Below are 144179 nucleotides of genomic sequence, written 5' to 3'. Positions count from 1 at the left end.
TTATTCAGTTTGTTGATTAGTTGGTTTGTTAGAAGATTGGTTAGTAGAAAGTTGGTCAGTTAATAGTTTTCATGTGGTTCATTCTTTCATGTTTTGTGATTTTTTGTCTCAAGTCATGCTGTTTTAAGCCCTTTCGATGAATGTAGTTTGTTTCGCGTTTTGAATTTCCTCTCCATAATGAGGAATGAGGGTGATGTGTTGCACTGGGAGAACTTTCCTTCAGAGGAGAGACAATGTTGCTCGCAGTGGAGCGTGTGAAGGTCTGCTGTGGATTGTAATTGCTTGTTATGATGTATTATCTTTCCACATTAGCCTCCATGACGAGCGTCACAACAATCTGTAATTTCACGCTGATGCTCTGGGATTTTCCTGCACCGACACCTGCCTCGGAGAGACAGAGACAATGTTTAAGGCTGCAGCACGTCCTGACCTGCAAGCCTCTGACTCAGATCATTCATCACAGCATGCACCTCCCACCTCCTGCAGCCTCTGACTTTCACATGAAGCCACAGATCGAAGTAAACGAGTACAAATACTTCACCACTATAATTGATGGACTTAACTAAGTATCTATTTACACAAATATCTGTACTTCTCCTCGTTACATCTTAAGAAATTGCCTCCAACATAAGTTGCAATGCCAAGTTGGATTTATTGGGTCTGAAAAAGAACTTTTAAGGACCATTTTGGCTTCTTTGTGCTTCCTGTGCAGAATTATTGCCTATATTTGGCAACGCACAGCAGGCGGCGGCTCATAGATAAAACTTTATTAGTCCCATAGTGTGGAAATGTAGTCGCTAAGAGCAGCAATAAACATACAAAAATAAGGTATGGAGAGAAGTAAATGAGTAGGAAGAAGAAGAAGAGAGGACAGTCTGCTGGTTTTACTGGTATGGAGCTGGTTTTAAGGTCAGCTTGTCTCAGATGGAGGAATCCTACGCCTTCTTTAGGGTTTTGGACGGAGACGGACCTCCTGTGGAAGCACGGCTACACCTGTGGATGATGAACAAGTGTACGGGCGTCTGAGCGTCGAGTCCGGGCTCGCTCGCTCAGGAATGTGCCGATGAGACAATCAGGTGCAGCAGGCGCGTGGCAGCACGCTGAGATTTAACACACACACACGCACACGCACACACACACACACGCACACACACACACTCACACACACACACACACACCCACACACCCACACACCCACACACACACACACACACACACACACACACACACAGGTCAGGCAACGACCCCATGACCTGCAGCATGCTGGTCCCGCTGCCGTGTTGTCTTGCTGAGCTGATGGCATTTCCCCTCTCACAGGTTAAAGGTCACTGGCTCTCCAGAGCGTGTTTCCAGTCTTCTGATTGGACGACCTTCGAGCAGTTTGACCACAGCACGGCTCACGCAAACATGTCCTGCATCTCCTAAACGAACTCCACATCACATAACGAGAGGTTATGAAGTACCGAGAACCTCCTGAGTCAGGGTCATTGTCTCACAGGAACTTTCTTTGTCACATGGTTCGCTGATGTTTCCACTAAGTTTTAAAGGCTTGCAACTACTGTGAGCATGTGACCTGTGACTTCATATGTAGAAACACGCTGTAGAAGCTTCCGTCATGCTCATTATTTAATTATATTATTAAAAACAATCTGTGGAATTAATTTCCTACCCTACAGTTGGTCTGGTAATATGATTAATTTTATGGCTCCAGCTTAATATGAGTAACTCACCAAGTAGATTTGGTTCATTTGAGTCATTTGAATTGTCAAATCACCATCACACTTTTTAATAGCTACTTTGCTTTTTTTTATTGTTTCTTTATTTTCAAATATTATTGTTTCAAGAATGATTCAGTACAAATATTCAACTCTTTCTTTAACCCGCATCCTTCATTAACCCACCGGTTTTACTTAACTGTCAGCTTTAAACACTTGATCTGATTGCTGTAAAATGTACCTGGAACCAAATTTACTTCTTTGGTTCCCACGGTGGAAAACGTACCTTTAGATCCAGAATAACTACATGAGGTTCAAACTCAAGATGATTCTCTTCCTTTAACTAAAGTAACTAAACCTCTGCTTTCTCCTGACCTGCCACTAGGAGAGATTATGGGCGGAGCTCCTGGAGCAGTTAAGACACGCCCAATCTGTACTATAAAATCTCCAATGAACAATCTATGCTATGCTAACGAGCTACTCATTAATCAATATACCTCTATTCACTCTTCTCTCAATCCTACCTACTCACCACAGATTGTAGAGCCCACAAGTGCTAGTTATTATAAAAGGGGCGGGGCTAACAGTGCTTGTGACGCAAGATGGTCCCAAAACGTCACATGATCTTGTTCTCAGCCAGTAGCAAAAATCAATTGTAATAGCCTGGTTTCAACCCATAGAGGGCAGTCACTGACATTTTACAACTAAATATGCCAAATTGACTAAAATGTTGAGAGTTGGACTAGTATCAATCAACAGCACTACTTCATACCCAAATACATTTGTATTCAGCAGGAAAAAAAAGTGGTTTTGGGCTTTAGTTCCTCTTTAATCTGTGATATCAGCGTAATTGTATTCGGTAATAAAGGCAGCACAGAGTTCTAAGCAGTATAGTTCACACCAACCTTCAAGTTCTTCTCCAGCACAGAACAGATCATCACTGAGTGAAACTGGAGATGAGAGCGCCGCCTCTCCGCACTCCCAGTGTTTCCTTGGTGGTGACGAACACAGTGTTCTGCTGCAGAGGCAGACTCGGTGTCTGCACAGGGAGTTCCTGTCCCTGGCCCAAACCCACAGGCTCACAGCAACGAAGGACGAGGCCGAGCAGCGCCGCCGCCGTCTGCAGGAATCCTCTGCCCACCGACCCGTCATTACGCAACCAAATCTTCAGGCTTGCTCCTCCAACACCCACAGAGCTACTTCTGCTGCTGCTCAGTGGTCTGATCAACATGAATCATATTGGACATAAAGACATGTTGAGTTTAAAACTGGAATCTAAATAAAGAGAGAGGAAAAAAAAGCCCTAAACCAGTACGAAAGGAGTCCAAAAGTGTAAGAGAACAGTCCAAAGTATGTAAAGTATGAAACCAACCGTAAACCAGTATGAAATGAGTCGACCCAACAGATCTCAAACCAGACTGAAAACAATCAAGACGAGTCTGAAAACAGTTAAAAAACATTCTGAAAACTTTTTGAAATCAGTTTACGAACAGTTAAAAAAAAAGTCTTCCTAAACTTCTAAACTAGTCTGTTTGAAAAACATCTAATACTGGCTTAAAACCAGTCAGACAGCTTAGAACCAGTGACCATGAGTCGTCCATCATTTCCAGTTTAAACGGCCTAGGCCGTCCTCACCAGTGCACGCACAAACACACACACACACGCACACGCACACGCACACACACACACACACACGCACACGCACACGCACACACACACACACACACACACACACACACACACACACACACACACACACACACACGGTTCAGAGGAATAGACTCAGCAGGTGTTGAGCTAACATAAGCACCGTCCCAGACATCGGCTCCATTAGACCTTTGTGTGCGTCTGTGTGTGTGTGTGTGTGTGTATGCGTCTGTGTGTGTGTGTGTGTGTGTATGCGTGTGTGTGTGTGATTCAAATAATTCTAAAGAATGCCTGACCACAATAGTCCTCCATAACGGTCCTACTTTAGTAAACTAGTTGGTTAGTTAGTTGGTTAGTTATGTAACTAATTTAGTTAAACCCTTTGCTCCAAATTAGAACCAATTCTATTGTGGTCATTAAATTAGTTATAAAACGACAGTAAACTTCACTTGGGTATTAAAACGTAACCATAATCTGCGATGTTTTACAACTAGTTTATATTGTATATGTTCCATTCAGAGTCCCAGGCGTGATCCAAAGCTGCAGAGATGCTGTTCCTGTCCAGGCTTGTCAGAGCAGCACAATGCCAGCATCTGAATAACGTGTCCGGGAGCGACTTTATTCAAGCTGCTGCTCTTTCTACGTCTTCTGCACTGATGTCGCTCTCATCTGTCTGTCAATCTCTTTCTGTCTGTCTTCTGTCCATTCATCTATCTTTCTATCACATTTCTATCATCTGCCTGTTCACCCTCCACCCTCACTAGTCAGTCCATCCACCTGTGTTTCTGTCCATCTGTGTCTCCATTTTGCTGTCGGTTCCTCTGTATAAACCTGGTTTAATCTGACTGAACCTTTTCGTATTTCTATTTTTCCGTCTGTCATTTTGTCCCCATGCTTTTTCCTGACTCAATTTGATTAAGATTATTATTCCATTACAGAGCGATTTTTGATCATAAACAATCATCGATTCAATTTTCAATCATTGCTGATTGTTGATCTTCCATGTACCATCAGTCAGCTGCTAAATAATTTGACTTCTCTGTTGAGCACACGTGTCAAACTCTAGGGCCGGGGGCCAAATCCGGCCCTTTAGAGGATCCAATTCGGCCTACACAAAAAAAAAAAAACATTGAAAATGACACAGAGAACATGAATTATTGTTTAAAATACCAATTAATTCAGTTGTAGATATCTAAAAATCACAAATTAAATGAAAACTCCACATTTTTTTTAGGGGCTTGAAGTTTTCCCACACTTACATCACATGAATGCAGTCATTTTTTATCGCAAATTATGGAGAAAAAGAAAAATGTAAATTTTTCAAAAAATCAGGCAATTTCTGACAAATAATTCAAAAAAACTGAAAAGTGAAGATCCTGCAGGGACTGATATTGAAAACTAGAGCACAATATTGTTACAATTGCTCACACCTTAAATCTGAGGCCCACTTGAGATGCAACTGGTCCGTATTTGGCCCCTGAATTAAAATGAGTTTGACTAACACCTCACAGCACCTTCATTAGGGTGTGATTGAAATGTACAAATTGGAAGGACTCACCTGATTTGTGTTATAACTTGAAAAATGAAAATATGAGTTCTTTGGTAATTACGGAATTGATACATTATCGTCACTAATAAAATCGCAAGTAATAGGTTGATTTTTTTTCTCCCCAGCATTCCTTCTGTCTGTTCGCATGTCTGTCTGTATCTCCCTGTTTATTTGTTGCTTTGTCCATATTTTTGTCTCAGTCCATTGCTTGTGTTTCTTTCAGTCTTCCTGTCTGTCTGTCCATCCATCTGTGAACAGGTGTTGTCTCAGTGTCCCATCTGTCTCCCTGTCCTCCCTCTCCCTCTGCTGTGCTATTGTGTGATGAAGTATGTCCAGCTGAGGATGTGGGTTCGACTCTCGTTCTGTGTCCAAAGGCTGGTGGAGGCCTTCAGAGGTCGAGGCACCAGCGTGCAAACCAACATCGCTGCTACACGCTACATTTCAGAGCTGTCCGATGTCCCCACAGGTTCACAGGGTACAGGTCCAGGTCTGATCCTCCGCCACCTCTCAGCGTTACAAACTCGGAAGCAAAGGTGAAAGTAATGGATTACAAGTACTCACGTTACTGTAACTGAGTTGCTTTTATGGGTACTTGTACTTTTTTGAGTATATTTCTAAATCAGCAATGTGATTAGTTACATTTTGACACCCAACCGTTACTGAGCAAATTATTATCATTTTGTGTTAAAATGATCAACAGACATTGTGAAACTACAGAAAAATGAAATGACCAGACAACAATCAAATGCATCACATCATAGCCGACCAACCAGATTAAACGTAACGCAGAGCGCCAAAACAGCATTGAATGGAGGTTATTTTCTTTTACAGTTCATAAATGTAACTATACTTATATAAATATATATATTTTGAATTAGATTCATTTATGTTAATTTATTTAATAAAGGATTGTGCATTTTGACAAACCTTTTATTTTATAAAGATTAATTGAACTACTTTTTACTCGTACTAAAGTACAATTTAAATCAAGTATCAGTGCTTTTTACACATCTGCTCTTAAATTCACCACAAAACCCTGAGAAACATGTGGGATTATAAATCTAATTTATTAATATAATGTTTGTACCACACATGTTCACCAGTTCTTGGTATGAGTTTGTAGCATTTCCAGTAAGTGTAGGCATACTGGTAAATCACTTTGAATAATACTTCCTTCAAAGTGATATAACATTAAAACCAATGTTCACAGTCAGATACTTTTGCTGCAAATTATGTATCACACCTGAAGGATCCAAACGTGACGTTGTGTTGAATGCTCGGCTGCCAAAATCCAAGTAATTCCTACTGAAAACCCAAAAAAACTCAGAAGAACTTTAATGGAAACGATGTTTCTGATGTCTGTGTATTACTACGCTCACCGACACACAGCAGGAAGGATTTATGCAACACAACAACAAAGTTTATCCAAGTTTACCTCTAAATTTCTCACATCTCAACCTAATTCAACATTACTGAGCTCAAAACTTCAAACAATCTGCTCCAGATGCCGAAGCACACCTTCAAAAGTCCCCACTTTGTACTTGAACACTAAACTTGCCCTCCTGTGCACAGTGAAAACTGTTTGAACTGCTACATGCTGACATCAGCTTCAATGTGAAACTATACTTCAGTGAAGGCGAGTCTCTCAAACACCATCAGAGCCACAGGAAACCAACACAAACCCAGGATCTGTCAAAGGTTTCCAAACAAGTGTGCACAACATCTCCATTCTGACGACAACCCAACATTACAAGTCCAGACATGGGAAGTTCAGAAGAAAGCGTCTTAGATTCTCGTCAGATGTTGTTCCTGTGTCGTCCTCACCCTCGGATCCTGAGACGCTCCCACTGTTCCCAACACTCACATTACCTTAGAACAAGAACATGCCAACTCTGCTCTATCACAGACACAACATTCCAAACATATTCTTTAATTTAAATACTTAAATGTTCAGGATCAAACTTAACGTTGTCACTTCAATATGGTGTGTGACCAACGTTTGCTTAAAAGGTGGAGAAACTGCTTATGGTTTGTTATTTATAAATTACACAGTATTTTCACTGCTTTTGTGACAGAGATGATGAAATAATTTACTTCATCATTGCTCCTGTCACATCCAGCACCGCCACTAGAGGGCTCTCCTGCTTACAGAGAACATGGCTGCGTTCAAAATCGCATACAAACGTACTATACGCTACAAACTAAATGAGTATATACACTCTCTACTATTTACTAATAGTATGATTAGTATATACAAGTATGATTAGTATGGTGGCCCTTCCCACTGAAGTATACTTCCAAGTTTCCCAAGATGCATTTCGAACCTACAATGACAAAAACCTGAAGCACACTGAGGCTAACTATCTCGAGAAAGTGACCAAGTAGAATATCAACATGTGGTCATTTGATCCATAAAACTCACGGAAACACATTTCATGCCGACATTTCTGAGATGACTACTGACAAAAGTTCCGGTTAACTTCAAAACAAGAGCCCTAATAACAAAAGCATTAAAAATGAATGGAAGACAAGAAGAGATGCTTTTGTTTTGAAAAGGGGACGTTTGACTTTTAGCTTGAAGCCGGACCCGAGATGATTTTACGTTCCACTCACAATGCATCATGGGGAGGTTGGGTATGACTAGTGTGCCCACCTCGCACATGTATCGTATATATAGTGCAAGGTGATATAGTATACTTGCATACTCAATCCTTCCATACTATCTAATGTGACGGCACTACATACTCATTTTGACTTCTGATTTAGTATGAGTAGTACATTAGTATGTGATTTCGAATACAGCCCATGTTTTATTCTGACACGCAGTTTGTCTCATGGTAAATGATATCCAATATTGAATGAACCAAATATGCAATCTTTTTAAGACAGAACCCAACCTGCTGCAATTAAATCTGTCACCAAAAATAATTCAAAAAGAAATCCAGTGATAAAATTAATTCTAAATTATAAAAGAATATATGAAAAACATAGAAATTTAAATCTGTCAAAGAACATTTAACAAAATTATAAAATATAGAAGATAAAATTTAAACACATCCCTAAAACTAAATTAAAATGTACAAAAAATAAATAAATAAAAAAATCCTAAAATCTTAATTTGTCAGTACAACAAAATCAAAATTATATCTGGAATAAAATGAATATAAATAATATTTTTTTGTTTGTTTGTTTTTTTTTTTGTTGTGCTTTGTTGTGTATTTTCGCTTAATAGTGTGTTTATTTTGCACAACTGTACAAAATGTGAGCTGGCTTGTCAGTTTAAATAAATTTTTATTTTTTGCATAAAAAAAACTTTTTTTCTTGAGTTTGACTGTAAATATGTCTCGACATGTCAAAATACTTTAAAAAAAAGTTACCAAACTTTATTTTATAAAAGTGTCATTAAAAAAAAAAAAGCAAATTCATTCAGCGTCACAGTTTTCAGGTTACAATCATGTCAGTCACAGGAACATTCAGGTGTGACTGTGGAGGAGAAAAAGGTGAGGCACTTGATTTCTACACGTGTGCAAAGGTTTGAAAGAGTCTTAGCGTCCAATGGCTGCATTATTCCCTTTAAAGCAGTCTGTGTTTGTGACAGCGCCCCCTGATGGTGCCGGGGCGGGGGGGAGGTCACTGCAGTTCAGTGTGCTGCACAACAGCCAGATTCCTCATGTTTGTGCAGAAGAGACATCCGAGAGAAGGTCTTGGAGCAGCTTTTGCATTGGTACTTTTTCACATCCGAGTGCGTCTGAAGGTGCGCCCGCAGGTTGGAGCGGTCTGCGAATGCCCGGTTGCAGTGAGGGCAGGAAAAAGGCTTTTCTCCTGCAGAGAAGAAAGAAAAACCGTGTGAGAAACACAAAGACTGAGCTGCACCGAGATTCAGCTGAAGCAACCACTCAAATATAAAAGCCTCCAAGGTGTTCCATGACATTTAGCAGCGACGTTCAAACTTGTGGCCAAGGAAAAACTCAATAACCTAGTTTTACTCAGATGTAAACAGAAAAAAACACAACTTAACCTTAAGACCTTTGTGAAGAAGTAATGATGTTTACCCTCAAACAGGAAGTAGATCTATTTAAAGAGCTTTACAATTATATTATAAAGCACATACTGTTTGATTGAGTTTATTAATCAGCTCTAATAACAGGCTTTATTTCACTCAAGTGTTTGCAGTTTGATTTCTTTACTATTTATGCTCCCAGCTGTGTGGGAACAGTTTGGGGATGTCCCTTTGTTTTTACAACATGTAAATGTGACCCAGAGCACAAAGACATGGACCTCAACCCCATCTAGCACATTTAGGATGAACTGGAACCAGGCCATCTTGTCCAACATCAGTGCCTGACCTAGCTAATGCTCTACTAAATGGATGAAACACTCCAACATCTGACAGAAAGCCTCCAAAAAAGAGTGGAAGCTGATAAACCTGCAGACAAACCAACTCCCTAATAATGGATTTATAACTAATGACTGTTGGTGAAACTCATGTGGCCGAATACTTTTGCCCATAAAGTGCAGCGGCACCAGCAACAATCAAGTTTTAGGGCTTAAACTGCTTTAAGGTGTATTTTTCTCACTTTAACAAAACATGCAGCATTGCCATGACCAAAGCTGCTGCATAGTGCACTTTTTTGAGAAAGAAATGCTCAGACTTTTGTTGGTAAAAGTTGGGCCAAATTTGGCCCAAATTTGGCCCGCAGGCCTCCAGTTGATTATCGGCTTTAAGGTCAAAGCAGCCTCTAAAAATATCTGATATTATAACACACAATGCATAGTGACACATTAAGGAGTAATTAGAGTGAGACAGTGTTGGTGTAAATTACACCTCCAGTGTTAAACTCACTTCACCATTAAATTCTCTACTCTGACACTGGTGTAAATTAAACACTGAATAGTGTTGGTTAAACATTAAAGCACAGTGAATTCTCACAGTATTGGAAGAACTGACTGTAGTGAAGTATACACAGTAGCTTTGAACACCTTTAACAACACGTTGGTGTTGTTAAATGTAACATCAGTGGCAGCTTTGCAGAACTCTCAACGCTTCTGCACCTCATTATTTGTACATTTCACTTATAAAATGTTGGACCTTGTTTCCTCTTGTTTTTGGCCTTTCAGTCAACACTTGGAAACTGTGTGCCAGACTCACCAGTGTGTGTCCGAATGTGGCCCTGCAGCAGCCAGGGTCTGGAGAAGGCCTTGCCGCAGATCTTGCAGACGCAGGGCAGCGTGTGAGTCCTGATGTGCATCTTCAGAGCTCCCAGGCTCACGTACTCCTTGTCGCAGTACTTGCAGCTGAAGGACTTTCTGCTCTGCGCGTCGCAGTGCAGCTGCTGATGCTTGAGCAGTCCGGTGTAGGTGGAGTAGGCCTTGGCGCACAGCGCGCACGGGAACTTTTCCGCTTCTATTCCGTGCGTCTCCGTCAGTTTGGGCAGTAGCTGCTCCTCCTCGTCGCTCCTCGGGCTCTCCGAGCCGCTGTGGTCCTTGGAGGAGTCGGAAAGCGAAGATGGGTACCCAGAGATGGGGGAAAGGTCGCTGGGTAACGGAGAGAACGGGAGCGCGCTGGTGGTCCACACCGTGATGGGGCTAAGGACCTCCGGCTGAGGGTAAACGGGCAGCGGGATACCTCTTAGAATGTGCGGGGTGATGAGCACTGTGAGAAGGGAGAGAGGAGTGAGAAAGACGCACAGACTGACTGCAGGATCCTCTCCTCTGAGGACTTACCTTCGGGGCTCTCCAGCTCGCTGTAATTTGGCTTCTTGGAAGAATTTATGTGCTTCTTCACCAGGAATGAGCGAGGCATGTTGGAGTCTCTTTGGCACAACTTTCTCCAAACTGAGCAGATAGGCACGGAGCAAGAGCCCTGTGCGCAAAGACAGCAGTGCGTCCTGTGCGTAACGGTGAAATCCCACGGTCCCCGTGCGTAAAACTGAAAATCTGTGCGCCCAGTGAGTAAAAACGACGAACTGCTGGCCCTGCGCTTGAAAACAAAAATCCGTTAGCCCTTTGTGTAAAGATGCAAAACCGTGCGTAAAGAAACAACTCCGTGGTCCCTGTGCGTAAAGACGATGGCGTCAGCTCCAGCAGAGACTCATGCTTCTGATGTTCTCCTGCAGACGGAGCGTAAATATCCTATCAGGTGCAGGGAGGAGCCTGGCCGACACACAGACCAGTTCAAGTCCGAAAACTCCCATTCGGCCAATCAGAGCGCCACATGGGCCGGGGGCGTGCAGGTGCCAGTGATTTAACTGGAGCACAGACTTCTCTGCTTGGAGAACGGTTGTTTATACTGGGTAATGTTAAACAGGATCAGACCCGCTTCAAGAAACCTCATGTGTTTCTATTGAATAGTGTCATCAAGAAGTTTTAATCAAAAAGTTTGAGCGACAATGAAACTTAGACAAGTTTAAAAAACGAATTTACATCATCATCATCTTCATCATCTTCTTCTTCTTTCGACATCATCATTAACAATAGTTATCATCATCACAATTAATATCACCTTTATGATTCTCTTCACATTCTCATCTTTAACAAGAGATTCTTCATCCATCACTGTCATCTTCATCACCGTTATGTCATCATCATTATCATCATCATCACTTTCATCATAAATAATCCTCATCTTCTTCATAATTATCATAATCATTATCATCATGACTGTTATCATCATATTCATTATCTGCACCGTCATCTTCATCACCTTCACTGACCTTAACCACCGTTACACGCTTTCTACTGAACAAAAAACGTCCTTAAAAAAACTGTCCAACTGGTCTGCCCTCAGACAATGTCGCCTCCTGTTGGTGGGGTACAGCCTAGTTATGACCAATCAGAAGCTCAGGCTCAGACTGTAGGAGTACACTTTTTAAAGTCCTGAGACTACCTGAGGTGGTTGCGCCTCCTACTGGTCTTTTCGTTTCCACTCCAGCCGTGACGAATCAAGAGCCAGTTACCAATATTACCTTCATCATCACCATGTTTTCATTATCATGTTTTTTAATCTTTGCCACCATCAATTTCATCATCTCTTCATTATCCACCTCATCGCCCTCATTCCATCATTATCTCCATCATGTTGTCCTGTTTATCCTTCGTCTTCACTTTCATCTTCCTCTATTTTGTGATATTCCTCATTGTTTTCATCACCCTTAACTCCATCATTTTCATCTTCATTCTTCTTCTCTTACCATTCTTCTTGCTGTGAGGAGACGCTGAAGGGACCCAGATGTTTCCCTGAAAGGTTACACTGAGGTGCCAGATATGGCCTCGGTGTGCTGACGCAGGCGTATAAGTAGTGTGTGAAGGCTGAGTCAGCTGATGTGAGCGATCCTGACGTGTGGACCTCGCTTGGAGGTAAATGAGTGCAGCTCCTCTTATCTTGGAGCTGTGTCTGCTGCTGATGATGAATGAATGAACTCCTGTGACTGCGGTCTGAGCAGAGAGAGAGAGAGAGAGAGAGAGATTTGTTTCTCAGTCCAGTAGCAGAAGAACCTGCAGCAGGTGGATGCTGTCAGTGATGGAGTAAACATCATATATTTGTCAAATAGAACAGAGACAACACAAACCAGATGAAGAAAAAAGACAATCGGAGACAAACAAGACTGACAAACCAAGATGATATAACAATGTGACAAAGACTACTCAACTCAACTTTATTTATTTATTTATTACAACAAAGTCATCTCAGTGTGCTTAACAAAATATAAAGTCCATAGTAAGAAAAAAACCCCCAACAAAATCCAATTGAACAAGCATTTAGCGACAGTAGGAAGAAAAAATCTCCAGCGGAACCAGGTTCAGAGGTGGCAGCCATCCACTTTGAATGGGGTTATTGAACAGAAGGGCCAACAGAATAGGATAGAAAGGTAGTCCATCCGAGTGTTCCAGACTAGTTGAGCTGCGAACCATTGATCAGTCCATCTGAGTGTTCCAGACTAGTTGAGCTGCAAACCATTGATCAGTCCATCCGAGTGTTCCAGACTGGTTGAGCTGCAAACCATTGATCAGTCCATCCGAGTGTCCCAGTTGCCAGCTCCAACATCAAGACACCTGAAACAGAAAAGAGAGCCCTCGGAGGGCGAGGAGAAAGCACAGACTGCAGAAAAAACACGATACACTATGATACACTTGTTCCTAGTGGTAACGTTAATATTAATAATAAGCGTCATGTGGCCACCCGCCATGCACTGAAATGATACCAATACATATAAGATTTTGTCTTGTAATCGCCAGTGATTCCAGGGAATCTCTTCTCCCTGATAATCTTACCTCAAGTGTTTGCCATGGTGTCTTTATTGTCTTGGTTTGACTTGAACGTTTTGTCATTTCCAGATGGTTTCTTTCCTTGTCTTTTCCCATGAGTGTTTTGTTCCTGGACTCTGTTTATTCAGGCGTGAGGGTAGGATGGAACAGTCTGTCAAGAGCTAATCCAGAAGGAGAAGCTATAGCTGTTTACTGCAGGTCGATCTATGGTTGAATCCTGTGGTCAGGAGCTTCCTCAGGAGGAGTCCTGTGCGTGTCCAGCTGAGAGGACATCACCCTGGAGCAGACCAAACACAATAGAGAGACCATACCTCTGTACTGGCCTGGGAACGCCTTGTGATGCCCCAAAGGAGCTTTTAGAAAAAAAACATCTGGGATCCTTATACCTAAATAAGAGGAGTACAACAAATCCATGTATCGTTCGTTCATTTGTTTTTCATTATGTAGCAATAACATGAAAAACCAAAAAAAAACACTCATTATTTGATATTTGTTTCCAAAACCAAAGTGAAAAAACGGAAAACGCCTTCTTTTTCAAATTCAAGCTCTTTTGCTTCGGTACAGAAAACAAAAAACAGAAAACGAACACCTTTATTTGTTTTCTCCATTACCGATTTGACAAAGTATGTGACCCGGAAGTGAAGCGTTACACATTCCGCGATATCTTTAGCTCTGAAACACTTAGGAGTCTCTAAATCCTTCGAAATGTCCGTGAGGAGGACACGTTTCGGATGCACAGTTAGAAGCAGCAATCTTGTCATGCCGCACTGCCGTTAGCATGGCTGTTAGCGTCGGATGAGAGTACACTTCCGGGTCACGTACTTTGGCAAATCGGTGATGGAGAAAACAAATAAAGGTGTTTGTTTTTTTGTCTTTCGTTTTCTGTACCGAAGCAAAAGAGCTTGAATTTCAAAAATGAATGATACACGGATTACAACAGCTTTATTTTGTACTTTTATTCCAAGCATCAATAAAATATATTTGCCTTTGAAGCATTTCTCCTTTTGCCTCCTTTAACCCCTGGACAATTTTGAGTTGAAATTGTGTCTGAAATGGTGGAAAAGACCATTCTTGCCCCTTCCCCTTCTCATTAAAATGGATAAGGACATTCTTATTAATTTTAGGCAGAGGAGCAGAAGGAAGAGGAGGTATATATAAGGGGAAACCGTGGTTCAGTGGTAGAGGGCGTCATCCAATAACCAAAGGGTTGGGGGTTTGAATCCCGCTCTATCCGAATCATTGTCGATGTGTCTATGCGCAAGGCACTTTACCTACATTGCCTCGTATGAATGGGCATGAATTGTGCATGACTGTTGGTGGTGGTCAGATGAGCCGTTGGCCCAGAGCAACTGTAGCTACATTGTAACTTACCACCTGCATGATTGAGGTGAGTGACTCGTGTGAATGATTAATGGTTTCTGTTACGCGCTTTGAGTCTCCTCCAAATAAAACGTGCTGTATAAATCCAATTCATTATTATTATTATTATTATTATTATGATGATGATGATGATGATGATGATGATGATGATACAATAATTTAATTTTAGATTTGATGAAGTAATGAGATAAATTGTACATAATTGTAAACCATGTGATTTGGCTACATTTTATTTCCATGAAGATTAGATGAGCCTATAATCACTTATTAATTAACCCAAGATTAATTATAAAGATAATGAAACCGTTTTCAATGTGCAGCTGTATTTAACTAATTAATCAAATATTAAATAATTATATTTACATATTCGTGTGTGTGTGTGTGTGTGTGTGTGTGTGTGTGTGTGTGTGTGTGTGTGTGTATAACTGGGCTTCTTTTTGACTCATGTATAATAAAGAAACCAAAAGAATAGAACAATCTGGTGCCTCCTTCTCTCATAAAAAAAAAAACAGAAATAGGGAGAGGGAGGGATGAGGAGGATGATGAGGATGAGGTGGAGGATGAGGTGGATGAGGTGGAGGAGGAGGAGGAGGAGGAGGAGGGGGAGAGCGGAGGAAGCTGAGCAGTGACGGACGTCGTCGGTGACCGCGGTGGCTAAAAGCGAGCCTCCTCCCGGTAAAAATGGACTGACCTGGTGACACCGTGGCCTCTCTCCGCCGGTGGCGGCTCCTCTGGGTAGTTACCGGCCCGCCGTGCCGTTGGGATGCGGATGCGGCGGGCGACGCTGCATCCTGCGGGACGGGCTGCGGTTCCTGCGGATTAACGACGGCGTAGAAAGCGGGCGATTTAAGTGCGTCTTCACCTGTTATCAGGTAGGCTTTCAAACAGTCACGTGCGGCTTGTGGTCCGGGTAGTCCATCATCATCATCATCATCATCATCATCATCATCATCATCATCATCATCATCATCACCATCATCATCATCAGAGATCTTCTCCACCTCCACCGCTGAGCGTGGACCTACATCCTGTAGCAGCTGCAGTGATGGAGCTCATGGTGTCACATTAACGGTTCCTGCTGTTATGCTACAGGCCTACAGTACATAGAAATGTCTCTGTCTGAGGTGCTGATGTCACAGTTTCACCTGTGGCCTTTGCCCTTTGGTGCTTCACTGTAGGAAAGTGTTCTTGTTCATCTTCATCACCTTCATATCTGTTGATTTGTAAATATGACTACACACACGCACACACACACACACACACACGCACGCACGCACGCACGCACGCACGCACACACACACACACACACACGCACACACATTCAAATGGAGGCCTGCAGGCCACATGCGGCCATACTTGAGCCCAGAAGCGGCCCGGATCTTTATTAAACTTTATTAAAACTGTCTGTAAGCTTCCATGCACTGCTGCAGTGTCGATGTAGACCAGGGGTCACCAACATGATGTCCATGGGCACCAGGAAGCCCGCATGGACCACAAGTGGTGCCCTCAGGCCTGTTGTAACTGGAGCATGCCAATGAGCTTGGTCCAAAATCTGATTTATTTACTAGACTTCAAACTCACAAAGATAAATATACACAGGTGATAGATCACACCTGTCAAGTATCCCGTTTTGGCCGGGAAACTCCCATATTTTACCCCTCTGTCCCGCCATCTTCCCGTATTAGTATTTTCCCGTAAATACCCCGTATTTTAATGTAATAATAATTAAAAGATGCCTTACTAAACTGAACAACAAACCCGGAAACAAGTCAGAAAAGAGATGATGAATGAAGACGTTCTGGTGAAAAAACAAAGAACTGGTGTAAATATGTTGTAAAAATGTGACAGAGAGTTTATCTTCCCAAAGAGCAGCAGGATGTGACACAGTTACACGTTCTGTTAGATTAATAACTGAGATTTTAGCATTTATCAGAGCGGAAGGAACAACGTAAGTCACCATGAAAAATCAGCCAATCACAAGCTCCACAAATAAACACTTATTTAAAAAAGTGTTAAAGGATGTAAATTCTGCAACAAATGTGTCTAATAAGTCATTAGTGAATACCAGAGAACCACATGAGTGAGTATGAGAAATTAAAAAAAAAGTATATAATGAAAATAAAATGTTAATGTCTAACTTAAAGACAAACAATGTGAAATTAACAGTAAATATGCAACGTGTTGACATGTATATAAACTGTAAGTATATTAAATAAACACATGAGCTTCATATACACATTTATGTTTTTATTTAGGCTGTTTTATAATTTAGGAATTAGAGCTGGGCGATATATCGATATTCAAGATGTATCAAGTTTTCTATTCTGGCGATATAGAAAACTATAATATTTCATATATATATATATATATATAATAGCTTATTATGTATCAAAATACTAGTTTTAGGAGTCGCTGATTTTACTTCTCAGAACAACATGTAAAGCATCAGCAAATTTAACCCAGAATTGTCTTTCTGGTCAGACTTTATTTAATAGATTTATATCTATTTATATCACCATTTTGAGAAAATATATTGAGATATAAGTTTTGGTCCATATTGCCCAGCCCTAGTATTTCAATGTTAATAAAGGTCGGCCTACCAGATTATAATCACATCATTGTATTTAGTAAGTGTTTGATAAGTGGCTATTTTAGATTTCTTGTACACCTATCTTAAAATAAAAGCGAGAGTGGAGCTTGGTTGGTCAGGTGGGACGCTGGTTAGTGGGCGACAGAAAATTTCCCTTATTTTCAAATCCAAAAGTTGACAGGTGTGTGATGGATTCAGTTTTTGTATTCAATAAACAATTCTTAAATGTTTATATTCATTGAAACATTGGGATAAATGTACGTGTGGAAGGTGAAGATTGTGATAACATGTTTTTAAAAAAATACAAAGGAGATTTTTGTAAATATGTAAACATTTCTGAATTGTGCAAACGGTTACATGATTGACAGATTGAAAATGAAACAATTGCATTGAAACATTTCCTACCGTTTCAAGGTATTTCTATTTTTCCTTTTTATTTGACCATTTATTTAAAGTAAAATCGTGAAAATTTAGTATTTAAAAAATATATATCAAACCTGTAGCCTTTCGGATTATTCACTAACTTTGAAGTATCTCACCATTTTATAAAGGTTGGTGACCCCTGGAGTAAACCTAGTCTTTCCTCACACCTCTGAAATGTAACATTTTTACCTTAGCTTCAAACTAGAGCTGCACGATTTTGACAAAAAAATCTAATTGCGATTTTTCTGACAGATATTGTGATTGCGATTCGATTTACAATTTATACTTTCCAAAAATGCATATGTGTTTTATTTTTTTCCAAATTCTGTTTTATTTTTTCCAAGATCCATGTTTTCCACATAAATTTTTCAAAATTAAGTATTTTTTTTAGAAATATTAATCCATTTTTTCAGAGAATATCAGTTTTTAACTCCTGTGAGGAAACAAAATAAATACTTATAAAAAAAAATAAAACTGTAATTAAACAAAAATGCATGTCAAAAATAAAAATCTAATTTAAAATAATGAGTAAGATACAATTAAAAGGTAGATATAAGTTGTACTGACATGGATTATTCTGACTGCTCCTTTTTAATTATTTATATGTCCTATAAATACTGTATGTATGAGAACAGCATAAATGTCACCCAATTTAAATGATCGTGATGACATCATTCCAGACCGTAATGATTAAACAAAACTAAATGGACACAAGGATGCATCAGTTTTTTCACCACTAGGAGCCAAAATAATTTACAGCATCAGAAGTTACTGTATCATTAGCCTACAATGTTTCAGACACTACAATCCCTGGCATCGATGGTCTCGTCCAAAACAACACGCAACTTTGTCCACGGATCTTCTGTCGCTGTGATGAGATGTTGTTTAAACACTCTGAGCTGGTGAAGCTGATTAAAGCTGACTCATGTTTTCACGGAGTGCAGCAGCGCTTCATGAGGAACGGATGGAGCTTCACAGGCACAGTAAAGTTAAGCGGGCACTGGTCGGCTCTGTATTTAGGAGTGATGCTTTGCGTAGTGTTTTTTGGCAGTTTAGACGGTGTTTCGGGTGGTTTAGGCGGTGTTTGAAGCGGCCAGGACGGGAGGGGGGAGGGCGGTACATCTAATGAGCGCTCCCTAGAAACATTTCCACATAAAGAAATATCTTTTTCCTGACAATGACGCCGTTTCATCCACATTCTGTCCATTTTCGCGTTCAACAGTAGATTACGTTTTCATTGGTTGACGCCGTGATTCCGTCCGCGATTCTGCTAACGTGGATTTTATAGGACCCTAGTGCAGTTGTTAGTGCATTCAGAGACTCGCTGCAGCGCATACAGTACAAGCTTGTGTCCTGTAACTCTCTGATTGGCCAGCAGCCCAGGAAGTCGGTTCTCGGTTATTCTGATTGATGAACATATATATCGCTAAAATGATGGAGACGGAAGAAAAAACCTCAGCATTTGAGGTTAGGTTATCGCAGTAGTGAAAACCTTAATATTGATGTGATTAAGGTTAATCGTTCAGCATTACTTCAAACTGTTGCTATCATGCACTTATAGGCCCCTCCAATGCAGCCAACATGTACTTCCTGTTATCTGTTTTTACAACCTTTTTTCTTTTGCATGGTGATTAAAATAATTTTGCAACACTCAACACTGATGACGCGCAACACCGAGGGGGGTCAGTGGGCATGCCTCCCCCGGAAAATTTAGCAAAAATGATGCTACATGGTGGCTTTTGGTGCATTATATTAATGTAATTGTGGCTTTTCTTCTGTCTATTTTGTAGCACTTTTCTTAGCATGATGTATTTTCTCACCTAGTTTTTGTTTACATGATGCATTTACAGGTTGAAATCTGGTATCCATGATAATGATGACAAAGAATTGAGCCAATAGAAAAACCTGACTTTTACAGATATTCACGTAATATTACATATATTCTTTCAGTGCTAGAGGGGAAAGGAATCATTTTTAACATGTTTAAAGCTTTACGTCTTTTATTTTAATCAAAGTGTTCTGAGTAGACAGTGAAGCCATTCTCCTTCTACTAGCTCTGTAAAATGACATTCATAAATCCAGAAGCGTCAGCCAATCAGAGATCTTTTTACAAACACGTGTGCTCCATGAGCGGTTTTTGGCGTTACTATTGGCTGCTTGACTGAAGTCGAGGGGCGTTCAGGTACCCTCGGTAGTAAAAGTCTAATGACGGACGTCCCAGCAAAAGTCTCCATAATAGCGTTAGACACAAAAGTTACACATCAAATCAAGAGGAAAAAATTAGACCGAGGTGGAGAAGCAACAGTTTAAAGCCACAAACATACTGAGGAGGAACGGATCGCTTTGCGTCCTCATGGATCCCCGTAACTGTGCAGGGTCCGCCCCCACACACACACAGTGATAACAGATGCATGTAAACCAAGATAAGCTTATTTAAGGTGAATTAATTAGTCTGGAAGCTGTGAGCTGTGAGCTGTCTGGCGGGGACGAGCTGACGGCAGCGTTGGTCAGGACAGTAACTACAAAGATACGTGCGTTCATGTTAGAGTCTCTAAAACACCAGAAAAATCTCCAATAGCACAAGATAAAGTCCATTCATTTGTCACTAGTCTATATTGAGAAAAAAGTTGCTAAGAGCGTTCAGAAAATATACCGGTAAGGGAGGTTCAGTTTTGTTTTTGGTTTCAAAACGGAGCGGAGAGAGGATTCTACGAACTGCAGCTTTAAAAGTAGGAGGCGGCCAGAAAGAGAGTAGTAAGCGCTTCTGCCCTCCGCCTACGCTTCTGGACATCTCTGCCCGTACATTAGCAGCACGTTTGACAAATTTTCAAACCTAGACCTGTTAGATGAACACAAAGCTGATATCCTGAATTAGGTTTTTTTTTTTTTTAAATTTAAAACACAGTTTGTACAAAATTCTAAAAATAACGACAGCTTGAAAACATATGAGCACATGTCATTGTAAATGCTTGTCAAAGACCCATCAAGGACGCAGAGGTATGCAGTGTTAAACCACATATTTATGGGTTTAGAACCACACCTGTATCTCATTCTGAACACTCCGACCAGTTTAGAATTGGTTCAGCAACTTACACCAGCACCGAACCCTGCCAATCAAATAGCACTCTCAGTCACTAGCTAACTTGATCACTAGTTGAACTGAAACACCATGTAGGGCACTTGTTCTGAGTGTTGCTCATATTTAACAATAAATTACACAGAATGAGTTTTGTTCCATCAATGACTTTAAGGTTTTAGCTTTTTTATCAAGATTCTACATGCTGTAGTCTACGTCTAGCCTTTCTCTGATTTGCTGCAGGACACATTTTTTTTCAACCCAACCTAAACATCTAAGTCCCTATTTACTGAAGCCAAACCGTGACGCTGTTTTGTAGCTGATGGTTTTTGGTTAGGAGGCTTTCCTGTAGTTACAACAATGTATCCAAACGGTCCCCCTGTGAACAACTCAGACATCTTCTACCACTGTGGTTTAGCAAAACAACACTGTTTATGCCTACTAAAGCAGAGGCAACGCTCCCTCCTACTGGCAGATTAAACCCCTTCAAAAAGACGAGGAACAAGGCAAGGCAAGTTTATTTGTAGAGAACATTTCATACACAAGGCAACTCAATGTGCTTTACATGATCAAAAAGTGCAACAGAAAACATTCAACAAGCAGATAACTAGTCACCTTAGTTTCTGGTTAGTCCATTCATGCAACTCCAACTGGTTTTATGAGGTTAAAGGCGTTCAGTGGTTCCTATTTAAGCCCTAGTCGTCCGTTTTAAGGTGTCTTTCCTTCAGCTGGAAGGCTTGCGTGGATCTGTAGCACGATGGCTGATAGTGGCATCCAAATGCTGCTCCCACCATCATTCATTCCCATTTTTTTTCCCTGGTAAAGGCAAAGTCAAAATATGTCCACCTTTCCGGGACTTATTTAGCAATAACATCACAACAACCAAGGAACTAGAAGACGTATAACTAAGCACTAAAATGTCAGATTGAAATGTTATTTCAAGACTCTCAATGGGAGCGTAAAATACAAAGAACAGTCCTGACGTGATGATGACAACATAATATGTGAAAGCATTTGATGCTAAAAGTTGACATAAATGACTCCAAAGTCATTGCTGAGACAAATTAGTAAGAGACTTATTATTCAGCTTTAGACTGATCATCTAAAGAGCGTTAATGTTATGGGCTGGTATCCCTCTAAGCCTGTTCTCACCTCCATAGGGAAGCTTTTATTTGAATGAAACCTGTGGTTTAGCCATTGTTTTTGTGCAGAAGTGTGCAGTGCTAGTAGAACAGCTCAGAGGCTGATGATGATGATGATGAAGATGATGATGATGATGATGATCACAAACATACCACCCTGAGAGGGTGAGAGAAGGAGATCCATCCATCCAGCTATGCACTTAAGTCATGAATAATGTCCAAGCTGTTGTGCACTAAAATGTACGTGTACTAGCCCTTTTATGGCTGACCAACCAAATATCACGTGTTCACATTAACTACATGGAGTTCCAGTTTGGGTCAGTGCGTGCTTGCATTTCAACTGGGACATTAAAGGCTGGTTTCTGGCTGTTTAAACTGATTCATCTACATGATTTACGAGCGTTTTTTGTTGGCTTGTTATTATGACTGGGAGTGCAGAATAGATGGACAGTGGGACAAATATAGACACAGCATGCTGGAGGAACTGTAATTGTTCAACTCAGGTATAAAAGGCTAAACAGGGAACACTGGAGGCCACAAAGCAGAGGAAGACAGACCTGTTTAGTGATGATCCTTCTTTTACTGAGTTCTCCAACATGTCTGTGCTATTCTCACAGCATCTGAGCTATTTTAAAGTGGAGCAAAGCATATTTTAAGTCCTTCATATGAGTCTGGGGAAAAAATGTGAAATGACGCGACCGCATGACTAAAGTGACGACTTACGGATGCATTTGCTGTGGAGCCGAAGGCCAAAGCGCCGCATTCATTATGTTGCAGACGCACAGGAGCAGCAGTAACTCATCAGCTTATTCACGTTGAAAGGAAACATTAGGTCTGCATGAAGTCTGATAACCTGATGGCATGGAGCTGCTCAGGTAAGCAGAGGACACACACACACACACACACAGAGAGAGAGGGAGGGAGAGGAGTCGCTCTCTACATTCATCACAGCTGACCTGAAAGTGTCGTCCACAGCTCGCCTGCAAACAGATTATTATATTACTCTACCAGAGCACAGAGGCACTCATCATGGCAGCACAAGAAATTAAATGGCCCATCTTACGCTAAATCAACTTTACTGTGCTTTAAACATCATAAAGTGTTATTTAGGCTTCATACACAGGCCCAAAGTGTTTTTTTCATTGATTCCCTCAATCGTTCGTTAGAGGGTGATTTGCTCCTTTCTTACTGCAGGGTGAGCCCAAACACCTCGCTACAATTTGATGACGCGTTCCCACTTTGATGATGAATTTGACGCAGCACTGAGCTGGAGAAGCCACGCCTCCAGGAAGCTCTCTGCCGTGATTGACGTGTGTCAGGGCAAAATTGCTAGTTATGTTTATTAACATATTTACTCATAGACCTTATTCTTTTTAAGGCTTTAAGTTGAGACTTTTCATTTCTGCTGTCTCATGTTTTCTGCTCTCTTCTCGAGGTCAGCTTCCCAAAACACATCTTATCCCTCAGACATGGAGGCATCACACAGTCACATGCCTACACACACGCACATAGTCACACATACACACCCAATACACATCCATTCATACACACAAACACCATACACGCACACACCTCCAACACTCACGACAATCAGGAGATACCAGAGAACTGGTTGTTTTGACCTAAAGAAGAGACTGTCTCTTTTCACTCTCTTCTTTCACCTCCTCTGTCCTCTTTATCTCCTGGGGGGGGGGGAGGGAGGGGGACTGAGGGGGAATATACGTGATGAGTTAGAACTGTGGGCCACTCGATCATCGGACATCCGCCCGGGCGGTCACTAATTTTGTCCATCTTTGTACTCTTTTTTATTTAGTTTTATAATAAACCTTTTTTTATAAAATCATCAATGCCTCGCCTGGACTCCATCACTCAACCAGAGCAATAAATCATGTCTCCAAATGAGGTCAACCGCAAATTTGCCGTGACAAATTGGCGATCATGAACAGGATCCATCTTCTACTCTGGGGGGCTTCTGACGTGGACCAGTGGACGCACTTAAAACCCCAAAGCCAGTTTTTTTTTATGGAATGGGACTTCCGAGTCTGCCCCACGGTGGTCTGCCCCTCGGACAGAGACTGGACCACGAATCCTAAAACACCAATTCGGACTATTAAGGTAAAGCTGCCTTTATATATATGTATATATATATATATATATATATATATATATATATATATATATATATACATATAAATTTTAATTTACATATATATATTCGCTCTGTGTTTATAGAAAGGCAACCAGTCGAGCACTGTATTAATTTTCATCATTCTGGAGGTTCTCTCCTCCTTCAGCTGTTCTGTGTTTTGACGCAGTGAAAGAAAGTGCCATGAGAAATGGTCAAATGGTTGAAGTTCTTTGCTTTTTAATATTATAAGTTCCCTCTATTTTTCTTCGGGCTCGGATATTTTTGTTTAGGCATCAAGTACGGCTGGTCAGATATGGTGCGTCTAAGAATAATAATAATAATAATAATAATAATAATAATAATAATAATAATAATAATTTACTCAGTAAAAGTTGTGTGTAGAAATGTAATGAATTACTTCTTTTTAAAACATACTTAAGTACAAGTAAAATGACTGATTAAGAAATATACTTGCCATAAAATCAACTCAGTTACAGTAATCTGAGTACTTTCCGTTACTAATTATAAAAGTCAGATATGTCAATGACATCAAAGCAGTGATCAGAATAATCCAACGCCAACACCCGTAACCATGACACCCTTAACCACAACAATCACACGACCTCTAACTTTCAACCTAAGAGAAATTCAAACAAAAAGTGACAATAAATACATGAAAAGTAGAAATAAGGGTTCGGGTTTGTAAATAAAAAAAAAACAGTGAAAAATAATTTAAATCCGTCAAAAATGTGCATCAGCAACCAATTTACAGTATTTTGTCAGTTTTATTGTATTTAAAAAACCAACTCACTAAAGGCCCTTATTACATGATTTGATGAATGACTTTGTTGTGTTTGTGGCTCTTTAAATTAAATTAAAGTAGATTTGAATTGTATTACTTCTGTATCCGGTTGATTTACAACTAACAAATAAAATATCTTTCAATATTTGTCATTGTTGACTTTATTTATTATTATTATTAAGTTGACTTTATTTTTTCTTCTTCATATTTCATGACTTTTCCAAAGTTGGTGGGTACAATAGATGAAGCATAAAATGATCATGATGATATTTTATCAATGTGCTGAACACATATTGGTGTTCCTCTGGAGTCAATTTTACCCCAAGCCGACCCATGTGTGACCTGACATCCCCACACCTGTGGGTTCAGAATTGATACATGACACTGTGTGTGTACAGTATGTGTGATATCATCACCACAGATAAATTTATTCTAATTTAAAGGTTTGGCCTGATGGTACCTGACACAAAAACTTGATCAACAATTTTCTTGGGTAAAACATGTTAGTATTATTTGAGGGTAATAGGAGGGTTAACATAGTCAGTGGTTGTTGTTTTTTAAATTATCATTTATTGTTATGTTTAAACATATGGCATGTGATCGAAATAAGAGCCATCCAGTATCATGTACAACTGTGGTAACAGCAGGTATTTATTTCACCGAGAGGCTGCGTTCTCTGCACAGTTTGAGTCTGTGAAGCCTGTGCAGAGCTGATTCTGTACTGTTTTGGGTTATGTTCAGGTTGAGATTGTTCCCACATGGACGCGCCCTCGGCAATATGCTGAGCCTCTAATCCTTTTATGTACGTACTTCACTTTCACTATGTCACGTCCGCCTCCGGTGGCACCGACACAGCTGCAAAAGGGAGAGTTTTTGGTTTCACACAGGGAAGATCGTCCATTTATTTCTATGGAAACATGACATAATAGAATAGAATAGAATAGAATGGAATGGAATGGAATGGAATGGAATAGAATAGAATAGAATAGAATCATTTATTGTCATTGCTCAAGTACAATAAAATTGCAAATGCCCCTCCCAACAACATTCAACTGCACTTCAAAAATTCAAGCCAAACAGACACAATCATCAATAAAAACAACATAAAAGTCAGAATAAAATGTTCTGTGCTGAAGGTAGAGCTAGGGATACAGCATAGCAGAGGTGGGACCGAGTCATTGTTTTGCAGGTCATAAGTAAGTCTCAAGTCCTTACCCTGAAGTCCTGAGTCAAGTCCCAAGTCCAACCATTTGAGTTTCGAGTCCTTTTAATAACAGATTAATATTTACACAGACCATGTATGCTTTGATCATCTATATTTATTTATTTATTTATCATTTCTCGTGTTCTTTTCACATGTTAAAATTCTTCACATTAGATAAACATTATTAAAAATTTTTGTTAATTAATATTAAAAATGATTATTAGATTATATTTTTTATCACAAATATTAATAATATAAAAACTGCCCCAACGTAAATCCTGGCAAATTACATATTAAATTTAACGGACTATCACAAATAATGGTAGTATATTTGTTAGTTATTTATAGTTAACGTTATGATCTCATAATGAATAAGTTCATAAACCCAGTGTAAAATACAAATACAGTGGTCAAAATTCAGCTACATGTAGGCTAGTGTGTGTGGTTCTGTTTCGTGAATGATGTTTATTGTAAAGAAAGAAAAGTGCATTAAATTGAACGTGTGTAGCATTCCACATGTCATGTCTCCATATTCCATCAGTGGGCCGAGCACCACGCTTAGAGGAGAACTGAATTTGTGAAAGGCGATTTAAAAAGAGACAAACTAAATCAAATCAAAGTTAGTTTTAGTGTACGCTATAATGTTCAATAATGTTTTCACTGCTTCACCATGCTGTCAAACAGCACTTTAGGTCAGAAAACCTATTTTACCTTCCCCACACCACACAGAAATTAATGCTCAACTGCTGCTTCAATAACTATGTTTCTTTTGTTATTTCGTGTCTTCAGCGTTTGTTCAGCTTTGTTTTGAATAAATAAATATACAAAAACGGCTCAAACGAGGCAGAAGTAAACAGAACAACTGCTGTATGCTGCAAAGTAAAATGGCAGTTTTTGTAAATGGAATCTGATGTGCTGAAGAGAACACAATATAATGTTTCCCTGGCTAGAAAAACTCATCTGACAGCAAGTTAAAACATCATATACATTCTTAATATTGATGACCTATAAAACTGACTTTGATTTGAAAAGTTTTGGTTATATTTTTAGCTTTCATACAGAACTTATCGTTCTTTGTGCAGCTTTAAATGACCAACAAAGTTAGAAGTTGCTGCTTCTCCGTTCATGATCCTTGAAGTGCATGTTTTGCATACTACAACTTGTTTTTTATTGATTACCTCATCATTTTTGTACCCAAACAAAATTATTTTACGTATCGTTTTGCTGCCAATGCTTTGATTGACGGTTTTTCTTCGTCCTGTTGTCCTGCAATTTGATTGGTTGAATGCTGTCTTAAAAACCATGTGCGCCTTATTAGATTGGATATTGTGATGATAGCATCACCCCCCACCCCCACCCAGCACATACATACCCACTCCTCATACTGACACACACACACACACGTGGCTAGAGCGGTTTACAGCAACGTGTTTGGGCTTTGAGGGAAAGTAGCAAGTTCTTCTGTTACGTGCTCTACTGTTGGTCTGCCCTTTACCTGTCCCAGCAGGCCATGCCCTTTTTCTCCGCCCAGCTGAAGCAGGTGCAGCTGATCAGCAAGTCTTCAGTGCTTGTGAGCAATCATGGTCTGTCTGGTCAGCATGGTTGAGCTTGTGTGCTCGTGATATACCTGTAATACAAAGATTGTTTGTCTGTGGACGTTTTGTTGATCATTTGTTTAGTTTAGGTTGTAATTAGTGATTTATTGGTTTAATTGATTCACTGAAGGTTTGTTCTAAGCCTTTCTTTTTTGGTTAAACGATTCGATTTTGGTTTGAAGGAGTCTTTATTTTGTTGTAACAAATAAACACAACCTTACTTCTGAATTACAGTAGTCCTCTGTGTTTCGCGGATTTTTTTTGACAGTGCAATTTTGGATGCATTTTTTTTTTTTTTTTTACAGCACATGAACGCATACTGTGTTCTGCGTCCTGATTGGCTAATGCTGCATTCACCCACCAGCAACACATCCAACTTGGTGAGTTTCACTGCCTGCTTGAAGCAATGAGCTGCGCTCTTTTTTCTCCTCTCATAAACATAAACCACCTGTGAAAAAAGTCGGTGTGATTAGCTGCTAATGCTATCCTAGCTCAGTGCTACAGAGAGAACTTCTACCTGCTACTACCACCTCCTCGCTGATTCTCCTCCACACCAAATCCTTCCTAGTCCGGTCCTGGTTATAAAGGCCGTGTCATACAGCTCCAGGTGGTCACACACAGCTTCTACTCCATGGTTGAATGGGTGAACAGACCAGTGTCCGTGTTGACGGCCTGACATCATCGTCAACAAAGACTCTGAATGCGTTCGGGATCAATGTCTGATCGCTAGCAATTGTGACTCTGAAGCGCTGTATGTTTGAAAACAGGTTTATGTTTTAAAATCTACGAAGGTTTGAACTTTGAGAGTTTAAACAGAGAAATGTTAATGCCTGTCAGAGAAAAGTGTATAAAGTGTGTGGTGAGGGGTTTTACAGCCTTAAAACATGTATAATAATAGTAAAAATAAAGCTGACTACTTGGCGGATTTTGCCTATTGCGGGTTATTTTTAGAACGTAACCCCCGCGATAAACCGGGGACTACTGTATATCAGTTTCCTTGTCTTTTGTCCTGGTTTTGTTGTTGTTCCTTTCCCATGCTTCTGGATGCCACCATGGAGAACATCACATCTTCGACGGCTCAAGTGAAGTCACAAGTCACTGATGTATTGTCCAAGTCGAGTCACAAGTCTCTTTACATTTTGTCGAGTCTAAAGTCGTCAAAATAATGACTTGAGTCCACACCTCTGCAGGATAGTTATCAGTCTTATAAATCACTTAATAGCCCCGGCCCTTTACCCTTTCACCCTGTCTGGCTACGTGCTCAGCAAAACTTGTGGGACTGATCACTGTCATGGAGTTCCTTCAAAGTCTCAGAGAAGACAACACATTTACTGTCTGCAATGTGTGAAACACAAAGATTCATCTTCAAGATAGAAAGATGGCATAAACCAGACAAAGTTTGAAAGGAATATGAAGCGGCGGCTGCAGAGAACAAGGCCGAAAAAAGATGCGGAGATACACTACTCATACAAAGAGCATGCTACTGTCGCTCTTGTGTACCAGCTCAACTGGTAATTGTTATAACTCCTGACTCAGCACAGCAGAAGCAAGGCTTTAAAGGGATCCTCCACTTTTTTTTAATGAAAGCTACACAAACTCTCAGGATGGTATTCCTTTTGGGTCTGTGATTTACTCGCAAACTTCAGCCAACATGCCGTCAGCAGCGCACTCAGCTCTTCTTCTCTGCTTCATTATCTACTACCAAACTGCAGAGTTGGAACTGTCACCCCTTGTGGTCATAGATTATTTTTGGGTCACAACTGTTTTTATCCTCTTTTGGTAAACAAAAGAGGTTTACATCAACATCTTTAACATTTTCTGATTATTTAGTGCAACCAAAAGCAGCACAAATATGAATTTTGACCGTAAAAAGTTTTAATTACAGTTTTTCCAAATTCGTTCAAAAAAATACAATTCTTAACATAATGTAGATAAAACACAAATATTTTAAGTGCCAGCAAACAGTGACTGTACAAAATATATATATCTACCTCAGGTGTATAGTATAAGTTATCAGTGAAATGGTCCCAAATTTTTGAGACTTTAGGTTGGTTCTTCTTCTGTTGCACAATTCTTCTTCACAATGTAAATGGTGAAGCGCCACTGAGCCCAGAAGTTCATGTATGGTACTGCAGCAAAAATGAAGCAGAAAAGAAAGCGACCGCTGACCTGATTTTGTCATGAATTTACAACATTAAACGACACGTCAATGCACATTTTTGTAGTCAACATTATTAATGATATTACTAATCATTTTTGCATTATTGTACATACTGTATATGTTACACACATTGTGGTTGGCATGAATCTAGAGACAATTTATATATTTAATTTAATTTATTTTTTTGCCCCCCCGGCAACAATCTCAAACTCCGCCTATGCATTAGTCTCAGATATTGTAGTTAGAATCCTCTGGTCTTTGCTCAGATCACTTGTTTGCTGCTCCAGCCTGTGTGTAAAACCTAGCCTGTGTTGCTTCACAGTGATCTGAGCAGCTCTACAGAGCACTGGCGAGGAGCCAGCAATGGTTTCTTTGGGGCGCCTAATGAACGCCTTCAAAGGGCAGTCTGTGCTCACTGACAAACGACAGAGTGTGAGTTAATGATGCTCTGGCAATGAGAACATGAGTCCACGGGTTTCCTTCTTCAGCTGTGCATGAGTCAGTGAGCGTGGTCGGAATCTGCTCACATGACCAACACGCCTTTCGTCACTCGCACATGAGACCAGCGGTGATGGCAGGTTGTGTTATCAGGTCACACGCACACAGAGGGAATTCACTCTCCTACAGACATACTGCTGTGTCAGTCCGTCTGTGATCAGGAGACAGGGACAGACTGAGCTGTATTCATGTTTGTTTCATGTGTGTTTGCTTCACATGTGGCTCAGTTTTACTGCTCAGCCTCAAAACAGCAAAGAGTGACTAATCAAATTCCTTAATCATCATCATCACTGTTATAATTCTCATCAATCTCACTGTTATCAACCTCCTCACTACTATCATCATCATCTTCACTCTCGTCATGATTATCATCCTTACCATCATCATCACTCTCATCATCATCTTCACTATTGTTGTCATGCTCACTGTCATCATCCTCCTCAGTTATCATTGGCATTCTCACTGTTATCATCATCATCATCATCATTATCCCTGTTATCATTCTCATCATCATTATATCTATTTATCTTTAGTATAATTGACATTAACGATGACTGCTGTATTCATCATCTTCACCCTCGATCTTACCGTTACTGTGTATTCATCATCATTAGATCATTTTAGCTTTGTTACCGTTGACAAAATGAGGAAATTAACATGTTAATCCAACAGATGATCAATGCTGACCTACAGTATTTGTCTCTTTTCTGTCCGTCTCTGTGTGTGGTCTCAGATCAGGGATCGGCTCCGTGCTGCTCCATGGATAAACCCGTGGACGCTGTGAGTCGGAGGCCTTTTTGCTGAGGTAGGAGAGTCTGAACACCAATACTCCGTGGCCATAGCTATCTATTGTTCCTGTATTAATGTATTCATTAAACTCCTTTCTTCAATTCAACAATCAAATGTAGAAAAGAAAACACTAACCGTGTTAATATTGTACAACTGTTGAAACAACAACCAGGCGAAAGGATTCATATTTTCAAAAAGGACCTCTTTAAACTATGTATCACCGGTTTTAACTCATTTGTGCACATCCTAAAAACATGTAACTAACACATCCTTAAAGAGTTATGAAATCAATAATAGGTCCACGAACCACTTTTGGAGCCAAATCCATGTGTTGAGAACTGAATTAAACTTCAATTCTGAGAATTGTAAACACATTTTTTCTGTATTTGAGTGGATTAAATGAGTAACTGCTCCAGCTAAACCATCTGTGACTTATATGTCAAAGAACACAGTATCTGCTCTCTTTGTTTCAGCATCCTCACTGTACAGCAGCACATGGAGTTCAAGACTTCCAATGAAGAGGTGAGTCGGACTGAGATCACTGATTCATTAGAGACTCAAGCTTGAGAGCACTCATCCTATCAGAGAGTGCTTCTGAGCATGCAGGCTCTAATAAGTCTCTAGCCACTGTACAGTACAAGTGTAATTGGCAGTGTGTGTTTAAAAGTGTGATTCAGTAGGTTTAAGTGTGTTTAGAGCATGTCCAAAGGTTTTTATCAATGCATAAAAACGATGTTGTTTTTTTATTTTTAGAAGGGCCTATATCACAATGATCCAGAACATATCCCTAATGGGCATTTACTGTCCTGTCATTTACTTTCCTGTTCTTTTTTAGCTCAGGTTGCTTAGCACTCAGTTTACTAACTCAGTTACAAAATAACACATTGACAGCACAGTTAAAACGACTTCCTAGATAAACTGTTGTTACGGCCCCTTCTGAAAAAAAAGTGATGGGCTCGAGGGGCCGAAACTCATAAGGGACGCCAGAAAAAGAAAAGGATGATTTGAATAATTTTCTTTTAAAGATACATTTTTAAAAAAAACTTTTTTATATATCTTTGTATTCATTACTTTTTTTATTTGTAGGGTTTTTATGGACCTCGAGTCTGAAATAAATCTATCTATCTATCTATCTATCTATCTATCTATCTATCTATCTATCTATCTATCTATGTATCTATCTATCTATCTATCTATCTATCTATCTATCTATGTATCTATCTATCTATCTATCTATCTATCTATCTATCTATCTATCTATGTATCTATCTATCTATCTATCTATCTATCTATCTATCTATGCATCTATCTATCTATCTGTATCTATCTATCTATCTCTATCTATCTATCTATCTATCTATCTATCTATCTATCTATCTATCTATCTATCTATCTATCTATCTATCTATCTATCTCTCTATCAAAAGGTTGGAGACACTGGCCAAGATAAACTAAAGTAGGAAGGACACTGGGCCAACCCAACGTTCAATGACTACACTTCAAAAAAGTTTAAACCTACATCACACTAAACAGAAAAGCATGAATATCAGTAATCACTACACAAATTTTCAGCTTGAATTTAATAATTATCAGTCTTAGATGCTGAAGAGCTCCAAACATGACCTGTGTCATAACACACACACACACACACACACACACACTAACACAGACGCCGTCACCCAGAATAGCTGCCAGGCGGCGTGTTGACTGATGGGCGCTGTCTCCATGGCGACGGGATGTTGACAGCCCTATGGGCATTTGCAGTCATGTCAGGTGGAAGTGCTGCTGCTGCCGCTACTTAGAGCTTTTTAAGTCAAGGACGGGACGGGCATCGCAATGATGCATCTCAATGCAAATCTATGCAGACAGGCCCGTTTCAAAGGGACACACACACACACACACACACACACACACGCATACATTAATTAGGGGAAGTTGCCTGATTACAGTCTCTTACCTTCACAGCTTCTTTAATTTTGTCATCCTCACACAAACAGGCAGGAACACAACATCCTCATCTCACTCTCCCAGAGTGGTGTTTGTGTGTGTGTGTGTGTGTGTGTGTGTGTGTGTGTGTGTGTGTGTGTGTGTGTGTGTGTGTGTGTGTGTGTGTGTGTGTGTGTGTGTGTGTGTGTGTGTGTGTGTCCTCTGGCCTGCTTCTCTGAATGTTCTTCGGTATCTGAGCTGTTCCAAACACTGCACACTTCTTGACTGAGGCTTTAGATTTTGTTCCTGGAATGTGTTGCAGGCACTCTCCCGGTTTGGGGGTCACTTCCCAGAGTATTCCTACTACCACAGGGACCACATGGGCTTTGACCTCCCACATCTGATACAATTGTTCTTGTGGTCCTTCTTGCTGATGTTGCAGTCAGCTGGTATCGCCACATCTATGAGCACTGCCCTCTGCTGGTGTTGGTCATCCACCACTATGTGCTGTTGGTTAGCCAGTAGCTCTTTGTCAGTCTGGGAGCTGAAGTCCCTCAGGATCTTAGTCCTTTTTGTCTCAACCACCTTTGATTGTGTTTCCCATCAGGATTTGGGAGCTTCCAATCCATATTGGGTCCATATGTTCCTGTACACTATCCCGGCCACTTGGTTTGGCCTCTCCATGTAGGCAGATCCTTCCTGCTCCTTACACCCTGTCACTATGTGCTGAAGCATCCCAGATGCACCTTGGGTCTGATCTGCTGTGGTAGAGCCTGGTTTCTATGGATCTTATGCTCAGTGCTTGTTCTTGTGCTGCCATGATTAGTGCCTCTGTGATGTCTGTTAGTCCAGCCTTTTCCATCCTCTGGTAGATCTTCTTGATATCAGATACTTCTTCTATCTGACAGTGCTATACTCCATGTAGGGGCTTGTCCCTCCATGTTGCTCCTCTACCATTTTGCCCTTGTCTGATGATTGTCTGAGACATTCACTGAGCAGCTTATCCTTTGGAGCATCTTCTTGTTGGATGTTTCATCCTGGATAATGGCTCTGATGCTGACTAGGACTTATTTCCCCTTAGTCTAGAGCTTCAGGGTGCTGGACTTGGTGGAAACCTCCATGCATGCATCTCCTCCGTTGTCCAGCTCATGATCCCAGTTGGGTATTGGATGACCGACAGTGTGTAAATGTGGATGGCTCAGACTATGTTCTGACCATTCAACTGACTTCTCAGGACTTGCAGTACCCGCTGTAAGTATTTGGTTGTGGTTGATTGATTAATTTGCCTGTAGGATCCCTAGGTACTTGTTCTCCTCTGGTAGATCAACTCCCTCAGTCCTGATCATCTTGCCTCTCTTGGATACCATTTGGTCACAGATGGTATTCAGATTTCCAATCACAGATTTAAACAAAAAACCAATGCTGATATGGATATGTTCACATTTATGAATAATAAACAAGTATATTTAAAGTTTAACTGACCCTGTGGAAGCATCAGATAAATAATGCATGAATGTCATTTTGCAGAATTTAAAAATATGTAATTTTCTTTGAAGCAGTGATTTAATGCTGTGAACTGTATCAATGGATTATTATACTTAAAGTATTATTACTGTTTAATTAATTTAGCATCAACTTTTAATAAAGGTAAATATGAGCCATAATCGTGTTAGGCAGTTGGTTTCTGTAAGTGCTCAATGTTGTTTAGATGTGTGTGAATGACACCTGCATGGAAGTATAAACACTGTAATATGTTTCTTAATGGTGAGTTGATGTTTTATGACTGTTTGCAGATAAAGACCGGGATCTATCTGATGCAGGAAGGGAATGAGGAGCCCTTTAATATTCGTCTGCATTTGGCCAAAGACATTCTGACCATTCAGGAGCAAGATGTCATCTGTGTGTCAGGAGAGCCTTTTTATTCCAGTGTAAGTGGCACTGAATACAGGAATGTTTATCTTACATTTGTACAGTATTTTTTGGAGAGCAGAGAGAGCAGTGCCACAATCTTGCCATTGACTGTTGACTAGTTTGCTAAGGCTTCTGTAAAGTTATTCCCATGTATCACTCTGAGATACAGACTGTGTGAGATTACAGTGCAACACAAGGAAAGAATTTGACTGATCAAAATCATCTGGTGCCTCATGTTAACTCGTGACTGACTCTGAGTAGTAGCAGGCTGCGCTCATAAGTCATAAGACATGGACACCAGTTTCACCAGAACACCTGCAAACTTTCAATGTGCTTTCACCAAAAAATGAAACCAAAATAACCACCCCTCCATTAATGTCAACTGCTGAGCAACTTGTACCATTGAGTTTTGACTAGTTTGCTCAACCTCCATGAAGCTGATGACACTGTGCTCATTCTGAGACACTCTTTGTACTGTATCAGTGAAACTCAAGTTGAGTGACTGAAGTGATTTGTTGAAATCAACTGGTGATCATGTTAACTGCTGATCTGGATAACTGTGTTACCCCTCTTGTGTTGCCGGGAACTCGGTCTTTAGATAAAATTCACACCAGTTTCACCAAAACACCAGTTATTCTCCAACCTGTTTCATAGTTTTTCACCACAAAATCTGCCCATAGTGAACGATTCTCTGGTTTATACAGTTTCTACTGGTTTCTACTGCTTAATACAGATAATACTGGATCATAGTAGTTTCTAGTATATAGTTGTTCACACTGGATCATAGTAGTTTATACTAGTCTACACTAGTTTATACTGGTTTAAAATTGTTCATACTGGTATTCATTAGTATATCTGACATTAATTATTTTACTCATTGTTATTATCATAATACAGGTTTATACTGATTTAAACTGGTTGATACAGCTAATACTGGTTTCTACTAGTGGTTTCTACTGGTTTAAACTGTTTATACTGGTATTCCTCAGTAAATCTTACATTAATGAAGGAGGGATGATGACATACGTGATGACAGTGTAAGAAAGTTGAAGCTGTATTTATTATTTCAGGCTTCAGTGATCCATTATGAGCTTTTACACCCACCAGGCTGATCAACAGAACCCAGAAATGCTAAGCAGTACACTTAGGTACATGTAGGTTATACAGTATATAACATTATTGAAGTGACTCTTTTAACGTTAAAGGTTGTGAATGCAGACCACTGCTTTAACCACCACCCAGTCTGTTTGGGATGAACTACAGCTGTTACAAAGTGATTTATCTCTTCATTCACTCTGACATCTTCTTGCTCTTGTTAATGAACACAGAGCGTCTTCAGAGAGAATTTCTGATTTAATTTGAGCGCTTCTCAGCTGGAGGAAACTCGCACAGAGCAGAGGAAGTTTGTGTCAACACGAACATCGTCTCTGATCAGAGCTGAAGGCCGAAGCTCAGCGCTTGAACACAGTGGATTAATGCATGCGATGGAGTTCCCATTGTTTCCTTTCCCAGCAAGCAGAAAAATGTGAAAAGTGTATGAAAGTATAAACAGTAATAAACATACCTCTACTAATATATATAGTAGTAGAAAAGAGGCAGACAAGATGACGCTTTACAAATGAGACTGTTGCTTAATTACTTTTCCGTTTATGGGTGTCAACATTAACAAATAATCTAATTTCATGTTTAAACAGAATAAACAATGTGAAATATCCCAGTTGTAAACCAATATCAAAGTTGAAATGATCAGGAAACTAATGCTAATGCTAAATTTCAGCTCAATAACCCAACAGCACCATGAAAATAATGCTAGTGCAAAAGTGCTTAACCTGTAACAATGCTGTTAATGAACAAAAACAAATGTCATCATGCCAGGCCAGCAGTCAACTCAGAGAACCAATACCATGCCCCCCTGAAGACTAATGCTAAGGCTAACTGTCAGCCTAGTAAATCAATACCAGCATTGCAAATGTAAACTAATGCTGACAATCAGCTAAAAAAACAAAACAAAAACAATAACAGCCATTAAAAAGCCTGCAGTAATAATAGTAAAGTGCTTTTCTCAAAGGAATAATGCTAATGCTAAATGTCAGCTCAAAAAATGCTGTTTTTCAATTGAAAAATAATAATAATGCTCATGCTATGAATCAGCCATGTCATGTAATAACCAAAGCTAACACTCAGTCACTCAGCTCTGAAAACAAGTATGAGTACCTCCCTGGAGATGAATGCTAATGCTAAGCATTGGCTGTTACGAAATGTTGCTAATGTTATCCAACTACTCAGTGAACAAACACAAGCTGCACAGTCCAGTGGAGAATAATGTTAAAGCTATCAACTTGAAAAAAAAAAACAACAATAAACAATCAAGTTAATGCTTACAGTGAGCCTAGTAAATGGGTACAAAGTTGCTCGTCACTTAATATTAATGCTAATGCTAACAGCTCAGAGAGCCAATAACAGCTGTTCTTGCTGAAAAATAATGGCAATTCTGAAAGTGGCTAAGTAACAAAGCACAGGCTTCTCCTAAAAGAAGTCTAAATGTAACATTTTGAACAATCTCAGTAAAAGTAACAGCAGCAAGTCCTTGAGGACAAATGCTAATGCTAACATTAAGCTTAATGTCAGTGTTGGGTGACTATGTGTTCTGTGTCATCAGGAGAGATCTGTGACCATCAGGAGACAAACCATCGGAGGATTCGGTCTGAGCATTAAGGTGAAGTAGGTCCTGATCAGATGTTTGGTAATGCCTGTGTCACATGTTAATGCTCAGCTGCTGCTCTATGTTTTACAGGGAGGGGCTGAACACAAAATCCCTGTGGTTATATCTAAAATATCCAAAGAACAGAAAGGTCCCAACCAATACACACACACGCACACGCACACACACACACACACACACACACACACACACACACACACACAGGTTTCATTCCTTCATTTCGCTAATGCATTTCTTGTCTTTGCAGCTGAACTCTCTGGGCTGCTCTTCATCGGAGACAGCATCCTCCAGGTAGTCTTCCTCATCATGATTCCCTCAGAGAAACAAACCCTCACACTCTGGGACCCCCCCCCCCCCCCCCACCCTTATAAATCAGTTTATTGAAGCTTACGATTTCAAATGGTACTCGTTCTGCATTATTCCACACAAGTGAAACGTCATCCACTTTAAAATGCTTTGGTCAACATTCAGACTCTCTTTAAAAATGCGTAGAGCTGCTACATAGAGCTGTGATTTAAAGGTGACTCAGCTGTTTACAGAGTGGCGCTAGGACGTGGTTGCTCACGCTGCAGCGGGGCCCACCCAGCTTCACCGAACTCTGCTGCTCTTGTTTTACAGATCAACGGCATCAACGTCAGGAGCTATCGGCACGAAGAAGTGGTGAGCTGTCATCTCATCATCTCTCACTTCATTATCTCCATGACTCACATATTTTGCTCCTTTAAAGTCAGTTCATTGGTCTTTTCTAGTTGTTGGTTGGTCGTTTTAGTTGGATTTGGGAAAATTTTTGTCCGTTTGTGGTCAGTGTTTTTGGTTTAGTTTGTTGGTTATTTGTCTATTTTATCTGTTTTTTGTTTATTTTTGGTCATTTTCGGTCTTTTAGTGGTTTTAGATATGTTTACTCTTGTTTTGTTCCATTTTAGGATGTTTTAATCAGTTTTTAGTTCTATAAACCTATTTTTGTCCTCTTAGTTCTATTGAAAGAACTTCATTTTCATTTTAGTCTGTTTTCTGGTAAGGTTTTTGTCTTTTTTAAGGCACTTTTAATCAGTGTATATCGCTTTTTGACAGTTTTTGGTCCTCGTTTGTATTTTTGTCTCTATATGTGAATAATCATTATTTGAACCCAGTGGATTCAGTGCTTAGTGCGTGGTTTATCTGTTACCTCAGTAGAGTATAAAAATGGCCTGCTGGTGTTTCAGGTGCAGGTCCTGAGGAACGCTGGGGAAGAAGTCACCCTCAATGTGTCCTTTCTGAAGAAGACCCCGGCCTTCCTGAAGCTGCCTCTGGTCGAGGACTGTACATGTAAGCCGGACGGCTCACATCACTGTAAGAGTCAAATCATTTAACCCTGAGTATTTTTAGCTCTGCCCGGTATGTGAGTGGTTGTCCTGGAAACAACAGAGCAGAGGCGCTCTGTGGGAAAGGAAGAGCAATGGAGCCATTTGATTGAACTCCATTGTGTTTTCAACCCCAGGAAGGTCTCACAAACAGACTCAAATACAGCTGACCTCCAACTAGTGGCAGACACACAGGTTCATCATCTACGCTTTCATTTCCTCCTACATTTAGCTGAAGAGTGCCTGTGAATGAGCAGCCTGTGATTTATAACTCAGGCGTTAAATCCTAACATCTCTTTATCGCACTAACAAAGAGCAGCTCAGATCACCTGCCTGGGGTCAGCTGTAGAGCAGCCTATAGATCTTTTTCTGACTGATCCTGAGCTCTGAGTCTGCCAGTGCACAGAGGAGAGCGGCTCTGTATCTAAGAGTGAAAACCACTCACTGCACAGAGAGAAGGAGGCAGTCGTTTACGTTCCCTCCCTCCGTCCTTCTATTAGAGCTGGACGATATTGACCAAAACTCATAGCTCGATGTTTTTCTCAAAATGGCAATACACGGATAAAAATCTCAATATTTTTAACTCAATAAAGTGAGGGGTTAGGTTTGCTGATGTAAAACGCCACACAGGTACATTTATTAACAAACAGCTGGGCTTTTTCTCCTATAAGGGACAGCACGTGTGAGTGCGTTCTGTAGTGTGGCTTGTTTAGGGGAAGGTCTGGGTTAGGACACACTCAGTAATCCATCTCGCTGTGCTTTTCATGTTCTGAGAAGTATAGAAAACAGCGACACATAAAACAAGTATTTTAAAGCAGAACTAAGTAAATTGCTCTTAGCGCTCCCCCTAAAGGTCTCTTTGATTATGTCACTGTCGTTAAAACTCTGCACCCCCGCCGCCGGCCCCACCCCACAGCTACATGCACACCTTTGCTCTACCAAGACGGTAGCAAACGATCACTGAAAAGTACTAATACAACAGTTACACTGAGGGTGCTTTCACACATATAGTCCCATGTGACCATGTGAACAGTATGAGGAAGAGAGACAAGTAAAATAAAGGAATGATGGATGGATGGATGGATGGATAGATGGATATTTGCCATGTGCGCTGCCTGATGGAGCGCTGGGTTGCAAGTGTGCACGCGTCTGTTGCCGTGACGACGGTACGTGATTGCTGTGTGTTGCTGCTGCTGGCACTGCATGGAGTTGCTCCGTTCCTCAGACAAAGGTCTTCTCTGTTTTGTTTTTTTTTTGCTGGCTCCACCATGATGTAAGTTTGAGAAAAGTGAATTTATAGACAAACAGCCACAGGGCTGGTCATAATCTAGCATTAGTTTGTATTGGGCAGCAGTAAAACAGTACGTCTTGCCACCAGGTCGGAGGCAGGAAAGTTGCAAGTGCTGTTTTCTGGCCAGAGACAGCATGAGAGATGAAAGACCCCCCCAGTCACCCCATAAACACTTGTATTACCCTCACAGGGACTATGAGAGGGATTTATTAAGGTGAAAAAGTTACTTAGTTCTGCTTTAATACAAAATAAGCTATAAAAAATATATATCTCAGAAATATGGAAAAATTGTAAAGGAGGACACTGTTTGACTGAATAATTTTAAATACTTGAATGATGTTGATTTGTCCTGTGTGATTGTATAAATAAAGTTAATATATATATATATATATATATATATATATATATATATATATCATATATATATATATATCATATATATATATATGATATTGTCATTTTCTATATCACCAAAATATAAAACTTGATATATCTTGAATCACGATATATTGCCCAGCTCTACCTTCTATTGAAGTAAAGGATGTGTGTTCTTTGACTGAGTGTAAGCTTTGTATTCTTCTGATACAGACACATTTTCTGCTTCCTCAGGCATCCCCAGTGACCAAAGCAGTGGGACGTCCTCTCCTCTGTGTGATAGTGGCCTGCACCTCAACTACCATCCCAACAACACGGTCAGCATTTATTCAACACTGGATAAAGTAAATGTCATTGCATCCCTACAGGAAACCTTTTAAAAGTAATGCATTCTGACTCTCTGTGGTCTCCACAATGATTATTATATGGGTTATATTATTGTTATCATCTTAAGGTCTCAACACAGGGGGAAAATAAAAGGCAAAAAAGTCCAGCCGTAGCATTTTTTTACTTTTGTATCCACATAACAATATGTTTCTGTATTCTGTTTAGGCAGTGTATTTTAGGGCTGACTTATTGCTTTGAATCAAACTATTGTATCTTATCTCACAGTAACAGATTATAGTATCTTATTTTTTCATCCTTCCACCAGTCGTACTATATCTCATCATATCGTATTTTATAAAATTTAATCGTTTCATATCTTTTCTTAATGTGATAAAATGCAATGCGATAAGTCGCAATAAGATTCAGTTCAACCAACTATTCAGTACTGATGGTTGATACACATTTCCAATAAAAAACAAAACATTTGTCATTGTTTTACTCCAAAGATGACCCCCGAAAATAATTGTGCATTTCACTTTTAACTGAGCAAATAAATATTTATACGCCTGGTTAGTGCTCCCCTTTTATGCAGATGATTTCGTCCTCTTTATTGAAGCTGATTCAGAAAATTAAACCCACGGGAATGGTTTTTAGTGTTTTAAAATATCCACAGACAAGAGAACAGAGAACATATCCAAATTATTGTTTAAATGATTATAGGTTCCAAATATAGCCTCTTTTTTTCTCAACAGTGAACGTTTTTAAAAGTGATTGTTTGAACTAGTTTTAGGGTAAATGTAGTGTTTACTCTCCTCTGTGCATCAGTTCATGCAGGTATTATTAATCTACGTCGTGCAGGCTTTCCTTTCTGATCGATTTATATTTTGATTTAAGAAATCCTGATATTTTACATTTGTTACTTATGAGTAAAAGGGAATACTTCCCTCTCTTTTATTAGTACCTGGTTAGACCTTAATTCAGACCTTACAAGACTCTGCATTGTAAAGGATAAAAAAACTATTAGAGAGGCTCTTCCTACTTGTTCTTAACCAGAACAAAGAGGTCAGAACACATTAGTCCAGTTTTAAAGTCTTGGCTCCCAGTTCAGCCTCAGAATAGACTTTAAAGTTCTGCTGCTGGTGTATAAATGTGTGAATGGGTTTGCAGAATACATCAGTGACATGATAGTCAGGTATGAACCCAGCAGGTCTCTCAGATCTATGGACACAGGTCAGATAGTGGAGCCCAGAGTTCACAGTAAACATGGTGACACTGCTTTTAGTTGTTATGCTGCAAAGAAGTGGAACAAACTGCCAGCAGAGCTGAAGTCAGCATCACATGTGAACATTTTTAAATCAAAGTTAAAAACACTCTTTTTCTCTACAGCGTATGATTGAGTGGGATATGTTTGGTCATGTTGATGTTGATGTAATGTGTTTGTTGATGATTTTAAATGTTTTTTGCTGCTGATTTTAATGTTCTTATTGGTTTTAAGCTGTTGAATGTTTTCCGTTTCACTTTTTGATCATGTAAAGCACATTGAGTTGCCTTGTGTATGAAATGCACTATACAAATACAATTGCCTTGCCTTGTCTTGCTTTCCTCTGTCTTTAAAGGGTTAATTGAGTCTCACCCTCCTTTGCAGGACACACTGTCGTGCTCGTCCTGGCCGACGTCCCCCGCTCTGCGCTGGGAGAAGAGATGGGTGGACCTACGTCTCATCCCTCTGCTGCACTCACGCCTGTCACAGTACGTCCCGGGCTCTGACGTCTGCAGGTGAACGCGCTGTATTACACACCAGCTGCTGCTGATGTGTGTGACTCTGTGACTCTGAATGATCAAAAATGATTAAATAGAATTCAGGCTCTTTCTCTTACAAATCCATTCACAAGCTGGTTCAGTCATCACTAAGTCTAATGACCAGTTGAAACTAGTTGGAATATATTCCAAAAAACACGGGGCCAGAGAGCTGAAAAGTAAGAAAGAGTCACAAAATATTAGTGCAAAGAACAGTAAAATGTCAAGCTGTCAAATCACAGCCAAAACAAGTTTAACAGTAGTTCAGAAACTGGCCAACAAATAATTAAAAAAATAAAGTGTCTCAAAACCAAAATACCAGAAACTAATGCACATGTGTAACCACTCAGTAATTCAGTCTGTAAACAGTTTGTAAGTCAGTCTCTAAACAGTCAGCGAGTCAGTCTTTAACCAGTCTGTAAGTCGGTCTTTAACCGGTCTGTAAGTCAGTCTTTAACCAATCTGTAAGTCGGTCTTTAACCAGTTTGTAAGTCAGTCTTTAATCAGTCTTTAACCAGTCTGTAAGTCAGTCTTTAACCAGTCTGTAAGTCAGTCTTTAACCAGTCTGTAAGTCAGTCTTTAACCAGTCTGTAAGTCAGTCTTTAACCAGTCTGTAAGTCAGTCTTGAACCAGTCTGTAAGTCAGTCTTTAACCGGTCTGTAAGTCAGTCTTTAACCGGTCTGTAAGTCAGTCTTTAATCAGTCTTTAACCAGTCTGTAAGTCAGTCTTTAACCAATCTGTAAGTCGGTCTTTAACCAGTTTGTAAGTCAGTCTTTAATCAGTCTTTAACCAGTCTGTAAGTCAGTCTTTAACCAGTCTGTAAGTCCGTCTTTAACCAGTCTGTAAGTCAGTCTTTAATCAGTCTTTAACCAGTCTGTAAGTCAGTCTTTAACCAATCTGTAAGTCGGTCTTTAACCAGTTTGTAAGTCAGTCTTTAATCAGTCTTTAACCAGTCTGTAAGTCAGTCTTTAACCGGTCTGTAAGTCAGTCTTTAACCGGTCTGTAAGTCAGTCTTTAACCAATCTGTAAGTCGGTCTTTAACCAGTTTGTAAGTCAGTCTTTAATCAGTCTTTAACCAGTCTGTAAGTCGGTCTTTAACCAATCTGTAAGTCGGTCTTTAACCAGTTTGTAAGTCAGTCTTTAATCAGTCTTTAACCAGTCTGTAAGTCAGTCTTTAACCAATCTGTAAGTCGGTCTTTAACCAGTTTGTAAGTCTGTCTTTAATCAGTTTTTAACCAGTCTGTAAGTCAGTCTTGAACCAGTCTGTAAGTCAGTCTTTAACCGGTCTGTAAGTCAGTCTTTAATCAGTCTTTAACCAGTCTGTAAGTCAGTCTTGAACCAGTCTGTAAGTCAGTCTTTAACCGGTCTGTAAGTCAGTCTTTAATCAGTCTTTAACCAGTCTGTAAGTCAGTCTTTAACCAATCTGTAAGTCGGTCTTTAACCAGTTTGTAAGTCAGTTTTTAATCAGTCTTTAACCAGTCTGTAAGTCCGTCTTTAACCAATCTGTAAGTCGGTCTTTAACCAGTTTGTAAGTCAGTCTTTAATCAGTCTTTAACCAGTCTGTAAGTCCGTCTTTAACCAGTTTGTAAGTCAGTCTTTAATCAGTCTTTAACCAGTCTGTAAGTCGGTCTTTACCCAGTCTGTAAGTCCGTCTTTAACCAGTCTGTAAGTCAGTCTTTATAGAGCACATAAACCAGTCTGTAACGTGACAGTAAACTAGTCTGTAACCAGTCAGTAAACCAGTTTGAATATGTGCTCTCAGGAAAAACGCCTTCCAGGTCATTGCAGTGGACGGCGTTTGCAGCGGCGTGCTCCAGTTTGTGATGGCCGAGGACTGCTTGGATTGGCTTAATGCCATCGGCAGCAACATCTCCAACCTGACCCAACACAATGTGAGTGTGTGTGTTTGTGTGTGTGTGTGTGTGTGTGTGTGTGTTTGATTATCATGTCTATACACACTGCTTTAATGTTGCAGGTGAAGAAAATCAACAGGAACTTCCCGGTGAACCAGCAGGTAAAACACAGTGTTAGGCCAGCAGGGGCTGATCTGAAAAATGTTAGCGTCATTACTGTGTATTTCATCCCCTTCAAAATAAAAGCATGCTGCTTTAACACACGCTCATGTCTCAGATCGTCTACATGGGCTGGGCCGATGAGAGGGAGCAGGACTCTCTGCAGGATCGCATGTACTCACCAAAGTTCCTTGCTCTAAGAGGCTCCGCCCTCTTTAAGTTCTCTGCCCCTCCTGTAAGCTCCACCTACTTCTTTTTAACTTCCTCCTCTTAAATTGATAAAGAACCTTAATTAAGGAATCTAATAGAGATTTTCAACTGCTTTAGAGGCATTTTACTTTGTACTTGAACTGGTTTGACACTATTTTTAATTGGTATAAGCTCTTTTTATACACATTTAAAAATGAACTGGTTTTAAGGTGTTTTGACCTGTTTGAAGCCATTTTTTAAACTGGTTGAGGCTGGTGTTCAGTGTTCGATCACTGCTGCTCACTCTCACTCCGTGTTTTCACCTCAGGTGACCACGTGGGATTGGACCCGAGCGGAAAGAAGCTTCACCGTCTATGAAATCATGGCCAAAACATTAAAGGTGAGCCTGTAAGTCTTTGACACACGCTTCCGGCCAAATGCATGCTGGGAGATATAAGAGGCTTTGGCTCATCTGCAATGGTCTATGCTTGAGTGACAGTGACAAAAGTAAATGGATGGGTTTTACTGACTGTAGTTTTTTTCAGTAAAACTTACTGATTATTCATTTTTTTATTCCTTTTTTAAAAATTGTAAAACTGATGTATTTAAAGGTCCATGAGCCATAAAATGTGCATTCACCAAACTAATGTGTAAAACGTAAGGTCATATATATCAAGTGTGCACTTAAAACTCAATCTACCTTCACATTATAACATGCTGGGCCTGTCTTTCTCACATACTGTAGCCTCTCAACCTAATCCTCAATTCTTCATTTGCCAGTGTTTCTCTTTCCATCTGAAAACCTTTTTCCACATCATTCATGGTTTTTTCTTACAGTCTGTGCAGAAGCTGTTTCATATTCCTTCAAGCTGCCGTCATTTTGATGGGGCCTTTTTAGATAAAGCATAAGTAAAATACAGGAGATCTTTACCCTCCTCTTGGAATCTTTGCTCTAATCCTATTGCAGATAGTAAATGTATAAATGTGTAAATCTTTGTCTGTCAGGATGGCGACCTGGTTGACAAGCGGGGGCACTGCTTCAGCATCCAGACAGAGAGCGGCGAGGACCTTTTCTTCAGCGTAGAGCTTCAGGACGAGTTGCTCCTCTGGGAGAAGGCTTTCCAAATGGCCACCTTCCTGGAGGTGGAGAGGATCCAGGTGAGAAGGAAGAACTTAAGAGTTAATAAGTTCTTATGATCAGCAGTTTAACCTATGCACCAACAGGTAAATGGCTCTGTGCATGTGTGGATTTTTCTACCTGGGTTTTTATCTAAGCTTGGGTTATCTTCAAAATTTATTCGGAATTGTTCTTTCCACCTTATGAACAAGAAACAAGTTCTTCTAAAAAGTAGATAGCAGAACTTTTTGCTGAGAAACTCTTTTACCTTTGGTTTTCCACAACTATTTGCTTGTGCATGTTTGGACATGTTCTTTAAAATAAGAGCTCAGTGTTTGCTAACATCTTCCTGTTTGGTGGTGCAGAGTAAGACATATGCCTGCATCATGGAGAGCCACCTGATGGGCCTGACCGTGGACTTCACGATGGGCTTCGTCTGCTTCGACGCTGCCTCAAAGGTGGGTGGAGGTCTGACTTCTTTTTTTTGCACAAGGAAATAAGGACAAGCAGAAGCTGAAGAGAGCCCTTGGCTCCTACTGCTCCTCCTGCTGCATTGTGGGAGATTCGTTTTGCCTGGTTGCCCCTCGGCAGAATCCTCAGTGGAGGATGTTAGCATTGATTTATTCCAGCAGAGTGAAGCAGTGGCGTCCCCGGGGACGATAAACACAAACACAACGCGAGTGTAAACAGCACACGGCACAGGCGCCGGGATCAGCGCTTCAACACAACCAGAGGCTCTGAGAGATGACATGTGAGATCAGGTTCCTATTTCATGCATTGAAGAATACAAACATGTATCCTGTCGCGCTGCAGAATTGCCTCATTTTTAAGACCTAAAAGTGTAATGAGGTGTCTCCTAAAAGAAAGTACGGTCTGTAGTACTGCTGTACACCACTAGATGGTATGTGATCTGTTTTAGGAATGGTGGTGGAGGGTGTACAATGTATTAAAACTCTTGTGATTGTGTGCTTGTAATTCTTCTTAAGGATAGTTTTGTGTATAGTCTGTAAACTAAGCATGTGATTCTCCATCACTGACAACGATTCGATACGCACCTCGATATACTCTACCAGCGATACGATACATTAGCGATACATTGAATCCCCTGGCGATATGATGCGAAGCAATTCACCCTTGTTCCCGTATTGATACGATTTGATATTGATTTGATGGCTATATAATTCTACACAACTCTATACAATTCAACATGATGTAAATAAATTATACCAAAAATTTAAAAAGTAAATAAGTAGCTGTAACGCAGTATGGTACTAAAGGCAGAGGATTTATTGTAATACTTGTAAGCAGAAAACGTAACAAAGAAGTGCATATTTTGCTTATAATCTCTATTAGTACTACGCATCAATTTATGCAACTTATTTTTGGTCTCTTAAAAAGCACAACAAAAAAAACAGGTCTTTTCACAAGTAGGGTTGGGATTTGGAACCAGATTGAACATAAAGAACAGGAATGGGTTCCTCACATTTGGAACCTGTTTGTCACACTGTCACAACTTAAACAGTAAGACTTAAACATCTTAAACATCACTGTCAAAAAAGTTATTTTAGTGGGGTGGGGGGTGGGGGGGGTTCAGCGTTGTGCAAGTTACTGACAAATCATGTTTCAATAGAGAAGTGTGCCGCTAAATCAAAAGTAGGAGCGATGAAGCAATAGTTTCAATTTTTTTAACACCTTAAAAAAAAAAGACAATTTAAAAAAACAAAGGATTTTCTTCTTTGCGTCTCGGCACCAAATGGTCCACCGCCCAGTGGTTAGGGACAACTGTCTCATAACCATTATTTACCAACTGTTACTCCATACAGGAGTAAAAGTAGGTACCTGACAGTTTGCCCTTTTTCACATAAAAAGCTATGGGTGCTGAGTGACCAGCACCCCACCAATAGAGCTCTGTCTCCCAGCCTGTCCCAGACTCACCTTCACTCTCCATCTTCAAATCCCGTCTAAAACTTTCCTCTTCGGTTAAGGCACTACAACAACATTATCCCGATAACCAACAAAACCTAAACACCTCCTTAACCCCTTGCCATCTCCTCCTTCCACCCTCCCATCTTGCCCCAGCCTCAATAGTTTACTATGGAGTCAATATTGCTGATGTTGTTTTGTCACTGTGCCCCTTATTTTCATATAATTTGTTTTGATTATCTAAACAAAAGCTTCTTGAGGATTTTTTTTAAAAGCACTAAATGAAAAAAAATGTTATATTATTATTACATTACACATTTTATATCCCATCTTCCGTGTGCTGCCCGGACATGCTGTCAAGCTAGTTAGCTGCCCTTAAAGCAGTGACTCTACTGTAAACAGGCTGTACAGTATGTTTTCTACCACATACCATGCAGTTGCTTTGTCAAGCTGTCCTCAGTTCAAATCCAGCAGCTGTTGCTTGAATGTATTTGCTTGAATCACTTTGAATGTGTCTATGTGGACTCCTTCAGATTCTGGTTTAGTCGTAGCACTACAGATTACAAATACTGTTTCCAGCAGTAGGTAGAAGCTTTGAGTAAATGGAGTTTTGCTCCTGCAGAAAAAGATCACTGTGGGTCTGTGAGTGTCTTCGACTCTCTCAGGTTTCAAAGAAGGAAGCAGAGTTGATTTTTGGTCTTCTTGCACTGCAGGCCGTCCTGTGGAGATACAAGTTCTCTCAGCTGAAGGGATCATCTGACGACGGGAAGAGCAAGATAAAGTTTCTATTCCAAAACCAAGACTCTAAATCCATTGAAGCCAAGGTGAGTCGCTCAGTCTCTCTCCAACCCCTGGTGAAGGACTCTTACTGAGCTAAGGGCCTTAAACCAGACTTTTGGGGCCGTGATGAAGCTGGGCTGAGACAGACAGAAGGAGAAAGCCTACATGCTGATCAGCATAATGAGCAGTAAGTAAGTACAGTTCTCTCTCACAGAACTCACACACTCTTCTTCTTTCAGGAGCTGGAGTTTTCCAACCTCTTTGCCGTGCTGCACTGCATCCACGCCTTCTTTGCCGCCAAAGTAGCGTGTTTGGACCCGGTGTTTGTGGAAAACCGTGGCCTGGCCCCGCCCACTGCCACCATCCCACCTCTCTGCGGACTTTCCTGCAACTCACAACCTCCAAAACTGAAGTACACCACCTGACGCCCAACAGGCTCTTCCTCAGAGACACTGCTTTTTATCCTGAACGTGGCCTGAACAAGGACCAGAACCTGAGCGGGACTTTAGCAGAGGTGAAATGGAACTCTAAGGCACTGGACCTAAACAGGTCTTTAAGAAACCTTTGAGCCTCTGACTCTTCTTTCTCCTCATCATTATTATCAAGGCTGAGCTTTCCTACAAAGTTTCACTGTAGCTGAACAATACACGGGTCACATGACCCTCACAGAGGACCACAGGGTGGGACTTTAGGATGAATATATTGTGTTCCCTTCTTGTCTTTAGACTCCAACCTAAAGACAGACAGAACCATGAATCTGTCTACAAAATAAAGTGAAGTGTTGGGGGAATGCTTTGTCTGTCATTTCCTTTAGAGTAAAACAAAGATCAATGCACTGAGGGTTAACCAGCATGTTAATCCCTAACGGGTTCTGTCTCATAACTGAACCCACTAACCACTATAGATTAGAGACACCAGAAGGAAAGACCACAGAATGACACACCTGGATCTCCACTAACCAGTTACCAGTTAATCCTTGACTTAGACATAACAGATAAAAATTGGGTAGTCAATAACAAAATAGACCAAGACCTGTTCTAAGTAGATACTAGATAAGTCAGGACCTTTACTAACTAGACTAACTAGTCTTTTACAATATACTAGATAGACCTGGACCTTCACAAACCAGTCACCAGATAAGCCAGAACTTTCACGAACCAAGATACCAAACAGAATGTAACCTTCACTAACCAGACCCTAGAATGACCAGGATCTTCAATAATTAGATACTAAGTAGACTCTGAGCATCAATAACAAGACAAACCTTGACCATCACTACCTACAAAGCAGGTTGGCGTTTAAACTTGACAAACCAGATTCTAAGTAAACTGTTTACCTTCACTAATCAGAAAATAAAAGGACCTGAACCTTCACTAACTACCAAGAAGACTTCAGACCTTTACTAACCGCATACTGTTTTGACTTGGATATTCACACTCTAGATACTTGATACCCCAATATCGTCACTAACCACTACAAGATAACCCTTTACCTTGTCTAACTAACCAGACATACAATTGATTAATATCCCTCACTAAACATATACCAGATGGAACTTTCACTGACCTTATACCAAAAATATGTGGTACCTTCACTCACTCGATACTAGTTACCTTTACTACCTAGACCTCTGATAGACTGGTATCCTTCACTAACTAGATACTAGATAAACGTGAACCTTCATTCAGTTCAAAATTTTCTCAAGAACTGAATTATCAAAAATCTCTGCAGAACCAGAAGAAGGCACAACTGTAGCACCATCGTGTGGTGACTTGAAGTACAGCCACTTGAAATTTACTATAACAATAATAAATCATTAAAAAAAAAAAACCTTAGACACTCAGTGATAGTGACTTTTATTCCGGTGCCCAACGTTCACCTTACAGCACGTGCTTAAAAATAGGCGAATACATGATGGAGAAAAAAACCAATCGCAGATAAAGTGTTGATTTATAAATCTGACTCTAATAGATCACGTAACTTTTAATGAGACGATACAATGACGGGGGAAATCTTCGTCAAACCATCTTCATTACATCGGAGCGAAGAAGTCACTGAAATACAGACGAGCAGCTTCCATTGCAAGAACACACCTCGGTATTCACCTTCTGCCAAAAACTGTACTAAAAAACAGAACACCACCAAAATAAAATGCTGAGTCATCGTATCAGGGAACCTCCTGTTGTGCTGCAGAGCAAACCGCCGTTTGTCAGCATTTTGGACTGTCAGAGTTCAAGTTAGAGGACCTTTACATTGTTTAGGAACCATGGAAATTCACACGAGATTGAACGTGACTTGCTGTGAACGGCACCACATGGCCGCCATTTTACAGGAGACCCAGCGCACACAGCAACTAGCTTAATTCCATGTAAACAAACATGAACACTAATACGTCCATCACATTTACAAAGCACCCTTATACATTTTACAATATGAAACCCAATGTCTTGTAATTTTACTGACATGATTAGTGACATATTTCTTTATTGTTGGAGGATATAATGTCTATTGTCTATTCTCCTGAGAACCAGGGTAAAGTAAATTTCACTTTAACCTTATTTTGTGATTTCTTACAACTTTGAAACTATAACATCTTGTAGTTGTCAGTTTTATAAAGATGGCATGTTTCCCACAATGGACAACTGAAGAGTTTCACTAAAACATAATAGCGACCTTTCAATGCGGTCTCCAGCAATAGTGAAATAAATAGCATTTCTTTTTTTTGTCAAAGTAACATTTAAAAAAATATATAAAATACATTAAGTCTTTACTACTGTAAAGGCGGTTTTGGATGAATGAGCGGAGATTGAGGCAAGATGTTGAGTTGTTGGTCAGATGCAAACACATTGATGTATTATTCCAGATAGGAACGTGAGATGCCATGAATTTGCTGCTGTTTGGTCTCCTCTCTGCTTAAGTATTGCTGATAGTGGTAGTAAAAACATGCTGGAGTCTCTGTGCAGAGACCCTGAGTCTACGTTATCAGTGTTCTGTTGCTCTGGCCATAGAGGACCAACCCCTAACCAGTAGAGAGAGGAGTTCTGTAGTTAACCATTACAAATACCCAACAAAAAAACAAAGTCTTGAATGTATACTAACAGTGAAGGACTAGCACTCTTAAAAATAATATCATTATCATGTGCATTATTATAGACATTTATAAAATGGGTTTAATCTTAGTTAAAAAGTTTACTTCAGTTTAACACTAGATTGTAAGACATGATTTGTTCATAATTGAAACAAATATGATTAATATTGATCAAAAAACAACTACTCAATAACATTATTTGACTCTTTTCCCAACGAGGATATTTTGCTGTATTCTTAATCTTATCTCATCTCATGAGCTCGAAGATACAGACCAAAAGCAAGCGTCCTCTACAGTGAACGAGAACGAAGAGGCTGGCTCTTAGGAGGAATATTAATCTTTAATTATTATACATCCTATTTAATATTATATATTACAACAGTCTGAAGTCTTGACATTATTTTTTTATTTCATCTATTCACCTTTACACGGTGAACATCACTCCTCTTGATGTTTTTCTTCCACATTATTAAACATATGTCACTAATATTATGTCTATAAACATATGAGACACTTGTCTGTGATTTCCAGCCATGCTACAAGTCTGTCCTATTGTTCAATGTGACCAAATGCTTCTTATTGTGATGGATGTGATCGTGCTCCTGTTCGTTTACACACACAAGCTGGTAACTGACCATTGTGGAGCTCTCAAGGTGTGAGTGATATCTGCAGCGGTTATCAACTCAAAGGAGGTAAAATATTTGTGCATTTCTTTTCTCATTGATGTCATAGATGCTCATTATTTAATTTTTGTGTGTAGTTTAGTTTGAATGGGTATAACCCTCATGTTGTGTTTGGTTTTGTTAAAAATGATGCAGGAATCATCATATATAGATCATCTGATCGTGCACATCTTGATTTGGAGTATAAGAATATACATTACTGCAAGACTTTATCAGGGTCAACACATATTTAAGGAGATTTGAATTGGAAACATGAACATTTTTACACCTGTTGTGTCAGGAGATTTATTAGTTCACACTATTGCAAGATCAATACTAAAGAAGAACTGACAACAAACACATATCGGACAAATGTAGCTCAATCTTTTTTTCACTAATTGTCGTCGTTATTGACAGAAATCACATTAAAAGTGTACAAACCTTGAATAAAACACAAAATAACACAAGTTTGTAGACTTTGTGTGTTAAAATCCTCGTTGTGCACAAAGTATTAAATGCTTAGCTCAGCGTTAGTAAATCATCTACACACGTTTTAGAAAACTTTTGAACACAACATGAGGGTGAAAGGCAAACATTGAGTCTAACCCTGAACACAGCAGGAGAGTTAAAGCAGATCTTACACTGATTTCACTTAATGTTTGAGCGTTAAGGAGCTGTTTCCCATCCACCGTATAAAAAGGAGTTTAAATCCTCAAAGATTGTGATTCTGCATCGACGATTGTAAAAGAGATCGGGTCGGTCAAGTGTCTTCAATCGTCAGCGACTCAGAAAGGCCCACAAACCTCCACACAGCAGAGGAGCAGTCCCGAATAAAAGTCACACCAAAGGTAGAAAAACCCCACAGCTGCAGTCTGAGTGGGAGGAGTCAGTGCCTGTCAATCACATACAGGAACTAAAGCCTGAAGACAAGGTGCAGAAAAAGTCCAGGTGAGCTTGTAGAGCTGCAGGAACCAGACTGACATCACACTCACTCACAGATCAGAGAGTAGTTCCAAACCAACAGGAAGTCTCTTTTTTTCACTGCCATCGGTTGGTTAATAATGGAGCATCACTTCCTGTCTGATTTCAAAATATCTTTAATCATTTGATTATTTTATAATGTTCAGAGAACCACAAAGCTGTGGGACGGCCTGTGGTCACATGACAAGGGATTATGGGGAAGGCCAAATCATGTGACTGTGGTGACAGTGAATGGGAAGTCACGTGATTAGTTACTGTAGGGACGGTAAGGCCAAGTAAGTGCAGTGAGGTCATGTGACTGTGGTGGTGGACAAGTCATGTGACTGCATTTTATTAGTTATTGAGGTGAAGGTGGGGTCATGTGACTGTCCTCAAATGTTCGGGTGAATTTTAAATGCCACGCTGGCCTGTGATTGGTTGAACCAGCCGTCTACCAGTCTGATCCTGCAGCTCCAAGCGTCACAAACAGGGAAAGGTTTCAAACACTAATAATCTGCATCTCAGCAGAAGTCCTGTGTGCTAAAGTCAAACAAAGAGTGTGCGCAAAACGTACACCCAGGCTCCGCCCCCGCCCGTCACTTCTCCCTGTAGTACAGCAGGTAGGCTTTGAGGGACTCAGGCAGTGGCAGGCTCATGATCTGGTCTCTGAGAAGGTTCACTTGTTTGAGGATCTCAATGTCTCCAATGTCCCTCTCCTCCTCCTCCTCCTCCTCCTCCTGCTGCTGCTGCTTCAGCTCCTCTTCTCCATGCTCCTCCTCCTCGCTCTCCACTGTCTGAGGGATCAGCTGGTTCCCCACAAACACGTAGGTGTTGATGCGGCGCCGCCGGCAGCGCCTGCGTTTGCGTTTCTGGAGCACCCGTTGTACGGAGCTCCTCCCCAGGCCGTCTTCTCCTGCCAGACTGCTGAGCGTGCGGCGGATGTAGATCCGAGAAAGATCCTGGAGGCTGCGCACCGTCACCGGGGCTAGAAACACACACGAGGAATCAGCAGAATGAACATGACATGTACCCTATTTCTAGGGGTATGGGTAGCTATTTTTTCAGGATGGGACCTATACAGCCTTTGTGTTGACACACAACCTAGTGATTAAAAATGTTAACTGCAAGTCATTTTTATATATGGATTTTTGATAATAATAGGGTAACTGGCATAAAGTATTCATTTTTACAGGAAAATAGTACATTTCATGGAAACTAACCAACAAACCAGTGCAACTTATAGTCTGGAAAACATCAGAGGTGTAAAGAGTACTGACATATTCTACTCAAGTAGAAGTACTTTTACTTGATTGAAATTGTAATCAAGTACAAGTAGGTCATAGTAAAATAGTAAAAGTAAAAAGTATATCAATTAAATAGCACTCAATGTAAAAGTTACTAGTTACTTTCTTAATAAATCTTGCCACAGTTCCCTTGCATACAGTATACATGTATGAACTTAAAAAGGAATAGATTAGATCTTGCACTATTAGAATTGAATTTATTTTCCCGTAAATATCCAAATATCTCACAAACAGAACAAGTTTAAAAAACAAAAAAAAAACAAAAAATAGAAAAATGCTGCTTATCTGGATTTTGGTTTTTCTGTATTTCTGTTACAGTTTTTAAATCAGTAAAACAAAATAACCACTGTGTATTTGTTAATTTGACTTGTTTTTAAAATGGAATAACCAAAGAACAAAGGGTACACATATTTTTTAGCTGTCTTTTTGACCAAATTTCTGTACTACACAACAATTTATATCATGTTATGTTTGTATTGAGTCCAATAAGTAACAATGTGCCAGTACATAAACACTAGAGGTCGACCGATATATCAGGCTAATATTTGGGCTTTTTTCAAGATCGGCCATTGGCCGATTTTTATTTAGCACTTTAGAGGAAAAAAGAAAGAACATAAAAAACATCAGTTCAGAGGTATGAACACACAACAACAAAAAGTAATAATAATAATAGCATGTGCATGGGAGAGGTAGAAGCCAATAGGCTTAGAAATAAAAAGCTGATATAATAGGATAAGGATATCATCTAATAGTGCCCAATCAAATATCCTTATCCTATTATATCCTTGTGAACTTAATTATTAGATACTTGAAATGGTTTAAACCCACTACTTGCACATTGTATGTTGTTGTCGTGCTTTACTGCTACTTACCCGTCCTGTACTTTTTGTTTTACTTGGTTGTCTACGAGTATATTTAAAGTTCAATAAACGTAAAGAGTTCTATTGGTGTATTTAATTTAATTTCTATTATACACATTGATATCATGAGTGTTTCAATTGTCTTTCATAATCAATGTGCTTTAAAAAAAAGTACATCAGCCTCAAATAACTGCTTCCAAAATCGGCTTTAGATATCGGCCATCGGCTGAAAATCGTTATCTATGTCGGCCTTTGATAATCCCATATCGGTCAACCGCTAATAAACACCTCAAGTCCAAATTACGGTCTGCGGGCCCTCCAGTTTTCATTGGCCCAGAGAGGAGATTAAAAAAATCTAACACCAAATTTAAAACTTACTGTATATTGGTCCTGCTATTCCTGGTTCTAACACAAGGCTGCTCGGACCAAGGCAGGTTATCAAACAAACAAAGCTAATTTAGTAAAAAAAAACTGGGCCAAGACCAACAGCATGAAAATGACAGAGAGGGAGACTGAACTAAAAACTCAAACGTTCAGGCCACGTCCTTTAAGTAACAAAAACTTTAGCCTTATCAGAAGCTAATATTTGATTCCATGAATTATTTCTGGGTTGATAACATCTCAAGTAAACTATCACTCCCTACATCTACATGGAATGTTTGGACACCTTTGCCTTAAACACACACACACACACACCTCTGTGCGTGCGTGTGTGTGTATGTGCGTCCGTGTGTGTGCGTGATTTACGCAGGTAGACGATGTCGGGCTTCTCTCCATCGCCTCGGTTCTGTTGGGCCAGCGGTGCAAAGGACACGGCCAGGATGTTCTTACTCTCCCAGGTGGACTGTCCAGTCCTGGTGATCTGTGTGAGCTGCACAGAGACACACCACATCAACACATACATCAGTGTGTGCACATTAGAGGATGGATAACTGGCCAAAGCCAGACAAGTCAGGTTGGGTCCAGACAGATATTTAAAACTGCTGGTCGGGTTCGGGTTGGGCTCAGTCACATAGTGTCCTTGCGCGCAGCTTTCTTGCCATCCCTGCCAGCAACAACAGCATTGAGCACAGGACCCTAGCAGCTAGGGCTGGGTGATATGGAATAAAACTCATATCTCAATATTTTTTCTCAAAATGGTGATATACGATATAAATCTCGATATTTTAAACTGAAAAAAAACTATACCAGGGTTAAATATGGATTAACAGCTGCACAATATGTGCCACTTTTGGCTTTTTCTCCTCAAAGGGACAGCACGTGTGAGTGAGTTTTGTATTGTGGCTTGTTCACGGAAAGGTCTGGGTTAGGACACGCTCAGTAATCCATCTAACTGTCCTTTTCATGCTGTTATGAGAAGTAGGGAAAGCAGCACCTCTTAAAACAATACAATTAAAACAAAATAAGCTATGAAATAAAAATATATAATTATAGGTGATATTGCAATTTTCTTTATCACCAAAATATTAAACTCTATATATCTTGAATGTTGATATATTGCCCAGCCCTACTAGCAGCCCTACCATCTTCAAGGGTCCTGAAGCAAAACCAGTAAAGAAACATAGTTAGAGGAACTAAGATGTGATGACTTTACTCCTCTGTGATTGGCCGCTGTCAGCCTTTTTCAGTCGTTCATACTTTGACCCATGAAACATCTCATCTCTGGGGTTAATCTGACTCGCAGCATCACCGCAGAGTCTCTCTCTGCTGAGTGACTAAGGAACACATCAGGCATGCCAAATCAGTGTTTTTTCAAACTTGGGGTCGTGACCCTATGTGGGGTCACCTAAAATGTCTAGTAATTGATAAAAATAAAAAATGACTCATTAAATTTATATTATTCTTTTTTTTTATTATATAATTATTCTTATTATTCTTAACCACAAACACTATCTCAAACAAAAGTATTCTCTACTTTAACTTTCTCAAATATTTCTCTAATCCTGGTTACCCTGTATTTGTAACACAAAAATGGGGTCACGACTCGAAAAGGTAGGTTGATCTCCCAGATTCCTTCACTTCCTCTCCTCTTTTGTCAAATGTCGGGAATCGCCCGAGATTGTGCAACTGCAGTGTGGAAATCGCTCCCTGTCATATTTTAAAGGCAGTGGCGATCCGTACGGATGCCGTATCAATATACCGACATTCTATCCGTACGCAGCGCCCCTCATTGGCCAGTTTAGGTCACGTAACTAAGACTAAACCTTACCCTAAACCTTACCCTAAACCACACAAGTGCAAAGGAAAACTGGTATTGAGTGATTTTAACGATCAATTCACAGTTTCACTTTAACGAAGTCTGCGTCCCTCACCTGATCCTCGACGGGCATCACCAGGATGCCTCCAACCTTCAGCAGCACCTTCATGTAGTCCTCCTGTTCCTTCTGCACACCAGCACCACAGTACACACGGTCGTACTGGTGGCTGTCGGTGGAAATCTCTAGACAGTTTCCCACCACAAAGACTGGCTCGCAGAACTCAAACCTGACAACAGACACAACAGCTAGCCAGATGTCAGTGGACTACACAAGGAACCAGAGCTCAGAGAGATGTAGCAGAGGTCAAAGTTGTTTCTTCCGACCTGTCAAAGCTGTCACTCGTCTTGATGAACTCGTCCAGCTTCTCTCGAGCATATTCCACCACGTCCTTATGCAGCTCCACGCCGTGATTCACACCAAACGGCCCTGAGGGAGGAGACAGAGGGATTTCAACCATCACTCTTTGTAAGACTCTCGAGCCATATGAGGCTTTCTAGCTCCTCTTTCTAGGCTACGTCACAGAGAAACTCATACAATCACTGTGTCGCCCTGGAAACACAGTGACGGACATGTCCTGAGAAACCTCAGCGTGAAAAGAGGAGACCAATGTTTTAGGTGCATGTCAGAGATCTTACATCGATACAGGTGAAGCCCCGCCCCTTCAGTGACAGAGTTAGCAGAACCACACTCGAGCCCTTGAGTACTGACTAGTTTGGTAAACCCTCCAAAACTTTGTTCTTAGAAAACCTAATGTTGTTTTTCAGATGTTGCAATTTAACTGGTGCCTGATACCACTTAGTATTGTCTAGTGTGCTAAAAAATATTCCATATAGTAGTTCACAAAGTAGCACTCGGTTCATTCCTTGACCCACTGTGTGGTATATTACTATAATGAGTTACTCAGTAGATGTTGAAATCTACAGGTGCATCATGTTAACTAGTGACTGAGTCTGAACATTAGCTGGTTGTGTGCAGAAGTCCGTCCTTAGTTAAAATGGACACCAGTTTCACTGAAACACCAACATGCTCATTCAGTTTCCACAGAAAACTACCAATAATAATAGCAGTGTTTGAGCAACAACAAAACCCCTTAGTGACAAAGAGAGCATAGCAGGTCCTGCCATTGCGTATTGACTCGGACCAACTGACCGCCATCAAGTTACACTCAGCTTTTTTTTAGGCTCACTTTGTGAAATTTTGCCAAAAAAGTGTGAATTCCGTTGCTCGAGTACCACAAAATTTACACACAATTACTTTAAAGTGAAAGATCTTTCTCAGTCTTTAAATATCACATTCATTATTATACTGGTTTATGCAAGGATTATAGCAAATCTGACATTAATGAAGGAAGGTTGTTGTTGTTTCAGGATTCAATGATACACGATGAGTTTTTACAAGCACCGGGCTGATCAACAGCACCCGGCAATGCTGAGCACTACAGTTATACAAGTGTAGGTTATCTATCTGTCCTTCATGCTGCTGTTTTATTGGGTATGGGGACTCACCAATGATGAGGCCGACCATGGTGCTCAGGTATCCTGTGCCGCTGCCCAGGTTGAGGAAGGACAGGCCTGGCTGCAGCTTCAGCGCCTCCATTACCTCGGAGTAGATACACGGCGCCGACAGGTGGATGTTCCCATGCTTCCACGCCAGATCTTTATAGGCACCGTCGCGGTACCCGTCCAGGTAGTAATCCCCTCGGTCGATGGCACGGAAGGCCTGCTCCACCTTCTCTGTGCGGATGTATTGTGCCTCCTTCAGGTTATCAATTAGGTCGTCATTGTCCTCGCCGGCGCTCACGGCTCCACCCATGGCAGCGATGCGACAGGGAGACACAGGAAGTAGTGAAAGCTGCTCAGGAAGAAGGACTCTTCCTCACCGTGTGAGGAGAGGAACCCTGGATGTATCACGTCAGACGGCGCTCATTCTGAATCAGCAGAAGACCTGAGGAACAATAAAGAGACTTGGATGAAATGAGGAGGGCATCCCTGGTTCAGACTCACAAACTTAAATCAATTTGAGTCATGAGGCTGATAAATAAAATGCTCCTTAGAAACCCTGCAAGTAGTTATCTGTACATTAAATCAGCATTGCATGAAGCAAACTGGAACATACAAGATATAGAAAGAGTCTGGTTCTATATATGTAGAAATGTCATTTCCTCCCTAACTTCTCTCATACAAACCCCTCTCTGCTCCGCCCTCTCTCACGGCTTTACACAGTGTCCGTTTGCATCCAATGTGCAGCAGAAAAAGGCATTTTGTGTGTTTTTGCAGTTGTTTCATGTATTTTTGATGCCATTTTTGTGTTTTTGTTGTGGTGTTTTTGGAGTCATTTTGTCCTCCTGTTGTCATTGTTGTGAGTATATTTTGTAAGCATTGGGAACTTTGAATCTGACAAAATACCAATGTCCTGTGGGGTTCCTCAGGGCTCTGTTCTTGGACCCCTTGTTTAGCCTTTATATGCTTCCTTGAGGACAAATTTGACAGAACTTTAAGGTTGATTATCAGAGCTACGCAGATGACACACAACTATATCTATCACTGAACCCAGATGACTATGGTCCCATAGAGGTGTTGTGTGACTGCTTAGAAAAAGTGAACTGCTGGATGAGTGAAAACTTTCTTCAACTAAACCATGACAAGATGGAGGTGATTGTCTTTGGTAACAAGGAAAATAGGACTGCTATCAGCAAGTATCTTGAGTCTCGATCTTTAAAAGCTAAAGACCAAGTCAAAAACCTTGGTGTTCTGATTAACTCAGATCTTACATTCAGGAGTCAGATCAAATCTATCACAAAAACAGCTTCTACCACCTAAAGAACATCTCCAGAGTGAAAGGTTTAATGACTCAAAGATCAAGAGAAACTGGTCCATGCTTTTATATCCAGTAGACTGGACTATTGTAATGGTCTTCTGACAGGAATCCCCTAAAAGAGCATCAAACAGCTACAGCTGGTTCAGAACGCTGCAGCTCGGGTCTTAACCAGAACAAAGAGGTCAGAACATATTACTACAGTTTTAAAAGCTTCACACTGGCTCCCAGTCTTATTGATTTTAAGCTGTTGAATGTTTTGCACTTTTTGATCATGTAAAGCACATTGAGTTGCCTTGTGTATGAAATGCACTATACAAATACATTTGCCTTGCCTTGCCTATGTTTGTTCATTTTGAGAGTTTTTGGAGTGGTTTTGCGTATTTATATTTATGTCATCCTTTTGTTTTGTTTTTTGTTGTTGGCGATGGACATTAATTGAAAGTTTGTCAGTGTGAAGGATGCTGATAACCAGTTCCTCTTAAAGGTTGGAACACCTCTAATCTCCTCCAGCATCTCCAACAGCAGCATGAGCTACAAAAGGAAAAGTGTGTTCAACTGCTGCTGTATATCTGAAGTCTGTCCAGGCTCCAGCCTCAAAACAATCAATGCCACACAACTCACTCACACGTGCTGTCCCTTAGAGAGACACAGACTAAAGTGGGTCACATTGTGATATTGTACAGCTACTGTTAATACAAGAGCCTGTGTGGCACCCAGAATTAATTTTCTGCAAAAATAAATGATCAAGATATGATTTTTGGTCAATATCGCTCAGCTCTAAAATTTATACCATGTGGAAAAACAATCCCTCACCAGGAAAGATGCCATCAACACAAGAGCGTTTGGAAGAAATACGAAACAGATGCTGCACAGACCGTCAGAAAATAACAGCAAAAGATGTGGAGGAACTTTTCACTTTCAGTTCTCATCTTTACTGCGTGCCTGTGTGCGTGTGTGTGTACTCATCTCAAAGACGGCGAGAGGATGAAATGAGTTCATGAGCTCATGCTCACACACTCTAAGAAAAGGCACTCCGTGTGTACACACACCCCCCAGCTCATCTTTAGCTGTGAATTAGAGCGCACTGGAGTCGTCTGAGGTCAGGAGAGCCGCGGTGACCCGGTTAGAGAGACCGTCTGTAGCACTGTAACCACACGTGAACCCCAGGCTGCAACTGAACCACGCACATGCACACACTTCAGCAGAATCCCACAAGAGCATTGCACGTCACCTCACAATTAATAAAACACGTCTCTCTCTAAGGGCACTGCCAACACTTCCTCAGGCCTGCTGACTTCATACAAACACACACCTGCTAAGGTAGCATTAACTCACAACACGGTTATACAACTGGAAAGCGCACACACTGCTGTTTTTCTGAGGCTAAACAAACACTCAGAGCTACAGATCATGAGAATGTACACACAAAAATAACCATCCTAAACTCAAACATCACCTTTTTCTATTATGGCTGCTTTCCTTTTGGAATTATTTGTCATCGCCTTCATTACAGACGGAAACCTATTCTTCTCCTGTTGTCGTTTTTCATTAAGAAAATACAAAAAATTCAGTTAGTATTAAAGAATTCGGCATGTAAAATAACCAAGCTAGAAAACACTCAGAGAGCGCACACACCTCTCACCCTAAATGGATTTTGTGTTTCAATAAGAGAACAGCAGCCCAGTCAGTTATAAGCTTGTACATTATTATGTAATGTATGAGTGGGGTCAAGTTAAGGATTTTATGTTTTTTATTTCATTTTACATTGTGCATTGTTGGAATGACAATGCTAAATAAATATTTTCATATTTTAATTGATTTATTTTTTGAAGCATTAATATTAATTTAAACAATTGCAATGTTATAATTTTAGTGAGATTAGTACACATTTATACCCATAAATGCTATACAAATAATTTGCGTAATCATTTATTTCGGTGTTTTGCTTTTCGGCCTTGGTTGTCTAATTTTCGGTTTCGCCCAAGAATTATCATTTCAGTGCATCCCTATGTGATACGGATCATCCAAAAATCTAATCACTTGTTCCTTATCCTATTTTGTGTATTTCCTCAAAATATAATCAGAATCCATCCATCAATTTTTGAATTAGACTGTTAGACACTCATGAGAGCCTGAGATTGGCACCAGCAGACCCCCGTGACCCTGAACAGGAATAAGTGGGTCTGAAAATGAATGAATGATTGAATGAATGCTAGACACTACCTCCTTGGCAGAGGTAACAAGTTTGGATGAACTACGGCCGGGCCGATTCCGAGAATTCAGTCAAATGACTCGGCTCCACCGAGTAAAAAAGGTCTCAGAGAGGCTCTTGACATCCACTCATAGAATATCCATGTCAAATTACAGCCCGATTCAACGAGCATTAAGGGAGGAATAGTCATTTGAAAAATGCGTCTACCGGGGGCCCTTTTGTCTGAGTCCTGTTTGTAGACCTGCTGCTTTATCTCCAAAATGGCGACTTCTGGGTTAATGACGCACCGTAAAAACCCTCTATTCACACCAAACTGCATACCGATCTAACAAGAACTATCGGAGAAATAGTCTTTTGAAAAATGGGGCCCCCTGGCGCCCCCGTGACATGTAAGGGGTAATGGTACCCATTTATATATTGGTATGTGCCAATGATTCAGTACCACCGATCGTTGTAATATTTGACTCGCAAATAAATGAGAAATCAACTTTTGTTTTTTTTTCTTTTCCCCCTGGGCCCCAAATCGAGAATCGGGCTCCGAGCGTCGATGCGTACACATCCATAGATTATACCTACCAAATTTCACTCCAATCCGTTCACGAATAACAGAGGACTAGTAAATTTAACTAGTGTACACAACAAGAAGACGAACAACAACAACAAGAACAAAGTGAGTGGCGTTTTGAGTCCGGTAGCCCGGCCTATAAATGTAGCTGTCCTAGTGGCAGTAGGAGTGAATCGGGTGTTTCGACATCAAGGTTGTACCATGTTTCTAAGTGTATAAGTATAAATCGCTACTTTTTACATTTATAATTAAGGATGTGATTTGGAATCCAGAGAGACATACAGTATCTGTAGATGTTCAGCAACATCTAGAGTGTAACCATGTGAACTGCCCGTCGATGTGAATGCATAGTGGCTTCTCACAAAGCTGTTTCTGAAGCTTTGTGTGCATTTAAAAACATTAAAAAAAAAAGCAGTAACGCTAAGATGCATATTGAGTCTTGACATGGCTAGATATCCATGGTACAAGAGAATAGAAAGTGAGCTTGAGGAAAACATATCTGGAAAATATTGCAAAGGGAAGCTAGATTTTAATTTATAAAGCCTCTCATTTTTGTTCCATTTTTTCCCGAATCCCATTTTAGGGTAGCAATTCCATATCTGTCTTGGTTCTGATTAATCCTTTTTCATTTCATTGATGTAATTACTGATTAACCAAATGTGCGGAAATCCTTCCAAAAATGAAAAACAAGAAATAATGTTATCTTTTTTTATGCATCCAAATTGCAAGAAGCACAAATCTTGCAAGATAGATCACGACCAAAATGCTTTGCAAGATTTCCTGGAACAACATTTTGTACAAGATTTGACATGTCGCTCTGTTTATCATCCACCTTTTTACGAGGCAGAACAATTACAAAAACATGTAGGTGAAGGTACAGTATATCCTGTGTTATAAAGCGATTTTCATTTCAGGAAGTTAAGTTAAAGAATTTCCGTCTGTTTTTCAGATTATGCAACAAATCAGGCCCTGCATTTAAGGTATGTATAAAACACAAATATATAACATATATTGTAGCTATGATTGTAAAAACTGGCATGAATTTATGTTGGAGCAGAGCCACCTGATTTACAGTAAACAATGAGCACAAGGCACTGTAAATGGACTGATATGCAGATGTGGAGCAGTGAGGAGGAGCAAAGCGTTTGTAGTAGAGTACAGTGAACCTCTGTTTATCTAGTGCAGGGGTCTGCAACCTTTACTCTCAAAGGAGCTATTTTGCTTAATCTCACCTGGATTAAAGTCCTTATGGAGCTAAAAAAAATACTGTACCACCTTCTTAATGAAGACAATACAGTGTATAAAATTCTATACAGTTAAAATAATATCGATGATTTTACTTTTATTTGATGGGGTACAAAAAATAACTTGAATTTTTTTTCGATCATGTCAGTCAACATATGCTAATTGGTAATTTCTTGCTTCATATTAAGCATGCATATTTAACAGACATTTTGGCAGCTAAATAAATATTTCCCCACACAAATATAAACTCAATTTTCTTCCAGAATAGTGTTTTTGTTTGTTCAGTTATTTTACCAGGGATTTAAAACTTGAGCTTAGCCACAGGTGCAGGAAAGTTGATGGTCTATAGAGGTTGCAGGAGGTGATGTAGGGCCCTATAAAATCCGTGTTAACGGAATCGCGGACGGAATCATGGAATCGACCAATGAAAATGGTTAAACGAGCAAATAGACAGAATCGGCATGAAACGGGGACCGCTTATTAGGTGTACTGCCCTGTCCTAGCTGCATTAAACTCTGCCTAAATCACCACAAACACCATCTGAAAACAACGCAAATCATCACTGACTCCTAAATACAGAGCCACCAGTGCCCGTTTAACTTTGCTGTGCCTGTAAATCATTAGTATTTGTTTTTGTTTCCTCACAGGAGTTATAAACTACTATTTTCCTTAAAAAAAAAGCTAAATATTTCTAAAAAAAAAAGGAATTAAAAAAATGTAAGTGGAAAACACGGAATTTGGGAAAAAATAAGACAGATTTTATAGGGCCCTAGTGATGTAGAGGTTGCAGTTATGCACAATGTGATTTATTTTTAGGTTAACAAGTTGTTTTGTCATAATGTTATTTGAAGTTGATGTCATTAATCATCAATACCCTCTGTAAGAAATACCAATTGGTTATTTTAATTTAAAGCTATAGGAAGCCACATGAGGCTCCAGAGCCACAGGTTGCAGACCTCTGATCTAGTAAAATATGTTCTAGAATCAAAGCCGAGCCCATAAGTAAAGACGTATGCTTGAGTGCAAAACGAGCCAAATCAAAGCAGCCCAAGGATGCAACTTCTAGCCTGGAGCAACTTCACTGGGGATTTTTACACCAAAATGGTGAAATGGGCAGAAAGCAATTGATATATATATATATACTGGCGCAACATATAGAGTGGAAATATGGTTGTTAGATAAAAGATGAATGATTGGGCTCACAGAGCCTGCTGCAAAGAAAGGAAAGAAAAGCCAAATTGAGGTGTTGACAACACCAGTCGAGCCGCGACTGCAATTCATTTTTTGCACCTTGTCACCAGGAACCCGAAGAGCAGGTTCAGCATAATGTTGCTGCTTTTGAAGAGGAGAACAAAAGGCTGAAACACCCCTTTGTAATAAATGTCACTAAACAGATCAGTTCCTCGGTCAGAGGAAGACCTAATCAAGTTACAGTGACAACAACAGAAAAACACACAGCAACAACTACACAGTGTTGGACTTATTCGGATCGTACAGTTTGTACTGCTTCCTATTCTTGCTTCTTTTTTTGTCCCGGTAAATGTGCCATGAACAAAAGACTTTAAGAGTGTTCTCGCATTTTTGCAGATAACTAGACTCGAGATCTTTTCCCTGTGTGTGTCTGTGCCCATGAAAGAGTTACACAACAGTGTGGCGACAGCAAATACACGGCTATGTTTAGCTGCAGAGAGAGTACAGCAGGCTGATGCTGCAGAGGCTGGAGACCTGGAATGACCGGTAGCATCAGGGCGATTATCATGATTCCAGGCCATACCTCACAGAAAATACCACAAAAAAGTTTCCTTATCCTCCACCTAAACAAACAGTGTTTGGAAGGAATATGAAACAGCTGCTGCACAGACTATATATGTATATAGTTAGTATAGTGCATATCAAATGTGCCTATATGGATTATTTGGTACTAATCATAGAAATTTGACATTTTTTTCCATGACATTTCATGTAACATTCAACTCATCCTTTAAAGGGGCGGTATTATGAAAAAAATCCCTTTATAATGGTTTTGCTACAGTGATATGCATCCCTTTAGCCTGATTCAGAGGGTGAAATTTTAAAAAGTTCTGGTTCCTCCCTCCATTGTTATTCCACATTTTGTAAAAAGTCAGCTCCAATCAGGGCGAGTTGGATTTTTCTCACCACTTGACGTCACGTAGCGGAAACTCCTCCTACTAACAATCCTGTCTCCTCCTACGCTATAAGAATGTGAGCTCCTCCCTCTCAAACGATCTCACAGCTAAAACAAACACGGCGGTTTAATATAGAATATCAATTATACTTAATGCAGCGTTCACACCAAACGCTTTTCAGGTGTCAATATCGTGCCTCATGCCCCTAGTTGGATGCTTGTTCTCATTGAATCAGATGCTTGTCACCAGCGTCGAAGACGCTCTGGACGAGCATCCAAACAAGTTGGGAAGAGAGCACGTTGAGGGGAGGGGCTTCTCTGTTGCCGGTGGTGTTCACACAATGGGTGATATTGTGGCGATCAGTTACATTCATAATCCACCCAGTGACTGTACAGTGATGGGGAACATTGTGTTGAGAAGGCGGTGTTTCTGGTCGGATATATTTTGGTGTGACTCAGTGTGTACACTGTGATGTCAGAGGGCTATAGAGAAGTGTGGTTGAATGCAGAATAAAGTTTGGAGTTCCTTGTTGAACACTTCCGACTCTCGTTTCTAGATTCACCAGCGCTACTTCCGTCCCGCACCAGTGCTCGCATCTCCTATTACGACACTAACTACAGGCACTCTATTCCAGCAGAAGAGCGCCTGTTCATCTGTATCTGGTTAGTGGTTTTTTTTCATTATTCTGAATATGTTATGGTTGGGGAAAGCTCCTATTTGGTCAACACGCCGTGATATGCCCCAAAAGTTCAACAATACCAACTCTCGCCGGCCGGCCGCGTTGGAGGTGCCGGACGCACGTCAAAAGCTTGAAATCTCAAAATGCGTGGCATCTGCCGTACATAAGGCTTCACAATGCACCGCACAGGAGGCACGGGACGCGCAGCGGGACCTCTCAATGCTCCTAGAAGCGCATCCACCATATACTGTCTATGTAAACCTGACGCTGTTGACGCTTTGGACGCGTTTGGTGTGAACGCGCCATTATTGTCATATATGTAAAGCTACATACCTGCAATATGTTCTCTGCATTAAACCCCTTCCTGAGGAGCAGTGGGCAGCCAGCACCAGGGAGCAGTTACAATCAGTTCCATTTTTAGTATGCGTTATACTGCCTTGTACCCTTTTTGAGATGATCAGACGTGTTTGTGACCCAATGCAAAGTAGCGGTTGGACAAAACAGTGGACTATCATCTTAAGTGGACTATTCCTGTAATCAGTAGTAGAGAGGATGACAGGAAAGCAACGTAGCAGCTCTGGTGAGTGTTTGAAACAGCTGATTCCACTGCTAATGTCATAAACACACCCTGAAGCAGCTTTTGTCGGACTCACAATCACCATAACAGCTTAAATAGCCATGTGTTTTACTGTAATGTGCAGTTTGTTGGCTGAAAACAATAACAAGAGTGTCTGCGTTTATAGACACGCCCACTCATGCATATGTATGGCCCCAAAACAGCCTGTATTTAGAAGCCTCATTAAACTAACTTTTCAGAGGGCTAAAGCTCTGGAAAACAGGCGAGTTTGGGAAAATAAACCTCAAATACTATGTTTTTGGTGTACTTCTTCGAACAAATGGAGATTAGTGAAAAATAGCACAATACTGGACCTTTAAGTCAACGACATGTACTAATGTGAAAAAAGTGCATTATTTTTCAGTTCTTGCTTTTCTAATTAACTAAAACTGTTCTTTTTCTTAATCTGTGCTCCTGTTGATCTGTTCTGTGGTTTTGTTTGTTTATTTGGCTCCCTCATTCATCATTCTATCTGTGTATTGATATTGCTTATCTTCTAACATGTGTTTTAATAAAGTTAAAAACAAACAATAAAACAAATTTTATTTTGATCAGCAGACCTACAAGATGGTGCCGTGAACCAAGAATGCGCCGGAGAAATGTAACTACATTACCAAGTATAACAACCTGACTCCCAGTTTAACACCTGAAGCCTGAGAAAAAACCTAAATAAATTTTTAGGTTTATTTAGGTTTTTTAACACTATATATATATATATATATATATATTTATTTATTTATTTATTTTTTTTGCCATTTTTAAACCCGTAGCCACGGACAACTGCAGCAGCCAATCACCGCAGCGCCAGGTCACGTGATTCGGTTGCTACACAAAAAACGAAGTCTATTCGTGGTGACGTCAGAGAGAAATAATAACAACAGCAACATTAAACTTCAGCGGTGGAGACACACGCACACACACACGTGAAAAAAAGACAACGCTTCCGGACACAATGCTGCAATTACAAAAAACACACTGTATTTTATTAAACAATGACAGACACGTACAGGTACACGCATACGCCAACACACAAAACATGTCAAATCCAAAGATTATAAAACAAGGCAACTTCTACACAACACAAGTAGAGACACACAAAAAACAAAAGCGGAAATACACAATAACACAAAGTCCATTATACACACTGCAGCTACAAAACACCACCAAAACGCATGTGTGAACGCCACATAAGCACGCACGGTCGCACACGCGGACACACAACATCAACAATGCAAACACATACACACTCACGCATCCTGTGAACCGCATCCGCGTCATGCGTCTAACATTACATCGTAACACACACACACGCACACACACACACTCACACTCACACACACAAAGGACGGTGTGTTATGCACTGTTGTGTAATGTGCGGTTGTGTAGTGAGTGTTGTGTAGCTCGGTGCGGGCCTCAGTGCGCCATCACAAAGCTTAGCTTAGCTCGGTTTATCCCGCATCGACACGCAACAACAACAACCGACACAGCTGCGACACACAACGGACACTCAACGACACTCACCGCTGCCACTGCTACACGCTGCGTGCGCGGACACCCGCAGCCGTGGAAGCCCGGGGACTAGTTGGTCGTTAGCTGGTGAGGTGGGTTGGTTAGCTGTGGTTAAGCAGCTGGTTGGAGAGTGCGACCGGAGCCGGAGACTGGGGATGTAAACACTGATCACGTGGTTCTACTGCGTCACAGTCTACGTCACTAAGACGCACACATACATCTGTTTGTTTGTTTGTTTACCCTTCCATCAATTAATAATCCATCTATAATAACACAGTGTGGAGTTTCCTCTGCTGAGAGGATGGAATTTAGGATGAAGGCCTTGACAACATCATCAAGTGTTTATGATCTGTTTTCCTTCTGCACGAGGACAGTTATTACAGGTTGTCATATGTGATGCATGGCTCTGCATTGGCAGGAAACTAATACATCACTGCATCGCAACAAGCTGTGACAAATACCACGGACACATACAGTAATAATCAAAGATCACTTTTTTTTCAGATCTGATAAGTGATAGTTTTAGGCCAGTGGTCACCAACATGGTGCCCGCGGACCCCAGGTAGCCTCATGGACCATGAGAAGATCCAGTCACCAATGAGCTCCATCTAAGATTTACTTTCCAGGATTTAAACTCACAAAGATAAAATACATATGATAGATGTAGTTAGTACTTAGTAAAGTTAAATGCTGCTGATAAAGTTGTAGTATTAACTTAACCATCTTTAAATGTTTATTGTCACTGAAACATTGTGACACATGTTTTTAAACGTTGCAGGCCTGGTGTATGGTCAGTGGTATGTTATATATAATATGCAGTGGCTGTACGGATGCCGTATCAATATACCGACATTCTATTTGTACGCAGCGCCCCTATTTAGCCAGTTTCGGTCACTTGATAGGTCAGCACTGGCCAGTTTAGGTCGCGTGACTAAGACTCAACCTTACCCTAAACTAACCCCAACCCTAAAAATTGTTGCGATATTGAGTTATAACCTAACCCTAACCCTCGTTCGTGTACTTTGGTAACCATACCAACAGCACCAGGGGTTGTCCGTACAGCAACCGTACAAATAGACAGTTTGTATATAATATGATACATAAGATATCGGTGACGTGCGGTGAGGTTCGTGGCTGGTGAGGCATTGACTTCTTCAGAGTCAGATTTATAAATATATGAACCCATTCATAGAGTAGATTAAATTCACCATTCTATTGGCAGCTTGCACTTTGACTACTGGTTGTGTTTTATATCTCATATCAACAAAATTCTAATTTAAATAGATACGGAGTTGAAACTACTACCTTCAAATGGTTAAAAAAAATACTTAAAGCTGCGGTGTGTAGAATCCTCTACGCTCCGTTTTCAAACCGAAACTGGAATATTTATATTTTCTGAATGTTCTTAGTGACTTTTTTCTCCTTAGAGACTAGTGATGAATGTTTGGATTTTATCTTGTGTTAGTTAAGATTTTTCTGGTGTTTTCGAGACTCTGACATGTACGTATCACTCTGTAGTTACTGTCCCGAGCAGAGGCTGCTGCCATCGGCTACTCTCCACCAGAGAGCACACACAGTCGGCTGGGATCTAGGCTGCTTGCTGCTCCGAGCGGACTGACAACCATCACTCCGCCGCATCCAGAATGCAAAAATAATTCACCTTGAATAAGCTTCTCACACGTCTGTTCTCACTCTCTCTCCAGTGTGTGTGTGTGAACGTCACAGTCACGGGGATCAATGAGGACACAAAGCGATCCGTTCCTCCTCAGTGTTTGTGGCTTTAAACTGTTGTTTCTCCACCTCCGTCAGCCTTTTTTCGCTTAATTTGCTGTGTAACTGTTGTGTCTAACGCTGTTATGGAGACTTGTGCTTGGATGTTCGTCATTACACTTTTATTACCGATGGTCCCTGAATGCGGCTGACTTCAGATGAGCAGCCAATAGTAACGCTCAAAACAGCTCATGGAGCACACTTGTTTGTAGAAAGATCTCTGATTGGCTGACATCCAGCATCACGCTCCTGGATTTATAAACTTCATTTACAGGGCCGGGAGAAGGAGAATAGATTCATTGTCCACTCAGAATACTTTGGATTGCAATATTCTCAAAGATGATTATGGATCTTTGACCAAATTATGCCAAATGAATTACATATTGCAGCTTTATTTAATAGAGAACAATATGTGTCACTGAATGGTTATTCTTCCATAAATTCCAGAATTTTGCATGGGGTGCCTCAGGGTTCTATCTTGGGCCCTTTATTATTTTTAATATATAAAAATGATCTACCCACATATTGCAAACATTTTCTTCCTATTTTATTTGCTGAAGACCCTACTCTTGTAATAACTTACAATGACTTTAATCACTTTGATTGATCGTGCAAATGATGAGCTATCGTCAATCTATAAATGGTTTCAACTTCATAAATTAACACAACATAAAGAAATGTAACTTCATAATCTTTTGCAATATGAACAAATTGTATCCTAAACAGCAATCAAAATTATACATTAATGGGTTGGAAATTTTGCAAATCAATGCCACTACATTTTGGGGAATATTAGTTGATGAAAAACTCAGTTAGTCAAATCACATAAACCTTGTTTGCAAAAGAACCGCAAAGATGACTGGAATATTACAATAAGCGTGCCCTTTAACTTATTTCTCTGCTCATTTAACTTTATACTACAGCTTTTTATTTCCTATTTAAATTATAGCAATATGGTCGGGATATACATTTTTTTTTTTCATTCATTTTCTCTCAATTTTAAGGAAAATTAAACAATTGCTTAAATTAGAAAAAATAAAGTTTTTCATGTTGAAACCTCAACATTTCTCATTTTTAATATGTCAAGGTTTCATTTATTCAGACAACTGTTTTTCAAAAAATTTACGTTGATCTCCTGACATGTTTCAACTGTCAACTGCCAGTTTTCCTCAGAGGCATCTGCTGATTGCTTTGATGTGGAAAAACACTCTGAATAAACAAAACCATAACATATTTTTCAAAAAGAAAACAAAAAAAAAAAAACTTGTTGGGATTATGTCCTACATTTTTTTAATTTACTGCTAGCCTTCCTTATTATCTTACCCTGTAATTAAAGTGAAACTATGACCATTTAGTATTTCAAAAGTGCTAGAATCTATGCAGTAGCTCACACTTTCAGAAAGGTTGGTGACCCCTGTTTTGGGCCATAATGTCATCCCAGGATCTGGTCTGGGGGAGCACAGATTACCTCAGAGATCACCTCAGGTCTGAGCAGACATTGATATCTACTGTATTGCATCCATTACCAGCGGGCAAACATGTACACTCAGTCTATATATATATAGTTTACACATCAGCTATGTGTGTGTGTGTGTGTGTGTCAACATGTCCTTAAGGATCCTTTAAAGTCCAAATGTGGGTCACATAATTGTACTACAGCTGTAACAAAATATTATGGTCATCTAACATGATTAGATCTTTTATTTTGAAGGGTGTTTATTTATGCAGAATGGCGCAACCCATTCACACTCTCAACAGAAGGTGACAGTAGGTGCACAAGATTTTGTTGAACTTTCCAAGAAAAATACTTGAATTGGACAATAAAAACGTTTTCACCGATATCCTTTGTCTTTTAATATTTTAAGAAAATTCACAAATGACCAGAGGTGGACAGTAACAAAATTTACTTTAGTACTGTACTTAAGCAGGGTTTTACTTACTTTACATAAGTATTATCTGAAAGACAAATAATGTACTTTTTTGTCCGCTGCATGATGATGACAATTATGTTGGTAATTTACTTTCATTTGAATTGCGTTTTATGTTGAAAGTATTTTGAGTTTGTTGATTAAAAGTAAAAATGTGCTTCTTTTGATGCACTTTTTGAGGATTTTAATGATTGACGGTGAAGTATTTTTACAATCAGGTCTAAAATGCTTCATATTTCCTTTAAATTAATACAAGAGTTTTAAAAGTGTTCCTTGATTTTGGAGCAGATTGTTGTTCACGTGTGTTTAGACCGTGATATCAAATGCTGATGCTTATCTGGTCGATTACCATACACTTCTTCTAAAATATCCACAACTCAACGTGTGTGCATTATACAAGTATTAAGGTAACCTAATCAACTAGGGTTTGTTTTTTAAAGAGCACAATAATATTACTACAAATTGGAAATTAAGCTCTGATTCTTTTGTGTTTTTATTATTTACTTAACCCTAAGTCAGACTTAGTAATTTATTAATTATATATATATATATATATATATATTATCATATAGTTAGGATGTATAGTCCTGGAGGATTGTCTATGGTAATGGTTCTCACCCTTTTCAGAACCGCAACCCCCAAAATAAAAGTACCAAAGACCGGAGACCCCCTCTGTACCTAAAGTTGGTTGAACATTGAACATTCATGTGGAGACAGGTACATCTACATTATTGGAGGAATTAAGGGGAGAGCTTTATGGGGCCCATCTAAAAAGTCAGAAAAATTATGGTCCATTGTTAGATGAATCTGTGAAAACCACATGTATCTGAATAATATCCACTGTTATCCAGGAAGTTTATTATTGTTTGCACAATAGTATATAGTTCTGTAAATCCTTGTTTTAATCAGAAATAAAGGAAAAATAGGTTAAAAATAAACAAAAATGTTGGAAAAGCTGGCGAAATGGGATTTTGAAAATTGTGGTTAAATTGGCAAAAATAAGCATGAATTGTGGTGAAAGGATGGTTAAAAGTGACAATAATGGGTCAACATATGCAACATTTGGTGGGAAAAGTGTTGGAAATGGTTTATAAGTACCGATAATGTCTTGAAAGTGGAAGAAATGTGTAGAAAAAGTGTTGAAATTTGATGAAGTGGCAGAAATGAGAGTAATGTAGCTAAAATGCACTAAAAGGAGCAAAAATATGGCAAGAAAAAGTTATGAAAATAGGTTTAAATATGGCAAGTTTGGTGTCATTGCAGAAAAAGGGTACAAATATTCATAAATGGGCTAAAATTGTTAAAAAAAACTAAAAAAAAAATTATTTGTTTATTGATGGCATCTGGGGAGCCCCTCCCAGTGTCGTGCGATCCTAAATGGGGTCCTGACCCCAAGGTTGAGAGCCCCTGCTCTATGGGACTTACCGGTATATAAACAGAATGAACAGTATTTTTTTCATCCTGTAAAAATGTAACTGAAACAAGCAAAAGCTTTGTTTAAATGCTTTATTTAGTTTTTAAAGCCATAACATTATCGCTCTGTCTGCACCTTTATAAAGTATTAAAGACAACTATTTTTTACTTATTTCTTTGTGTTCTACCCTCTATAACTTTACTTTATAATAAATGAAAGTACTAAATCTTTGACAGCACAAGTGGAAATGTCAGAGTGTTGCCTTTACAGACATATGGGGTTATTTGGGGCTGTTGCATGTTCTCCAAAGGGTTTAAGAACAGTGTTGAATTGAATTTGGTTTGATTGGTTTTTGTTTTTAAGTGTTTCTGTAGGAGTTTGCCTGTAATGTGTGTCTGAGCAGAAGGGGGCACTGCTGCTCCAACACAGGAACGACAGTGATCGTTGAGGCGTTTGAAAAGTTTTATTCCTACCAAACACAAACTGTACAGCACAGCTCAGACCTGCTGCTTCATTTACAAACTACCTGAACCAAAGGAGAGAAAGAAGAAGCTCACACGACACTAAACACCTACAGGGGACACACACACTTCCTGAGCAGACGTCCTTAGGTTATTAGAGACCCAAAACCCAGATTTACCAAGATTCTTACAAACACTCCAAGTAATGCTGCTAAAGTGTGACTTGGGTGACGATAAAGTGTTATGTGTTAGTTACTGGGCATTTAAAAAACACTTCTAATGGAGAAGTATGAAGTGTGGGGAAATTTCGTGACGCACATGTACGGTTGGAAAAGTAGTGTTGTAGTACTCAAGACTGGTCTTGGTCTCGAGACCACATTTTCAAGGTCATGGTCTTGCCTCAAGACCGAAAACTCTTGAGTCTCTTGACTCAAGACCGTCTTTACTCGGTCTTGTCTCAGGATTTTCCGTTAAGACCAGCAATGATCTGCTGTTCATCAACTTCATTAATGGATAATAAAGATAAGCGCTTGGAACTCTTCCTGATTAATTAATTTTGTAATTTGACTTCAAACATTTAGCGTTAGCTCACTGATTGTTCTGCCAAAAACTGGGACATTACTCCATAGATCTAGTCAGAAATAACTCCAAACTCCTACTTTAGGCTTCATTCCCCTGACACATAAACAGCTTATTTTCAAATCTTTAAAATAACAGTGACTTATCAGTGGCTTTCAAATACATACAGGGATTTTTTTTTTTTTTTACTCAAGGATTAAGCTGAACAATTTTGCCAAGATTTGAGATTTTGGAAAGAGTTGAAGGCACCTTGTTTTTGTCTGTCAAATGTGATTAAAAGAACATTTAAAGAGAGAATGCTGTTCAACCTTTGCATGGTTTTTAAAAATCAATTTTTATGGTCTTGGTCTCGTCTCGCTCTAGGCTTAACTCCGTCTTGGTCTAGACTTCCAAAAGTATTGGTATTGTCTTCATCTCAGTGCATTCTGGTCTCTGGTACTTGGTTTCGAATTGTGTGGCCTTGAGTAAAACACTATTAGTAATCATGCTATCTTGTGACTGTTTCTAAGATGGGGCCAACGGTCTGCAAGTGTTAGAGATGGACTGGTGATCATGTTATTATGTGACCGTTTCTCAGATGGAGTTGAGTCTGTGAGTGTTACAGTTGGACTAGGGATCATGTCATCTTGTGAATATTTCCCAAATGGCGCTAACTTTCGCTGAAAGTTGGACTGGTGCTCATGTTATCTTGCGACTTTTCAAAGAATCCATAAGAATCTTGATAAACGCGAGCTCCGATCTTTAACTAAACAATGTATTGCTCGAGTGACTTTCCATTTTTTGACTTCCATCACAAAATTCACCTTTCATAACCTGATAATTATTATTATATGATATCATTCTTTGTTATTGGTTCAGTGAAAACAGCGATGTCAAACTCAGCTCAAACAAGGACTCTGTGAACCCTGGATGATAAAATAAATAGTTTTTTTTCTTTAAAGTCTTTTTTGGGGAAAAAGGCTTTTAACAGACATTGGAAGATGTTTCTGTCATATGATAATTGTAGTTAATAATTATAATATTCAGAGGATTGTATTTCATAAAAATGCACCAGAAACATGAGTGGGAACACTTTGGAAAGCCTTTATGAGCAGTATGTTTGACACCCCTGTGTTTATGCCTGTGTGAGAAGCTCCTCCCCCTTTTAAAGCCCCATCCTTTCATAGCACAGGTAAGAAAGTAAACAGTCGTCCTCACAGAACTACAGTGTTGCCAACTTAAGCAAGTTTTCAGACGCTTTTAGTGACTTCTTCTAGTGTTGTTGTGGACTTTTGGAGATGAAAGCACAGGTTATTACTTTCAAAGGGCAGCAGGTGCCATTGTGAGCCCCTCCCCCATCCCACAGCACTCACAGTTGGCTCAGTCCTGGCGCAGCTGTCCCTCCCAGCTGCAGTCAGAGCAGCAGGTGTTCACCACCCCCAGGCAAGCGTGAAGCCGCTGCTGACACAAGAAGGTTTACATGTAGCTCCAAACATATTTAGTAGGAGTGTAAGGGTACCTTAGTCATATTAGTACTGGTTCGATTCGACTCATTTAATGGATCCGAGTTAGTCTACTGAACACAATTGAACAAAAACATTTAAAACTGAAATCTTAGTATCCCCTTAAGGCTGGGATACACTGAGCGATTTTTTAGATCATTCTACAAACTATGCGACTCAGGTGCAGAGCCCAAATGTGCGCAGCTCACGATTCATATTCTCACACTATACGGACCGACACTCTGACACGATCTGACTGCTCACACCGTATGTTCATACACGACACGTCAGGGTCTTGTTTCCGGGAAATGCAACGTACAATAATTAAGAAGAAGATGAATTCTGAAGCGTCGCCATTAAAACAGACAAAGAAGAAGTGGAGAGACACTCGCAAATCTCAGCAAAAAGAGCTCCAAAAAAGAAAAGACGGCGATGTGATGGACCAGGAACTGGCTGGACAGATGCAGGCAGTACAGTCCGTCAATTTTACAGCAGTTCTACGGTGTTCGCGCATGTGTGGTGTGAGAGTTTAAGCTAAGCCGGTTCGTGGCACTGCTTCAACTGTGAGATACCCTCACGACAAACATGTTTGATTTCCTTCCGACCATATGATTGCTGATCGGGAGCGGGTCGTGAGGTCATAATCGCTTCTTGTGACCCCATGTATACTACACACAATTTAGCAGAGACTCGTCCCGATCCCAAAAATAGACGCATGAGTCAAAAATCGCACAGTGTATGTCTGCCTTTACAGGCTACAATTCAATGACCGATTATGCAAGTTAGAAGATGTCAGCTAGCACCAATAGCGACTTTCCTTACTGAGGAGTTGGCAACACTGCAGTGAAAAAAGAAGTGAAGTGCAGGAGAGAAAGCAGACGGCAGCCACAGAACACCATGCTACCACACACACACACGGAGTACTCGGATACTTTCTCAAGGGCTCCATTTACATTGAGGCACGTACGACGTACACAGCGAGTGTGCACGGAAGGCAGTTTTTTGAATCCAAAACTCCAACGGGAACGACAGTGTGTGCATGCGTGTGTGTTTGTATGTGTGTGTGTGTGTGTGTGTTCAGTTACTTTGTGTCGCACTTTGTCTTTCGCTTTACATTCAGATCCAAAAAAAACACATTTGGTAGGTTTCACTTCCAAGGAGATTCCAACAAATGGTCCAACAACACCAACAACAACTGTAATAATAATAATAATAATAACAATAATAATAATAATAATAATAATATAGGTTTTCAACACTAAGTAAAAGTGAGCCATTAAAACTGGAATGTGCTTCTATGTAATTTACAATGTGCAGAAAACAAATATGTCCAATGTGAAGCATTTACAGTTACTGATAAATAAATTAAAAATAAGTCAAATAAATTAATAAATACACACACAGAAACAAATCTTAGAATAAATATCCAGGAGAGGAAGAAGAAGAAGGACCACGAACAAACCCAGTAATTTCATGGAGTGCAGAAAAAGAGGAACAGTGAACGCATCACGGCTGTGTGTGTATGTGTGTGTATATGTGTGTGTGTGTGCGTGCCCGGGTCAAAAACGGCTCTCGGCTGCCCCCGGTGGTCCAGCAGCAGCTCAGACGTGGATGCCTTTGATGGCCTGTTTGATGTTATCCAGCAGGGCCTTGCACTCCGGTGAATACTCCAGCTCTGAGTTGTTGTACATGTCCGTCAGTGTGTTGACGTAGGCCTCGAAGTTGTGCTCGCTGATCGGCCCCTGAAACAGACAGCAGCAGCAACAACAACAACAATGAGGCTTCCGCAAACTACACAAAAAATGAGACTTCTGTTCTCTCATGTCGGATTATTCTCCTGGTTAGAAATCTAATGGTGTTGTTGGAGTAGCGGGACATCATGGTGATTCACGATTCAGAATTTGCATGTCACGATATAATACATTCTAATATAGCCCGATATTAAACTACACGATATACATCGCAATATCACAATTACAGATTTCACCTTTACAAAATGGCATGAAATACAATTTATTTCATTTTTTAAAAACTTGCGACAACAAGTAAATGGTAACTTACTGTAATTCAAGTACCAATATCAAAAACAATGGTATGTTTATCCAACTGTTAAGTTCTTAAAATATTATTATTATTATTATTATTATTATTATTATTATTATTATTATTATTATTATTATTATTATTATTATTTTAAAACACATACATCTATAGAAGTGCCCAGTATGTTTTATGAAAATAAAGTTAGGGCTGAGCAGTACACCGGTTCATACCAAATACCGGTATATATTTTTGTTATGATATGAATTTTTAATATACCGCCGTACCGGTGTATTTGATTACACAACATTCGGAACACTACGCTGCACCGCGTTCACGTGCACTTCTAAATAGGAAGTTAAACAGTAGCGCTCTGGTGTTAGTTGTGGTGTAAATGGAACAGAATGACAGAGTTGAAAGCTCTGAAGCTGCATGTGAACATGTGCCTGCGTGCTCATGCCTCTGCTACAGGAGAACAACACTCACGAACACGGAGCCACGGTTAGCTTAGCATGTCGGCAGTAATACACAAAAAAAGAGAGCAAAGGATCGCAATTTCTAATTCCTATAACGTGGAAACAAGTTCTGGTGGAACTGCAAACAAAATGCTACCTTATTCACCATAAGAGACCACCACACCACTGAGTATGCAGCATTTAAAGCTAGAAATCAAGCTAATGCTAAAGCGAAGCTAGCACGGCAAAGAGCCATTGGGCTGCTGTTGCAAGCATGTACAGTATTACTACTAGTGTGGAATTATTCTACAATATTCACTCATCATGACAGTAAAATAGACCATCCTAAGTCAATCTACTGCAGTAATTCATCTCTCAACCAGTAGAAAATGCTGTGAACACCTGATTATGCATGAAAAAAAAGACCGTCTTATACTGTGAAACCGTTAGAATTTTGAAAAATACCGTGATATACATTTTTGATCATACTGCCCAGCCCTAAAAAAAGTGCATGTGTTAGTGCAATTAAATGGCTTTTTTGCAAAAAAAAAAACAAAACGAAATTTTTTTTGGATCGATACATTCATCGTGTGGCAAAATATTGCCAAATCGATTTTTTCTTACACTCTTTGAGCTCAGTCTGCACAGTATGACGTATTGTGGCGTCAATGCTGCTTCGTTTACGGAGCTAGATGGCAAGCTGCTGCTAACCTCCAGTGGGACGCTAGCTCTGGCCTGTGTTTGATTAAAAAAACGTGTCTATTTTCATAATTTTAGCTTTTTCCTCAACCTGCTCTTTTCTTTCATTTTTCCTTTTGCGCGCCAATTTTTTGTTTGGGCTTCCTAAACACGATGATGTTTCTCGTCAACTTTGATACACTCATCACGTCATCATGACTGACAGGTAGGCTATCAAGGGTATTGGACAAATGATCTTATTAGCTATTAGCTATTCCACAGAGGTAAAAGTAACGGACAAGTACTCACGTTACTGTAATTAAGTTGCTTTTATGGGTACTTGTACATGTACTTATACGTATATATCTAAATCAGTAATTTTACTTGTACTTAAGAACGTTTTAAAAGAAGTCAATTAATTAGTTACATTTCTACACCCAACCATTTAAAATGATCAATGGACATTGTGAAACTAGGAAAAATGAAATGACCAGACAACTATCAAATGCATCACATCATAGCCGACTAACCAGATTAAACGTGATGCACCCTGCCAAAACAGCACTGAATGCTGGTTATTTTCTAAGTTTTAGAATTAAAAAATGTAGCTTTATTTTTTTTCTATCTTAAATTGAATTCATTGGTGTTATTTTATTTTAAAAAATTATTGTGCATTTTGACAAACCTTATATTTTATACAGATGCCTTTGTGGAAAATAAATTAACTTTCTTTTTGAAGTTTATACATGAGATGTTTACTGTATGCAAGGGAACCGGTGTCACGGTCTGAGTATACCTCCGTATTGAGATTCTCTTACAATCTCAGTACGTGACTGCTACTTACTGACATGTACCCGTGCTGGATTAGCCATGCACAGAGACTATTGTACTGATTTGAAAAAATGCCTAAAACATCACATCAGTCGACCATCGATAAAGAAATCGACCAATGATTGAAAAAAAAATGATATTTATATGAATACAACAGCTTATTATTGTAAAGTTACATGAGGTTAACTGTTATTTATTGCAATGTATATTATAATCGTGTTTGTCTTTTTTGAAAATAAACTATTCCTATTCGTTTTGAGATTGCTGCATGAGACACTATTAATTTACTCAAGTTGAGGACTGAGATTGTCACGGCTTGCCATGGGAAATTAGTGAAAGGAAGAATAAATTCTTAAAAATATATTCCAACATGTGCTTTATTTTTATCCAAACAAAATACACGTAATAAAAAAAAAAACTGCATAGAATAAATTATGAAACATAATTTTTTTTTATACAAACACATTGCTTTTGAAATTGAATTTTCAATCTCAGCACGGCAGAAGTAGTGTGACACCGTATCAAGATTTATTACCAAAAATAAACACGAGGGGTGAAAGTAACTAGTAACTTTTACTAAGAGAACTATTTAATTGAGCTACTTTTTACTTGTACAATTTCAATCCCGTAACACTACTTCTACTTGAGTATCGGCACTCTTTACACCTGTAAATGTTAGACATGCTGAAACTGTTCCAATGTGTCTCCTTATCTGTCTCCTGTATCTTTAGGAGAAGGAAAATGGCCACCTTTGATCATACTGAAGGTTGGTTTTATGGTTTGACGAGTGATCTTGTGATTGGTTCATGATTTTATGGCGAGATACAATGATAAGTGAAGTGTTTTTTTTTTTTTTTAACGCATTGTGGCTGAACAAGGCAGCACAAAGACTGAGTGACAGCATTCAAGCAGCCATCAGTTGTAAAGACAACAGCTTTATTCTGTACACTTTCAGAAGTAGAAGACAGTTCTCCGTTGTGATGTAGTGTGTAGTGTGTATAGTGTGTGTAGGTGTACCATCTGAGGGAGCTGGATGTCCGTCAGGCTGCTGATGAGCGCCTGGCTGAGGCGAGCCAGCTCTTGCAGGAGGCCGTGGTTGTGCTGTTCGATCATCTTGTTCTCCTGCTCGATGCTTCTCAGGTTGCACTCCATGGAGGAAATCTGCTTTCAGGGACAAACCACAGCTCACGTCACACGACAGCAGGTGGAAAAGGTCACAGACGTATAAAGAAAGGACCTGTTCCTCTCAAAGGGAAATGACTAAATGTACAAACTAGAACCAAATCATCCATGACGGCACATTAACATGTTTGTGATTGGTCAAATGCTGCAAACAACATCCATTTTATGTAAGCATGCATGCAGCCATGTCAGAATTACTTAAGTTAACGTGCTGACAAGCAGCTTTGTAGTAAAGCTACTCTGGGATTGAGAATAATTGGTTAGTTGAAGCTCGCTTAGGAAAAGATATTTGGGATATATTTATGAACGTGTCTATGGTCGCCGTACGGACAACCCCAGGTGCTATTGGTACGGTTACCGAAGTTTAGGTTAGGGTAAGGTGTAAGGTTAGGATTAGGATTAGGTTTAGGGTTATAACCCAGTATCGCAACAATTTTTAGGGTTAGGGTTTGGTTTAGGGTAAGGTTTAGTCTTAGTCATGCGACCTAAACTGGCCAATGACTGACCTATCATGTACAGTAAGTAAGTAAGTAAGTAAGTAGTTTATTTATAAAGCGCTTTTTGCAGATAAAATCACAAAGTGCTGTACAGAGTTGTGGTAAAAGTACAAGTGCAACACAATAGAATTATAAAACAAGAGTGCATAAATATAATAAGAACAGCAACATTAAAGGATAAATAAAAATTAAAATAAAAGCTTTTCTGTAAAGTGTAGTCTTCAGCAGTTTTTTAAAAGTGTCTACACAGTTGAGCTCCCTGAGAGACTGGTGCAGGTTATTCCAGAGTCTGGAAGCTATAGCCTGGAACGCCAGGTCTCCTCTGGTCTTAAATGTAGTTTTTGGGGTCTTTAGGAGACCCTGACCTGAAGACCGAAGGCATCGCCCTGATGAGTAGGAGCACAACAAGTCCGAGATATATTTAGGGGCCTGACCATGTAATGCTCGGAACGTGAGAACTAATATTTTATATTCTATGCGAAACTTAACTGGAAGCCAGTGCAGAGTAGCAAGAATGGGGGTAATATGGGATGTTCTAGAAGCACCAGTTAAAAGTCTGGCTATGTAGTACAGGCTCTTAGTGTATTGTGTTGTGTGTGTATCCCATTGTGTATCTTTCTAGGTGAGGAATAAGGAAACTTGAAGATGAATCTTTGCATGTCAGACGGTAAATGTGCTGTCTTCCTCTAAGACTGGGAAGGAACTCCATACCAGTGACCAGTCCCACATGTTTTTGTTACTTTATCATGTAATGGCGATGGCTGAGCGGGGGGTTGAAAAGATAAAGGGGCGGGGCTTTGTGGGAGTAAATATTTACCTGTGTTTGAAGCTGCATCATGTCGGCTTCAATCTGCATGTTGGACTCGTTGAGCTGCTTGATTTCGTGCTCCAGATGCTGGTTCTCCTCTTTGTTCTCCACTCCTGTCAAGGAAGCAGAGCACGTGAGCGAGGGGCTGCACACTGTGGACGTGAAGGTTTGCAGGTTCTCCCTGCCTCTTACCGCTGCTGGCTCTCAGCTTGATGGTCATCTCCTCGTCCGAGTGTTTCCTCCTGATGCTCTGAGCATTGAGCGGGCAGCCGGACAGGCTGTTCAAAGACACACTTTTAGCATTAGCATCAGTGTCTACAACATGCACAGGCTAAACCCATTGATTTTTTTTTTTTTTTTACGATTGACTTCTTTTTAACTGGAAATAAAGAAGAGGTGCTTTTAATAGTATTGCAGTATTGTGCGTTACATGCGTTAAAACCTTTCCTGTTTTGTCCCCTAACCCTGGTTGGGGGGGACACAGGGACGATCTGTACACATCTCACAACACATGGAAAAGTACTCAAAAGTCAAACAGCCACACAGGATGTGCATATTCTTACACAACTGAGAAAGAAAGTAGAAAATAATTGGCAATGTAGTGACCTTACTGATAGAATTAATGTGGATCTAGATTGTTTAGCCCCTCCATGATTGAAATCAGGGGCATTCTCTGGGTTAAAAAAATAAATACATCCAGTGATTTTATTGTGAAGGAGTGTTATTAACCATAAGAAAAGTCTTGATATCACACTTCTAACACTAGAGGGCAGTAACGGGTCATTTTTCTTCGGTAATTTAAAAGCAGAACCTCAGAAAAATAAACTTGTAGAAGAAAAGTTGACTTTGTGAAGATTTAAAAACTTTAATTTATTCAGTTTGTGATAAAAAAAAACAGCGAATAAATTGTGTAAAATCATCATCTGATCCTTTAAAGTACTTTTCAGCAGCTGAACTTCATTGTTTTAATGTGAAGATGCACATTTGGAAATGGTGAGGATTTTACAAATATTATTATTTTTAATTTATATTTTACTGTATATTTTTTTATTTTATTATGTATCTTGTTGATGTTTTTATATACATACAATTTTACATTATTTATGGTTTTATTTTATACATATTTATTCATATTGTCCTTTATATTAAAAATGTTTTTAATAATGATTTGTGTATGTTTATTTTGTTTTTAATCATATTATATTTTATCTATATTCATATTTTATTAAGAGAACGCTCTAATACATTTTCATTTGAACATTCTCTGTTTATGCAGTTGGTCTGTTTTGTTATAATTGTATTTCATACATGAATCTTATTTTTAATTTCATAAATATTTTAGATATTGGTATATTTATATTTCTGTAGTCATATTACATTACTTATGTCATAATTCTGAAAGTACATTTTTATTTATATTTTACTATACACACTTTTAAATGTATTTTATCCATATCATATTGTATGTTTATTGATATTCATTTATTTACTTTATAATTTAATCTCGTGCTCACGCACTCAAACACGGCATTGTGTGGCTGATATTAACCATAGAATAATGAATTATATAATTTAATGAATGGACTATTTAGTGAAGAGTGGCCCCATCACCTCCTGTGCGTGGCGAACACGTTGTTGGCGTGTCCCAGGCCGTTGCAGCCGGGCAGCGGACAGTGTGGCAGCTCCTGTTTGGTGGACTTCCAGGTGAAATCGGCTCCGTTCAGCGACGCCTCCTTCTGCCTCTTGGCGTTGAGCGGACAGCTTCCCGCGCTGCGGTGGGACGTGTACTTCCCCGACACGTGACCCTGGCCGTCACATCCCAGCACGGGACACCTGCGGCACGCGCACAACACATGTCTTTTTATCGTATTTATTTATGTAAGTGTTTGTCTACCTTGTCTTTATTGTTATTAACGTGTTTATTTTGCTTTTTATATGCACCGTTGAGTGGGGAACACATGTCCGGATCAGGCTGTGATAGCTTAGCTTGTAGCTAAAATAAAACTTTATTTAAAACATTTAAGTTTAGAGTTTTAATAAAGCGTTAAACAGTGGCAGCAGAAAGCAGGCAATTGTGCAATTAATCATTAATGTGAAATTCTTTGCTAATTGTGTTTTTTTTTTTTTTCCTTTTCCCTTCACTGCCAAGCACATTTATATACGACTGCGTATTAGGACCACATTAAAATAAAAATAAAATCTGAGCACTACAAGATCAAAGTCGGAATATTTCCAGAATAAAGTTGTAATTTTATGAGAATGAAGTTGAAATATATTTAGATAAAAATTGTAATTTTAAAAGAATCAAGCCGGTGTCATTTACTGAGTTCGCATCGTACAGAGATTATGCACATGCGCACTACCGTAAAATGAATTTTCGCTAAAAAAAAAAAAAAAAAAAAAATTCTTTTTTGTTTATTTTCATTTTCAAAGTGAACGCACGCGTGTTTTATTTGTTTATTGAATTGGGTCAGGGTTAGGGTTATACTCTGAGTACACAGGTAAACTCAGTACGTGACACCGTATCTTGTTTGTTTGTTTGTTTGTTAATTTCAGACATTGAAACAAATAACAAATTTCTTTCTCTCCCACAATGAAAAAAAAAGATGAATGAAAAGGAGCAGAAAGAAGTCAAACTTATAACATCTTTAAAAAAAAAACTCAATGGTACAGCACTCGGAATTCCCTGTTGCAGTGAACGCAACTAACACCGATAGCCCTTGAACCAACCACTTCCAGCCAGTTTCTCCTCCTCTGAAGAGTCTATTTCCTCCAAATCAGTCTGGTTCTTTTGTCGGAACAAACCAAAACGTCTGCAGAGTCACTTTAAAGTCCTTACATTGATAACAGTGTGGTGATGATGGGCCTAAAGGCTCAGTATTTCATCACGTGTCAAACCTAAAGAGAACAATAATGTCACTAAATGCAGACAAAATCCTGTTTGTAATTAAATTTTATTCTCATAATATTACGACTTTATTCTTGAAATATTACGACGTTAATCTAAAAAAAACTTTTTACTATTATTACATGTCAGAGCTGCGAAAAACAGAAGACACTTCATCTGAGTACTTTGCTGAATATTAAGTACATTTATGAATTAAGTGCAATTATTTGCAAGTTAATCACATATGTAAAAAAAACTTTATACGTTACATGTCATAACTGAGAAAAACAATGTCTGTATTTATGTTAGAATACACTTTGTTACAATATGTTATTGAATCTACTATATTTTAGCAAATAACTGTGGTTAATTGTACAATGAAGCAATTAAAATCACCGAAAATCAAGCATTTAAGGCCATTTTTTCATCACTGCCAAGCGCTTTTCTTCTTTTACCTATCAGTGGTAAGAAAAACAATTCAGGTGAAGAGGGTTAAAGATTATTCTCAGTTTGAGTTTACAGGACTGTGTGATGAAGAGGCTAAAGTTACTGTATTATTATGTAAAGTGTACAATAGTGTAGCTTTGCAAACGCACTGTTTAATGTAGTAGCTAATCGAGTGCGAAATTTCAACTTTTGTGCACCACGGATAAAGTATCCACACATCTGGGTTGAACCAAGTGAAGTCAACCGCAGGTATGGTCCAGTTTTTCAAAATAAAACACCCAGAACACTCCTCAAAATCAAATGCATTCAGGTTCAGGCGTTGAACTGATTTGATAATTGGATAGTTTTGGGGGTGTGGTTTATTATTTAGAGTGATGCCAGGTGCCGAAGCACAACGGTTGAGAGGCAGTGATCTAATTTATTTTAATTATGTTACTGATTATTAGTAAAAAAAAAAAATAAAAAAAAAAAAAAAAACTTTTCATATTAAGTTTGAAACTTCAAAAGCTCGTACAGAGTTCAAATTAATAATAATAAAAAAAAAAGTTATTTTTCCAACTGTATATTTTTCTTCTTTTCTCTTTCTATCTCATCGGTCCCGCGAGCAATATCGGGGATCCTATCATACTCAGTGTAACTTAGCATATCAACCCACTGAAAAGATTTGCAGAGAAGTTTATGAAATAATTTATTTGACTTTAAATGGCCTATTGTTCAATGCATGTAAATGATTGTTTGATCATTTTCCATCATTGTAACTCAAGCGTTAATGTTAATAATAGTGAAACGACACATACTAGTAGTTCTTGCTTTGTGCATTGGTTGATGTTAGGATTCATTTCTGCTAATTCTGACTTTTTCAGAGGAGAAGCAGATGCTTATGTATTTATTCCTAAAGTAAATCAGAGTGTTGCTTTGTAAAAAAAAAATGTAAATGTTGGTTTTCTGTGTCAGAACAGATCAAAACATGATATTTACATCCTCATCGGTAATGAAAGGTGTTTTCTTGCGACTGAGCAGCCAATGACTTCCGACCACCTTCACACCTCAGAGCTGATTTAGCAGCAGCTTTGTAGGTGTTGGTAATGCTCTGTCTGTTTCTGAGCGAGCAGCGCCGGAACTTTCTTGTGTGTGGGTAAAAAAAAAAAAAAGCAGGACGAGCTGCTGCAGATCAAACCTTCAGCGAGGTCACTCCAACCTTTTTCCATAACCAAACAGAAGATTTGTTAACCATTACGCTGATTAATCCACCAAATGCTGATTACAGTCTGCAGTGGGATAATCATGTTAGCGCTGAAACTTTCCAGGCTGTGGTGAAACCGCTCCCTATGTGTGTGTGTGTGTTTGTCTGTGTGTGTGTGTGTGTCTCTTGCAGGTCAGTAATGGACTGACATGAATTACAGATAATTGTCGAGCCAAAGAACGTAATTTGGAGGCGGCTCGTTCGCCCCTTTCCCTCAGCGCTGGGGGTCAGAGGTCAGTGGCGGTGATGCAGATGGCGGCACTCAGAGAACAAAAACAACACATTACTGCACAGGTAGGAGCTGCGTGCGCGCCGCCGGACAATGGAGGCACGCCATATGGCCTCGTGTTTACAATAATCCCCGCCCCTCGTCTGTTAGTGTGCATCAGATCCATGTTGGTCTGATTCCTGAGCGCATTAGTAATTAAAGTCCAGATGCAGAAGTCAGTCCCAGACTTTGGATTTAAACTGGAATCAATCACATTACTTTTCCAATATCACTTTCCTCCTGAATTAAGCTGCTGCCGGCTTTCTTCCTGCGCTGTAATCACAAAGAAAGCTCTCCCATGACAGCACAATGGAAACGCCACAAAAAAGCCGCTAATCCCCAGGAGGCTCTTTCTTTGTCCCAGTTTGAGGCCTGCAGGTACTGGTTTTACTGGGAACTCACTTTAACTCAGCCTCATCCTTGTCCTCCTTGTTTGGTGTGAGCTTCAGACCTCCTTTCCTGGCCCGAGGACACCCGGACAGGCTGCAGACACACACACACACACACACACACACACACACACACACACACACACACACACACACACACACACACACACACACACACACACACACACACACACAGTCAGATACACAAAAACACTGGTTTGATTGATTTTTAGATATATACGACTTTATTTATCCCAAAGGGCAGTTCAGTTTTTGCAGACCACCACGCCATACATACATTTAAAACAGCAGACAAAGACAATAATAAAAGTAATAAAAGTAAAGTACAGATACCAAAAAAACTACTTAAGTAGTTTTTTTGGTATCTGTACTTTACTTGAGTATTTTTTTTTTTTTTTTGGTGACTTCTCCTTTTACTCCTTACTTTTTTCAACAAATATCTGTACTTTCTATTCCTTACATTTTAAAAATGACAGTGTTTCTTTTAAGACCTTCGAAGATGACGCCATAACGTGGTGGGTTTAATTGAGCATTTGCATTTTTTTTTTTTTTTTGAAACATTTTATTTACAAATTTGATCTATAAAGAGTGCTACATTCTCCAGGTGTTCATAAAGGGTAACAGATTTCATTCATTTTCTTGTACCAGTTTTCTACAAGTTCTTAAAAATGTTAAACTCAAAGCTGCTCTGCTTTTTTATTCTTTCTTTTTTGACACATTTTATTTACAAAAGTTATTTATTATGAGTGCCAAATTATCCAGGTGTTCAAACAGTCTTAAACAAAAACAAAAAAAAAAGATATGGATACTGTTGGTTTAAAAACTATGTCTTATTATTGAAGGGACATTTGTTTTACTTTTTGACTTAAGTACATTTAGTAGCATGTATTTTTATACTTTCATTCAAGTAAGGAAGCAACTTCAATACTTTTACTTTTAACAATCATTTTTTATTCAAGTATCTATACTTTTACTTGAGTCCCACATCAGTTTTTAACCACCATATACAGTGCCTTGCAAAAGTATTCGGCCCCCTTGAACTTTTCGACCTTTTGCCACATTTCAGGCTTCAAACATAAAGATATAAAACTGTTGTGGTGAGGAGTGACTCGAGTGATAAAAAAAAAAAAAAAAGAAATAATGAATGCCTCAAGTAAAAACTGAGTTAGAAGTCAGCCGTTAATCAAAATGGACACCAGATTCACCAAAACACCAGTGAAGCTTCAAGGATTCCAGGATTCTCTTTCAAAAGTCTTACTTCAGGTATTTAATCTGCTGAAGTCTTTATGTCCCAATAAGAATAAGATTTGTATTCTTTATTTATTTATTTTCCTCCCTGTCCAGGTTGAACTACAGTGCCTTGCGAAAGTATTCGGCCCCCTTGAACTTTTCGACCTTTTGCCACATTTCAGGCTTCAAACATAAAGATATAAAACTGTAATTTTTTGTGAAGAATTAACAACAAGTGGGACACAATCATGAAATGAAACGAAATTTATTGGATATTTCAAACATTTTTAACAAATAAAAAACTGAAAACTTGGGCGTGCAAAATTATTCAGCCCCTTTACTTTCAGTGCAGCAAACTCTCTCCAAAAGTTCAGTGAGGATCTCTGAATGATCCAACGTTGACCTAAATGACTAATGATGATAAATAGAATCCACCTGTGTGTCATCAAGTCTCCGTATAAATGCACCTGCTCTGTGGTAGTCTCAGAGGTCAGTTTAAAGCGCAGAGAGCATCATGAAGACCAAGGAACACACCAGGCAGGTCCGAGATACTGTTGTGGAGAAGTTTAAAGCCGGATTTGGATACAAAAAGATTTCCCAAGCTTTAAACATCCCAAGGAGCACTGTGCAAGCGATAATATTGAAATGGAAGGAGTATCAGACCACTGCAAATCTACAAAGACCCGGCCGTCCCTCTAAACTTTCAGCTCATACAAGGAGAAAACTGATCAGAGATGCTGCCAAGAGGCCCATGATCACTCTGGATGAACTGCAGAAATGTACAGCTGAGGTGGGAGACTCTGTCCACAGGACAACAATCAGTCGTATACAGCACAACTCTGGCCTTTATGGAAGAGTGGCAAGAAGAAAGCCATTTCTTAAAGATATCCATATAAAGTGTCATTTAAAGTTTGCCACAAGCCACCTGGGAGACACACCAAACATGTGGAAGAAGGTGCTCTGGTCGGACGAAACCAAAATCGAACGTTTTGGCAACAATGCAAAACGTTATGTTTGGCGTAAACACAACACAGCTCATCACCCTGAACACACCATCCCCACTGTAAAACATGGTGGTGGCAGCATCATGGTTTGGGCCTGCTTTTCTTCAGCAGGGACAGGGAAGATGGTTAAAAATGATGGGAAGATGGATGGAGCCAAATACAGGACCATTCTGGAAGAAGACCTGATGGAGTCTGCAAAAGACCTGGGACTGGGATGGAGATTTGTCTTCCAAAAAGACAATGATCCAAAACATGAAGCAAAATCTACAATGGAGTGGTTTACAAATAAACATATGCAGGTGTTAGAATGGCCAAGTCAAAGTCCAGACCTGAATCCAATCGAGAATCTGTGGAAACAACTGAAAACTGCTGTTCACAAACGCTGTCCATCCAACGTCACTGAGCTCGAGCTGTTTTGCAAGGAGGAATGGGCAAATATTCCAGTCTCTCAATGTGCCAAACTGATGGAGACATACCACAAACGACTTACAGCAGTTATCGCAGCAAAAGGTGGCGCTACAAAGTATTAACTTATTAATTTTGCACGCCCAATTTTTCAGTTTTTTATTTGTTAAAAATTCACTTCATGATTGTGTCCCACTTGTTGTTGATTCTTCACAAAAAATTACAGTTTTATATCTTTATGTTTGAAGCCTGAAATGTGGCAAAAGGTCGAAAAGTTCAAGGGGGCCGAATACTTTCGCAAGGCACTGTAGTTCAACCTGGACAGGGAGGAAAATAAATAAATAAAGAATACAAATCTTATTCTTATTGGGACATAAAGACTTCAGCAGATTAAATACCTGAAGTAAGACTTTTGAAAGAGAATCCCTGAAGCTTCACTGGTGTTTTGGTGAATCTGGTGTCCATTTTGATTAACGGCTGACTTCTAATTCAGTTTTTACTTGAGGCATTCATTATTTCTTTTTTTTTTTTTTATCACTCGAGTCACTCATCACCACAATATTCCACACAGGTTTTAGCAAACTACGGTAGTCATTATTGTTAAAAAAAAAAAAAAACAGTTAAAACAATTACAGCCGTAGAACAGCTTCAGAAAAACAAAAACAATAATTAAATTACAATTAGAATCAATTAAATCGATTAGAAAATACTATTAAAATGATTATTTACAAGTATTGATTAATCAAAAAATACAAATAGTTTTAAAAACTCATTCTTCTAACTGTTTGTAAGGAAACCTCCATGATTTTTTAACTCAGAAAGTGCGTAAACATAAACGTGTGAAATCAATTCAATAAATCCTAAATTACAGTAATAACAATGAGGTTAACTGGACCCAACCTTTCAGAATAAAAGCACACACTCTCTCAGACAGTTACCTCCTGTGTGAGGCGTAGTTCCCGGTCACGTGTCCGGATCCATCACAACCGGGGGTAGGGCACCTGAAGACAAACAGAGGAAGAGATACAGGGACAATGAAGCACGGAGCGAGAAATGCTGCAGCAGGAGCCGAGGGACAGACTTACTTTAGTTCCTGAGAGTTGGCAGCCATCAGAGATTTGAGGGTCTTGTCAGCGAGCGGACATCCAGAAACACTGCAGAGAACAAAGAGAGTAATTCAAGATGATCATTCCAATATTTAAGTGAACATATTGACTGATGTGTGTGTGACTGCATACCAGGAAGTGTTTAATTAGAGTCAATACTATTTGTGTCTGAAGACGATGTTATTAATTAGTCATAGATTATCATAGAGAGACCACTGTGTTGCATTCAACATGTTTCTACGATAACTACAAAAATATGTTTGACTTTGTTACCTTACATTACAGAATATTTGTACTACTTACTTTTGGTTTGCCATTGTGTCCGATGTGAAACAGGAAAAGTCCATCTGTATTTGTGCCATAATGTGTTTGTGTTCTCATTTCTTGTGTTTCTATTGTTGTTTTGTGTATTTTTTGGCATTATTTTTTCGTTTTTGTTTTGCTATAATCTTCCAGTTTTTCTTGTTTTATGTGTTTTTGGAATCAGTGTGAGTTTTTGTCATCGTTTTGTGTGTTTTTGTTGACTTTTTGTAGGTTTTTTTTCCCCATTTTGGGCCTGCACTACAAAGCTGGATTTCCTCTTGGCACGCTAACTTCTGGGATTTATTCTGTGTGTGCTGTACTACGACGCTGGTTAACTTCTTACCGGGGGTGAATCACTATGGTAACTTAGGCTGAACGGCTAACCTGGTCAGGAGCAGCTTAAGTTCTCCTCCTGACCAATCAGTTCTTTTAGAAAATGACCTGCTCATTCTTGAAGATCCTGGTTGGTGCGCAGATCTTTTTGTTTTTGTTGTTATACTATTTCTATCGTCTTCTGTTTTCTACACACACACACACACGGACCACAAGTGTGTGTGCGACGTGCATTAGTAAAACACTACACATCTCACTCACACGTGCTGTCTGTTAGAGAGACACAGACTAAAGAGGGTCACATGTTGATATTGCGCAGCTGCTGTTCATAAAAGCGCCTGCGTGGACTCTTTCTAGTAAAACTTCACTTAGCCTACTACTTTTTATTTGTATGCCTACTTTACCCTTAGATTTACCCTTAACTTACTTTTACTTGAGTATAGTTTTTATTACTTAACTGCTCTTAGCTAATGAAAGACTTCCAACTTGGGGTTTTATGGACCAATAGATGACCAACAATGTGTGTGTGCGTGTCTGTGTGTGTTTGTGCGTGTACCTGCGGTGGGAGGCGTAGTTTCCCGTCACATGCCCGCTGCCGTCACAGCCCGGGGTGGGACAGCTGCACAGAGCACATGGCGTTAGCATGCTGCTACTAACGCACACACTCAGTGGAGCAGCTGGAGTTAGTACAGCAGGAGGTTTAGTAGAAAAACACTAAGAGGGTGGTTTTTCACCAAACTGGAGCTCGAGTCAGGTCCTGGAGAGCCCCTGTCCTGCATGTTTTCGATGCTCCCCTTGTACACCACAGCTTATTGTAAAGGGGAGCTCATTTTCAGGCTTTCTGCAGAGCTCCATGATGATACCATCATTAGAATTAGGTGTAACAGAGCAGGGTGGTATCTTAAACATGCAGTACAGGGGCTCTCAGGACCAGGCTTGAGCACTATACTATACTAGAGTATATAGTATATATATATAAAGTGTGTCACATGTTTAATCTTGCTGACCAATACTAAAACTGTGGCAAAATGCACAAAGGGAGGCTTTCTTTGCTCTACAGCCTCGGAGTGAGACAGTTAGCTAAGATATATATTCACAACTGTATTCCTTTATTGGTTTTTGTTAAGTGCTGAGAAAAGTAAAGACTGACATGTACAGTTACTGCCAGTTTAGTCCTGGTAGTGAAAAAAACAACAGTTCGAGCTCCAGTTTGGTGAAAAAACCCTGTGTAAGGACTGCTGTGACACGCTGGAAGCCTGAGAGTTTGTGAGCTGCTGGACTACAGGCCCGGGTTCGACCCGGAAGAACATGCACGCTAACTACAGGAGGTGGAGTTAATCTGGGTCAGAACACGGGCAGAAGACTCACTGTGAACACTGAGCTCCCAAAGAACCTGCAGACATACAGCAGTATACACACTGAGCCATCACTGCTGCACACACACGCACACGCACACACACACACACCATCCTAAGGAGTGTGGTTTCAACGCAATCAGTAATCAGTATTTTGGTAAACACATACTGGGAGCAGTAGGAGGTGGAACTGGACCTTCTCTGTGGGACCACACTGTCCTGCATCGGTGTCCATTGCATTTCACCGTGTATCATAATGTTGTCACATAATTGCAATAAAGTCCCTGCAAGTGGGATTAAAATCAGGCTCAACCAACCTATAGCTGAAAATGTGCATGTGTGTGTTTTTACATGTTTTCGAAACATTTGAGGACTTTTTTTTTTTTTTTTACAAAAATTGAGGACTCTTAAAATTAAGGACACTTTTGGGGTCCTACTTTTTCCAATAATTCTACACCTTCTAAAAAGGCTCCAAAATAACTGAAACTAAATCATTTTTGCCTAATATTGTGTTATGTCTGTATTAGGAGGACTACGTATGTCAGTCAACAACGTAGCAGCTTTAAACAATCATAAAGCAAAATAAGATTTTTTTTTTCTTTAATCAGTCTAACCCCCAGGTTGCTGCTTATCCACTGCGTGACGGCAACGGAGCTGAGATGTTTCCATTCTAGGCAATGTGTGGCAATTTCCATCACCAGCTTATGCGGCCCGTGACAGCTACGTAACGACTCCATCAGTCCGGAGTCCTTCGCAACAGATACACAGACCTTCCATTTTTGACGGACGCTGGAGCAACAACACATAGAGTAAATTCAGCTAAGATAAGCTTGTGTGGGGACAGGAAGTAGTGCACAGACACAGAATAAAACATCTGGTTTATTCTTTAAATAAAATACTCCGTGTTCAAGGCGGATCATATTTCCATCCATTTTCCAACTGGTTCTCTTTGACTACAATGACTACAACTTGCGGTATTGCGCAATTACGTGTGAATTAGCGGGATCTATACCGATGCACTTTTATGCTGATTAACTTTTATGCTGATGAACCTTTTTTCTGACAGACTTTTACCATACCGTATGTCGTTTTTATGTTAACTGTGTCCGTCCCGGCATATTTAAGTGTACGTGTATGTTGTGTGGGGAGCATTTGTAATTCTGTTGTACTTTGTACAATGACAATAAAAGGATTCTGATTCTGATCTCCGGAGTCCTCGGTGCAACAGTACGCATCACAGATGGAGGGGGTGGGGATTGATGGACAGCGTCACGATTACGCAGCGGAGACGTTATGGAGCAATTACGCCTCCATTTGGAAATCCAGTGTAAGCAAAGACTTATATTGTTGGTAGAGACCAAATGTCAGTCAAGCATCTATCATATATGAGTCAGACGTGTGATATATTTGATATACATCAGATCAGATATATTTGTCCTGGTAATACCTAAGTGTACGGTTAATTCTGACGTGGCTGAGAATATTCTCAACGTATACCTGAGCAGCTCCTTCTTGGCGTCCCTTAGTAGCTGCGCCTTAGCGCTCAACACGCCGCCATCACCCGGGTACTGATGCTCATCCAAGGAGGTGGAGTCATAGTCTTCCTGCTGAGACAGAGAACATGTCACATGACCTGGGCGCCCCCAAACTGCCGGGCTCAGGCTGCAATGACCTGAAAGTGAATAATTAATCAAATCCCTGTTTAATACTCTTAAAACAGGAGGGGGGCGAGAGTGCAGCGCTGTAGATAATCCTGCCTCCCAGTAAACCATACATCCATTTAAAGTCACACTAATCCTCACAGACATATAGATGCCTCTCTCAGACTGTTTGTCCACACGCCACACCCGCGGGACAGGACGGTTACATCCCATCATACTCCAACGTCAGGATACAGAGGAGCAATTGTTCTAACATTGTGTGGAAGTAACTATACAAAATCCTTTGTATGTCAGTGAAAACATAGCGAGTTTATTTGGTTTGTTTTGTCCTGTCTCTTGACCAATCAGCTGACTGTGTGTGTGCACTGAATGAATAGTGTGATCTGACGCATGTGGTTAGTGCTTATATGAATCAGTGTTGGTTTGACTGGTTTGTCGACTGAAGCTTCAACCACCGACAGCTTTAAAGCCTTGCTCCTGCCATGGCGCATCAGCATCTTTAATGATCACCAGTTGAGCTGATACACCCAACACAAAAACTGCTGGTTTTCCTCTCCATCCTCGCCATCACACGTGGGAGCAACAAATATTCATCCTCAGAGGTTTTGTCATCAGGAGTACCTCATTGTCCTGTAGCGTGTGTGTTTTGGTGAAGTTGGCGGCCATGGCGCTCTCCCAGCTCTCGGGCTCACACAGAGGCTGGTAGAATGTGGGACAGATCAGGACTCCGCCTCCTTTGGCAGTGGCGGCCTCTAAAGGCGACGACGAGAAGCTTGAAGTCTTTGACTGAACGGGAATGTTTTCTTTGCTCTTCTTCATGCTGAGGTCCAGAGTGCCATTCTCATCCACTTCTATAAGAACATCCTGCAGAGAGAGCAAAAGATTGTGTGATCAGACACATCTTAGGACCCAACATAACATACTACAACTGTACCACAATCATACAACGTAACACACCACAACTGTTCTACAACAGTACAATAAACTTGTATTTAAAGAGGCCAACAACTTGAATATAGCTTTACTAAGACTGTACAACAACTGTACATGAATCATAATACATACACAATATGCAATTTTGCTCGAACACTACTACAGCTGTATTACAAACATGCAACAGTAAAGAAACATTACAACAAGTGTAGTGCAACAGTACTACAACTCAAAACTGTAACGTAACTGTGCAACAACTAGACACCAAAAGCAACACAACTGTACAGACAACAGAACTGGAACTATACACACGTGTACAACAATACAGACATTTTACAAGTTCAAGCATAAAAATGTACGACAACTTTGATTAAACCGTAACCTAACTAACCAGCCATGCTACAACAGTACTAATGCCATAAAAAACTATCCTACTGATTTGTATCAAAGTACAAATGTACTACAGACACACTGAACCAGTACTGCGACGTCACAACAACCGCAATACAACTGTAACAGACAACATTACTACAACTACACAAGAACAGAAATACAACTGTGCAACAGTCCAACAATTATAAAATACCATATACTGTATGACTATATTACAACTTTTTTGAACTGTACTAGAATAGAACCAACACTGTACAACAAGTGCTTCAACCGTACAACAAGGGCAAGGACTGTAACACAAGTGCAGTACAGCTGAATTACTACAAAAGTACAGAACATTTACAACTGTTGACTGTAATGGTCCACTGCAACATATAAAAAGTGTACTACCACCCAATAACACCATGAAACAAATGTACTATATCTGCATTACAACCTAGTAAACTGGACGATAGCCATACGACTACAACAGTACAACAATTGTACAAAAACTGTAATGTAACTCTACAGAAAACTGTGCTACAACTGCAACACATCTAGACTAAAACTTTACTATGTGTACTGTGTGTGAAAAGTACTAAGCACATCAACTACAACTGCACAACAGTGGTAATACAGCTGTACACACAACAAACTGTGCTATAGCCACACTACTGTGTATAACAAACAATTGACAGTACTTTAAGTGTATTGCAACTGTATTAACAGAGTATTGATACTTAGTGTACTGCACAGGTACTACAGACATACTAATGTACTACAACTGTATTACAAAAGTTACAGCCATACTGAAACAATACAACAATGCAATCGTAATAAAACTGTACAACATATTAAACTGTCTCCGTATTACCGCTGCAACAATTCCTCAAGGTCTTCAGATACCTTGATTATAGAAAAATATTGATTATATTTGATTAATATTTTTCTGCCTTGAAGCTGTATTCATTAAAAATAAAAAAGTTCAGGTTTTTTTTTTACAATGCTTGCATTTGTTGTCTTACTTTTTCTTTTTCTACTTTGCATGTGTTTGTAATAAATGTAAATTGTTCTTAGGAAGGAAACAAGTGTAACAAAGCAATTAAGTGATTAGCCTTATTTTCTGTTGTACATTTGAAATTGAGCTTTAATCAAGCAAAAGTATGTTTTATCCAATTATTTGAACAATTAATTGAATAATCAATAGATAACTTGATTAGCAAAATCATTTGCGAGCTAGAGCCTTACAACAATAGTAGCACCATAAAACTGCAGTAAATCTCTTCTGCTAGAGTTCTACTGCAGCGGAACAACAGTGGTTGTCGTTTATTTATTTATTTGAGCAACATGAAAAACACATTTTATGTATAATACATAACACGCATTCAAAGGAGAACGTGTTCAAAAGGAGTAGGCAGAAGTTCAAGGAACTTATAGGTGCCTACCCCTCCTTCACAAAACAACATTTTAAACTTCACATTTGGTTTTTCATACTATACAAACATATATTTTTTATTGGTTATGTTCAATTGTAACAAAAGTAATGAAAAAAATAAACCAGAATATTTTGTTTTTTTTTTCATTTATGGTGCTTCAACAACAACAACAACTTAAGTATGGTACTACAACTGTACACAACAATACATCAGTTATACTGCCACAGCCTGTCATGTATGTGTGCGTATAACGTGTACACAAAAGGCTCTACCACTACAACCCAGTGTTTCCAGTTTGGAGGTTGTTTCCCGCTGTGACAAACTGGTTTATCTGAACCCTGCTGAGCACAGAAGTGAATGTACAGTGTAATTACACTGTGAGGAATGTAAAGGAGACGCAGTGATGACACGGGTGGCGTGAACCCGACAACCTTTAATGTGTAAACATGAAAAACGAGCAGAAACAAACAAACAGGCAGAGCGAGGAGCCGCCGCCGCCGTTATCTGACAGAGTCCCGGAGTAAGCCGGTAATTCTGCTGAACACGGAGGAATAATCACCGCTGTGCGCTGACAGCTGTGTCGTCTGTTTTCTAGGACACGGAGGGGGGGTGGGAGGCTGGTTTTAGGTCATCATTATAACAGAAAAATTAAAAAGCTTAATGTGGCGTGTGACGGATGTGTTTGTGCTGAGGTGCGGCCGTTTGATGGCATTAAAAGTTTCCTCCTCATTAGACGCTCCCGTCCTCTCTATCACTCAGTGCGCACGTTTTATCATCACAAAGGCCTCACATTCATTAAACGGGAGCGTTCACCTTAATTACCCCCGTCTGATGAAGTGTGGACCTCATCAAATCACATTTGAGTCAGTGAAAGGGTTTGCAACCAAATCATGACACGGGTCTCATTTCAGTGACTCGTTAGAGAAATCAAACCTTTCAACACATGTAAAGTGCATTGTCTTTACTTTTAAGGTGTAAAAATAAAATGTAGTAAAATAAACAAAAAATTAGTGTAGATCTAAATGATAGAAGTGTTGGAAGAACTATACTATTTGTTTCAAACAAATCTAAGCAGAAAAAGTATTACCTATTAATCGTTTAGAACCGTTAGAAATTAAACCTTTAGAAATTGTGTAGGCCGTGCAATGCCTGCACATGCCTGTAGGGGCACCACTGAGTAATCTTTGAACAAACAAGGCCGAATGCAAGGGCGTGGTCAGCGAGACTCAGGGGAAGCAACCCCTCTAAATCTCATTGGCCACTCGTTTCAGGGCACCGAGACACTGTGACTACAACACAAGGAGACATTGAGAAGAGGAGACATGAAGAAGACGTCAGGACGATAAGATGCTGAGATATCAGGATGATGAGACAGACATTAGGACAGGATGCTGAGAAATCAGGACCCTGAGATGATGAGATATTAAGACAATGAGACAAGGATACAGGGAGACACTGAGATATCAAGACATAAAGACATTACGACAATATAAAATCCTTACGGTGTGATATAGAGACAACAAGACATGGATCCACTAAGGCCCCTTCCCCTCGCTTCGGCTGAACCTTTGTGTTATGTGATTTCTGGACGTGGAGGTGTTAATGACGAGCAGATGATTACACTGTTTTATTCATTCAGGTGGGAGGAGGGGGCGGGGCTACCTGTTACACGTCTGTTCGTCTACGAGCGCCAAGGTGTGTGACCTGAGACACCATGTGTGTGCGCTCAGGGCTAAACGCCCGTGTTTAGGAGGTTAACGCCTGGATCTGCTGCCTCTAATCCCCTGAAGCTCCATTGGCGAGGCCTCGGAGCAGAAGATCCATCGCCATCTGCAGCGTTTTTCAGGGCTTTTACGCCGCGCCGACATCCAAACCAAACACAACGCCACATGTTTTATCAGAAAAAACCTGCGGCATGCGCCCAAACCCAACGCCTGTCATCACACTCCTTCTGCTGTGTGTGTGTGTGTGTGTGTGTGTGTGTCAATGGCATGTCAAATTTGTCCTCTGATCAATGTATGTTCTGATGTCCTCACCTTAGTGGATGGCACCAGTGGCCGTCCGTCCACTGCCTCCATGTTTCTCCGATAGCGCGTGGACAGGTTGAGAATGGCGGCAGTCGCGGCTGCTGTCTGAAGGCCACCGTCCTCCTTTTTGAAGTGAATGGGTGGACTGTGCTGAGACGATGGAGGCAGGTGGGAACCCGGAGTGCCAAGGAAGGACGGATACGGCCGTGGAGGAGCTGAAAAATACGGAGAGTGTGGAGACGTGAGACAATGAGACACCAGGAAACTAAGACATTGAGACTTTGAGGTATCAAACTCCAAGACATCGAAACATAAAGATATAAGGACGCTAAGAGAACAGGACACTGAGACATCAAGACAATCAGGACATAGGGACACTGAGACATTAGAAGACATTGAGCTGTTGAGACATAAGGACTCTGAGACACCAAGACACTGATTAGATAAAAATATAATCAGGACAATGAAACCTCAAGACTGAGACCCTGTGACACATCAAGAGGATGAGACGTAAGGACGATGAGATATCAGGACGCTGAGACATAAAGACATCAGGGAAATGAGATAGTGAGAAAATTGGACTTCAAGACAATGACATATGGAGACATTAGGACAATGAGATGCTGAGAGTTCAGGACATCAAGAAAAAGAGACACAAAGACAAGGAGACATCAGGACAAAAACATAGAGAGTCAGGATGATAAGACTTAGAAACACAAAGATGTCAAGACAATGAGAAGCTGAGAAATAAAGATAATTAGATTTTGAGACATCGAGACATTGATTCCCAAGGATAAAGACACTAAGACATCAGGATAAAAACATAAAACAAAGACACTAAAACTATGACATATTAAGGCTGCTTTTGTGTTCACAGCACACTTCTTGATCCGCATCACACAGCCTATTTTACAGTTGCATGAACTAGTCGCTTGGGGACGCCCATTACTGGAGTAGAGAGTTCTCTGGGCAGACAGATAAAATGAGAAGAGGTTTGCATCTATTGGTCAAAGTGAACGCTTAAGAATGCACAGACAATTCTGCTTTCTTGCAGCATTCAATAATGACACGGTATCAAATTGCTGTGCTTTTGGTGTTTTGTCCAGATCCTTAGTCGTTATTCTGCCCACGCACAATGCCGTACGCTCTACGTCATCTTCGACACTTTCTGTGTTTAGTTCAACCCGAGAGTTTTTTTGTTCACAGTGCAGCTGGCTTGCTCAAGATTTTGATTTCATTTTGAGTCCAACCAAAACAATTGCTCTAGAATTCACCTGCCTGATCTACTCTAGACTTTGTTTGCATGTTCATAAGGTCCAAATGTGGTGGACTATCCAGGCAAACAAACCCCATAGCTTTTTAACTGCCCTAGTGTTCTTTGGTGTGAATGCACTCTAAGACAAGTGCTGTAAAGGACAATGACACTCACAGTCAGGGAAGCGTTGGAGCTCCTGTTCCTGACCGCCAACCATCAGCTGCGACTTTCCGAACACCTGAGCGTCAAAGCTAGCATAGTCGAAGCGGATTCTGCTGAACTTCTCCATGTCCTTACCAAGGCCATTCTGCAGAGCGCTGCCCGCAGGTGACAGACGGTAGTTCAGCTGGTTTACCTCAAACTTCCTGATCAGACCCAGAGCTCTACAGAGGAGGTGAAGAAATAGGATCAAGGCTTTAGGCAGGGATGCTCAATCGATCACAAAACATCACAATCGACTGATTACCATTACAACGATCACGTAAGTTACGATGACGTAGCAAACGTCACTGCTGTAGCATTGGCTTACCTTGGCGAGCGCTCAACAGCTTGTCTGCATTTGAGGTTCTCGTCCTGAGGTTTGGAAACTTTGACGGCAGCAGCAATTGGACATCCTGATAGGCTGTGAGACAGACAAACCAATCAGAGGTGTGTGTGTGTGTGTGCGTGTGTGAGACGTGTGTGTACCTCCGGTGCGTGTTGCGGTTGCTGTTGACATGTCCTCTACCAGTGCAGCCAGGCGTTGGACACTTTAGGACATTCTCGTGCATGGCAAGGACTGCAGGGGGGACAGAGAGCAGCAGTATATGATCTTCTAATCATTATTTTACCTGACGGGGAAGGAACTCTATACCAGTCTCACATGTTTGGGTTAGCTTAGCACATAGCAGCACAGGCTGAGCAGGGTTACAGGGTAAAGAGGTGGAAGTATGTCATCAGGACTAATTGTTCAAACTGTTTTAGTGGCCAACAAGACAGAAAACTGTTAATTGGTGTCTTTTGTATTTTTATTATCAATTTGTGTGGTATTTTTGTAGTTTTTTGTAGTTGTTTTGTATGTTTTTGGTATGTTTTATGCAGGTTTTTTTTTCTTAATTGGATTTTTTTGTGTGTGATATTAACAATGTTTTGTGTGTTTGTCGTCTGTGTTTCTGTCGTTTTGAGTTTTTTTTCTTGACATAATTTTTTTTAAGTTTTTGTGCGTAATCTTGTATGTTTTTGTTGATATTTTGTGTCCTTTTGGTTATTTTTTATTGTTGCTAATCTCTTTGGAGTTGTATTATTAATGTCATTTTGTCTCCTAAGTGGATTTTTTTCTGTAACCTTGATGTTGTTCATTGTCATTTTGTGTATTTTTGTATTATCTCTGTCATTTTGTGTCCTTTTATTGTGTGTTTTTTTTATTGTAGTCTTGAGATTGTTTTGTGTCTTGTTTAAGTCATTTTGTGTATTTGTGGTTTTTCACGTAGATATGAGAAGTATGACAAATGTCTTAACAGAATTGCAGACGGTGAATGTGTTGTGCAATTTTGAAGTCAGTTTGTGTGTTTTTGTTGTCATGTGTGTTATTGCTTGTGTTTTGGCATTTTTAAGGATTCAAAAACTTTTAATTGTCATCATGTGCATGAACATGTACATAACAAAATAACGTCCCCATGTCCCCCGTTAAGTCCTTAAAGAATGAATGGAGTAAAGATGAATAGTATAAAAGAATAAAAATAAAAAACACCAGTATTATAACTAGAATATGTACAAAACAATACAAATATAGAATAATAATAATACAATAATATACAAAACAATAGAACCCTATATAAAACAATAGTGTGTTTTGTGGTCTTTTGTGTTTCTATGGTTATTTTGGAAAGCATTTTAAATTGATTTTTAACAAATATATATATATATATATATATATATATATATATATATATTTTTTTTTTTTCCCATCCACACTGTGGAACTTCTTGTTGATGATGCCATAGGTTCTCTCAGAACACTGATGATGCCATCTATGGATGTTCTATTAGAACATAGAAGATGTTTGATGTCGTCATCTGGACGAGCATACGCAAGACCACAGTACCGTTAAAAAGATGGCCAATTTTGTAAATAAAGAACTTTTAATAACTATTTGACAATTAATAATATCACTGTGATTTCAAATGCTAAAGGTATGTTTTGATTATCAATTAGTCTAATGGTCTATATAAAATCAATGTAGGAAGACAAAAAAGGGTGGAAATCATAATATGGGTGGAAATGAGCTGCTTGGCAGAAGTCTACGCTCTCCCAGTGCTTTTCTAGTTTTATGTTGTTTTTTTCCGGGGAAGGAATTTGTAAGTTTTTTTTTTTTTTTAATTCTTGTTGTCATTGTAACCTGGCGTTATATGATTATCATTATATGTGATGTATGTTTATCTGCTGTAAAAGCAGAAAGTGTTGGATTCCTTCGGTGTGGTTTGGGTATTGTGTGAGTTTTTTTTTGAGTGAAAGTGTTTAGACATGAGAGGCCGATCCTGCAGACATTGTGGATACGTATGTAAACAAACTACACAAGCAGCACAAACTTCTGTTCTCCAATTAGTTGGTGGTTGTGAAAAGACGGCACAGCGGCCTTTGATTTACTCACAGCTGCAGCGGCGCGTGCCGTTTGAGAAGTTAATTACTGTTTCTGTTCCTTTTGTCACGTCACGCTCTTTAATGTCCACTGTTTGTGGAGTCAACTCGGAACGACTCAACAATCGGCGGCAAGGAGGAAATGCTGCGTCGGGAAATCCTGGGGGTGTGTTTGAAAAGTTATTGGCGGTCTTTGAAGCGAGCTGTTTGTCTTTGGACTCGGCGCTAAGAGGATTTCACTGTGTACTGAAGACACGTCCGTTTGGTGGCACCAACACTGGCTTTCTTCAGGAATCTGTGTTTGTCCGACCACAGTTGCAGAAATCCATCTATTAAAAGGCTGCGTCGTGTCAGGGATATTCAGAAATGTTGCAAGATATTCCCACAGGCCTTGAAGGAAACAATATAGATATATAATATACAGTATATCTCTTTATGATTTATTTATTTAGGCTCAGAAACTTTAAACTAGCAAGGAAAAGGTCTGTTTAATCTGACAGATGTTTATTTATTTATTGTGAATCTGAAAAACTAATGACTTTACACTCTTTATTAAAGACTAAAGTTGTGCCTGGCAAATATCATAAAGTACATTTACCTTCATGTTTTAAAGTAAAAAAAAAAAAAAACCTTTAAAAATGTTTAAACTTTTCTTGTAACCAACATGTTTACTCTGTTGTTTGAGAGTACAAATACAGACACACTATTAGTAAAAAAAAACTACATTTCATACTACTATTTTAAAGGGTCCACATGTTCCTCACCGGTAAAGGTTGTTTATTTGCTTGGTATTTCATTATATTTATTTGCACTGGTTTGAAATGTGACGTAATGCCTGATCTGGTCAGGGGAAGGGCTATTTAATAAAGTGGCAGTACATAAATTCCTGAGCCATATTGGTACGGTATGGTGACACAACAGAGACTACAGCTCTGTCTGTGGTTGGAAACAAAGGGTTAACAAAACATGATCTCCAATGGAAATGTGACACTGTTACTAAGAGAAGGAATGTTTTTATGTTTGTGTGTGCCAACACATTTTTTTTGTGCTGCTGGGTACAACTTTCAAACCAACTTGTTTTGATTGAAACTTATTTCTGACAAACACATCCTACAACATTTCATTCAGGGTTTGGGTTAGGGTAATGGTGATGGTTAAGATGATAAATCGTTCCCAGCAGCTCCACCAAAATTCATGTCACACAGCAAGTAAACATTTCATACCAAGCAGCACGAGAAAAAGTCATTCCCTGCAGGAAATCGTGTTGCCACCCACGAAAAATGACATGTCATTTTCCTGACATTTTCACAAGCTCTTTGATCCAGGGCTTGTTAATACCATTTTCTGTGGTGCCAGAATGTGGTTTGAGATTTCAGCCAATGTTATGGTTTAAGTGGTGACCATTGAAACTGGAAACCTAGTACTGTCAGCAAAGCTGGTTGCTGTGGTAACAGTGCTGTGTTTGATACTGTGTTGGTTTGACCTGGGTAAAGCTGCTAGATGTGTTTGTGAGCGTGCGACTCACTCTCTGGTGGGACTCTGACTTTGTGTGGACATCCGGACAGGCTACGGTGATGAGGATAAAGACCTGTAACATGTCCAGTACCGTCACATCCTGGGGTCGGACACTTGATGTCCTTCCTGTCTGTGCGCGGAGAGTCTGCAGAGGAACAAACACAGCGGAGACACTAAGGAATAGGTCAAGTTTTGATAACCACATAATAAACCACATAATAAATCATTTTAAATTTGAAATTTAACAAATATATTCAGAAAATCTTTTGCACTGCTATGGCTGGTACCTTCTGAACACCTGAGGCAAATCAGGTCGAGAGGGAGGGGGAGTGGAGGCACAGAATTGGTAGCAGACATACAGTGTTGGCCCTTTGTTCAGTCTCTTTAATATGCTTGATTGGGTTATATTTTTGTTGTGACTTCCATGGTTTAACCTCACTAGAATCCTCTCAAATGACCTTAACTTCCTTTGCACAAACAAAGCATTTTGTAATAACTTTTAAATTTTCACTTCATTATGTAATAACACCCACATTCTGTAATAAATCTTCTCAACAGAATATATGGTATTTGAAATTATAAATGAGAGTTTGTTTGTTTTTCAGAAAATGTGTATAATATAGTTTTGTTCACTAAAGGCAAATACATTTATTTGAACCACAGCTCTCGGCAGTATAGTTCTTCCTATACCATCTAAAAGATACGTAAGGTATTCCCAAAAAGCATTGTACTGCAGTAAGTCGGCTGCAATGCATTCATCACTTATATTCTTACTTATTCTAAGCATGTCATTAACAGAATCAAATGTGTTCCGTTGTTTCTTTATTTGTGACGTAACCGTCTTGCATCTGCAACACAGAATATACCCTCACCTACATGTTTTGGGACATCACGCATTTCAAAAATAATTTTTGGCCGGAAAATGGGTTTAGCGACACGTGTAGTAAGCGGACGGACATGCCTGCTTTTGGCCCACTTCTACAGAGGAAAAATTTCAAATTTATATACTGTGTATATACATGAGCAGGTTAGTTTTACCCTCATGATGATGTGTTGTTGCAATAGTAACAAATATAATATCGCGATATATCGCCAAATCCCTTTTTTTTCCAACACCTCGGCTCAGGTGGTGGTGGGTCGTCTTCTGATCGAGAGGTTGGGGGTTCGATCCCAGTACCTGACTATGTGTCGAAGTGTCCTTGGGCAAGACACTGAACCCTAAGTTGCTCCCAGTGGTCGACTAGCGCCTTGCATGGCAGTCCTGTCCCACTGTTGTGTGAATGTGAGAGTGATTGGGTGAATGAGCTGATATGTAAAGCGCTTTGAGACTGCTTCAGTGTGGTGATAAAGTGCTATATAAATCAAGTCCATTCCATTTACCGTTTACCTCGAATATATATATTTATACATTTATTTATATATTTATATATATATATATCGCGATATTACATGATATATATATATATATATATCGCAATATTACTTTTTGCGATTCTCGGATCGATTCAAAATGCATCTATATCATTTTTTTTTTTTTTGTTCTTTGTTTTTTTTACCGTTATTTATCCAGGAAAGTCTTTTCCACTGCAGGAGACATTGTAACTGCACAAAGAAGTGCTCTGAAACCTGGGCATGTTGACCAGCTTGTGTTTTTTCAATAAAATCTAAAAAGAAAGTACTAACTTTCTGCATTTATTTATTGTTCTAGGCAAATACCTCAGTTAAGTTGCACTAAAGTCATGTTTCACTAAAGTCAAAGTTGGTTAAAAAGCCACAGGCAGATTGTATGTTATTTTTTTTATTTTAAGTTGTTGGCACATGACATGTTAAGGCCAATGTTTTGAGTGTAAAATATGCCAATAAAATATATTTCATACATAATGTTCTCATGAAGGTGTACACATTTACAGATTAGTTGCTTAAGTCATATATTTAAAAAAAAAAATAGCAATAATTGCCTTATACTTTAATATCGGGATATATATCGTATCGTGACCCATGTATCGGGATACGAATCATATTGCCAGATGCCAGGCAATACACACCCCTAATATACAGCATATGTATATATCAATTTTGATAGCCAGTAATGACATCTGAGTAGGGATGCTGATGAAACAGAGACGAAAGGACGAGGACATTTTTGAAACGCAAAATCGGCTCTGTCTATACATGTGTGTATAGATGTGTTGAAAAAAATACAGACAAAAAAAAAAAACATTTTATCTGCAAAAAACTAGATGTGAGAATCAATACAGTAATGCCCTACAAATGATTAAAGGAAGACCATAACTCTGGTCCTAGGACGGATCCTTGTGGAACCCCAAAGGTATTTTCATTCCCTAATGTGTCTTTGTATGTGACAGTCTGATTGATTGGTCAGGATTATATAGTGCATGTGTAGTAAAGAGCCCTGAGTGCTGCCTTTGTCCTGCAGGTTGCAGAGGGAATATCGTGCAAAGCTGGAGAGTCGAAGTACAAAAAGCATGTATTAATCTGCGGTTTTAGTTAAGGCTGCAGTTTGCCGCTCACTTCTTAATGCACTTCTATCCAAAGATTACACTCAGGATTACATTATGAGCCGTGGTCATTTGAAGAATCGAAACACGAGCGCTGCTTACCAAGGATTTAAGACTTATGCTGCTGGTTAAACATCCAGTTCGCTCACATCCCAATCCAATATTCCCAGAAGTAGCTGTTCCATCAGGGAATTTGACCGGCCTTTATTCTGCTGTTTGTGTCCGACTTCACTTTCTGCCAAAATGTTTTTAGTCCCTAAGAGGATTTCCTCGTGTGCGTTCTCTTCTGTTATTCTCCTGAGCGTTTCGGGAGCAAAGCCGACTGATGGCGTTAACTTAGAAAAGCTCACACGACACAGAGGTATGGTTTCTCTTTAGGCTCAAACTAAGACTAATAAACATGATATTGTAATGAATCCTGATATTTATCATTTATTAATAGAGCGCGATAGAATACAAATCACACATTTAGTCATATTGCCTGTTGGATATGGGGATGGATTTGGCCCACATTTTAATTTCCCCTCTTGAAACTGATTCTCCTTGGTCAATCCCAGAACTATCACTAAACAAAAAACTAATAATTTCAGCATACTAAACAACCTATGCTGTGTGCTCGGAGTTGGTCATTTAATGAAGGATCCAGAGAAGACTTGAATCTTTGCACTGAATCCTTTTAAAGGCTGCGGTTGGTGAGTACACAACAGATGAATCGATTTACTGAGAGATTCCCAGATTAACCACTGAGAACATTCAGGATACAAATGATCCGGTTATACGATCTGGCTAGAGGAATCCCTGAAAAAAGTGAGAACTCAAAAGTTTTATAACTTATCACAGGGTTATAGATTAGTAAAATTAAAATAAAAAATTAAAGTTGAGGGTAAAAAATGAATAAATTCATAGCGTAAGCGCGCTGGTGAGGGAAGATTCAAATGTCTGGAAAGAACTGATGCAATTTAGTGAGTGACTGAGAATAACTCAGACCCATAAAGTCAATTGAATTTACCAGAAATAGAAAAAAACACAGACACAAACAGAATAATGTTGGTACTTTGATGTTGTACATCAGACTCAAATGGCCCAGGTATAGGACTGGTTGAAAGACCCGGGTTAGCAGTGCTTTAACACCATTGAGGCCTGACTGTTTCTGGTGGTAATGGTGTTTCTGGGATTCTGTCAGTGATTAAATTAACCTGAATCCATTAAGCCCACTGTGTTTATGGTGGATTTTCTGACTTAACATTATTTGCTGTAGTCAGCAGCAGAAGCCTGTCAGGGAACTCAGAAGTTCTATGAGTCTTGATTCAGTGCAAAGATTTGACTCTTTAACTTGGATCGTTTATTACCCGACCAGCTCTAGTTATTTCAGTTGCCAATCAATGAGAGTGTTTCCAGACTATACCTTTCCCTCCGTGGTAGCTGAGCCGGCCCTCCATGTCCAGCAGGCGTTGGTGGCGCCGGTCATTGGTCATCTGCTCCAGCAGGAAGCGGTCCATCTGACGGTAGGCGTGGAGAACCTGCCGCTGCTCAGTCTGCAGCGCAAAGGCCTGCTCCAGCAGACTCAGGCTAGCTCGGCCTCGACTGGCCTCCTGCAGGCCCAGGGCCCAGTTCTCCAGCCGCACCGGCCTCTCCTCGGACTCGGCCTCATCTGGACAGTACCTCAGAGCTTCAGGAGGGAGAAAACCCGCCTCCATGTGGGGCTCCTCTTTGATGCTCCTATTGAGCTCCTCCGAAACACTGCCATTGGGTAAATCCTCCCATTCTGGAGTCCGAGGCGTGGACACTTCACTAGACCGGCCTTGGCTCGTGTCCTCCTCCACCTCTCCCTCCATCAAGGTCTCAGAAGCATCCTGAACCCAGTGAGGAGAGCCCTCAGATGTCACCTCCGCCATGTTTTCATCTGAAACAGAAGAAATAGATACTTAGTGCATCTCTTGCTGCTGATCCTGTTAGGGTTTTACAAAATCTGTCACCAAAAAAAAACATGTTTTTAACACACAGAGGATTAGAAAACACATGCTGCAGCAGAAAATGCAATTTTACAACATTTTCAGATAATTTCTCGAGAACAAAAATGGCCAAACACCTCCAACATCCACCTGACAACAAGGAACGGGCGTTTCATTAAAGGCTAGGATTAGGAGCGGATTTATGGACATGAGTGTCATTAGGTGTGTGTGTGTATGTGTGTGTGTGTGTAGTCCTCAGATACACACATCTGAGAACACAATTTGTGTGACACAACAACACAGTGAAGATGGAACATTTTTAAAACCCTGAAAACCAATAAATCCTTAAACATGGGGCAGAACATTGTGTTTAATAACAGGCTGGGGAAACCAAACGGATGTGACTGTTGCTCGTATGAAACATAAAGATGAAAACATCTTCGAGCAGAAACAAAAACACAGATGAAGGAAAGGAAATGATAAGCCACAGCTGTACGGTCTCCATTCGTGCTGTTGCTGTGAATCATTAAGGTCAGAGTAACTAAATCCTTGGGTCACAGTGAGTCTGAATGAGTTTCACCAACTGGTACTTTAGACCAGGCCATCCAAATCATTTTAATTGGGGGGGGGATGAAGATGAGCCACGTATGATGCATTAAAGTTAATATCAGTACCTCCAGCATTTTCAATTTCAAAATTCCACATTTTAGTGATGAATTTCTCTTGAATAGCAATGTAACTTATGGGAATTTTGTTGGATTATTGTCTCTGCAAACTGTTCATTGTTTAATTGACTTAGTGAGTTTGGAGGGACTGAGGTATCTGGAACTGGGTTATTGGGTGATTTACTAATGGTTTGTGTTTTCTCTAGAAATGTATCTGTGATAAATCCTCCAACAGGACAAATGGGAGGCTGCTGAACAATTATAATCTTTTCCTTTATTCAATTTCATTTTCTTTTCTTTTCTTTTTTCTTAAACTATGACACCTGTTCATATATGCTCTTTACATTCTCTCTTTTCCAATGTGTTCTTTTATTTTTTTATCTTGCGTTTTCTAACATTATCTCACCTTTGCTCATTGTTTTTCATATTTTACAATCTTTCTTTTTCTAATTTCTTCTTTTTTTTCATTTTTAATGCTTTTGAAATCGTTTCTTTTCTTCCCTTTTTTTCCCCTATCTTTACTTTCCTTTTCCTGTTCCTTCCAATGTTTTCTTTTATGTTTCGGAAATGTATTTTGTCTTTCATTTTCTTATCTTGTCCATTCTTGTCTTTTTTTCTACCACCTTTTCTTTTTTCCATCCCTTATTTTCTTTTGTTCAGTTTTCTTGTAATTTTGTATTTTCTCATCTATTTTCTCTTTCTTCTTTTCCTAATGTATTTCATCGTCCATATTCTGGCCTTTTTGTGTTATCTTTCCTCTTCTCTTGCTTTTCACCATTTTACCTTATATAATATTTTTAATATTGTCCTTTATTTTCCTCTTTTCTTTTTCCTCTATCTTATCGTCCTTATATTTTTTCACCTTTTTGATGCATCGTCGTGCCTTACCTACTTCTATTCTTATCATTTATTTATTTATTTTTCTCACATATGCTATGCTTTAATTCTTTTTCCTTATCTTTCATTTCCTTATCTTGTAAAACTGTTTTAAATATTTTATTTATCTTTCTTTTTATTCATTTATTTGTGGATTGGGCTAGAATAGCTCGATCATATATTCTGCATCATTAGTATAATTACATTATTTGTGGGCAGGGAAACTTGTTTTAATCTTACAGCCACAGAATCTAAAACAGGTGGTCATAATGTTAGGGCTGATCAGTCTTGTGTCACGCACATCACCCTGATCACCAACCGTCAGACGTGATCAGCCGATCATCTGCTTTGATCCAGTAGATGATCCCTCCAAACTTCTCCAGCCTCTAAAGCCTTTGCTCAGCATCAGGCTTTTATCCCTTTAAGTGGCCTCACAGCAGCGTCCACGCCAAAACCTGGATCCCATCCACCAGCGGACCATTTGTGAGAATCAGAGGAGAGAGCCGGAGCTCATCCCCTAAAGAGCTTTATAACCTCCACCCCCCACACGCATGTACACACACACACACACACACACACACACACAAATACTCATCAGTGGAGCTGCACTGGTTGTGAAGTAAGTCAAATGGGAGTCCCAAAATGTCAGTTTACCTGTGATATGGATGGAGTCCCTCTTTAAAAAATACTGCATTGTTGTACATAAGCTGTAGAAGTCTCAGTCTGTCCAAATTCACAGATTCTCCCCATGATAAGCAGAGCAATCAACCTGGTCACAGTAGCACATTCCTAGAAAAACTCACGCGTAATTCTTAAGTTTTTTGGGTTTTTTTTTGCAAATATCAAATGTCAAATCCTGGAGGGAGTGATATCTGTGACTATTTGCTTTACTTATATATCATAAGTTACTAAACTATTGCACAACAGTGTCTAATTTGCTATTTCTCCATAAAACATAAAAATTAGGATTTAGTTTTAGTGGCATTTTTTTTAATATTTTTTTTGTTTAAAAATATATATATTTTTCTTTTTTCTTTTCTTTTCTTTTCTTTTTATTTTCTAAGTTTCTTATCTTTTTGCTACTGCTGTTTTTTTTTTCAAAAGCAATTTTTCAAAAATATTTGTATAAATATGTATTTTTTTTTTATTTTTTAAGATTTTTGACAATCACTTCATAATTCAAACATTGTTTAAGTTAAAAAAAAGTTTTTATGATTTTCCTTTCAATTTAAAATCTTAATAAAAGGAACACATACAGCTATCACACAGAGAAGGGCAAAATATAGTTTTTTGTTTTGATAATGATATTTAAATAATTTTGAAAAAACATTTTTTTTAATAACATTTTAGATTCACAATCCATAAAAAGTGGATTGTTTTCTGGTCTCACTTCAGATCAAACTGGGTCGGTCGTATGTGATGGACAACCCTGTGTGTGTGTGTGTGTGTGTGTGTGTGTGTGTGTGTGTGTGCTGGAACAGGCAATGATGCTAGACTCCAGCACAGCCATTAGCAGCTCTGCATTTGGCTGCAGCTGAGCCTCTTATTTTCCTCCTTTTTGTTGCAACGGCGCACAAATGCGGCCTGCCAGTGTTTCTACACATACGCCCTGACAATGGGAGCAATGTGTGTGTGTGTGTGTGTGTATGTGTGACGGTGATAGAGCAGCACAAAGGCTGAGCCGGTGATGCACAGTAAATTACTCTGATAATTGTGATGTAATATGAAGAGGGAAACAGATAAACTCACTCAGCACTCCTTTTAAACACACACGTGCTTGTGTGTGTGTGTGTGTGTACGATAATGAGCTATGGACATTATGCCTAATTATGTATTAGACTGTGTTGGAGGGCCCAACAAAAGCTTTTTCAAAGGGACAATTACGTTTGTTGCTTGGTTACGTCGTTAAAAATACACTGAATCGTCGGCCTGCTGTGGCCAAAACGCAACAAACCCACTTCATTAGAGGGACTTACACCTCTCTCACTCTCTCTCTATCACACACACACACACACACACACACACACACACACACACACACACACACACACACAAACTAGAGGAAGCTCGAGACTTGATGAGTGAGTGAAAACTTCTTTTTTCTGCGTATTAAAGTTCATCTGACAGAGTGTAAAACACATTTCAGCATCTTTCTTCTTTTCTATCAGGCCCTTTGTTGGTATTTCCATACTTCAATCTAACCGAGCATCCACCGCCCAGTTGGTCCCTCCATGTCCTAAACTGGTTTCTTATGATTTTTTTTCTCCCACTTTTAAAATAATTTCTTCAACCATACGTGAACCAATTTATATCAAGTCGGTAAAAATTTTCCAATTAAAATATTTTTTTCACAATTTCTTCCCAATGTTGTTGATTGTCTAAAAGCCACTTTTAACATTTTCTTTACTTTAAAAAAAATAAATAAATGATATGGCTATTGCTTTCATACGATTTGAAATTACCTTCTTTCTTTCTTTCTTTCTTTCTTTCTTTCTTTAACCATTTTTCGAAACAAATTATTTTCAAGATTTAAAAATATGCTTTTTTCTGTTTATTCTTAGAATATTTACAAGTGACCAAACATAAAAAAAAAAAAAATCCTCACGTTCATGATGTTTCCCATAAAGAGGCTGTTTTTACAACTTTAATATTTATAATAATATGTATTTCATTTAATATTACACTCAGAGTAAAAGTAGAGCTAACTTTGTGCCCCCTGCTGTGAGCACAGGCCTCTCTTTATGGGCTTCCAGCTGCTGCTTCCCATCAGATCAGGCCTTTGCTTGCTGGGTACCCAAACTTTCAGTAGTGGAGGTGAGACGCACCCGCGTGGACGAGCACATTGAGGGGACGCCATGAATGCACCAGATGGGCTTTTAAAATTCAGCAGCCATTGTGAGTCCTTGCAGGCAGAACAACAGGACATCTGTTTACCTGCTGGAGCGTCGCCGCACGCCGCGCTGCCTTTGTCCTCGCACGCCTCGCCGGGACTGTAGTGCCTCGGCTTCATCAGCAGGGACTTCCTCTTGTTAACTGGAGCGCCGTGCAGCCCATCCTGAGCACTCCTCTTCCTGGAGGTCGACCCATACGGGCTGCACATAAAGCAGAGAGTGCAAAGCTAAAGCTTTATGGCATCTTTAACCTCTGCCTCTGCTTCCTTTACAGTGACTCCTCTCTGCTCCTTCCACATCAGTTTCAGAGGAAAGTGTATTTACCATTTCATACAAATCACCATCACTGGGATGTCTCAGACCATTATTGATGTTGTTTGGAAACCTAAACGCTTTCTGTAGTCTGTGAACTTTGTTATTTTAAGTCAACCATACCAGTTTAGGATGTGTGAATGTCTGAGTTCCTTCATTTGTGGGGACTTAGTTAGTGTGTGTTTGTCTGTTTTTATTTAGATTTGGGGCCTGGGTTAAAGTGTGCTTGGGTGACTTTGTTTGTGTGTTATTGAGCAAATTATTTGTAATGTGGAGATCCATTTAGTGTGTGTTTTGTCTGATTTGTTCATATGCAGGGACTTGGTCAGTGATATACTGTGTCTGATTTTGTATGTGGGGACTGTTAGCACGAGTTTGTCCAGTATGTCTGAATATGGGGACTGTATGTACTGTATGTGCCTCTCTGACTCAGTCAGTGTGTGATTTGTTACAATGTGAGGACTTGATCAGTGTGTGCTTGTCCAGTTGTGTTTGTATGTGGGGACTGAATTAGCATATGATTCATTACGGTTATTTATGTAGACTACGTGCGTGGTACATCCTTAGTGGGGACCTCCGAGTGTGTTTACGTGTGTGTTTACCTAGGAGCGTCTGCCATGGCATCAGTTGATCCTGCCAAACAAACGATACACAGGTTAAAGGTCATGCTTCCTCCTCATCACAAATTCAGAACCGTGTGTGTGTGTGTGTGTGTGTGTACTCATCACCTGAGCTGCTGTTCAGGCTCTGATCTTCACCCTCAGAGTCCATCTGTGAATACAGACGTCAGGTCAGGACTCAAATCACACACACACATGCACGCACGCACACATTGCATACTCAGCATGAAAAAATGCCTTTCCAAACAAAAGCACAATCATTCCCGCTGGCTTTCCCACATGTTACCCTGTGCTCTAAAAGTTTCTGGATATAAATGTGTTGATGGTGTGTAATGGCAGTAAAGTGGACATGGTGTGTGTGTTTGGTCACATGGTCCCTCTCAGGCTGCCGATCCCAAACCAAACCTATTAGAGCTAATTATGGCGGCTGATGGCGGTGGCGGCCAGTGAAACCTGCGAGTCACAGAGCAGCGGCTGGTGATGTTTGGGCTGTGGGCTGTGATTGAAGCCACTGACCTGTCATACATGTGTAATGGGGGAGCAGGTGTGTCGCTGATGGACCTTAATTCCCTTTAATAAACCCTTTATGTGGCGCCCCCTTAATGTCACGCTGCGCCGTCGCAGCTCCGCCTCATAATGGCTTCATTACTTTTGATTACTGCAGAGCATCCACACAAACAAGTCCTGAAACACAGATAAGGTTTGCGCGCGCGTACGTGTGTGCGTACGTGCATGTGCTCACAAAGGGCCGAGTTTATTTCCAAAGTGAAAGTTGGACCTTTCTATGTGTAGTTTGCCTGTTCTCACTCTGCTTGCATAGGTTTGCTTCAACAGCAAAAGGGGTACAAGGTCCCCATTTTACACACACACACACACACACACACACACACACACACAGATACACAAATTAGCCAGTAAAAAGCTTGAATGTAGAAATTAGATAACATTTAACTTATTTTCATGCATTTTCACAAACATACAGAAAAATGTAAAATACTATTCAATTATTTTTGCGTGTCCTGATACCTTTTAGTTCTGCAGCTTGTGCTTGTGTGATCTAACATTAGGGCTGGGCAATTTTGTCAAAGAAAAAAATCTCAGATTTTTTAAAGAAAAATTTGAGTTTCGAGTTTCAATGCACTTAAAAATGTCAGCAGACATCAGATATATTGTCAAAAATGCAACTTTATTGCTGTGATTGTCCTCAAGAGTTAAAATGCATAGATCAATCCTAAAATAAAAAGTAAATGAGGTTCTGTCATTCAACTATTTCAAGCTTTAACCAAGGTTTAAGCAAAAGTGCAACAGCAACTTCACAGTAGCTTCAATTTTCTGATTAAGAAATCAGATAACTACATATTTTATAACATATAACATTACAATTAAAAAAATAATAAACTCTTCCCTTAGCATGTCAGCTAAGAAACATGCCTGTGGCATAAATATAGCTACTCAAAGGGTAAACACATGTAAACAAAGAGGGGGCTGGCTCACATCGCGCTACGGTAACCCACAAGGATGGAACGCCAAAAAAAAAAAAAAAAATTAAAACGTTTTTTTTTTAAACTCGAATTTGCTCCATAAAAATAGTTTTTATCTACAAATACGATAAATCGATTAAATCAATTTTTTACCCAGCCCTATCTAACATTATATATATGTTTTTTTTTTAAATTTTATTTGATTTTCAGGGAACATTTTGCAAGATTTTGCAAAAACCACATCAAACTGAGCTGTGAAATACATTGAAGGAGATTGACGCTGGTTGTCTGTACACTTCAGTCCGCGTTCCTTCACCACAATGTTTCAGTTCTACCTTTTTTGACGCTACTTTCACGCAATCTCTCTGGGAGAAATGAATTGACTGGAAAGTTTTCGGCTTGTTTGATCACTTGATGAGAAAAAGTTGGTTAAAATTGCAGCCAATGACGTGGTGAGAACATGCAAACCTAAAAAATCTCTTTTTGTGTGTGTGTTACCTGCCAAGAGTTTGCAGGTTCTCTGCAGGAGAAGATTCAGAATTCCCACCGCTGTGTTCACCGTCCACTACGTTCACTACTGTCTGATCTCAGGACACGGAGCAGTGACACATCGTCTGCAACAGAAACATTCGCACAATTCGATGAAGGGACAGTGGTTTGGTCATAGTTTTTGTTGACTACATTTTTTTAAGTGATGATAACAACACTAACACATTTTTTTTTTTTTTTATAATATATGGATATTTTTGTCAACTAATAAAAACTATTACACATTGATCACATCAACTCTCTGTTAAAACATGAATACCATCCCATATCAGGTTGATCAATGGTAATTGAATTTTTAAAAATGCATAAACAACAAAATGTCCTTTAGTGAAATAACCCTGATGACCAAATTCTCAATAAACTATGTTGCATTTTAGTCAAAAGACTAAATCAAGATGAAATATAAAAATATATAGAATATATAAATATAGATTAAAAGTAAATCAAAAGGTACTGTCACAGTAAAACAGTCAGACAAACACAATCTGAAAAGAAAGAAAACCATTCAATGAGATTGAAATATGATGATTAACTGAGAGCCTGAGCAGTACACTGACTAAAGGTCAAAGGTCGTAGTTCAGAGGTCAATTGGTTTGTAATTAATACAAATACACAGACACACACACACACACACACACACACAACATCTTATAAAGCTCTGACAGCATCTCAACCATAAACTGACTATCAAAGTGGGGGAGTGTGTGTGTGTGCGTGTGTGTGTGTGTGCGCATATGATTCAGCAGATGATGAACCAGCCCACATTGTACCAAGACTTTATTCATATGCTAATGACAGCGAGGGAACGCGCGCACACACACACACACACACACACAGCAGCAGCAGCAACTGTCAGGATTACATTATTGCTTTACTATGATTACACATGCACACATTCGCGTACACACACACACACACATACACACACGTGCACAACTACACTCACACATGTGCAAACACACACAAATAAAAAGAAAGGCGCGCACACACAGACAAACACTAAATCACATCTACACACACAAGCAAAGACACACGTAAAAAAAAAAAATACATGCGCACACACACTCTTAACCTTTCCTCAGCAGTATCACTTTGAATTATAGGAGTTCTGTACAAGGTCAATGTGTGCAAACCCCTTTATCACACACACACACACACACACACACACACACACACACACATAGTGGATTTAATTAGGGGCTGAATGATGCGCCTGCAGCGACTTTGCTCCTTATTTATTGGAGCAGCTGATGTTTGGGGTTTGATGAGACACTTCTGGAATAATTGAGTCATCACACAAAGAGGCTGAAACGTTCAGCAGCTTTTATCAGCAGCAAACAGACCTGATTACTGCCAATTACACTGTGATAGCAGGCCAGCCAAGGCTCGGCTTCAGTCTGCACACAGGAAGGCTTTTACCTTTATTTACACGCCCAGGAAATACCCCTCACACTCCTTACATTATTACTATCATTACTATATCTTTATTCTATACAATGAAATCACAGTATGATATCGTTTCTTATTTTTATGGATATTAATGATGTTTTTTGCATTTATTTAATGGTGGCCTTTGACTGACTACTATTATTGTATTATTTTATCACAATTATAAATATTACAAAGAAAACTTTCATTTTTAGGGTTTTAATTCATTTTGAAGTGAAACTGAGTATCATCAATACCAGATTATATATATATATATATATATATATATATATATATATATATATATATATACATATATATATATGTTGATAAAATACTGTACATTTTCTTATTGTTTTTTATTTAATACAATTAAATTAAAAATACATGTCAAATAATGAGGAAATTATTTTGAAGTTTTTCATTTGACTCATTTTCATATTACCATTATTTTATTTTTTTATCATATATATATATATATATATATATATATATATATATATATATATATATATACTATGTATAATTACAGGTCTTTAGGTCAGAAACATTACAACATAAAAAGGAGAGACAATTGCTCCACACTAAGGGTTGCCAGGTTTGGTGTAGTGTGATAAAAAGATGACCTTTAGGGGGCAGATTTTTGACAGTTTCTGTGTATCTGGCAACACAGAGCAGACGGCTTCATGTGTGAGATCCTATACAAACACTGACACTTTGGTGCGTGGAGGCACCAACTTCTGAGTGTGAACGAGATCAGTGATTCCCAACTGCTCCGGTTTCAGGACCCGACGTCAACTCCAAGCAGCAAGTCACGAGCCAAACTGAAGAAAGTCTTCGTCTTCAATACCAATAAATAAAAACATGGAGGAGTTTCTACCTTAAATCCTACAGATAAATCACAGCAGGAGGAGAGTTTACTCCAGACCTGACAGAAACCAATAACCGCGCTCATACCAGTTGGTGTTACAGCTCGACTGGTGATAGTGTTACCTTGTAGCTGCATTCTCACACACTGAGCATTTGTATCATTTGGTGTTGTGGTTTGATTAGTGACCATCATATCTCGTGAATGGTTCCTGAAACTTTGCACTCGTACCAGTTGGTGTTTAGACTTGTGATTATGAGATCTTTATGCTAGTAGTAGCTGCTAGTGATCATGTTATTTTGGGACTGGTTTCTGACCCTTTGATCATTGGTACCAATAGGTGTTACGGTTTGACTGCTGATCAATTCATCCTGTGACTGGTTTTGACTAACGCATCATGTGCACCAATTGGTGTTATGGTTCGACTGGTGATTATGTTATCTTGTAACTGTTTTCTGACTAATCAAGTTCTCGTACCAGTTGTTGTAAAGGCACAACTAGTGATTATGTTATCTTGTGACTGGTTTTTGGCACATTAAGCATTTTTACCAGTTAGTGTCATGGTTCAACTGGTGATCCTGTTATTTTGTGATTGTTTTCTGATTGAATTAGTCCTTGTACCAGCTGTTGTTGCAGCTCAGCTAGTGATTATGTTATTTTGTGACTGGTTTTTGGCACATTAAGCATTGGTACCAGTGAGTGTTATGGTTCGACTGGTGATCATGGTATCCTGTGATTGGCTTCTTAAACATTTTCAGGCTCAGTTGGTGTTACTGTTCCACTGGTGTTATATCATGTTATCGTGTGACTGGCTTCTGGTCTAAGTGTTATAGTTCAAATAGTAATCATGTAATGTTGTGAATGGTTTTTAATACATTGAGAAGTCGTACCAGTTTGTGTTTATAGTTTTACTGGTGTGCATGTTATCATCTTATTGTTTTTTCATTACATGGATAATTCTCAGTGTTTTTCAAAGTTACAACTTTTTATTAGCGTTCTAATTATACTTTCAAAATAAAAGTAAAAAAAAAACCAAACTATAGGCTTTTGCCATCAATTTTCAGAATAAAATCTTAAATGTTATTAAAATCACATTTTTTTCTCCATTTTCTAATTTAATAACACAACAAAACCTCAGAGAACACAAAACAACATGAGAAATACACACAAACACAAAGCCTGGATATCAGAAAAATAATTAATGTTGTCATTTTCACTCCTTTTTCACTTTTAATTTAGGAATAGGGAAAACAAAACTCCAGCTCACAGAACACAAAACAGAAAAAATGCACACAATCACTGTAAAATGTACACAAACAAACACATTTATAAATAAATAAAGGCTTATTCATGCACTGGTGTCTGTAAATTATGTAAACAATGAGTGCTGGCCTGCGAGAAACATTTTTAGAATAAAATAAATTAAATATTTTTGTTTTTCCTGTTAAGTCTGTATTTCAGAATAGAAGCTTTGGTGTACTTTTTCAGGTCTCCTATTTTATGTTTTGTAAAAATTTTAATATAAAATTTTTTTTTTTTTTTTTTTTTTTAAACATTGCAAACAAAGTATGAAGCATCAAGGAGTGAAATTGTGTATTTTCTTCGTGTTTGAGGAAGTTGTGTGTTTGCAACAGAGTGCTGGCCTTTAATGAGAGTTTGTCCTTCAGACTCTTCAGAGGAAGGAGGCCGTGCCAGCACTTTGTGAGCATCCTACCCGCACACACACACACACACACACACACACACTGGGACTCAGAGTCAACTGCCATCTGAGATGTAACAGCCTCACAGCTACCCCGACGGCCAAACGAACGTTTGTGCCTTTTGCCAGAGAGGACTTTCACAGCGTTGGCATCTTCACGGCTCCTCTAAGACACAGAGGCTGGAAATGAAAGCTCGCCGAGTTCTTCACACACAATTAGGATGCGATGGCTTCGCCGATTAGCTCCGATGGCATCACTACTGGGGAAATGTGTCACTGGAGCCCGTCTTCAAACGCTCAGATGACGACACCTTTGCAGAAGGTAAGTCCCGCCGCTTCTCATCCGCCTCCAAAGTCAGCACTCGGCCTTCCCTCTAAATTGGGTTCACCTGGAACCTGAAGACACGGTGGGCCGAGTGTGTGTCGTTTATTCTGACATCAGAGCCGACTTCTCTCTCTGACCACGCTTCTGCGGGCCAATGAAAGACGATCCACGCTTTATTTGTGATTTTCAATCCAATTAGAGACACCAGACCGAGGAGGCGGACATCATTCGGACCGCCGCGATGAAAGCAGCGACACCAAACCTTTAAACGCTGACGGAGAACAGCTTCTACGGTTCTGACCGTCTGTGTCCTCAGTGACGTACGAGAAGTTTCATCTGCATTTCTTTACCAATAGGTCCACCAAATATCAAAGCTTTAACCTTTGACCCTGCTCCACCAAAGCACAAAATCACAAAGTTACACTAAAGAATCCCCAAAAGGGCACTGAAATGCACACAATCACTACAAAGACAATAAAACACGTACACAAAATGACTAGAAAAGTACACAAAAAAAAGTCAACAAAAACACAAGCATTCAATAATACACAAAACAACCAGAAAAAATACACAGTGACTCAAAAAACACACAAAAAGCTAAAAGATTACACTAAAGAATCACCAGAAACAAACTGAACATGAAACAAAGCAACAAAACAAAATACAAAGAAATTCACAAAACAACAGTAAACAACAAAACACTCAAAAAAAGAGATCAAATAAGTATTTTTTTTCTTACAGAACTGAACAAACCAAAGGAATAAATCAACCTGATAACAAGGCCCCGCCCCTTTATCCTTTGACCCTGCTCAGCCAGCGCTGCTACGTGCTAAGCTAACCCAAAACATGAGGGACTGGTCACTAGTATGGAGTTCCTTCCCATTTTCAGAGGAAGACAAAACATTTAGCGTTCTCGTTTCCTGATTTATCCCTGACCTGGAAAGATGCCAAACATGACGTCATGTGGTCAGAATATGAAACGCCAACCGCTGCACATGGAGGAGATTTTCTTCATCTCTTCAGTCAAACAGCTGCATGTTAATGTCTCTTCATGGAGGATTTGGTTCGTGTTTGTACATTTAGTCCTTTCACGTTGTCAGGAACAGATCTATTCTTTATACCTCTATGACAGAGGGAACACTTTTCCACGCGTGTGCGTCGCTAACACTTGTCCTTTCCAATGCACGCAGTCATTGTGTAGTGGAGTGTCCACCTCTGAGCGTCGGAGCGGCTCTGAAGTGAACAGCTCGCCGGGCAGCTGTAGTTTTCCCAGGGTTAATTACTGCTCGCCGCCCGCTTTAAATGAGTCAGCTGTTCCCGTCATTAAACACACACACACACACACATGCACACACACAACTGCACACACAAACGTTGTTCAGGTTTAATGGAGAGCGATCAGAGAGTGTGAGCTCAGGAATCAGAGTCTGATCGGTCTCATCGGTGTAGCACTACAGCAGCCGACGCCTGAACAGGAGCATCCATCGCTCAACAAGAAAGAGGTAAACGTTAAAAAAAACTGTCAGTTCTGCTGCTTTCAGTCCTCCTTAAACCATTCACTGTGGATCCTATTCTTTGCACTGAGAATGTCGTCAAACGCAACATTTCAAACTGAAAAAAAATCCTTCAATTCGTGGAGATTTTACTCTATTTTATAGCAGTATTTACGTAAGATTTCAAGAATGTAGATCAATTGTGAGATATTACGCTACACTGCAGCAGTCACGCAATGATTTTGCAGACCAAATGATTTTGCAGACCTAGTCAAACTTTTAAAAGTAGGTTTAAGCTTTAGCACTGCGTTGCTGAACTATTGATTTATACGTTTTTATGTTTGTGTGCATTGTATTTCCAGGTTTGCCACTTATTGAACCAAAGCCCCTCAATGTGTTAAAAACTAGTCACAAGAAAACATGATCATGAGTTCAACCATGACACACGCTGGTATAAGCGTGCAATGTTTTAAGAAAATAGTCACAAGATAGCATGCTCACAAGTTGAACTATAACACCAGCTGGTACATAACACCGATTGGTGCAATTATTGTGTCAGAAATCAGTCACAAAATAACATTTTCACCAGTCGAAACACAACACCAATTGGAAGGCTACAAATGCTCGATGTGTCAGAAACCAATCACAGGATAACATAATTACTAGTTAAATTGTAACACTGCTGTTAGGAGCACCAAATGTGCAAGAGCCAGTCACAAGATAACAGGATGACGAGTCGAACCATAACAGCGGCTGGTATGATGGCTCCAAGTGTCAGAAACTATGTGATCAACAGTTGAACTGTAACACCAACTGTTATGAGCACTCAATATTAAAGGGCCCATGTTACGCTAAATCCACTTTTCTGTACTTTAAACATCATAAAGTGCTATATGGGCTTCATACACAGGCCCAAAGTGTTTTTTTCATTGATTCCCTCAATTGTTAGTTAGAGGGTGATTTGCTCCTTTCTTACAGCAGGGTGAGCCCAAACACATCGCTCCAATTTGATGACACGTTCCCACTTTGATGACAAACTTGACGTGGCACTGAGCTGGAGAAGCCGCACCTCCAGGAAGCTCTCTGCTGTGATTGACGTGTAAACAGACACGCTCATGAAGGTGAGCATATCAGCGTCCTTCACGCAGTGCTATGTATGGATTTTCTACAGTCTATGTATGTACCAGCGAACGCCCCGCCCCCACGCTCTGTCTCGTGTTTATAAAGCAGCATGAGCTCGGCTACTGAGTGGGTGGGAGGAGCGTGGGCCGTCCTCCGGCCCCACGTCACCGTGTGGGGAGGAGGGAGTCAGTGTCCTGTCTATAGTCTCATGAATATGCATAAGTAGGCCACAAATCAGCCTATTTGTGTAGAGTTGCTCAGAAAGTGACTTTTCAGAGGCTAAAACTCTGGAAAACAGGTGAGTTTGGGAAAATGAACCTCAAACACTATGTTTTTGGGGTTCATAGAACAAATGGAGATGGGTGAAAAATAGCATGATATGGGACCTTTAAAGTTGTGTCAGAAAACTGTCATAGGATAAAATACTCACTCGTTGAAAAGAAAGACTTGTAAGGACTAATCACCTGTTCCTGCTGACCTTCCTTACTTTTCTACTCATCATATTGTAAAGAATTCATTTCTTCAGCTCTACGGAGGAAATAAAATGTGGTGTAAGAGACTTAAAAAGCCAGAAAACTGACAACCACTAAAAAAGCTGTGTTGCCAGGTTGGTAGTGTTGTGTATAAAAAAGGACTTAAGTAAAGGATGTGTGTACTTGAGCCACTTCTGTTCAGGACCCAAAAAAGACGCTAAGTGTATTATCATGGATATGTTCTCAAATGTCATAACAAGTGAACACACACACATACAAATATGGAACCAATGGACACACAATGTTATATTAGTATCTAGAGTGATGTAGCAGAAAGTGAATACAAAGTGTGTGAGGGTCAGCATTCGGCCATTACACTAGATGCCAGAAACTGGAAACACACAACACTTTTTCCGGATTTTGTGATGAATGAGGACTTGTAAGACTTGGTCTGGGATTATTTTCAGACAGTGCACAACCTTGTACTTATTTTTTCTCTCGTGTCCTCATTTTATAGGTATGTCATCGTAAGAATGTCCTTGAATATCATGACAACAAGTAAAAACACATAATGTCCGATTTGTGGGACTTTTGAGTACCCCTGTGTAACACTGATGTTTCAGCTTTAGGTGAAATGTGAAACCAATGGACAAAATGTTCATGTATACACGACTTATATGATATGCAAGGGCCTAGAGGGACTTCACAGATAGCGTGAGGGTCCACATTCAGCTGCTGGGGACCCTAATTACATGGATTTGTGGTAAATGATGATGAATGGGGACATTTTCAGGAGTTGTGGAACACTGTCTATTCCCCGGTTTGCTCATCCTAAAGGTGTGCTATCATACAAACATCTTCAAACATCATGGAAACAAGTGCACACACACACACACACACACACACACAGACACAGAATTGAATGTGTGTAGATGTGAGGACATGTCTGATGTACAGTATGTTAGTTGAGTGATCACTAAGGGAGACGCAGTGAATGCTCAATGAAAGCAAACAACTAACCGAGTGTGTATTTGTGTGTGTGTGTGTGTGTGTGTACGTGTCTGTGACGTGGGGGGTTTAAGTGATTTTTGCTCCAGCGTGCTGAAATCCCTCGGCCTGCTGGATTACAAACTCTAGTCCTTTAACTGGTGCCAGTTTAAATCCGTGTTAACTGGGATTTATCCTGCTCTGTGGGAACAGTAAACCTCCACCGAAGACAAACACACACACGGGTAGGTAGGAAGGAGACGGGTGGGGGGGGGTGGGCGGGGGCGGAGTTTCATCGCCAAAGCGATGCCGCGTCCAGGATGGGGCGTTCCGCCGTCACCATGGCGATGAGGATGCTCTGTGGTCAAGAGTTCAATGGGGCTCGCCGAGCCAAAGATTTGAGACGACACGCTCATTGTGGCGTGCGCTGTTTGTTCAGTTGTTCAAACAAGAGTTGCACTAGGAAAACACACACACACGCACACACACACACACACAGAGCTGCAGAGGTTAGCGGCTGTTGGAGATCGGCTGCTGCCAGATGAGCAGATGGTCCATGAATATGATTATAGGCATCAATAAAAGAAGTAATCTTTAACAAAATGTAAATTTGACTGAAGGCCAATCTCTCTCTCTCTCTCTCTCTCTCTCTCACACACACACACACACACACAATGGACTTTGACACACTCAGTACACACAGATCAAAATCAATGCACACAATAAGATCCAACAGCCCCGCAAAGTAACTGGCTGCATAACGCAACAGGTCATGCTGCTTTATTTTATTTCAGGAAGCATAATCATGCTGAAAGACGAACACTGCCATCGGAAAAACTGAAAAAATTCCCTAATAGAGATTTAAAGGCACACGTACAGGTGCATACTGATAGGTTATTGAAGATTACAGACTTTACCCATTTATCTCTACAGTCGGCTTGTAGATAGCCAGACTTAGCAGCTAGCGTAGCCTCTGCTAACCAAGCTGCAGCACTGAGAGACTAACACAGTTACAGCTCTGTCCGTTTGCAAAAACGGTTTACGCCTTCTTCAACACGGTCTGAGAACCCACAAGGTTGTTATGGTCTAAGTGGTGACCATTGTAACTGGTGACCTAGTGCTGTTAGCGTAACTGGTTGCTGTGGTAAGGATGCCGTCATTAATACCGGAAGCTGGTACAACGTGTCTTCCAGACACTTGTGTCAGATTCAACCATCGGTTTAATAAGAAAATTTGGTAAAAATGTGTAATATTACCCCAAAATATGTAAGAGTTTATTCCATTTCAGTAACGTAAATCTGTGATTTCTGAAAGACCTACTTAGACTGTGTTTGTAAAATGATTAAACTATATCTCCTGTTGGCTTTCACTGAGGTAAATATCTGTATTAAGTTGATATACAGTAGGCTCAGTCAGTGCTGATTGTGAATGGTACTTATTATTTGATTCAGTAACAGATGAAAGGTTTCCTGGTGTGAAGCCTTAGGCCTGAGAATTACAGGGACAACAATAATAATCAGACAAATCAGCATTTAGTTTAATAATGATAAATGTTTTAAACCATACAAACCTCTAAATATCTCTACTTGGTGCTTTTGTGCTTTTATTTTGAAGGGCATTTATTTTCTCTGCGGTGCTGTTGATGCGTAATTAAATTAAAAATAGGTGCATGAAACAACCATAGCACAACTTATTATTACATTTTACTAGATTATACAAACATATGATTCCGTATGATTAATTTTTTGGGGGTGACTTTTATATAGAGCCGTTTCCGGCAATATGCGAGCCATGCATTTTCATGGGGGGCCCCCATAAACCATTAGGGGACCTCAAAGCTGAGTCCTCACTTTCAGACTTTTGAGAGGTTCTAATGACAGCAGCCTGTTGAGCTGGTAAAGTGGAACAGATTGTAGATTGTTTGTGGAGCGTTAAATGTAGGAGGAGCCTCTCCATGTAGGTTGGTGAACTCGGGGCTCAAACAGCACCTTGCATAGTGCGCCCACAAAGCTAGCAATGTTTGTACAGTCATTTCCATGGAAGTGGTAAACCTTGAGCGTGATGTTAAAAAAAAAAAATGTAACCAAGTATGATCAAGCTGGGCGTGACAGTATGTGACCCCTGGGTTGGAAAAGGCTTTATTTCCGATTGTGCAACCGACGTGGACACCCCCCTTTATAAATTATTTTATTATTGTTTATTTTTTGCCTTTATTTAACCAGGTACGTAATTGAGAACAAGTTCTTATTTGCAATGATGACCTGGAAGTTGTTAGGATTAAGCAATGGCCAACCGTGGTATCGAACCAATGACACTCCGGTAACAAGCCCTACCCTTAACCATTATTGGGGGTTTCCACTGGATACGTGTCCGCTGCGCCACGGCACCGATCTGGTTTTTCCCCGCTGTCCGCCGTCCGGTAATCCCCACCGGTTGCGTTTTGAGTGCGCCACGGTGCACTCCAGTTGGACGACTGTCACGTCACGAGACAGAGCAGTTCTCACGATAGAACGCAGTTAAATGTATGTGTTATAAACGCAACAATAAACAGACAAACCGGTCAGTGTTCCTAACGAAGGAGAACAAGAACGTTGGACTCTGGATTTGTCATAGCCACATTTTTTAGCAACAGCCAACAGAGAAGAAATAAAACTGCACCAGTAAAACATGAACTAAATCAAAGTTGCTGCAGTTTACAGTGTAGTTACAGTATGAGAGGAAACAATATAGTGAATGTGATTTTGTTTTTACACATTATGACACTTTGGTGATGTAGTTTTATTTTGAAAAGTAACCCCATATTGTATTGCGGAGTACGTGCTTAATTTCCTGTTTAGTTTGATTTGCTCTGTGCTGATTGACGCGTCGTGCTACGGTGTCTGCCAGAAACAGAAGCCCTGCGTAGATCTGGCGGAGGGCACTGGACTACCGCAGCTGGGAAGGAGCAGACACGCAGGGGATCGGTGGAAATGAACACAAAGACTAAAGTGCTCCGGTGGCGCGGCGGAGACGTATCCAGTGGAAATTGGGGGTTAGGCCACCACTTCCTACTGGTCCTTAATATTTACGTATGGTCCATAATATGTTTTATTCTAGGTCATTATATCCCCCGAGGTTAGTGTTTAGTACTGTGTTTGATAAATACACCCTGATGTGTTGAGGACAGTTCCCTGACATATGAGGTTTTTTAGTCTACAACTGTCTGTAACTGTTCTTATTCTTTGTTGACCTGTCTTATCTTGTCCTGTTCTGCCTTCTCCTATCTTGTCCAGTTTGTCCTGTCTTATCTTGTTCTTCTCTTTCTTATCATATTGTATCTTGTCTTATCATTTTCCATCTGGTCTTATCTTGCCTTTTTCCCCGTCCTATCATATCATATCTTGTCTAACATTGTCTTATCTTGTCTTGCCCGTAGTTGTCATATCTTTTATCGTCCCTAACTTCTATAATATGATCTTATCTTTTCTTGCGTTATTTGAGAAGTTTAATGAAGTGTTGAAATAAGACAAAGAGATTTTGGGTTAAAACTATAGTAATTTCATGTTTTTCTGTCATTGAACTAATGAAACTGATTAAACTGTAAACAGTGTGAGATGAAGTCACTGTTCTTAATCTTTGTTTTCATATTTATTCACCACAGAATCTCAGACTTTAACTAATTTTTCATATGATAATAACATCTGTGTGTTGATCTTACACAGGACAGAAGACTTTATTCAATATTAAGCAACATATTTACTGTATTTGGTCATATTGTGCTATTTTCTGCTTTTTCAAGAATCCAATTTCATTGAGATTGTCTTTTAATTTCAGTGAAACAAGGTTTGAGTTATTCTAATCTGAGTGTTTAAGAAGAAAAACATATATTTTTCAGATTTGTCATAAAAGAAATGGGATAATCTTCATTGTCGTAATCACGGTAAGATCAGAAGGGAGGGCATTTTGAATTATGGGATGCTGCATGTGATAAACATGATGTTTTTTGGGGGATTATTGAGTGACGCTGCTTCGCCTCCGTGAGATTTAACACACAAAGCACTGCTGTGACACGGAACTGTGTGTGTGTGTGTGTGTGTGTGTGTGTGTGTGTGTGTGTGTGTGTGTTACAAGCATCAGGATAATACACACATATACACACCCACGTGGTTAAACCTTTCAAAACTTAACGCATCATTTTTGTAAACTAAACTCAGACTCACTCAGGCTGATTAAATGTCTAAAATATGTAAAAAAAATCCAGGATTGTCCCCATAAGTATCGATTTAACCCACAAGCCACGTCCTAATTGATCCCACGGTGTTAAGCAGCTGTGTAACACCGACATCACTCTATTTGGGTTAAAAAAAAACACAGGATTTTATCTTTATATCACATCAGATCATTTAATATCTCAGAGTTTATCTTTCTGGCCATTTAAAGGCAGGTTGGTCCCCACAGAGAGCTTTAAATCTGTCAGCAGGAACATTTAATATCCTGAAAATACACAATCCGGGATGATTGTAGTGTGAGAAGAGAAGCTACACTCAGGTTTATGAACATCAGCTCAAACTTCATCTACAGGAGGAGGTTTTTGGTAAAATCAGCTTGGTTATCGACACATTTTCAGAAATTGGCGAAAACAACATTAAACACAACGCAACGCCTTCAGGCTGAAATGTATCCGACTACTGTTTACAATAACTTAAAAATCCTTGTTTAATATTTACAGGTAAAAAAGTAATGATTTAACCATGTATCAGCTCTAAAATGTAGATATTGACATCGGAGATACCACACATCTGAACCGAGGTAAAAAGAATTAGCGTAATTATAGGATTGTTAAATAGCGCTCATGCTTTCTAATTAATTATCTCAATAAATAAGTGATGGACCATCAATGACGGACCGGTGGGGGTCGACAAATGGATTTTTTGTTAGGTAAATAAAAGCGATTATTTTATTATTATTATTATTATTATTTTTTTTTTTTTTTTTATTTATTTTTTTTTTTTAAAGCTGAAATAGAACACTTTTTAAATGAACCATTTGTTGGTTGTTGTTTTTTTTTCATTTTTTAAAAAAAAAAAAAAAATCAAACCATTCCTCAACATATTCATTAAACTTCATATTTACAGTATGTACATTTTGTCTTGTTCCTACCTCATAATTAGATTGTTTTTATAAAAAAAAAAATTGAATCAAACAACATGGTTTTAGTCTGATATTAGTCAAGTGAGTGTGTTCTGTATATTTGGTGAAAATCGTCAGCACTCATGCACCATTAAAAAGGGCTATATGTCTCTCTGTGCACCTGCTTGTGACTCATGGACAGAAGCACTCATTTCAAATTTACCAGTTACAAAGCTTCCCTTAAAACACCTCTTTCCTCTCCTTTTGTTCACCACTCCAGCGAGGAATCAGGTGTTTGTCTTTGGGGGATAAATCTAACATCTTTGAGCATGTGATACTTTAGTACATAAAGGTTTACGATGAGTTATAAACTTCAGATTTAAGGCGTTTTCAGGGCTATCCTGTAGTCTGAGAGAAGAAGTGGATCTGATTGGTCAAAAGGTGATTTAGGGGAAATGAGAATGGGGTTAGATCGAGGTTAGACAGAGGTCTCACCTGTAGACGGTGAAGCATGTTTTTCATGACGTGATGCAGGCGTTTCATAGGGTTTATGCTATGGTTTATCTTAGGGGACTACAAACTAGAAATAAAAGAGCAACAGGATATCATCCCCCATCAGGGTTGCTGCCACTTTTCTAAATATAACTAATAAAAGGAAAGATTAAGCTTGTGTTGAGGGTCACATTTAGAGCTTGTGGACTAAAATCAACCCACCCAGAGCATTATGTTAATTAAATTGAATGTTTTCCCTTTAATTATTTTAAGGGAAAACATTCCACTGTATGGAATTTACATACTTTCCCTTCTGTGGGACAAATAAAGCATTATTTCATCATTTCATAAGCATTAAGCCCAGTTCCAATTATATATAACTGTGCTTTCCAACATTTGGGTAAAACGCGCAGAAAAAAAACCTTGATTTTAAGGTTCGATTTCATACATTTCTGACCCAGTTGTTGATATTCTTTAAGTAGTTAATAAAAATTCCAAAGGGATTTACTATATGCAGTTATTGACATGCATTTTGCTCCTTTACGCTGTTTCATAGAATAAAATAAATGTAAAGCATTGAGTATTCCCTAAAACACTCAGAGAGCTCCTAACTTCGCTTCTAGTAAGGAATCTTAGTTTAAGAATAACTCAGGAACTTTCTGAGAGCAGCTCTGACCAAGGCGGGACAGAAACTTTGATCTTATTGAGGAGGTGTGGTTGACCCCGTTGCTACGTATGATGCAGTTTTCTAAAGGCTGTGATTGGTTGTTAGAAAAAGTAAAAAAAATAATAATAAAATAAGAAACAGATGCGTCTCGCACTCCTTGTAATAAATGGACTGTATTGAGAAATGAGTAATCATGGTGAAACTCAGAAAAATGTAATTAATTTGTACAGAGCTTTAAAATGTTGGAACCTCGTTCACATGCCGATTATTATATTGATTTGCTTATTGTTATGTTTACTGTCCATGCTGGTAATTTGAACACTTAATTTATTTTATATTAATGGTGGACGCAGACGCAGCTGTCAACAATTCCTGTGATTGCTGGCGATCTTATAAAAAGTGATTTGATTTGGCGGAATGACCCAAGATTTAATGAAATGGATATAAAAAAAAAAAAAAAGAACTAGAAAGTCCAAATGGACAGAAGAGGAGTGTTTGTTGTTGGGCACGTGGAGGAAAATATAAGAGTATTAGGAGAGAAATGTGGGTCCGGGATCACTGCACCAGGGAAGAGGAAGACTTTGGTGAGCATTCCCAAACAAATCAATGCGTTGTTTCCACTTGCTTGTGCCAGAGTGGAGATTGCAAAACACAAGCAAAGTTCTTCACAAACAGGTGAATGTTGTAAGCCACCATTAAGGCTGCTGCTGACATCACGTACTGTGATTAATATTGATATGAGTGTTTTTAGAATGATTACAGTCGCTTAACGCCCAATGAAAGCTGGAGATAGGCACCAGCAGACCCCCGCGACTCTGAAAAAAGGAGCAAGTGGGTCCGAAAACGGATGGATGGATGTTTCATAATGTCCATGAACGAGTGAGAATCCAGCGGAAAACGAACAAATCCATTGATCAATTTTTTTTGACCAATTAGCTCCTTTTTAAATCGTGCAACAACACAAGGCTGTGAACGCGCTGTAATGGTCTGACTGAGCACTGTGTTGACAGAGGGTTGGGACAGACTCAAGACGTTGCTGCTACACTGTTACATTTTTCCCGTACAGGTATCGCAATGCTGCGATGACCTTCAACTCAGGCGTACTTACGTTACTACACTTGGATGGGGGGAAAAAGTACGCTCGGCCCTGATGAGTTCAAGCACAAACACGATCTAGCCAGTGCCGTGTTATTAAATTGCAGTCGATAGACTTATAGAGAATATCTGTCCTTTGCCTGTGTCTTTCTTCCATTTTGTCTGTTTAAGACACTCTTAAGCTTCTTAAAAGACCTTTAATAATTTTTCACCACATGAACTCTCGTGACGTCTATGATGCTCTGTGAATTATTTATTTTTATTTTATTTTATTTTTCATACAATAAATTATTTACTTGCTGGATGGGACACAAAATATGAGTCTTACCAATCTTATCTGTAGAGGAAAGAGAAAATGACCTTGTGCTTTTATTTTGAAGGAAGCTTGTAAATGCAGCAGGGCAGAGGTGCCCCACTCCGGTGTCACGGTCTGAGTTTACCTCCGTACTGAGATTTTAATTCTAACATAATCCAATAAACAAATAAAACATGTGTCCGTTCACAAAACAAACAAAAATAAACAAAAATGAATTATTCTTTTTTTTTTTTTTTTTTTAGCAAAAATTAATTTTCCAGTAGTGCGCATGTGCGCGCATCCAGCATGTGCTAGATATTATCCTGCTCTACCACACATAAATCTAATAAATTAAACATCAGGCCTGATAACGAGTAAAAGAAGCAAAGGGACATCTAAAACATGCAGGATAGGCTCTCGAGGACCGGCCTTGGGACCCCCTGCAACAATGAGTGAGCATGATTTGGGAGTTAATCTGTGTAATCTCAATAATTTTACAGTATTTACAGATTAATCAAGAAATGGCATCACCACTTGCACACTTTAAATTAATTAACAAAATATCACTGTAGAGAATGTATATTAACCGCGTAATCAAGAAATAAGAAGAAAAAAAAAGCTGGGTTTTGTTTTTTGTTTTTTTCAGATTTTGGATGAAAACCTTGTGTTTTTAAAATGTACTTTTTGATTTCTGGCTAAAAGGTAAAAGAAAAAGTAAAGTTGCACAAGTTCTCATTAAGTTACAGTTTAAATTCATTCATGTTACAGTAGACGTTTTCCACTCATGGTCAGAGAGAAAAGCAGAGCATCTTGTGCTCTTATTTTGAAAGGAGTTTATTAATGCAGCAAAGGGACATGTATTCACACCTCTAATAACTTTTAATGATTTGCTTAAACACGTAATCAAAAAAAAAAGAGGAGAAATATTAGTTGTCTTTAACATTTTTTGGTTGAAAACCTTGTATATTTAAAATCATTTTGTCATTTTTTTTCCTAAAATATATTCCAAATAAGGAGTTTAAAAAAAAACCCAAACTATTTTGTCTCTCTCTTCAGCAAGATTTGCACCTTACTTTATATTTTATTTTCAAAAGTACATGTCCTCATCCAGAGGGTCGTGGGAATTTTCTTAGGCAAGAACCACATTTTGAAGGGGATTTTTTAATGCTGCAGTGTGACGTTTATTCACAACTGATGATAATGTGGTAGTTAATATTTTTAATCTGATGAATTCTTCAGTGTTTTCTGATGACCAAGTAACAAGAAGAAACTGTAGATCCGTATTTGAGATTTTTTTGGATGAAAACCTTGTTTTTTCAAATAGTTTAGGGAATAATTAACGCCTTCAGAGTAAAATACATGTATGCTTAAGCTTGTGGTTAAATAAGTGTGGGGAAAACTTCGTAATCATATTAGGAAAAAGGATTGGCATCACTGTGATAGCTGTGCTTACTTTAACTTTGTAATATCATAGATCTGGGATGTAGGATTTATTATTTTAGAATATTATTTTAATGATTTCATAATTACATGAGATCGGGATTTTATTTTTCCATTTTCTAAAACAGGGTTGCAATTTTGTCATGGATACGTTGAAAAGATTGTCGCGATGCCAATCTTTTATTTTCAGTCTATACCCGTTTCTGGCTATATGCGGACTACAGCATTACATAGGCACCAAGGATAAGTCCTAGGCCTCATCTGAGCAGTATGAAATGTAGCTGTCTTTATCCTTAATAAGCTTCAAATTCAATTTAGGATTTAAGAATAAAATAAGTACATTAACGGAGTCGCTCTGTGTCGTTAAACAGCTTCTTGCATCGGGGTCCAACAAAGCGAGAAGCTGCTCTGTTTTCTCTGATTTACAGGTTGTTGTTGGTTTTGTTCTACATTTAGGCTGCAACGGGTTCCCAGAGTAGCCTATGTGATAGCACGCGTTAAACAACGATCCCCAACCTTTTTAAAAAGCTTATTTGGTATATGTGAAGAAACCCAGTGTGTATAGACCAACCTGTACCTCCACGTTGGCTGTCACCCTCACGCCTCCAGCTTGCTGCGGCTTTTAACTCGTACCCACATCCTTCGAAACTTGGCTTCCTCATCCATTTCAGGATCGATTTTAATGCTGACTTTTAAAGCTGTGCATGGGCTTTTCTTATGCTTCCCTCAGATCTCTCAGATCTGCTGAACAATACCTGATTACCGAAACACACAGGTGAGCAATCAGCTTATTCCCGACCCTGTCAGCTTTTAAATCACATTTTAAAATCCATTTCTACATGTTGGTGTTTTTCGACAATCCTCCATTTAAAGCCTTTATCTGGGTTCTGCCATTTCTCCGTGCAATTTTCCTCCCTGTGTGCTTTATAAATAAATGTATAATTATATATAAATAATGAATATTGTTAAAAAGGACTTTATTATTTTCCTCAGCCTCCCTTGCGAGGTTTCACAGATTTGTCACTATTTTTCAAATTAAAATAATTGAACTATTGCAGTAAACGTGGGTTGAGCCCTGATTTTATGGGGCGATGACGGACAGGTTTAAAGTTTTGCGCTACCTGTGATTAAGAGCTTTGTGTTACTGTTGTGTTTCCGAGTGAGTGTTAAAGCTGTGTGAGCTCCTGCAGGCGTGACAGCTGTCCACAAGTGACGACGACGGTGGCGGCGGCGTGTCGATCGGCCGCCTCGACCCTCGTTAGAAAACAAAACCAGGCAGAGAGAGGAGGATGGTGCAGGTCACTGGAGATTTTCCAGACAAACGGCACACGGGGGGTGGGGGGGTGTTAGAGAGGTGGGGGGGGTGGGGTGTAAGGGGGAGAGGAAGAATAAAAAGGACAGGCTCAGAAATCTCATTTTAACAGACCGCACACAATCTGGGCTCCCACAGAACTATCTGCGCCTGGCCGCTTTCTATTTATCCCTTATCAGTGTTTACCAACCACTAGTTCCCTTTCATTCCCGCTGCGAGGCCGCTCTCCGACTATCAGTCAGCAGCTGACACCGTGGAACGGCCTCAAAGGCAGGAGGACGGGATCAAAACTCAACCAAAGCTGTTTAAACAATACAACAGAGGAAATAAATTCATAAATCCTAATTCTTCCCAACCCACAAGGGTCCCGGCAGATCCTTTCTACTGAGGCCAGCGAGCCGGGCCGCCGCCAGCAGCGAGGTGTGCCGCACAGAAACCCGTGGTATCATCAGCTCTGTCCTGGAAGCACTCCTTTAAATTAGAGACGCTCCCGCTGTGATCCAGCACTGTGGGATTACCCACCCTGGGGATAATCCCGGCTGTGTGTGAATAAAATGTTTGGAGGTACCCGTGTCTCTCTTGTTCTCGCTCGATTCTTTTCTTTCTGGGTGACTGTTGAAAAGTGAAGTCATTAATTACACTCATCCTCTCACCAGCTGCTCCACAGCAGATGGAGACCCTAAACCCTGGATTAACCAACCCAAAAAGGTAACACGACCACAGCATGTGTGTGTGCGTGCGTGCGTGGGTGTGTGTGGTTGGTGGAGGTCTTCAGGTTCAGTTTTTGTCATTAGGCTTTTTTTTTTCTATTTGTGAGTCTGTGGGCAGACGACGGCATTGGTGGACACTTCCTGGAGACGAACAGAGGTGACATTAATGCGTTGTGTAGCAACCGAGCGGCGGTGAGCTCTGAGGAGGACAGGCCGCCTGTGATCTACCTCCATCATCCACCCTCAACTTTACAGGCTTTGAAAGGGCAGCGGCGGGCGGCGGTGGCGTTTCATGTGGGCCCGTGCTTCCAAAAACGGACCTCAGAACCCCACAAACACACGATAACAATAATTATTAAAACTGTAAGAAAAGCCAAATCAGGACTACACTATAGCATCAGAACCTCTAAAGACGATGACTCTTCTCTGTTTAACAGTTACTATCAATGTTTTGAGGGAATGCGGCTTTGATCTTCTTAAGCTTTAGTCTTCCTTGCTCTGTGTGAAGTTTTCCACACAGTCCCAAAACCTGTGTGTGCAGGATGTAACCCCTAACCCTAACATAGTCTTAGCCTCTTGCTAAAAATATTTGCTACACATTTACCATCAAACCACAGTCAGAAACAACTGTGACATCACACAAAAGTTATGTCTTGAGGAATAACACATTTCACAGTTAAACACAAAACCAGGCAGTTGTAAGAAGGACTAACGTTGTTTGCTTGATTTAAATGATTGTGAATCCCTTGGATAACCCTAACCATGCTGTGCAGAACACTCCTCATGTCCTACCGTCAGAAAGGAAACACACTACACAGTGGCTGAGCCGGCCTGTGTGTACTGTGTAGCGTTTGCCTCAACACAACATCCTGTGTCGGCCAAAAGGATGAATAGAGGAAGGGTCACTGAGAAAGACTTTCTAACCCCTAACTTTAGACTGTAACTTCTGGGATGTCTATGAAGACCGGATTGGTGAGAGTATATCTTTAGGAAATTATAGGCAGATATTAAGTGTTTAAAAAAAATTAAACAGCCTCAGAAATAGGCAGCACAGACATCAGTGTCAGACCAAGCTACTGACAACGGTACACTGACCAGACCTGATTTTTAAAAGAAACTCTCTCTACAAAAATTAATTCTTTGAAACAACCTTGACCCAAACTCCTTAACCTACTATTTCAGAATGGACTTATATTAAAACCCAAATCTTTGTCACTTGGAGACCAGGATAACTTTACAGACAAGAACTTTGAGTATTTGAGTATCATGCACCCATCTGTGTATTGCCTTTGATTCTCCACAAAAAACCAAGCATTTGAATGTCTGACCTAGAGAACTCTAATAGTCCAGAACCGTTCACGGGGTTTTCATTAAGAGAAAAAATTACCAATTACCCCTAACCCTGTGCCCTGTGCCCTGAACCCTAACCCTACAACACCTAGATCCCTCTGTGTCTGTGATGGACTGATGATCTTTCCAGTGTGGGTTCTGCCACAGATGTGACTTACTCCGTCACACTGAGACTGATTCGGATCAAAGGGAGCATTTACGGTTTACTCACCGCAAACCGTCAAACATGCAGGATGAATAAGATAGGACACAAACCTCATTCGGACAAACTCTAGCGCAGTAAATCCGTTCCGTTCAGAGCAGTGAGCGCTCGACCGGTTTCTAGTAAATGATAAACTTCCCCGAGCAGCATCCGTCCTGAATCAACAGTTGCTCTGGAGACTCTGAAGTGTTTCCACTTTCATGGTTTCGGCTGAACTTGAATCATAGTCAAAGTTGTACGTCAGCATCAGTCTCCCAAACTTCACCGCGGAGAGAGTTTTCTCAGCCGGATTGTAAGAGGGGGAACTTTGATTGTAATGAGTTGAGTTTAAAGTCCGAGTGGAGAAAGCGTGGAGAGAGGCGGCGAGCCGGGCTCTGCGCCGTGTGTGTGTTCAGCTGTCACAGCCACGGGCGACCTAACAAAGCTTTGTCTGCCCACACAATACCAACATGTGTTCCTCCAGGACGGGCTCTGTGCACACACACATGCTGGGAACAGGATAAATGCACTCAACAATAACACAAAACCACCACAACCCATGGAAACGCAGGAAGTTTGAGCTGCAATCGCAGCATCTCCATCCCCACACACACACACACACACACACACACAGAGGAGATTATACGGGGGAGATAAACGCCGATCACTGACAGAAAATTCAATAACACAGTATTTAACACCGACCTAAAGCTGAGCTCCACAAAGTTGGGTTTCCCGTTGGCGTCCTGGTGCTGAGCAGTGGCGACGGCGGCTTTGAAAGGTAGTCCCCAGGAATATGACATACTGTGCCTTTGACAGGCGGGAGATAAGCACCTGCGCTCGGTCGCTGTCTACGTCACACCTCCCCATTCACAGCCCTTCAACATGATGCACATTTGCACATCAACAGCCCCCTCTCCCTCCCCTCGCCCTCCACCCTCGCTCTACTCCCACATCCACAAACACACAAACAGGCAAGGGAGGAAACACACACACACTCACACATTGAGAAACTCTCACACACACCATTTGAACACACCGTTCACTCACAGGTGATCTGCTCGCCTCTGAACACCATCTTTAACACAGGTAAAAATAAAGTTTGTGCATCTTTGTGTTTGTGGGTGTGTGTGTGTGTGTATGTGTGTTTGCCCCCCCCTCCATCCACCCCGGGCTCCTCAGACATCACTCATCATGCAAATGAGCAGGACGTCAGTCCCCGGCAGCAGATGGCCACAGACGATAACAATGGCTCAACAGACCAGCCTCCATGTCTGCGACTTTATCACTACGGCAACAACTAAATAAGATGAACGAGCAGTGTGTGTGTGTGTGTGTGTGTGTGTGTGTGAGAGAGAGAGAGGTGATTTGATTTCTCCCTTTTTACTCAGCGTACCTGTCAGCCTGCTTCGTCTCAGCAGGATTCGATGGTCGCCGAGCAGTAACAGTCGCTCAGGTAATCGGGTGTAATTCCTCCCCTGGAGGCCAGTTTTCTTCTGACAGCCTCTGACCCTAAAAAAGGGGGGGCAAAATAATTTAGTTTTTTTAAATCCAAGAAATGGCCCTTGATAGAAATGTACATATTTTGAAATATAGAAATGATTAACAAAGACTTGTTTTTATTTTTGTAAAGAAATAAAAGCAATACATGTTGATATTTAGATATGTATGTAACTTAAATTAGTGTTAAATATATTTTAAAAAAAAATATCAAATACAATTATTTAGATATAGATATACTGTTTAATTTTCCTAGTTAATTGTTATGTTTAAATAACATAATTCTAACTATATTCTACATCATTTTAACTATACACTTCCTAATTTTAGGCATTTGAAAATGTATTACGTAATACAAAACATTTTATAATATAAAGTTTTGTTTTAAAATCTTAATTAGATCAATATTAGGAGTAATTACAAGTAATCCATGTATCAATACATATATATTAATACAATAATTAAAAATGTGTATGCATGGATTTGTTGCTGTTGTACATGAGGCTTTAAACCCCGGCGTGTTAAATATGTGACTGTTGGTGTTAAAGGGTTAAAAAGGAGGGGTGGGATCACAAATGCCCCTATTCAAACACCCCCACCACCCTGCCTCAGTGATGTCACCCCACGGCCGGCTGCCCTCCCCCTCCCCCCCCCCGAGGCGCTCAGTAAACAGAGCGAGCGTTTAACTAACAAGGCTGCATTACAATGACAAAGACCCACACACTTAGGGGTGGAGCCCGCGATGCTGGGGGTGTTTGTGGGGTGCGGGGCAATGAAAGTGGAGGGGTGAGATATGGAATAAGTGATACCCACTCAGGGGAGGGGCTCACCACCCAGACACACTCCTGTGTGGGATATGAAGCCCCCCAGTGGCCCCTGCGTCCTCGGGGACCGAGGTGTGAACACAATGTGTAATAATAATGAATTTCTGCTTCTTTCTTCAGTGATCGCGTCTCCTGAGGATGAGTCGGAGAACATCGTGACAGAAGCTGTGACCATTGATCATTCCCTCGTTCAAAGACTCATATCAAACACACACACACGCACACACACACACACACACACACACACACACAGGCAGCACTCAGGCCTTTCTAAACAAACACAGCTAGGTAGAGGATCACCTCCGAGCATCTTATCTGATAACAAACTCTCTAATCTGCGGAGGTTTATATGACGGGGAAAACATTTTTTTCCGACCATCCCAACAAATAAAGAGCAAACACAAAAAGAAGCACGAGAATACGAGACATTTTCTTGTGGCCTGAACATCTGCTGACAGAGTACCCAGGCGGCAGATCAACGAGTGGAAATGTGGGCTGATGGCGGCTGAGAGAGGAGTGGGTTGGACAGAATTACGTGTCAGACGAGGGTTCACGTTTAAAAGTCCTGCTGGTGTTTGTACTAAGTGTTTGATTGCATTTAGAAAGCTACGACAATGGGTCACATCTGTGTCTAAAAGCTTTTTGCATCTGTTGTGTAAGCAGAGCGAAGCGTCCGCTGCACCTTCCTCCCAACAAACTGCACAAAAACATAGGTCTCCTAATGCAGCGCGGGGTTGGCCAGTCACCCACACACAGTCAACTGCTATAGACACGCCCCCAAAGCTGAAAGCCCCACCCTAATGTTTTAAGAACTGTGTGACAACTATAATTCAGACGTTAAAACTGTATTGTCTGCGCTAACACATCCCTACCACAGCCCCACCTCTCTATCTGTAAGTACAATTCAACTACAGCTCCGCCCCTAAAATTGTAGGCCCTGCCCCAACACCCCACTCAAAGCCCAACAATGCTAAAACCCCACTCCTAAAGTTGTAGGTGCAACATTCATGCTTTAATCAAAACTAACCGGAGCTAATTCAAATCAAATCAAACTTTAGATATGTAGCACAAAAACAATCCAAACTTGCACTAACCATTCCCTCATTGAACAGCTCATAACCACAGGGGGCGGAGCCACAAATATCATCTGATTCGGACAGACTGGACCTTGTCTCTCAAGTTCGATACCCCCAAACCTAAACACATACGCTCAGACACACACACTGGAGGTAAAGAAATTACATTTTGGAGTAAAATCCTTAAAAGTATTTAATTAAGTTACTACATTTCTGCCCTTGAAGCTGTAAGTCCTACCTCACAATAGCTGTAGGCGTGGCCTGAATGCCTGAAGCAAAGCACAATACAGCTGGAGCCTAACCCCTAGAGTTTAAAGCCCAGCCCTTCACCGCTAATCTTTGCCCGAAATTCACTAACCGTGCCTTACAGCTTTCAGCAAAGCTCATGTCAACTATGGCCTTGACATAAAAAGAGTAAGTCCCACCTCAGCATTGACCTCCACACTGCACTTCTCACTGGATCTTCCTCTTTTGATTCTTTAATAGCCCTGCCCTATACCACTGCCCCTGGATAACAGCACTCCAGGCCCCACTCCTGCTAATTCAGGCCCTGTCGTACTGTACTATCAGCCTCAAGATGCTGCAGACCTTACACCGGATGTCCACCGAATGCGTAATGGTTCAGGAATAGCTCCGCTCCGGAATGTCAATGCCCGCCGACTGAGTCTGTGATGCGCACTGTTGCAGCTCCGATGGACAGCGGGGATCCCAAGGACTCAGGAGATCTCACAAATTATTGCGTAATCGCATAATAAAACGAGTTGTAGTCTTTATAAAGAGAACCATATAAACAGTTAGATGTGTCCTTCGAGAGGAGCAGAAAGAAATCAACTTGGCCCCTGTATACAGTAGATCTTTCACTTTGGTGGAGATTATTGTGATTCAACCATGGGTAAGTGCAATATTTATATGTTAATTGCAATCCACTGTCCTGTCCATGTACCTCTGAAAGCAGGAGATAAGCATCAGCAGACCCCCGCAACCCTGAAAAGGAGCAAACGGGTCAGCAAATGAATGGATGGAAATACGATCTGCCTTGAACTTGGAGTATTTTATTTTGTGTCTGTGCACGACTTCCTGTCCAACACAACCGGATCTTTGCAAAATTATTCTGCTGTGCTCCAGCATTCAGAAAAAAACAGAAGCTCTGCATATGTGTTGCGAAGGCTACCGGACAGACATACTGATTCAGCCACAACGCAGCGTGGAAACTGAAACATTTACGAAAATGGAAACGTAGCATTTACGCTTCCAGTGAAAAATAGGGGTTACACTACGACATGCAGGAACAAGACCTAGTCTTGTATGTCCAGGTCCAATCCTGGCTCCGTCCCACATA

At 39.8% G+C, this 144179-nt stretch overlaps 4 protein-coding genes across 13 annotated transcripts; 1 reads left to right on the top strand and 3 right to left on the bottom strand.

Annotated features, from left to right (window-relative positions):
• Positions 1–8169: 8169 nt before the first annotated feature.
• On the bottom strand, positions 8170–11092 carry snai2 (snail family zinc finger 2). The gene is made up of 3 exons (XM_028473041.1): positions 10636–11092; positions 10061–10564; positions 8170–8733 (listed from the first exon to the last, which is right to left on the bottom strand). The coding sequence occupies exons 1-3, from the start codon at positions 10712–10714 to the stop codon at positions 8552–8554; spliced, it is 765 nt and encodes a 254-aa protein (XP_028328842.1). The 5' UTR covers positions 10715–11092; the 3' UTR covers positions 8170–8551.
• A 4071-nt stretch (positions 11093–15163) lies between these two features.
• sntg1 (syntrophin, gamma 1) lies at positions 15164–49405 on the top strand. 3 transcript variants are annotated; one of them, XM_028472360.1, is made up of 19 exons: positions 15164–15428; positions 30909–30980; positions 31438–31486; positions 34684–34818; positions 37461–37517; positions 37596–37653; positions 37771–37814; positions 38142–38183; positions 38726–38828; positions 40764–40846; positions 42502–42632; positions 44416–44545; positions 44629–44667; positions 44784–44900; positions 45183–45254; positions 45860–46012; positions 46337–46429; positions 48608–48718; positions 48914–49405. In XM_028472360.1, exons 3-19 carry the CDS (start codon positions 31460–31462, stop codon positions 49097–49099), a joined length of 1581 nt encoding a protein of 526 aa, XP_028328161.1. In that variant the 5' UTR covers positions 15164–15428; positions 30909–30980; positions 31438–31459; the 3' UTR covers positions 49100–49405. The 3 variants fall into 3 exon arrangements, with proteins under 3 accessions (XP_028328161.1, XP_028328159.1, XP_028328160.1); XM_028472358.1 differs by having other exon boundaries at positions 38726–38852; positions 48914–49401; XM_028472359.1 differs by lacking the exon at positions 15164–15428 and adding an exon at positions 30236–30255 and having other exon boundaries at positions 38726–38852; positions 48914–49401.
• Positions 49406–52702: 3297 nt separating this feature from the next.
• pcmtd1 (protein-L-isoaspartate (D-aspartate) O-methyltransferase domain containing 1) lies at positions 52703–69827 on the bottom strand. Its single transcript, XM_028472361.1, has 6 exons — positions 69609–69827; positions 59312–59750; positions 58130–58232; positions 57861–58032; positions 56296–56419; positions 52703–54369 (listed from the first exon to the last, which is right to left on the bottom strand). Exons 2-6 carry the CDS (start codon positions 59616–59618, stop codon positions 53981–53983), a joined length of 1095 nt encoding a protein of 364 aa, XP_028328162.1. The 5' UTR covers positions 59619–59750; positions 69609–69827; the 3' UTR covers positions 52703–53980.
• A 5335-nt stretch (positions 69828–75162) lies between these two features.
• st18 (ST18 C2H2C-type zinc finger transcription factor) lies at positions 75163–140312 on the bottom strand. Of its 8 annotated transcripts, none has more exons than XM_028473446.1 (22): positions 140146–140312; positions 118341–118456; positions 116470–116512; positions 116344–116374; positions 115473–115630; positions 110451–110948; positions 106537–106671; positions 103083–103173; positions 102925–103017; positions 102570–102778; positions 101150–101355; positions 96994–97236; positions 96209–96318; positions 93913–93975; positions 92700–92768; positions 92553–92615; positions 88968–89048; positions 85332–85553; positions 83913–83998; positions 83730–83833; positions 82251–82397; positions 75163–78971 (listed from the first exon to the last, which is right to left on the bottom strand). In XM_028473446.1, the coding sequence occupies exons 3-22, from the start codon at positions 116510–116512 to the stop codon at positions 78831–78833; spliced, it is 2793 nt and encodes a 930-aa protein (XP_028329247.1). In that variant the 5' UTR covers positions 118341–118456; positions 140146–140312; the 3' UTR covers positions 75163–78830. The 8 variants fall into 8 exon arrangements, with proteins under 8 accessions (XP_028329247.1, XP_028329252.1, XP_028329251.1 ...); XM_028473451.1 differs by having other exon boundaries at positions 82251–82394; XM_028473450.1 differs by having other exon boundaries at positions 96209–96315.
• Between the last annotated feature and the right edge of the window lie 3867 nt (positions 140313–144179).

This window comes from Gouania willdenowi, chromosome 17 (genome assembly GCF_900634775.1).
Source record: "Gouania willdenowi chromosome 17, fGouWil2.1, whole genome shotgun sequence".
NCBI classification, from domain to species: Eukaryota; Metazoa; Chordata; class Actinopteri; order Blenniiformes; family Gobiesocidae; genus Gouania; species Gouania willdenowi.
Note: the sequence above shows the minus strand (reverse complement) of the source record. Positions and strands in the feature narration are given on the sequence as shown.

Coding starts and splice junctions, on each gene's coding strand:
- snai2 (XM_028473041.1), bottom strand. CDS start 10,714: ATGCCTCGCTCATTCCTGGTGAAGAAGCACATAAATTCTTCCAAGAAG. Junction 10,565..10,635: donor CGAGCTGGAGAGCCCCGAAG/GTAAGTCCTCAG, acceptor CCCTTCTCACAG/TGCTCATCACCCCGCACATT. Junction 8,734..10,060: donor CCACATTCGGACACACACTG/GTGAGTCTGGCA, acceptor TCTTCTCTGCAG/GAGAAAAGCCTTTTTCCTGC.
- sntg1 (XM_028472358.1), top strand. CDS start 31,460: ATGGAGTTCAAGACTTCCAATGAAGAG. Junction 37,654..37,770: donor AATATCCAAAGAACAGAAAG/GTCCCAACCAAT, acceptor TTGTCTTTGCAG/CTGAACTCTCTGGGCTGCTC. Junction 40,847..42,501: donor ACTACCATCCCAACAACACG/GTCAGCATTTAT, acceptor CCTCCTTTGCAG/GACACACTGTCGTGCTCGTC.
- pcmtd1 (XM_028472361.1), bottom strand. CDS start 59,618: ATGGGTGGAGCCGTGAGCGCCGGCGAGGACAATGACGACCTAATTGAT. Junction 58,233..59,311: donor CATGGTCGGCCTCATCATTG/GTGAGTCCCCAT, acceptor CTCCTCCCTCAG/GGCCGTTTGGTGTGAATCAC. Junction 56,420..57,860: donor TGATGCCCGTCGAGGATCAG/GTGAGGGACGCA, acceptor GTCTCTGTGCAG/CTCACACAGATCACCAGGAC.
- st18 (XM_028473446.1), bottom strand. CDS start 116,512: ATGGACTCTGAGGGTGAAGATCAGAGCCTGAACAGCAGCTCAG. Junction 103,018..103,082: donor AACCGCAACACGCACCGGAG/GTACACACACGT, acceptor TCTGTCTCACAG/CCTATCAGGATGTCCAATTG. Junction 83,999..85,331: donor GTGTTCGCCACGCACAGGAG/GTGATGGGGCCA, acceptor GTCTTTGAACAG/CCTGTCCGGCTGCCCGCTCA.